The sequence below is a fragment of the Populus nigra genome, chromosome 18 (genome assembly GCF_951802175.1).
Source record: "Populus nigra chromosome 18, ddPopNigr1.1, whole genome shotgun sequence".
NCBI lineage: Eukaryota > Viridiplantae > Streptophyta > Magnoliopsida > Malpighiales > Salicaceae > Populus > Populus nigra.
Window position 1 is genome coordinate 10,879,980 of NC_084869.1, and position 109,417 is coordinate 10,989,396.

Sequence of the window (109,417 nt, forward strand, 5' to 3'; positions counted from 1 at the left end):
ACCCTCCTACGGGTCATAAAATGAATTAATCACTTGCTGATATTTTTTTAATATGCCTCAACCTTCGAAAGACGAATGCTGCAGGAATGGAAATAGTTGAAAAGGATGCCACGGCATTATACCGCGGGCTTTTCAATCGCCGGCCACAAAACACCAAGAAAATGTTGTTGGGATGAATTCAAACAAGAATTTATCAACCCTGTTTTGACTTTGAAGGCCTGGAAGAAGAACTGGTCTCTCTTCAAGCAATTAAATAATTTCCATCCTTTTTTATTTTATTTCTTAAAATAATGAGTCTGCTTTTGCAATTATCTAGTTGATTTTTCTACTTAGAAAGAACGGCCATCAACGTTTTAGAGTGATTATCAATTAACCACCCTAATTAAATCCCATTGTTGTCTCTTGTGCCTCTGAAAACAGCCGCCGGTTGTATGATAAATGTTGTTTTTTTTTTTTAGAAATATATTAAAATAATATTTTTATTTTTTAAAATTTATTTATTTTACTTAAAAATATAAAAAAATATTTTAATTTAAAACTAAGAAAAATTAAACAAAAAACGCGGTTGGACTTCCTGGAGTACTTTTGCTGGTGGCTGTCAAACAACTTTGGGCCCTCTCTTTGTCACGTCTCATTTCAATTTAATCCTATCCTTGGGAAGTTAGATGGCAAAAGTAATTCCAAATCAATTCAGACGACATGATGGATGGTTCCACTTCGTTTAATTGATTTGAAGTTTATATCATGCATCACCTTAAAAATATCCCAGCAATAATTCAACATTAATTTTGATTATTTAAAAAAAAAATTATTTGAACTATATGAAAATGTCCTCGTTCGGGGAAATCGATTGGGATGTCGGCAAGCTGTTTTTGTGGTGTCTTAGAATTAATTGAAATGATTATATTATTCATTGTTTTCTATAGAAAAATTTGTTTACTTTTTTTTAATGTGGGTGTCCGGATCAGTTTGTACGCATATCGACTAATCCCACGGGCTCTGAAGTTAATAACCATATAAGTCTCTAGTAGCTTTAATGTTTGTAATACTCAAATTGGTGATCTCTACCAAATAAATCTATAACTTAACATGTAATATAATTAGAGTTTAAAATTTGTTTTTCTTTTGCTTGGTGGCTTGGTTTTTATAAAATATATATATTGCCAGTATACATGCTTTTTAACAACATAATGAAATGGGACCTGTTCTTCCAAAGGTCCTATTCCTTGTATTTAATTTGTTAAGTCACAGGAAATAAACTCCAAAACCCTTCACATATGTACATAAATAAAATACAAAAAGAAGGGAAAAGGTGAAAGAGTTACTATCAAGAATTCCCAGTTTCAAAAGGCAAGATTTCTTTATCCTGATTTGCATCAAATCTCTATCATTCAACAATATCCACATACTCATCACCTTCCTCCATTTCCACCATATCTCCACCATCTTCTAATACTCCATGCCATTGATCCATCGGCACACATTCCACTTTATGCCTCGCTTTCCAATCAAGTGCTTGGCATCCTCTCGAACAATAATTTACCGTACCACAAACCGAACACCTGCGAAACTCATGTGTCCTTGTCTCGGGCCTCCCACATCCACTATGCGAGCATAGTCTCAAGCCATCATCCAACGCCCCACTCCTCGACTCGAACCACTCCCTTAAGAACTTGCTCGCTGGGTGCACCTCTCGAGCCAGCAAGTTACATCCAAAATCACTCAGTAATGGACATCCCGTGATAGCGGTACCCATCACCGTACAAGCATAATGAAGATTTTGTTGCTGCTCTATCTGCTGCTGTTGCTGCTGCTGCTGGGGTTTCCATGTCATCATGGAACGTAAGGATAATGCGAGCTCCTTTGCATTAGCCTGGACTAATAAACGGCGTCCCTCGACGATATTTTGAGGGACTCCGTAACCATCTTGAAGGCAATGGCCGAGCTCACGAAGCGCATCGACATGACCCAAAACGGAAGCTCGAGCACATAAAGCCACCCCCGCTCGGAGATTTTTATCAGTTTTGGAGCCTCCACTGCCGTTGAATTGTATGACAGCAAGAGAATACATGGCCAGGGCATGCGACTTGATAGCGGCTTTTGCCATCAAGGACGCTCCACTTCCTCGGTTTTGTAAGCAATAGAATCGGATCTAGATTAAAACACCAAAAACTCGAAACTTTCAATCTTTATCGACAAATAATATTGGCTTCTTTAAAGTAGAGAAAATAGATATACACTGACCATTCCTAGCGTGTACGAGGCTTCACTGTTGCCTGCTTTAACACACTGTTTTAAAAACTGGTGAGCCGAATCCGACCAACGTTCTGCTTTCATGGCAAACATTTTAGCTCCAGCTTTCGACAAAACCAAAGGATTGGTGGCCAACCGCTTTAATGTTTTACATCTGTTGTTTCCATATTCGAAACAGCCAATACATCAACAATCATGCAAACAAAATTAAACCCTCGTACCAACCATAACAAGAAGAAATCTTCAAAGACTAGACTTACGTGATGAGAACGTTAATAAAATCGGAGGGGCAAGAGGCAGAAGAACTAAGCTTGCAAAGAATATTTAGAACAAGATCGTCTGGTAACTGATCAAAGTAATCAGGTTTCCCAGTGATTGTACGTAATCTTTTCCTTTGAGCCATGCCCGCAGAGGTGTGAAACTTGAGATTTTGGAAGCTGGGTACGGAACTGTCTCCTGATTATGGTATTCACGAGCCGTTTCATTTGTCGGGTCTTATATAAGGCCTCGTCATGCTAGAGATAGAGGCACTGCCAAACAAAGCTGTTTTCGAAGTGGGCTCTACTTGCCGTAAAATAAATCAATGTCCCTGTTGTAGACAATTTCTCAGTTTCTTACCTGCTCTCCTTAATTATGTGCGGTACGCTAGAACAACATACTGTTTGACTAGTAGCAACGGACATATCTTGAAGAATGATTTAGTTATTTTTATATACTATTTTTATGATAATTTGCACATTTACTGTTTGAGATTAAGTATTTTTTAAAAAATAAATCTTTTTCTATCAATCTAATATATTTTAAAAGTAAAAAAAACATATATCTTTTAATCACTAGGGTACCAAAGCTAATTATGTCGATAAAGAATACAAATAAAGTTGTAATAAAGAGTATTATTAACTCCATTTACGAAGATGTATTTCGTATGCAATCATGAATACATTTCCAAGTATATTTTTTCTGCTACAGGACAGGCTATTTTCTATTTTTCTTCTTAAAAAAGAAGAAAAGGTGAGAATGGACGATGGGCGTGTCAGGTAGTGGTCAAAGTGGCCCCATGGATGGCCAAAGCCAGGGCAGGTAGAGAGCTTGGGGGAAAAGACAAGCTATTAGTAAAAGATTGGGTGCTTGGGGGTGTTGGGATGCAGATGCCGCAGTGACTCTAAACGAGTGCAAAGGCACTGGTGCGTTGCAGCGTGAAATTCGGGAAAAAAGATAGAGCTGGAGGAATGAATTCGAAATGTGATCCCATGAGGTGGCTGGTTCATTGATCGAGAATGAGCCGAATCAAATTCCATTAACATTTAAAACTTTTTTTTCGAAAAAAATTATTATTTTTTATTTTTTTATTTTTATATCATTTTGATATGTTGATATCAAAAATAATTTTTAAAAATTAAAAAAAATTATTTTAATATATTTTTTTTAAAAAAAAACTTTTAAAAAATAACTATTATCATATTCCTAAACAAACAACAAGGAAGTGAGTATTTTAAGATCTTGTATAATCAAATTATAATAATAAGAATATTTGTTTTTAAAATTACTGTTTAATAAATTATTCATTAATTATTTCTGTTTTTATACCTTTTGAAATTCTAATCTTATAATGATGAGTATATTTATGTAAAATCTTACAAAAAAATATGTTAACAGCGTAATTTTATTAAAAGAATATATAAAAATAGTAAGATTACTGGCTGTTTGACTAGTGCTTCACCGGGTTGAATATTTTTTAAAAAAAAAAGATATATATTTAGATTTTTACAATGTGCTTTTGTCCATGGAAAATTTCAAACACAATTCAAAAGGTTTCTAATTAAATAAATTAAAATTATTTATACAACAAAAAAATTATCAAGTCTCATCTTATCTAGATAAAGTTAATTAGCTAGACCTATGACCTGGGTCATGAACTCATTTGGATTCGAGAATTTTTTTTAAATCTAAAATAGATACTTATAAAATCAAGAATCAATAAAATATCAAAGTGATTGGAAAAAATATCAAACCGAAACAAATTACATTACTGAATTAATAATTAACTAAATATTAAGTGCTGAAATTGAAAAAAAAATACAATTGTAATGGGTAGGAAAAAAAAGCAAAAAAAGCAAAAATACCTCAATTTCTTGAGCTAAGAAGACTTATAGTTCATGGGCCTCTGGTAAAAGGCTAAGGCGAGCGAGCTTGAAGTAACCCACGTGACTAGACTTTATTTTTTTAAAAAAAATTCCCTTAATGCTTTGAAAAAAAATAATATCAAGCAACATGTCATCTCCTTTGCCCAAATTCCAGTGGCCTTCATTCACCGAAAAATCAGGCCGGTTTGATTTCAGACTAAAAGAAAACAATTTTTAATTATATTTTGATCCAAAAAATATATATCCTAAACATCTTCCAAAACATATCTATAACCTCTAACAATCTAGAAAATAGCTCAAAAATCCACAATTAACTCGAAACAAAATATCTTTTTGGGTTCAAGTATATCATTTCATGCAAGTTTAAAGAAAAAAAACACATTGTATAAACATTTCCTATCAAAATAAATCCTTTTACACCAAAATCGCTTGTTTCCAAACTCTATCTCTCTAATATCATAATCCGGCCACTTTTCTTTTTTTTTTCAAACCATGTACCAAAAAATAAAGAAAAATAAAGTTTGTAATCAAAATTAGATCTTACAATTTAAAAAGTTAGAGGACAAGGTGCATGTTTAGCCCCAAGTAAAAACTTTTTTTTCGTTATTTTTTCAATCTTAATCCCTATATTTGAATCTTTTTATTTTCTTAATAAATATGCTTTAATTGGCTATTAATTTGTGCATGTAAAGGTGCAATAAAAAAAGAATAAGAGGAGGGGCTAAGAAAAAAGATAAATATTTTTTTTTATTCTGACCATGTTAATGAAAGCTAATTGAAAATAAAAAAATATTCGATGTTTGGTGTAAAAAAGAGATTTAATTGGTGACGGGGCTATAATTTAGTAATTTAGATGGTTTTATAAAATATTTTCGCCATTTGAGAACAGTACATTATTGTTTTTTCTAATTTTGATCTTTTTTTTCTTTGATTATAAAATATTTCTATTTGATTATTTTTTTTAGACAACCCAAATACGAGAGAAGGAAAATAATACTCGATGGAGCCGTATTTTATGGAAACAAACGTAGCCTTAAATTGTGAAGGAAAACGCAAATAAAAGAAATAAATTAACAGGCCAATATATTTTGCAATTCCTTGGGCTGTGATTTATTTAATTTTCTGATTTGGTGCATGATCTAGCTACCTCGTGGTCCGTTGCTGATAAAAAAATATAGCAAATGGCACTGTGGCATTGGCGCTTCACTACCCATGCCGCAAAAACAAAACAGCTCTTCTTCGCCAAATTAGCTTTCCTCTCGTGAAATCCCACCCAACTCTGCCTTCTATTTTTTAAAAACACGCACCCGCTCTCACATTCGTCAAAGGCTATATAGCCTTTGATGCATGTGAAAGTCGGTCTGTGTTTATATATATATATATATATATATATATATAAAAACACACACACACACACACTTAACATATAATATCAGGCCCTGAAATCTAAGTCTGCCGATGAGCACTGAAATGTTTTTGGTTTTTTACCATTTGTTTTTTAAATTCATTTTTTTTTTAAATCATACTTTAATGTTGGTTTAAAAGGGTGTTGGACTTTGTTGTTTATTTTGATTTATTTTATACGGAGTTATTCACGTCTGATAATACAAGTTAAATTTTTGTATTAATTTTATTAATTTTATTATTTAATATTAGTTGATTGAGAATTAAAATTTATTTATTTTATTTAAATTATAAGTTTTACTGGTATATTATAAAAAGTATGGAGAGGTATGAATTCTAGCAAAATTGAAAAATAATTGCGTACTGAGCTTTACCAGGGTCGGGCAGATGTGATATAAAATGGGCTAAGGTAGCTGTAACTTAAAGAGCAAATAACTCGAGTAAATTAATAAGTTTGGTTGGTTACTTAGAATAATAAAATAGTAAGAAAGTCAAATTTTCTATTCATCGACATGATAAACATGCAGCTGTTCAACAAAGCCGCCTGTTCCATTCCCATGAGTGACGGAAAAGCCTGACTAACCTTGTAAGAATCATTCTATCTCCACCCTTCAAATATGGCCCCACCGATACATCAATTCCACGTATTAATATAATGCAATTACCTTCAACGTATTTGTATACACAAGTTTTTTTTTTTAAATCAAAATACATACCGATACAGCTTTTGAAAATCAGTATACTAATAATTCCAAGGAGCGTACGTGTCTAGTAGTCGAGCAGGTTTTCTTTTTTCCGAATTCAAATTTTAAAAGTTAATATGCAAAATAATTTATTAATAAAATATTTATTAAATGATATATCTATTAAAGAACCAATTCAACCTAATAGTTTAAGCTATTAGGTAAGGTTTTAATATATAATTTGTATTATTTTCCAATACACCCCCTCAAGTGAAAGCTCTTTAGACTTGAAACTTGTCCATATTATTTTATACTTGATTTTTATCAAATAAACGAGGACGGTGAGATTCGAACTCGTGATTGCTTGATCATCAAGACTCTGATACCATATCAAAAAACCAATTCGACATAATAGTTTAAGTTGTTAAGTAATGTCTCAATATATAATTTATATTATTCTCTAACATATCCTAATAAATAATGTTTTTTGTAAAAATAAGTTTTAAAAAATAAAAATTATATTATTTTAATATATTTCGAAGTAAAAAATATTTTAAAAAACAATTACGCCACATAATTAGTGATGTTTCTTCATTTCTTAAATCTCTTTAATTTCTTATATTAGATTCGATCTCAGATACCACAACTTTACGATGCTGGATAATCTTATCACCTTAGCTAGGCAGCAGCCACAGTATTTTGAAGTATCCTTGTATATTAATTCACAGCAGCATCATCACAAAATCCCTACTTGCACTTGTGTGTTGATGAATGACAAGCAAAACTATTTGCTTATCTGGACAAACTACTTGTTAATCGGTTCGAGGCCGTAACAAGGCAGGTAACAATGATGGGTTTTGGCAGGAAATTTACATCTTTTAAATCTGTACACACCTTTACATCTCTACGTATAGCGAGCAAGTTGGCAAGTTTTTTGCAAATCAAGCTAGCCCTAGATATTTATGCGTAGAGAAATAATTTCCCCACTTCTCGAATCGGAGCATGGAGGTTTTGGATAAGGTCTAGAGAATGTGGAGTTGGTAGAACACAAATCCCTTTCGTTGCCACCAAATAGATATGGATGCCGTGGTTTGGTACAAAAGAGATGCATTGCTGCTAGCGTTCCACATATCCATAGCTAGCCAGCCCGCCAGCCAGCTTTTAGAGTACCTTTTACTTGTCACTCGTTTCCTTTTATAATATTGTAGGGTTCTTATAGTTCCATGTTTCTGAAGAAATCGACGGACTTTTAAAAAAACAAAGCTTCGATGATGATGTGACTGTGAGGAGTAAAAGACACACTTCCTCAATAGAATACGAGAAAGTTGGCAGGGATGTTTTCAGCTTCTTATGCTGCGCACACATATTGGTTCCCGTTTACATTGACGTTATTCTTTCATCATGCATCAAGACCACCTGTTAAGCATTTGTTTATTGTTTATTCTTGCAAAGAAGATCAGATGTTAACTCCAGATTTCTTGAAATACCACCAGAAAATCCATTGTTTTTTAAAATGGTATTGGGAATTCCATTAGAAAATTCATTTTCGATGGAATACTTAATGAAGAAAACCCATAAAAAAATCCTTGTTGAAAAGCAAGATTATTTCAATAATTATGTTTTACAAAATTATAGATGTAATTGTTGACTTTTTTTTTAAAAAAAAATATTTTTTAATATTTTTTTAAATCATTTATAGGTAAAAAAAATAAATTTTAATATATTTTTTTAAAATCAAGTGATAATTCTATCCGTAATTAAAATAATAATAAAGAAATATATTTTGAATTAAATTTTTAAAAAAATAAAAATTCAAATATTATTTTTAGTATCAAATTAAATATTTTTCTTCATTTAATTTCAATGTAAGATTTAAAAATAAAAACTAACAGATACATCACTGATACATCTAAATAAAATGAACTAAAAAATTCCTTCCAAAATAGGTCAAAAAACACCAGTTATGCTCGGGATTGGTAGCCTGATGTATAATTGAGGGCCTAATAAGAATGGGCTTGGGCGTGGTAACCCGAGCTTAACTCCTTATATGGCATGAGCTCGGATAAGAAATCCAAGCTCATATAGAGTATACATCCAATTAGGTGCACACTCAACATCGACGTGTCGTGTCCAACAAGTTGGACGTGCTATAGTAGGATGAGCCTCAGTTACCGATTCTGTTGTTTCACGCCAAATATTCTATTAATAATTAAAAAGTTTTTTGTTAGAATATTTTTGTAGGGAAATCAAATTTTTTTAAAAAAAATTGGGGGGATTTAAAATATTTTTGACGGAATTATCAAAATGTTTTTTATGATGAAGTTATTTATGAATATTTTTTTGAAATATTTTTTTTTATTTCTTAAAGATATTTATGACGAAGTTACCTCGGAAATCTTTTTTATATATATTTTTGTTACTAATTAGCAACAGAATTACCAACAAAAATTGTTTACAGTAAACAATTTAGTGGCAGAATTAATTTCGTTGCTAATTCGCTGTGTATTTAGCGATGTGATATAATTAATTTCGTCAGTAATTCAACCTTTTCAAATGCTGGAACAGGAGAGATGCAGATATTATTATTAGTTAACATACAACTCGTTGATTATTGAAAACACTTATATCAATATATCCAACCTAATAACTCTAAAAGCAGTAGAAATCCCGTGGGAATCCCAAATTAATTTAGGTGTTTGTTTTTATTTTTAAAAAATATTTTTTTAAAATTAATTTTTATTTTTGTATTCAATATTATTTTAATATATTCTAAAACAGGAAACACTTCAAAAAACAACAATTTCCATTATCTCAAGCACTACCCATCCATATAAATCAATTTTTTTTTATTAATATGGATATTTGGACCAGCTTGCGTGTATCTCGACTAATTTCATGACCTTAAAATTAACGACCATGTAAGTTTTCAGTGACTATTATATTAGCAACCATGAGACTCAAATTTAAAATCATAAAAATAATAAATTTTTTTTTATTCCAAACCCTTACCAACTCACGTAAATCGTTATAAATCAACTCTTTCGATAGAAGAATGATGGTCTGAGGACTTGATTCTGCTCCATGGACTTTCACAAGTTAGATATTCCGTAAAATCCCCGTAAGTACTTTGGAAATTAACTGATAGCCCTGCATTAATTAATTAATTGATTGATTGATGCTTCAATAAACAGTAAGGAAAATATATGGAGGTCAAATTCTTTATCTTCAACTTGCTCGAAGAGACAACGATACAGAGATGTGGCCATTCGAGTTGATTTTCTCGGTAATCGTAAGCCAAAGACAATATTTTATTTGGGTCTTCAGTGTCATGTATGCCTCTCGTTTGACAAAAGGGATCGGGAGATATTGTCTATTAATTATTAATTATTAAATATATATATTTTTGAGAAATTATTGCAACTCATCATGCTCAGTCATTTCTATGTTTACATATATTGCGTGCTTCCTTGAGCCTTGTAATTTTCATCTTTAAAAAAAATAATAAAAGAAGACAAAGGCAGCTTTCATCTTACGCTGTAATTTCTCTAAAAAAAGAAATCATAAATTATATTAAATATTAAATATATAGTTAACCTCGATCATGATATTATTGCTTGCGTAAAAGATTAATATATTTAAAATGCATGAACGCAACATTTTGTAATTTATTATTAGAATTTAACGCAGATATTTACCCTGACATGAAGACTATTGATGCTGTGCAAGAGACAAGCTGGGAATTCTTGCTTTGTCAAAGATAAAGCAGCCGTAGAATAAAAAGCCATGATCACAAGCAAAGTACTTGCGTCATCGAATGAATTTTTTCCCCAGGATTACGTATGTTTCATTTTTTTCTTTAAAATTTTTTTAAGATTTTTTTTAATATTAAATTTAATAAATATTAAACTTCATAATTTATTTTAATTTAATTTTTATAGAGTTTTCTAATCTAATAAGTCGGCTGCAAGTTTTACAGATTAGTTATATTGACTCAAGTTATATTTTTATTCTTTTTAACTAATTTCTTCTCATTCAATATTGAGTTGGTTGGAAATTGTGATTCATAATTAATTTTTTATTTGCTTTCTATGAGATTATTGTTGTCTCATGATCTAAGTCGCAAGTTTTGCGGGTTAGCCATATTGACTTGTATTTTTTTGTCATTTTTTTAAATTGAATTTTTTTCAATTTCCATCATTCGACATTGAGTTGACTAAAAATTAGAATTTCTAATTTTTTATTTGCTTTCTATAGACTTATCTCGGTCTCCTAACCCAGATTATTTTTTATCATTTTTTTTCAATTTAATCCTTTAATATTAGGTTAATTTAGAATTAGATTTCATAATTTTTTTTATTAGCTTTCAATAAGGTTATCGCGGTCTTATAACTTAGATCGCAGGTTAGGCTAATTGAGCCAAGTTATTTTTTTTTATCATTTTTTAGTTGAATTCTTTTTAATTTTATCTTTCAATATTAGGTTGATTGAGAATAAAACTTCATAATTTGCCTTGGTTTGCGTTTTATAAGGTTATTTTGATCTCATGACTCGAGTCACGAGTTTGGAAGGTTGACTGTTGTGGTTTTTGTGTGTTTTTTTAATTGATTTTTTTAATTTCATCCATAATACTAGGTTGATTAAGAATTGATATTCATAATTTATTTTGATTTATTTTTTATAAGGTTATTTTAATTTCATGATCTAAGTTTGATATGTTAATTCAAATTGATTTTTTTTTTAATTTTTAGCTCCGGTGGAATGAATAAACACGTAGCTTTTCTTGATTTTGATTTGTCTCAATGAGCCGGTCAATAATGCAAAAAAGGGGTCAGAAAACCTTGGCTTGTTGACCTCGCAACTCAAGCAAATGTCCACAATATTGTGGAGCTCTTCTACGGTAGTGATTGATGATGACCCCACGCCCTAAATCTCTCGAGACATGCTAGCTTACGCCGCATGCTATCTGAACTACTGTACGTGTGTGGACATGTTTGTGATCACAATTGAGTGGGCATGATTATATCACTTACAGGCTTCGCATGCCTTTCAACAAGAGAAAAAGAAGGCGTGAGAGCCTCTCCCATGAAATTGACAAATAGAAATATTTTATCGGCATTTTTTAATAGAAATTTCAACGGAAATGAGAAAATAATAAAATAATAAATTTTTTATCAAAAATATAACACATTACTATTTGTCAACAGAATTGTCAATGGACATTAATGAAATAAAACCTAACGGTTCTCCCTCTTCTTTCTTCTTTTTTTTATGCCTAAAAAACAACAGCCCTCGTTTTCATCAAGGAAATTGATTTCATTGAATTTTTAATTGGTAGTTATATTATTAATAAATATTACCATTAATATTCTATATAGATCTGGTAAGTAATGAATAATTATTTTTGAATGTATCAAAATATTTTTAAAGAGTTGTATAGACAAGATTATCTTAGAAAGGTTGAAGTGTTGAAAGTTTTATTAATTTCATACTTTATAAACAGAATATCCATATGTGAAGTATAACAATAAAAAGTTTCACAATAAAAATGTTATGATGATACTTCTACTTAAAAAAAAGCTTTTCGATAAAGATTTATGTTGATTTGCACACAGAAGAACCTTATGTTCTTTATTAAACCATGTTAGAAATGATGGTTAACTCAAATTCTAGTTCTAGTAACATACATGAGTTTGTGGACAATAATAGTAATCTTTATAGGAATATGGTGATGGATGCAATGAGAATGAATCAGGATTATTCAGGTGAAGGTTCACTTAATACCCTTTTATATAAAGAACCAAGTCTAGATACAACTGAGTTTTTTAAACTTTCAAAAGATTATGGTAAACTATTGTAGGATGAATATACAATTCATAGTAAATTATCGATCATTTTATAAGTGCTTACTATTAAGTTAGATTACGGGTTAAGTAAGGTCGGTTATGATAAGATTCTAGAATGGGCAAAAAACATATTATTTGAAAGGAATTGGCTGAAAGATAACTTTTATACTAAAAAATTCATGATGAAACCTTTTGGCTTAAGATACTAAAAAATTGATATGTGTTTAAACTTTTGCATGTTGTACTATAATGAATATGCAAATTTTACCGAGTACAAAACTTATCAGCATGCTCGATATAAACCCAATAGTGGTAGATGAAGGATATTTATAGCATATAAAAATTTAAGGTACTTCTCAATCACTCTTAGGCTACAAATGTTATTTATGCCTTTAAATTTAGGCATCATTCACATGATGAGGTGAATGGAATCATGGTGTATCCTTTCGATGGTAAAATATTTAAGTAGTTTAATAGGGTGCATCTTTAATTTTTAATGGAACCGTAGAATATATATCTTGACTTGTGTACAAATAGATTTGTCTAGTTAAATCCTTTGTTAAAACCTATTCTTGTTGGTTAGTCATACTAACAGTTCATAACTTGTTCACAAGACGTGTATGAAGTCAAAATTCATGTTTTTATCTATAGTCATACCTAATCTTTACAATCTAGTTAGAAATATAGATATTTATCTTCAATCATTGATTGATAAGTTGAATTAGGTATGGTTAGTTAGGGCTCTGATATATTATATCTCAAGGAAAACGAAGACAATTTTAATATGAACTATAAATGATTTTCTTGTGTATAAGATGGTATCGGTTTGGAGCACCCATGAAAAATTAGTTTGTTCATATTGAACGAATAATAACGCATTTATCTTAATCAATGATGGTAAAACTATTTTTTCTTTATTGTTACCGGAGGTTCTTGCCAAGTTGTCATCACATAAAAATTAACATAAATGACTTCTTAAAAGGTAAAGATAAAAGGGATGTTGCATCGGCAATACTATCAAGTAAAGAAGTGTACGATGAAGTTTCGCAATACAGGAGCGTTATATTTGGTTTTCATTTTGGTAAGTAAAATTTTTTTAGTATTGTTGTGACCTATAATTAGGTAAAATAAAGTATTTTTTTGGAAGCAATGAAGCTTCCTTATAGGAAGTCTAATGTTATTCACCATAATTTGGATGCATACATACATACATATATATATATATATATATATATATATATATATATATATGTTTAATAATATTTTTAACACGGTCATTGATATGAAAATGAAAGAAAAACAACATAAAAGCTAGAAAGAAATAACTTTGTATTTATGACCATGAGAATATGAAATTGGTTAATGATGGATTCCATGTTGTAAAACCAAAAACCACTTTTACATTACACAAGGATACATAACTTTTTATCTATGAATGGCTTAAGAGTATGTGATTTTCTTATGGATATACTTCAAACATAGTTAGGTTGGTGAATTTAAAAGAATGAAAATTATATGGATAAAGAGTTATTATTGCCATGAATTTGTGTAAATACTCATTTCAATTGCATATAAAAATTTTATTGTAAAAAAAAAAATATAAGATGTACTCACAAAGATTAATTATTTTTTTGAAGATATTTATTGGAATAAGTTATATATCCAACACATGAAATAGTTTAAAAAGAACATCATTAAGACAATTGAAAGTTTATATTTAATCCAACTCTCACATATTTATATTTAAGCAATTACATATAGGTTGTGAGAAAAGTCTATGGTAATATAGTAATAATCCAACTCTCACATATTTATATTTAAGCAAGCACTCCATATCCAAGTAATTTCACAATAAGTAGAGGATTATTTTAATTTATACTAACTCATTTTTTTAATAAAAAATGAATAAATTATTATCGATAATTGGTGTTAATAGTTATCGGTAAATTTCATTCATCTTTTAACTTACGAGTTTTTTACCATCCACTCGTACGTCCCATATGTATTGTCTTTCATAAGTTTCGAAAGTTCAACAAGATTTTAATTTAACCAACGTTTTCCATTATTTTTTATTAATTTAAAATATTATTTTTTTTAAAAAAATTGAATTTCACATTTTTTTAGTTTTATTTTTATTTTTATTATAAATAAAAATAAATTAAAAAGATTAGCAAGAAATTCAACATTTAAAAAGTACAAAAAAAAACCTTGAAAAAAAGAGAGTGTTTTATTCTAGTGTTCTAAACTCCGATAGGTTGGATGAGTCAACTCACATGTTATTAGAATGACGCACATGAATCATTTTTTTTAAATAATAAAACAACACTATTTAAAAAATAATTGGGTTTCACCCAAGTCACATGATGACCTTTCAAGTCGATCAAGTTTCTCCAATTAACTCCATGATCTATTAAAAAAACCAAACCTGATCTAGGATTTGGGTTGGCAATGCCTGTGCCAGCCCGTTGAGGCAAGGCGGTGCTTTAATGTGCGTTTGAGAATGTAGTAGCAATTGCTTTTAAAAATATTTTTTGTTTAAAATATATTAAAATAATATATATTTTTTATTTTTTAAAAATATTTTTTTATATCAACGTATCAAAACTATCTAAAAATATAAAAAATATTAAATTTAAATCATTTTTTTAAAATTTAATAAAAAATAATTTACACCGTATTTCCAAACAAGATAATCCCGTCCCATTATTCTCCATCTATCAAGAAACAACTTGGTGTCCCAAAGCTTACCTCGCTAAGAACAAGGTCCATAACCCATTATCTCTAAGTTTGGGGCCACAATCTAAAGCCCATAGGAATAGAAAACACACAGACAGAGGCGCTCACACACAGCATCCAATCCATCCTGTTTTGATGCAAAAAGAAAAGGAAAGGAAAAAAAACAAGAAGAAGAAGAAGAAGAAGAATTTATAAAGAGCGAAAAGACAGAGAGGGAGAATTGAAGTTAATATAGCAATAACGTTGTCAGATTAATATTAGATTACTAAGTAAAATAACAGACTCGCTCACATTTATCTCTAAAGAGAGAGCGATCAGCAGCAGCAAAGCCATGGAGGCGGAATTGAAAGAGATACTTAATGATCTTGATTCTCTCAGACAATCCTTGCCTAATCATTCTTCTATTCATATGGTAAAATGCAATTGCATCTGCCTTTTCTCTCCACTCTTCGGATCAATTACGAATAATCATTTATTTACTAATCCAGATTTATTATTTTTTCTTTTTAAAAAAAAAAAGAAAACCTACTCTGTTTTTAATTTCTTTTTATTTTTGATGATGTAGCTGCAGTCGCGTGTTGAGCATCTCACGAAGCTGGCCAAGTCTGCACCTGTTGGGCGTACGAAAGTCAAAGTTTCGTCCATGGGTATGGTGGCGTATAGGGTTGTGGGTTTCTGATGGTGAATTTTTTTGTTGCTGTTGTGGTGGTGGTGGTGACAGGATATTGCGGAGGTGGTGGATAGTAATCCGTATAGTAGGCAAATGGCACTTCAGAGGATGGGTATAGTGGACAATTATGAGAGAATTCGGTACTTCTCGGTTGCCGTCATTGTCTGTATTTGCTATTAATCTCCTCTTACTCTTCCTTTTGCTGTTTGTAGTATTGAAAACTTGATGAAGAAATGTTATGCATATATATATTTTTCAAGTTAAATTGAATACTATCCACGATTCCTTCACTATTCTAAATCTGGAAATGTTGTTTTGATTGGTTTTTTTCCATGTGACGGCAGGGAATTGGCGGCGTAGGTTGTGTTGTAGCTGAGATGTTAACAAGGTGCGGCATAGGTCGTCTTTTATTGTATGATTATGACAAAGTGGAGTTAGCTAACATAAATAGTCTTCTCATATATGATTTTCACTTTTTTTATCAACTTTTATATAGGCATATGGTTATTGAAACCCCAACCCCCCCCCCCCCCCCCCCCCCAACAGAATCATAGTGCAGTATATTACTTCTGATTTTATTTTGCTGCATTGGATGTTAATATCCATTGATATGAATTGCATTTCAGGGAGTTGTTGCAGGGCTCTTAGTGCAAAATACGCTGAAGTTCCTGCTACAGCTTGGACATGTCTCTCCTTACCTGGTAAATTTCATGTTAATCACCTTTTTCTCTTACTGTTCAATGTGGTAGCTGAATTTAACTAGTATATAGAACTTTATGTTTCTCTCTTGTCACCTAGTTTTGTTGTCAAATTAGCTGAATGAATGTTGATTCCCTGACTGGTTTTGACAGATTCTGACTTTATTGCATGGTTGCAGGGTTACAATTCTCTTAAAGATTATTTCCCAACCATGGAAATGAGGCCAAATCCTCAATGTTCAAATGCAGCTTGTCTAGAGCGTCAGGTATAAAAGCCAGATCTACCTTGATTTTCTACCAGATATCTTTCTTGGGAAATCTATCCATTTAGCATTTTTCAGCTTTCTTGCGGACTGTAATAATTATATGTACCATGCAGAAAGAATACCTCCTTGAAAAGCCTGCTGGGGATGCTGCAATCAGAGCCAAGATGGAGGCCGAAGCATTATTAGTTCCAGAAGGCCCATTCTATGCGGATAATGAATGGGACATCAGGTGGTTCTTAGGATGATAGATTGGTGTATACCATATCATTATCTTGCACATAGGTCTATAGCTTGTAAACATATTAAATACATTTTTTTTCTTTTCAAAATTGAAAACCAGGGCCCTTTTTGGCATAAATTGAAAATATTAAAAGGAATGACCATAAAATAATAGGTGAATCAATCAAAGCCCTTATTTGTAGTGAAGAATTTCAAAAACAACCATTTTGATGTTTTCTAATTTTCTGGAAAGATAGAGAAATAGAAAACACGCTTTTCCAATAAATCAATTTTTATTTTCAGTTAGGAAATGCGTTTCCTTTAGTTTTCTGTTTATTTTTTTTAAAAAAAAATTCTAGAAAACTGGAAGATTTCCACAATTAAATGCAACCTAAAATATGATTGTATACAAGTGCTTTGGCTGGTCAATTGCTTTGGGAGAGATGTTTGGTATGTTTTAATAAGATTTCCCTGCCATAATTTACTAGTTATCATCTGATTTTTCTTTTCTGGAAAGTTTAGGCACCATGTTCACTGTTTTATTTCCTGGTGTTTCTTCGGTGTTGTCGATGACAGTGAGCCAGAAAGGACAGATGCCACAAGTTGAGGTGATCTCTAGTTCTTATGCTCTGAGTTTTATGACATTTTGGATGCCTCAGTAATCAACTTTTGGACTTAATTGCCAAGTTTTCAATAAACTACAGTTGGTTGATGTAGCCTAGAGGGCCAAGGACACGAACCCTGCAGGGCAGCCATCCCCGTTCTCCTGCCAATGGCACCCCGTGTACAAATATAGAATAAAATGACTAATTAAATATACACACCTCCCCACATATAAAAGGACAAAAAGTTCTTATCATATTGCTAAGCATTTGATTGCTGTAGAGGCCTTAAATTCCAGGGTTGGTCTAACAGTGCTTCAATGTTCACAATGTATCTGAATCTCAAATTTCCTGCTCCAAATTGTTTGCTCCTAATTAAAATGTTGATTCTTTTTCCCTTTTTGCCCTCTTTAGATGCTCTTCCTGAAGGTCTTACTCGTGAGCTCCCAACTGCAGATGAGTTTAAAAAACCTCCCAGCTGCTGAACCAGCTACAACTTCGTTTGATGACATTGAAGAACTTCAGAAGCAACTTGATGCCCTTAATGCTGATTAAGGTCCAATATTAGCATTTAGTGCAGATACAGGTAAACTGTCTGGTGAAGTAAGAAATTCTACATTTTTTGACCATGTCCTTTCTTGGGTAAATATTTAGCCTTTGAGAAGGGAGAATCCAACTGTGCATTGTTGTTCCCTTTAAAATTTTAAGGATCTAACCCGCCTCCCACCATGCCCTTGTTTTCAACGTTGTTGTATACCACAGAACTAATTTACTAGGTTTAAATAAAACACAAATGTAGCATTTGGCAGAGACCAGTTCCATGAAACGAGCATTTATTGGTTGGATTTGGTTGAAACTTTGTACATTTATGTTGAATCAACCAGAGCAGAGCAGTGCCACAACAAAAAGCACCAACGATTTCTGGCTCCATATTTCCTTTTGATGAATACCACTTACGGGCAGTAGAACTCCAACTGAATTGTCGGGTCAGTGTTACATGGCACGAGTCACCCAATCTGGTTTCTCTAGTTTTTAGGGTTTTCCTTTCTCATGAGCAAATAGTTTGCTTAACTCCATGCAAAGAACATCGATAGATGATAATGTCATACGATACAAAGGAATTCTGTGCAGAGTAGAAAGAGGGATCCACTATAAACAGCGCGGGATAACTGCCCAACTGAGTTTGCAGTCGAAGCTGTTACCTTGTCATCACTCCGACCTAGTTAAAGCTGTTGGCTGAGATGATACAACACAGCCATACTTGTTTCTCCTGACAGAGATGGTAAAATACACAACCATACTTGTATCTCCTGGGTAATTGTAGCTAGCATCCAAGAATTCTTCATGATAGATAGTTTTTCTTGGTGAGAGGTTCCAATCGTCAGTTAATGAAAGATGCAACATACAGGTTATAACAAGGCTTGATCTTATAACTGCAGGTGATGCTCAGGCTTGACAAATGAACAGCAATAAAGTCATTATCTAGGGCTCTTGGAACTTGATCGAAATTTGGTCCGTCTGGGGTTGGTGTTTTCTGAACTGCCATTGGAAGAACAAGTACGATTAAAAATAGATCATGAAAAGTCAAATGCATTGAAATCCCAAAGCTGCTGCAAATTATCCTTGTTGGGTTGGAGTATTTGTTAATGTGCACCATAAACAGTTTGGGGCATGTATTGCCATGGCACGTTAAGCTTGGTGTCATTGACTGGTTATCAGTACCAAGTGATACACAATTTGATGCATCAAACAAAGGAAGTGCTTTGGCCAAAGTAAACCTCAGTGGGAGCTTCAAGTAGATTAACTGAGAAAAATCAGTGCAGTGTTTAGCACTACCTCCACGAAACAGCAAGCAAAACTTACTTTAATACCAGCCATGGACAGTAACTTGTGTGAAGCAATGTACGCCGTATCTGAATTGTTCTTCTCTATAAAATATATAACTTCAGACACGCCCGACTGCAAGAAAGAAGGGAAGCTAAATCCATTTAGAAATCAATTGTGAAAGGCAAGAAAATAGGAAAAATGAAAGGAGAGCACTGAGAATGGGGCACATTTCTAGAGCTTGTAAACAAATACCAGCACGGTGGCAAAGAGTTAGATTCCACTGAGAGCCAGTTTTTCTAGGCAATAAAGAAAAATTATTTAGATCATATCATGTAGCCGCCTTGTCAGCCTATCACTGGATGGTTACTTGGGATTTTCAGCACTATATCTCATAAAGTTTGTGTACATTTATGCAGTCGGCTGCTATAGTTGAACACTGCAGGTTGCCACCTAAAGTCTTATTCAGCCTTGTTAGAAAGACATCAACTGAAAACATAAACTATAATGTTCCTATCCGTCTTCATTTCAGGTTTCATGCGAGGATTGCGGTATATGTTGCTATCGAAAGCAAAGTATACATCAATCTGTAAAAAGGAAATGTTTCAAAATTGTTAAGGGCAGGTTAAACAATGGAGATGACCCTCGGGTTTCCAGATTAACCAAACTCCAATGGCCCCTCATCTACTTCTTGAAAAACTGAGGAATGGAAGCAGCACGTTCTCTCTATTTGCCTGCTCATAATTTATACCACAAACACACAAATAAAGAAGGAAATCCCACTGAGACACTCATGTAGCATATAGCGCAGGGGAGCTTGGTTAACAAACCTGAATGATTATCTTGGCACATTCATTGCAAGGGAACATAGTCACATAAAGCCTCTGCGATAATTATAGAGGGGGAGACATTTCTTAGTTCTATTGGTGACAAACAGCCTTTATTTTAAGGATCGCTAGAAAACTTGGCAAACAATATCAACAATTATGCATGATATTGATAATCACCTCTACTCGCTTCACAATGAATTTATCTTTAATTCTAGTCAAATCCCATAACGGAAGAAGAGTTTGTCTGTGTATGTGTTTGGGGTGGGGAATATAAAATGGATATAGTAGGAAATGAGACAATTGCTTACCTGCCCAACAGCAGAAGCATGATTTGTGTTCAGAATAGCATTGACTTCAGCGTGACAAACATAACTACAACAGACAATTACAGGTATCAGCAGAAGCACGAGTATTGGAAGGTATGATTTTATTGTGGTGGTGAAGCACAATTTCTATCTCTTGTGCTAAAAATCTCCTTTGCACAGTGCATCAACTAATTAACATGAAAATGTGTATATTTATATACAGCAATTACGTGTCTCTGTGTAACAGAGCATGCATCACATGAAGCAGCAAAATGAAAGGACATGTTTGTTTTTTCATTTCAAAAATATTTTTGAAAAAAATTAGTTATTTATTTATTTTTTTCTTTACTTGAAATTAATATATTTTGGTGTTTTCAGATCATTTTAATACTTACGGTACTTTGTCTCGAGAGAGTCCCCAGATTTGGATTTCTGTAACATAACAGGAGAGGTTTATGACATGTAATTCCCGAATGATATGATGAACTTACACATCATATACCAACCTTTGCCCACGGAAGGTCGTCATCTGAACAACCTCTTGGAAATCCATTGTAGCCAATGCCTGACCAAAGAAATTAGCATGAGAATCAAATACATCACAATGCGCATGAGCATCACTACCATCAAACTCAAAACGACAGAACCTGCGCGATTGCTGTTCCAGCATGATCAGAAATATACCAAAATCAGTGTAATAACTACGTTTACCATTTATTCATCTTCTTAAAGAGAAGAACAGAACCTCTGATGTAAAAGAACGAAATCGTTCTACTTTAAATCTCAATTGCACCATCTATTCTTCTCTCTCTGTGTTTTTTTTGTTCTTCTTCTTATTATAAGAATCTAACTTTTCACTTCTGCAAATGCCATCAATCCTTACGATTTTCGTATTCTTATTTTCAATTCAATTCAAAAAGAAATTAAGAAGCAGATGGAGTTCAAGATTCATGTATAAAAAGCAAGGAAAAATACATACAAGATCAACTTACCAAGAATTATGCCATTTTGACTAACCAAACATGCCCCCACCTACAACACCAAATACGTATTATCAAACACCTACAGTAGAAACCCAACAAAGCATTTCAACCCCCCAAGAAAAAAAAATATCTTAATCAAATTCTCTTGAGTGATTAACAAGTAAGAGAAAAAAATATTATGACCTGCCTGTTTGGATCTTTGGACCTTTCAGCTGATAAAAGTGCAATTGCCATAAAATAATCATCCCATGATAAATACCTGAAACCAAAAACTATAATTAAAACAAAGCACTTAAAACTGTAAAAATTAGACAGTGAAGGCTTCAAACTTTAATAGATGAAGGCGGAAAAAAAACAAAGTTGAAATGTCAATAACTCTTTGCGTTTGGAAGGATCAAAGGGGCTCTGAGAAGAGCATTTCTTCGAAACGTCACAGTTTGGAGCCGAATTGATTTTGGGAAACTGCTTTCTGGAATTGCTGTTGCTGGAGTAGAAGCGAACAGCAAAAGCAGAAGCTAAAGCTCCGAAGACTGTGGCTGTGGAGACAAGAGCGAGCTCTCGTGAATTCATTGGAGTTTGATTTAGCTAAGAAAGTACAAGAAAATGAGAATGAAGATTTCTATTTCTTTTCTTGTGTTTGTTTCGCGAGAAAATTTGATTTGAAATCCGATTGGCTGCAGAAAAGAAAAGAAAAAAAGGGCAATTAGCGGGAAGAAGTAGCGAGGGAAAGTGGGAGAGAGAGTCCATTTCCCGAGTGCGTGGGGACACGGACGAGAAAGGGGGAGTGGGGGTGTAAAGTGAAATTTGGGGACGGGTCCGATAGTACTAGTCGGGCTCCATTTAGCCCATGTTAAAAAAGATGGCTCAAGAGTGCGTGTTTGGCAAGAAAAGAGTATTCTACTTCAAGGTCCTGTTGAACAAAATGATAAAGGAATATCTCAGAACACATGCACAGGAGTTTTGTATTGGAATCTATAAAGAAAAGACACAATTGATCAAGATGCATATCGTATCTATATGATTTTACACTTCTCGACAACTATAGTATGTTTTGTTATTCTAAATAGTTATTCCTGTTCATAGTATGATTATATTGGACTTGTTTTCACCTTTCCAATTATTTTTTATATAATTTTTAAACATTGATCAAAATAATATTTTTTTATTTTTAACATCAGCACATCAAAATTATTAAAAAACACTAAAAAAACAATATTTTGATGTCTTTTCAAAACAAACACATTTATAAAACACACCTGATTGTAGTTTGAAATGCAATACCAAACAATTACCTCCTCGTTGCCCAGGCTTGTGCCCCTTCTTCGCAATCTTGTGTTGGATGTTGACGTTCGAATGAGAGGAGGGGTTCTTGAATGAATTCAAATTAAGCATTCTTTAGTGTCCAATCACTTACAAAGTTATTGTCTTCTTTATTTATGAAATATTTATAACTCCTTAATCGACTAAGGTTGCAAAGTATTATGGTGGGGATACCATCTTTAACCTTTCCTGGTTTAACACATTTGTAATTTGAGATCCAATATCTTTACACTTCTATGAATTCCCTCTAGTGTTTTAAATATTTGAGGGTCATATTATCTAAAACGTTGAATAAAACATCGCCATCATGATTGCAAAGATCAATGTGTCCCGCCTAGTAATTGTGTCGATCTAGATTCTTTACCCAATAAGTTTTACCTGTTCTTCACAGGCTTTCTAGAATTAAAGACATTGATTTATGAGGTTGATGAGCTTCCTCTCTAACATTGTCTGTGGCCTATTCTTTTAAGTCCATTGGTACATTTACAATTAGTGGAAATGAGACTTCATATGCAGGCCTAGGGATAAAAAAATCCTATCTATATAACTATTAATTTTATCATGATTTAAAAAAAATGTCTTAGTGTTAGCGCAACAACTACTTCCCTTGATTCACCCAATTCTTTATAATCACCGTATTTAGAGATGTACTCATTGATGACAGTGGAGTCAAAAGCTCATTGAATGTTTGGATGAAAATGTGCTAGCCTGTTTAGGGATACTATGTCAAAGAATCATTGACTTTGTGTTTCAAACTTGTGAGGGAATTGAAACAAAGCATGAAGATGAGGTTACTTATCTACGTGTAGCTCTTTAGCTACACGTATGTAAGAAGGAGGTCTATTTATGAATAAAGACTTTAATTTCTCTAGACAATGCCATTTGGTTATTGAACACTTGAGGTATGCAAGGAAAGTGTTTTTAGATTTAAGATGAAATGTTCTTGGAGGCATTAGTTTCACTCTATAACGTCACTCCCACCAGGTTGCTCTCAAAATTCTCTAGATATTATGGTGGGAGTGGTTTGGAGCTTTATAAGGGTCATGGGAGTGCCTATTAGAATGTGTTTAGTATTATGGTAGATTATATGGTTGTGGTTTAAAAAAATATAGATTTTAAAAAATCAAGTCTACTTATGGTTGGTTTGTTTTCAATATGTTATATATATATATATATATATATATATATATATAAACTGTGGTTAAGATTATTGTTGAATAAAAAGTATATCAAAGGTGTTTAGTTGAAACTATAATTAAAAATGATGTAATTAATAAATGACAAAAAAGAACATGTATTGATTTCTTAGTTTGCAATTACATTAATGTGTTTTAGATTATTAACACATCATAAATATAGTAATGTGAATTATAATCTTATTTTTATTATCTCATTAAACTTGTTGCAATCCTATCATAAACATAATCCATACAAGAAGACTTTTGGTTTCCATGTGTCTGTGAAAGTGAAACCACATCAATTAAAAAATCATTAAGAATAAAATTAGAATGACGATCAAATTCTATAAATACCACATCTTCTTGTGAATTATTTCTAATATAGTTATATTTTTTTATTGATACCACTACAATCTAAACTCTTATTTTGTAAAGAAACGCAAGTATATTTTGTAAAATTCTCCACCTTTTTTTTTTCCAAATTCTAAAAGTATGTTCTATCACATAACGTCTTGAAGAGTGAGCACAATTAAATACTTCTTCTTGACTTTATAGTTGTTCTACTTGGTGAATTGCTGGCAGGTGATATCTCTCATTTTTATATAGACCTAAAAATCCATATTTATTTGGATATCCAGAATTGACTAAGTAGTACTTCCCTACATTAACAAATAATGACTTTATAATTTATTCCTCAATAGTTACAATAACATTAACTTTTTTTTAATTTAATAACATTATTTTTTTGTTATTTATTACCTCTTGGTGGCTTTGAAAATTTGATATTTGAATTGTCAATTGTCTCAAGAAAAAATTATGTATCATGCGTACTACTTTCTCATCCAACCTAAAAAAACATGAATTGCGCATCAAAGCTACTTATAACCATTATGTTTTGAGCTGATACACTTTTTTTTGTTGATAAAAGATATTTGATTTTCTATATATACACAAGCGTGCACATATGTGTCATCGATAACTCTTATGCAATTTTATATTAAAAACAATAAGCATCAAGCATTAGTTTCTACCATATTTGAGAAAAAAACTACCTACAAAAAAATCATTAATGATGATGAAATATATTATTGATCCAAACATGAAAATAATTATGCTCCTATTTTAGATTCTTTTTTTTTTCACCTTGAGCTATAGAATGTTGTCTCACTTTTCCCTTGCCACTACTATGGTTGTTACTGTTGTTTGCAACATTAAATCCAACTAGCAAATTACTCACATCATCAATAAAATTAAATTAGGAATTCCATCCTCCTTTAAATCACCCTATCATAATTAGCAATTCTCACTCTATCATCTCCACCATCTTCATAATTAGCAATTCTCACTTTATCATCTCTACCATTTTCTTCATACAATATTCTTGAAGAGAGAGCCCAAGCATATTATCTAGTAATCACACTATATTACTGAACATTGTATCATATTTTCCATGTAATGAAGGCTCAATACCAGCATGTCTAAACTTTTTTGCTCCTATGACTTTCTACATAAGAGAAATTTAATATAATTAATAAAACTTAATGAAGTAATCTAGTACTTCAAGAATATAAATGAAAATGAAAACATTAAGTTCCTAACAACTGACTTGAATTTTTGTTTTCCATCACTCATTATGTGCAGAAATAGTCCTTGCTTCACTACTCCAACCATCTTTAGTTTCAAAAATTAACTTTTTCCACGTCCTCTAATCTTTTTTTATACCATCCATTTGTTCTTAAGTTGTGCTTTGGTAAAAGCATGATCAATTTGTTTTTTTAAGGAAAATATCATAAATGTTCGACCAGCTTTGTCAAAATGAATATTTGGCCTCATACCCATCTCGATAATTTTGGTGTAAATGTCATAAAAAAATGTGCAACATTTCTTTAGTTTAACAACCATTATCTTGATTGTTAGTGTCTTCCATTGCAAAACTAACTTGCATGAAGAATAATATTAGATGGATATAAAAAAATATAAGACTAGAAAAAAACAATGATAGGTTATGTAAGAGTTACTTCACGAACTTGGAGGATTTAAAAAGCATATCAATTACAAAGGTAGTGCACAGATTATATATAAGAAGACAATTGAATAAAATATTTGAAATATGACAAACAATTCTATAAATGTACATCCTAAAGATTAAGAATGCATTAAAAGAAGTATAGTATAAAACCACATTCACTGCACTTGCGAAAACAATTACTCCTAAAAATTTAATTTCTAGGATACAATTAAACTATATTGTAAAAAACATAAGTGAATAATCAATGAATCATTACAAAAGTACAACATCCCATGACAAAAAAAAAGTCTACCAAAATACAATTTCAAAACCACTATTATAAAAGTGTTACACTGCAAACCATGAAATTATTTGCTATAAGAGATTCATTAACTAAAATCCAGTGTTATTACACACTAAAGGCATTGATATATCGTATTACTCCAAAATAATAATTGTTAAACATATATTCAAGCAACTTACAAACAAAACCAAATGACATGAATGAATATGGTTGAATCAATATACAAAATTGAAACAATATGGTAACATTTATTAGTCTAAGCTCATGCATTAAAGCTTTACTAAATGAGAATTGTCATAACTCATTTCTAGGTTATTCCTCAAAATTACATATTTTTCTTTCCAAAATAAATACAAATAAATAAATAAAGGACCAAGGAGAAAGTATGTTGGGGAGGATTTCAAAAATACATAAAAATCAAACTGTAATTTTGGAGGAAATCCAAGACCTAATTGTACCAAGGATAAAAAATGCTAAAATTAGGGGATGATTTTGAAATTAGGCAAGGGCCAAATTGAATTAAATTAGAAGTTTGGAGTCAATTAGGGGTGAAATTAAAGGAAATCAAAAGTAGAATGGTCAAATTAAATTTTGGCTGAAATCCCTAATTCAAGGCAAAACAATGATCTTCAATTTTACCCGTAAAAGCTGCCCGAATGACTACTTTTCAAGTGCATTTAATGCTTCATATATCCACCAAATTTGACAACACCAGAACCAAAATGATTATCTGAAATTTCTCTACAACCAAGTATGGTTTGTTGAGACTGATTGACACCACAACGACCGCGACCGCGATGCCGGCCTAAAGTGAGAAACTCAAGCAGTCTTTAACTGACAAACTTGACAGTTCATGGTGCTTACTTTGAACTAACGGTTGGGATACTTCCTAGCTGAACCAAGGGCTAAGATTTTCACCATTAAAGACAACACTTCCCTCTTCCACCCTCTATAAATAGGGATGGATTCCATGGCCCGAGTATGAAGAAATTTGGGTGCAAAAAGTGAAAAAAAAAGCCTCCTTCGTTGCAACCGCCAAGCTCACTTCGTCCTCTCATACCAGTCAGCCATCACCGCCACACTAAGTAGCCCGCTCCCTTTCCCCTTCCCCTTCTTCTTTTTCTTCTTATTCTTTTCTTCTTCTTCTCCCCACCAGTTCCACTGTTCATGTAGTGAACTTTAGGTTGGACCAGTTATGGCCCAGCTCAAATGGTTAGGTCGGGTATGACCCAGACTAAAAAAAAAATTTTGTTGGGCTGAGATCGGCCCCACCCTTTTTTGGGATGAGTCTGACCCGGTTAGCTGGGCCAGCCTAGCCCATGTATTTTATAATATATTTAATTATAATAATATATATTATAATATTATTTAAAAAATGAAAAAAATCCAAAAAAATTGAGAGGCATTTCAAAATAATTCTAATTTTCTCATGTGTTTTTCTATCAATTTTGCATAATATCGAGTTGTATATTTACACTGTAAGATATAAATACAAATCCAATATTAAATACCTGGTTTCTCCAAAATATTTCCAAAAACAAAATTAAATTAAATAAATAAAAATCTTAAAACTTTTAAATTAATTTCCCTTTTCAAAAAAAGAAACAAAACAAATGTTTTGCTTTCATGCATACGACCAAATCCTAAAGATTTCTCTAACCATATTTTCATTAAAAAATTGCATCTTTCTTATATTTAAAAAAACAAATGGATATTATAACCAGTTTATAAGTATTCATTAGGATCTGACCAAAATGTCAAAAACCCTTTACTAATTATTTTTTTTATTTCATAGGGTTTAGGTGTATACTTTAATATTTGTGGGGTGTAAAACTACATAATAGAGTACACCCTCAGGTGTTAGAAATACAAGGTGAAAATAAATGTGATGCTAAATTTAGAATTTATAGTGGTTAGGATTAAACCCAATGAGGTAAATACTCTCTCATGAGTGGAGATTTATCTTAGACCTTAGAAAAAGACCAACAGATAGAAACTCGATCTAGAAAAATAATCAAACAACAATGCAGCTTACCTTAGGTAGGGTGTACTAGGGGTGATGCGTCTTTTCCTTACACAACCAATCTCTTACCCAAACTTTCGTAGACCATAGGTTTCTAGCAACCATAATCATAATTTTATGATTAAACCCAAAACCTTTTCATTCCCAACAACAACACCTCCTCAGGAGGCATAATAACTAGTCAGCGCCCCAACATCGCCCCCGCAACAAGAATAGCCAAATCTGATGAGAAGATAGGGACTATTTTAATCAGATTAGTTTCAACGGTTCTCTTTCTCTTCTTTTTTTTTTGTCGATGAGGCTTTAAACAAGCATGCAAAATGAGGTGTGGATTTAGTAAAAGCATCTCCAACTTGCTTCACATCAAACTAAGGTTACAACTCAGTTTGGGGGGGGGGACCAAACTTTCAAACTATAATCTTAAAATGTAACCAAACAGTACAATTCATGGTTGGGAGTAAAAACAATTGTTACAACACTCTTAAACAACTTTTAATATTATAGAGGTGATCCCCTAGCCATGTGGCAATCATAGATTAGTTGTTTTTTTAATTTAAGTAAAGTTATATACTATAAGATATAATTTACTTATTAGTCGATCCCACACATAATAATTAAAGAGTCTAAATGTTAATGGATTAACATTTAACCCCTGAGGGGTGTAGCTCAATTGTTCAGGCAAGGAGTTTGCTCCCCAGAGGTCATCACCAGTTCGAGTGTCACAAACCTCAAAGTCACTGGAGGCTTATATAGTCGTTAACTTCAGGGTTTCGAGAGATTAATCAAGGCAGACGTAAGCTAACTCAAACACCTACAACTAAAAAAAACATTGAACCCTTTTGTTCTTGGAAGGGTTTTTTTTTTTCAAGGTGTGGAAAAGGTTTAAAGGATCAACACTTAGGTTGCATTTAGTTTGGATATAAAAATTAAAGGTTGAAAGATTTTAGACGTTACAGATACTAGCTAGCGACAACTATATATCAAATTAACCGGCCTTGCAAGAATCATGAGCGAGCATGCATCGCCCTTTCCCATGAATTGCTTCTAGTGGTCAAATCCATCATAATCAATCCAGGTGAGACATCCATGCATGATTGGCGAGGAAAAGAATTCAGCAGTACTGCTGGTGAGGTCCGATAATATGAACCAGGCAAGACCTGCACGTAGACTTATCGATGCCTGCCAAAAAGAAAAAAACTGGTTAGGCTACTTTAGAGCAACCTTTATTGATTCTAGCTCATGCATGGGGACCTCTGGCTAGGACAATGGTGCTTAGTTGGGGCCCATGAAATATAATTCATTGCCCTCTGTGACCTCGTAGGCTCATATCATCAACTGACCACGGCAAACTACTGGTCGTGTTGGTTTTTACAGGCTGCTGGTATTAAAAGAAACCAAGAGTACTCCTGGTTTTACTGTGCATCTATTACTGTGATTATAGATTAGAATAGTTAAATTACAATTGAACCCTCGACAACAAAACACAAGTGACCTTTGAAGCGGGGTGTAATAGTATATTTGTTGTTTAGTGAAGAGTAAAATGGCTAATATACATTTCGAGCAAAAGATTATGCACCAGTAAGCCGGGTTAGTTTTGACCTTTTCGTTTTATTTGCTCAGTAAAATTAACACAAAGCCATTGAATGAGAATGTTCTGCTTGGTGAAGGGGTATTTTTATCTTTTTTATTTTATTTTGGTTTTTCGTACTTATTAAGTATGACTAGTGATAATTTAGTATTTTTATATAATTAAAATATTATTTAATTTAAAAAAGGTTGTTGCTTATGGGATGACGAGGGCACGTGTGTGTTCTCCGGTGGTTTTTGGATGACACGTATAGTGTCGTCTGAAAATAAAACTCTAGCTTTTATTATGGAGTTTTAATTTTCAGAGTGTTGTCTCCATTCCCAGTGGTGCATTTTACAAAAATATGTTAGGTTTTGCATCTGTAGTTTTTTTTTTCATTTATCTATTTTTCTTTTTTTTCTCATTTTTAGAGCTAATCAGTACACATTTTCAAAGTAGCTTTTTGATTTTATTTTTTTTATGATTTCATCCCTGAATTTTTTTATTGTTATTTGTTTTATTTTAAATTATCCATATAATTAGGATTTTCTTTCAATTTAATCCTCTTTTGGTTTTTTTAGCTTTCAAATTTGATCCTCATTTTTTTTATTATAATTTTTTAAAATTATTCTCTTAATTGAATTATCTTTTTAATTGCATCCCTCAATATTTTATATCATTCTTTTAATTGGAATTTTTTTTTCAATTGCTTCTTTTAATATTTTATACCATTTTCTTAATTGAATTATTTTATCATTTACATCCCTCAATATTTTCGTTCATTTTATTTTATGTCACATTTGATCTTTATTTTTTTTATTACTATTTATTTTGTTTTTAATTCTTTTTTATTTGAATTTTTTTTTTTAATTTCATCCCTTGATATTTTATTGATAAGAATTTTTCTCACCTTTCAAGTCATGAGTTTGAAAGACTGGATTAGGTTAGCTTATATATTTTTTAGGTTATTTTTTACAATTGATTTTTACTGGTATCGTCATTATCTATGATTATCCTAATCTCACGTGCTTGGTCACAAGTTTCGTGTGTTAACCCAACTTTGCTCGGAGCAATATTTTTTTAAAAAAATTATTTATTATTGTTATTGCCTCGTTTTTTTATATATATTATATTATCAAATTAATCAAGGTTTAACCTTTTGTAAAAATTCACTTTATTGTTGTTATTTCTATTTCAGTACTTTTTATTTTTATTTTTATTTTTGTTCTTTTTGTAAAAAATTTATTTGCTTTTAATTTTATCCTTCAATCCTAATTTGTTATTTTATTTTTTAATTTGGTCCTTATTATTTTTATTTCTTTTTTTTTTGCTGCGGCATTTTTGAAAAATGTTTTGTTTGTTTTCAATTTCATCATTCAATCTAATTTCATGGTATATTATTTTTACAAATTTGATCATTATTATTTTTTTTCCTTTTGTTAAAGTTATTTTTCTTTTCAATTTCACAATTCAATAATTTTTTATATTTTTTATGTCAATTTTGATACTCATTATTTTCACTGTTTTTAGGTCATTTTGCTAAATTAATTCTTCTTTTTAATTTTACCTTTCAATCATAAATAAAATTTATCTTGTACAATTTTGATCCTCGTTCTTTTAATTTGTGATTTTTTTTGTTTTAAATCCTTTCGTATATTGAATTTTTTTCTTAATTTCATCATTCAAAATTTGATTGATAGAAAATTGGGTTTCATAATTTTTTCAAATAGGATGCTTTAATTCTCGTGACCCGGGTCACGAGTTTGAGAGGTTAACGCAGGTTGGCATTTTATTTTAAGAAAATGAACTTTGTGGTTTTTTTCTTGTTTTTTTCTATCGAGTTATTTTAATCTCATGATCTGGAACGAAGGTTTGATGGGATAATCTGGTTGGCTCAGCCTTGATTATGGGAGTTATATGTTTGTTATATTAACTCGAGTTGACTATGACCAATTGTTTTAGATCATTTTTTATCCTGTCTTGATATTTTATATTTAATAGGTTGATAATCAAACTATATAGTTTGTCTTATTTTGAAAAAAAAATATTTTTTTAGGTTATCATGATTATGTTTTTAAGAAATCAATTTAATCTAATGTTGTTGCTTTTTTTATCAGCTAATTAAAAAAATCCTACTTATTTAATCAAGTTAAATCTACTATTCTGAGTTGTGATTTTTTCTTCTTTTTCGAAATGAGTTTATAGCTGCTGATGACAAACTTTTTTACAAAAAAGAAAAAGAAAATGAAAAAAAATAGTCTAGTAACCCTAATATAACTGTGGCAAAATCCCAAAACAATTTATTAGGATATAGTTGTGAATTATAACAAATATATAGCCCTTTTCTTAATTCTAGTAATTAATATACAAACTTTAAATTAGTGTTATGTTATTTTCTCGAGATAAAAACAATAAAAATAAATAAAATGTTTTTTTTTAATTTTATAATTTAAAAATTCAAAAATTCACCATTATACCTATTTTTATTTCTTTAACTGATAGATTAATGTATTTTATATATAACCTGTTTGTTTAAAAAGCTCATGATTGAAATGGCCTAAAACTAGGTACTAATCCAACAAACTTGGGCTTAGTGAAATATTCATTCTAAAATAATATGAGTTTGGTTTGCTACTAAATTCAACACCTTTAAGTTTAATTACATACTAAATTCAATAATAGTTAGATCTGACAAAATACTAGACCCAACATTCTTGATTTAGCTACGTGTTAAGTTTAAGTAGATATAAATTTGATATAATATTAGATTTTATATTTTTAAATTCAGGAACATCATTATTAGCCATCTCTCTCTCGTATGAAACACTAATCAATCAATCACACCCAAATTATTCATTATAAAGGTTATACACATCTATTACACCATAACTTGTTCTTGATAACGGGTAAATGCAGCATCGAATTCAGAACAACCAGTTGTTCTCCAGTCTCCACACAAGCGCATAGGCCGAGGCAACATGGCGACATGGGCGAATTGATCTCGTTAAACGATATCCTTTTTTGTAAACTCCTACCGACGAAGCGGCTAGTGGAGATGGCCGAGTTGGTCTAAGGCGCCAGATTAAGGTTCTGGTCCGAAAGGGCGTGGGTTCAAATCCCACTCTCCACATTATATTTTTATTTATTTTAAGTCTTGTTTACTTAATTTTTTTTTTTAAGAAAACAATACAGACTTTAAACCAGATCAAATTAAATAATATAGAGTGCTAACACCAAGAAGAATAAATTATCACTTGTACTTTTAGATAAAAAGGAAACTTAAAATAAAAAAAAAGGTCTGGGAATTTAGAGGAAAAATAAATGAATTCAAACATCTTTAATTTTCATGGCTGGAAAGGTTACGGTCTAAGATAAAATATACAGTGACTTTTACCAATGCATGCAACCTTTTCATGATAGCATATGTAGTCAAGATAATCAACCTCTCACATGCATCCTGTTTTAAAAGTCCTCCTTCCCTGCTAGAGTTATTCCCTGCCTGTTTTGTTTTATCCGGGAAAAATCAACTGAATTATTGTTGAAATAAATATTAAAAAATAATATATATATATATATATATATATATATATATGGATTAAACTTTTAATGTCATTTCTTGCAACATAATGTTTGATGGAAAAAAATATCAAATCAATTACGAGAGGTGTAATTTAATTGATTAATTTTTAAATTTATTTTTTAAAAGTTATCAGTTTAAGTTTTATAAATTTCAAGGTCATTAAAGATTTATATCGTTATTAATTTTAAAACTGATTTAATCATTAATATTAATAAAATAAAATATCAAATCAATCGATGTAATGTCTGACCACGTGAATCCCTTTACAAATGCTGGCACAATAACATAAAGAAGGATATGCAAAACCATTAAAGAATTGCATATTCCGGAAATCCAGGTTTTATGTTTGAAAACAACATAATAAATCACTTTTACTGAGCTTCAGCATTGAAGTCAATCACATCTTACTTTCTTCTTTTATTTTTCTTGATGGGAAGTCGTTTGCATCTTTGATTTTATCTCTTGATAGATTTTCATATTTAATAATGGAGTTAGGTATCATATCTTTGATTTCACATGAATCTTATATTCTTATATGGGGCTAACTTTATTGGATTTTATTTATTTATTTATTTTAATTAATATGGATGTCTGAGCCAGCTGGCATGTATTTCAACTAATCCAACGAGTTCTGAAGTTAACAACCATATAAGCCTCCAGTGACCCTAAATTTTATTTTTTAATATAATGGTTAATGAATATATATTTAAGGTCAAATTAAAAATAAGATTCATTTATTTTTTAAGTTAAAACTTTATTAAAATTTAATTTTCAACATAAGCTCTTTAAAATAAAACATTAACATGATTTAAATAAATTATAAGTAAATAATAAATTTATCTAATTTGATGAAACCCAAAACTTTATAAAAGCTCTTATCCCACACAAATAAGAAACAACACTTTCTTGGTGTTTTATAAAATATGAAGTTAAAAAGTTAAAATTGAGCTAAAAAAACACACAAGCTTTTAGAGGTGAAAAGTCATAAGCAGAGTAGACTTTGAGTTTAAACTCACACGCATGTGCAAGCTTGGGCCTCGAGTCTAAGTTTCGATTTGAGTTCATTGTAAAATAATTTTTTAGGTCGAATATATTGTTTTTTGCCAACTAAAATTTGAATTTAGGCTTGGTCCATGAATAATAATTTCTTCTAGCCCAATCTATAATTTTTTCCAATCCATGAAATGAAGAATTTGATTTGTTTTTTTCATAACTCTTTCAAGGTTATATGAACAAATTTTTTAGTTCAAAAGTCTCGTGATTTAAATAAAAACAACATTTATGTTTAATTCTAGTTTATTGTGGGTGATCAAAGTTGTTAGTGGGGGAAGCCCATCAATATTTGATTCTTGAAATTCTTTATAAAAGGGTTTGAAGTAGTGTGTTTGGGGTTGATGAATTCTGAATTGTTTTGATAGAATTTTACACTTCTTTTCACTTTCTTTTTCAACATTGTGTTTTAGTTTAAACCTTTATTTTTCCTCTCAAAATTTCTTCTAATCTAAAGCTTAAGTCCAGTCCTTGTAGATGGAAAATTAAGCAATATTTTATTGGTTTGTTGGACCTTGTTTGAAAGTGTACCTAAATAAGGTGTTGTTGTTGGAATCTTTGGTGACTTATTGAAGAAATTCATATTGCTCCAAGTTAAAAACAAGAAAGCCTTAAGGAAAAAGGATTGATTATTGACAACAACAAAGCTGGATCAATTTTAAAGTGTTTCAACAAGTAAATATATTTTTTGTTTTTATTTAGTTTTATATATTAGTATGCATGTTAGGATTATGATTCTATTATCTATGTGAGATTTTATGTGTGTGTGTGTGTGTGAGAGAGAGAGAGAGAGAGAGAGAGAGGAAGGTGATTTTACAAAATTAGTTTAAAGGTATCATAGATTACATTTCAAAATTCATAGCAAGTGATGTTTATTTTTGTTCAAGAATTAAGGCAACTTAACACTTAAGAAGGAGGTGAATTAGGTATATCACTAAATTCAATAATTAATGTAAATTACTTTAAGTAAACACAATAGTCAATAATATAATTACAACACTTAAAGTAAAGAGATAAGAGAAGATAATTTCCAAACTCGTTTTTAATGTTATTCGAAAAGTCTACATCCACATCTCAAGTATCAAACCATAATTGAATATTTTATTCCTTAGTTTGTCCAAACTTTAGAGTACAATTTCACTTGATGAATTTATACCAAGTTTTTTTTATACTATTTGAAGAAATTCCTTCTTTAAGATTTTTTCCGCTTGAAGACATGTCATCTTCAAGATTTTTTTATTTGGTGAAGTTACTTCACCAATATTAATAGTTTTTACCTAACTCTCAAAGGTTTATAAAAGTGATTTTGTTTTCATAAAAAACTCTATCATTAGAGGGGATAACATAACTAAAGTTCTAATATCTTTATATCTCATAAGATAACACTTATAGGATTTAGAAGTGTTTAGGTGTAGTGAGAATCAGATTGATTATTTTTTGTACTAAAAAATAAAAGTTTAATAGTATAAATTAGAGTATGATAAATAATTGATGATTTCATAGTAGTTTTACTATTAAAATAGCTTGTATATCATATATGTTTGGATTTTGTTGCTAATTTTATAATTAGACGAACGATATATATTTGTATGTTTTCATGGAAATAATTCATCTACTTTCTTAAAAAACTATTTAATTTCATAGAGAATCTCTTAGCTTAAATTACTTTCCTAAACACATTATAATTTACTAATAAAACAATTCAACATTTTATCATAAAATTCTGAAAAAATATCCCAATAAAACATGTTTTCGGAAGCGGAAAAGATGGAATTAATGTTGATAGTTACAAGGCATTTGGAAATATCAGACCAAAGAAAAAAAAAAGAAGAACAGGAACCACCAGCTTGGAATCATGTGTCTAATGCAGAGGAATGAGGCATGAGAATTAGGGTATCTTCATACCCACTGCCAAAAGATATTGTAGGATGACGAAGAAAGGGCTCTCACAATATGCCCACAGATAACATGGTTCAAGTGGAAGGGACGGTCGGTACCCACAATCATGGCCAGTCTCATCTTGTGTGCCCATCCCACGTGCCAATCCCAGCGTGGAGCGTGCGTTGCTGAGTTACAAAGTGGAGGAGAGCTTTTTGTACCGAGGCCCGACAGCTTTAGGCCTACCATAAAGCTAGCTCCGTATCAGAGATCCATGCCTTCCCAAACTTGTATATAACTATTTTAACTGCATATGGGAGCTTTCTGTACTCGCTCTTTTTCTTGCAAATTAGCACGAAATAGAAACTTTTTCATCAATCCAGTTCTCTGGAATCAAGAAATTTCAGTCACTTAATTAGGATAACAAATCTTTTTTTTTTTTACAATTTATTGATATATTAAATAAATCTTAATGAGATAACTTGTGTGGTTTTATTTACCATGATTTCATAACTATATCATTCTTCAATTATATATTAATAAATATTCGATTGATTGGTCTGAAACACATACTCGCAGTCGAGAATATTCAAGAAAAATAATTTTAATAATTAATATTCTTGTATTTGATGTAAGAAGTTTTTTTTTGATATTTAATTAAATTAAAAGGAGGTTTTATTCTTGTAGGTGTGTGATAAAAAATATTAACTATTTATACATGAGATTGATTGATTAAACATATTTAGAGGGTGTTTGGCAGTGTGGTAGCGGTTGCTTTTCAAATAATTTTTTGTGCCGAAATGCATGCCAATGATTTTTTTTATTTTTAAAAAATTATTTTTAACATTAGCATATTAAAACGATCCAAAACATATAAATCATATTAAATTTTAATTAAAAAAAATAATTTTTTGAGAAAGCGGTTTGCACCGTGTTTCCAAACATGTTCTTAATATTAGTATTTTATGATTATATTCTTAATTTTTATTTATTTTCACGTGTTTTCAAGGCAGGCGCACAAAATTACTAATGAGAATTTACAGGTTGATCTATGTTATTTTTTTTTTAATAAAACATCTTTTGCACTAAAATTGAAACCATGTTAATTGTTCTAATTTCGACAAGATTTGAAATTATTTTGAACAAGTGCTATATATTACCCCCCTTGGGGGAAAACAACCGAAGAATACACTAATTGCACGTGTGTGTCTAATTATTACACCCCCACCCTCCATATCCTCATATCCCAAAAAGATAACGAAAAATAAATAAAATATTACAAAGTCAATAAAACAATTCACTTAATAATGATAGTTCAAGTAAAAAAGATGAAAAAAAGAGAGACAAACACTTCACTACAACAACAAAAAGCTACTCATACCTCAATAACGTGATCCGTTATTTCTTTCCCATACTTTTGGCTCTTTCTATAACGGAATTTTCAATCTTCACTCGTCTTACCAAAATACCCTTCAATGTCACCTAAATTCACCGAGTAGCTAGCGGTAAAAGGTTGCCTCGAATGAGCACTGGAGAGGGTGGTCTAGTCATTACAGTGGGTTGAAGGTAGATGTGTGTCTATATATGGGCAGCAGTCTCTGCCACCCCACAAATCTCCCTCATTGCCATCACCTTGTGGCTTAAACCTTCTTGTTATTTTTTTTTTCAACATGGAAGAGGGCTATCAAAAGGAGCTTCAGCTTCTCCCCTCACAGCTTTCCATAGCCGCTTCCTCCTCCTCATCTTCTCTAATGTCATCGCGGCCGATGGATTCTTCATTGAGGTACAGACCAGCGGCGTCCGATCATCATCAACATCATCAGTTTGGAGGGCCATCGCTAGACTTGCAATTATCGATAAGTGTTGGGCCAATCCAGGGACCATCTAACTGTGTTTTAACAGGTCCCATTTGTGATTTCAGCGATGCGAAAACGGATACGAGCTGCGTTGAAACCTTGAAATGGCAGGCTGCTGAGCAGATTAAATTGGCAGCTATTGAAAAGGCTTATGCAGAGCGAGTAAGGGAGCTTACAAGGAGGGAGATGGAGTTGGCGCAGTCTGAGTTTGCAAAGGCAAGGCATATGTGGCAGAGGGCTAGAGAGGAAGTGGAAAAGGCAGAGAGTATGAAAGAGAAAGCTACAAGGAAGATAGATTCTACGTGCATGGAGATCACCTGCCAGTCTTGCAGGCAAAGGCTCAAACCCTGATTGATATCATAAAATCACGCTTTTATGAGATTGAGATGAACTCTTAAACCCTTCATGATGAAGAAAAGGTTAAGTTATTCTAGAGCCAAGTTATTGAGTTTGAATATCTGGGTATTAGATTCCTTCTATTTCTTCATTCAACAGTAGAAGGGATAAGATTGAATCTTCGGTAAAGGGACATCATAAGTGGCAAGATTGAAAAGTTTGCAATAATAATGCCCATTCTGTGTTTTTTTATCATTTGTGATGTGCATGTTGATGGATTATTAACTAGAAAATTCAGTTCAATGATGACATTTGCGTTTCTCTTGGAAAATCAAAATGGAAACCAAATTAATCTGAAAAAACAATCATGTACATTCTTAAAGCATTCATAAGAATTGATTCTCAAGACAGCAGACAGCGATTGCCGTACTTCAAAAGTTGCATTTTCAGCAAGCTACATAGGAATTAGACATTGTGGAATAGCTGTGTTAATTGAGATAAAACTCCATCAATCAGAAAATTGATCATGCGTACGAAACTATTCCTGGGGCTTCACTGTCTGCTCAAATCGAATCGATGGTTTTTTAATATTATATCATAGCTTTAATAACCAAATATTATTTCAATGGAAGCTCAAGTGCATGAAAAATGTGCAAATGGATGCCTATAGGCTTCCATGTTCATCGACAATCAAGAAGCAGACTGCTAAACTGACAAACCATAGATATTATGTATTCTCCTGGTAATCAATCAAATGCTAGAAGCAGTCCTAACCAAAGGATTAAGATTAACGAGCAGATAAACGTCATTTAATTATTTTAAAACAAAAATAAATAAATGAGCTCATGCTAATGCTTTTACCGTACATGTTTTATGGTTTATCCTCGCATATTTTAACCATGGAATGGAGTGGTGACTTCTTTTATTCTATCATTTTGATACCTAACCCCCTCCCCCTAATTACTTCTATTTTATTAGAAAATAAAGAAATTAAAAGCCAAAACCAAACTGAAAAACATAGAGAAACTTGTTTGCTGTCTCAAAATTGGCTCAAAACATTAACTTTGATCCTTTTACTTTTCAACTAACCTATTTCTAGTCCTTTCGGTTTTACAAAATTTTCTTTTGTTCCAAAACCTTATTGATCTTATTCTCTAGTAGTTAGTTGAGGTGGGAAAGAGAAAGTCATTGGATTTTAATGATGGAGAGAGAAAACATTGGTTGATATCAATTCCAACCATCAAAATAATTGATCTTGATGTCAATGGATTTTATTTAATGAGGGTGGTTCCACTAAAGTGTTGTTTCACCTTGAAATTGCTTGTGATAGTAGATCAAATATCATGAAATTTTAGATTTTGAGGTTTTTTTTGACCTTTTTTGTGTTTTTTGAAGGAAAAAAACAAGTTTATTTAGATCTTTAGAGTGTATTTTTGTTGTGTTTTTGGGTCAAAAAATATTTAAAAATGAATATTTTTTTTTGCAACACTCCTAGCATGATTTTCTAATAACCTTGTTGCCAAAATCTAGGCTGAGATTGTGACTTCATATTTTTTAATAAAAAAAAAGGCAAACAACATTTCTTCCACCTAAAGAAAAAAAAACGATTATCAAAGGCCCGATGCGTGAACTTGGGCTTTTCTTATTAAGGCTCATGTGTGACAGGCCTCCCATGCCTGAGTATCTAGGTTTTTTTTGGGTGCTTCGGTTTTTTTTTTTAATTTTATCATTCAATATTTGATTTATTTTAAATTAGTCTTTGTGATTTGTTTTGTTTTTTTATGGAGTTATCATGTTTTTAGTATGTGTTTGATATTGTGGTGCAATGTATTTTTCAAAAATACTTTCCACTTGAAAATGAATCAAACTAATTTTTATTTTCAGATTTTATTTTTTATTTTTAATATCATCACCTCAAAGCCATTGAAAAAAGCTAAAAAAAACAAAGAAGCATCAATTTGATTCTTTTTAGCACATTCTTGAAATGCACCCAAATATAGTTTGAAAAACAAAAACTAACAGCTTCTAGATAAATGTTTTACTATTTTGCTGGTATTTAATTTTACGAGTATTTATTTTTTTTTATTCATTTATATTGCCTTTAAACTTAACAAATGTGTCATATTATGCTAACTTTTATATGATTTTTTTTCAAAAAATACATTAATAGTGCCTAATTTTTTTTTTCATACTAAAAAATTAATATAAATCGCATCGTCGCGGTGGATAATGATAAAACCTAAGCTCTTATTCAGTTTTGAGTGGGTAAAAATGAGTTGGCATCCGCAGCCAAAATATCACACCTATCAAGAATAACATGAATTCAATATCTCTAAGAATGGAGGGCGGGCATGAGTACGCGGAAAGAAAACAACAGTATTTATAACTTCCAAGTCACAAACTCTGATCGGCAGCCACCAGACACCATTGTTATGCTTGCAAGTTGAAGTAGATGTGTAGTGGAGGCTACAGAAGCTCTAACACCTAATATGGCTAAATGAGTCAAACCTGATGGAACCAGAGTGAAGGTAAGAACCTTGATTTTGATAGAAAGGCAAATGAATCAGAACAAAAAGGCAAGTAATATCATCAGTATCAAGACAGAATGTGTATAGCTGCATCCTATTGTATTCAATTTCTTAACTTTAGCTCTGATCAGAAACCAAACACCCACTATCTATGTCTGGGATCCAACACAAAAGAAACATTTTTTTTTGGACAGGACGACCCATTTCACTTGAATGCATCACTCAGAGCAATGAACAGTGCTTTCGAGATGTCGCAAGAACGAAATCTACCTTAATTTGTCAGCAACCTCCAAACATATTGCTCATATACAGTTAACCTTCATGGGTGGCTTCAATAATACACTGAATTGATTCCTTGCTAAGGTCAAAACATGATCTGGTGGGGGCAGAGGATCTTGAAGTTTCAAATATTTGGTCCTCTTGAAAAGAACAACTGCTAACACTGCCAGGAAAGCACGGGGAGAAAAATAAAGGTAAACACCATCAATTAATTAATTGGCATTAGGGCTGTGCAGGATCTTGTGAAGGGTTCTTCAACCTAATTAAAGATCAAAAGCAAACTTCCCCTTTTCACTTTCTAAACATTCGCTGTCTTGCTTTAATGCTTTTAGGACTAACCACTTCTAACTAATATAACCTCAAAAAGACAATTGGTCCACCCTCAAGCTTTTCTATGCTTTGAAGTTTCAACAAGATATATAGCCCACTCTCTTCTCTAATGCACTTCTTAATTTACTTACCAGAATTGATAATTTGCAGCCTCTTCCTTCTGACAGGGGTGTGATTAAGAATCTGTAATGTTCATCACAACAAAGTATCCCAACTGAGCTCCGTAATTACTCGATTATGATCATGCTAATCAAGGAACCATACTCCTCCGACATCTGACCACTTGCATCATGGGTTCCTTGTCTTTTATCTTTTATTTGGATACGATCAGAGAAATGCAAGAGCTATTGATTCCATGATGAAGTAGATGAGCAGGATAAAAGTTGTAGGACATACTTGGGATGATCTATCAAACTGTCATTATGACAAAACCTTAACATTTGTCTTTTCAGATTGTCCATATATTATGGTGAAATGATACCGCACCTCTGCTTCCAACTGATGTAGATCTTACGTCCAGCACTTCAATGAATTCTTCAGAAAACTGACCCTAAATTATCCTATTACCAAACAGCAAACATTAATGTCCTCAAGTATCTCCAGTACCAGGTCCTCTGTAATTACGTCTTCTTGAAACTGACAAATAAGTCTTCATCGGTTCCATTAATGCTAAGTAGCCCGTTACATCAATATATATGACTTGTCGTAATTTTGCACCAAGCAATCCACAGCTCGAACAGCACATTACTGCAATTAGCAGTAAATAACCTACTAGTCTAGATCATCTAAAGGTCAGTACCAATCATTAACATATAAAATTTGGCAGGGGTGAGGAAGAACTATTAGAATCAAGAGGAAACAAAAACTGGTGGAGTTCGTTCCTGTCGTGTGAGAATTCATCAAGTGAAAAGTTTTTGCTAGTACTGTATGGCACTGGTGATGGTAAATTTTCCACAGACAACCAGACTGGTAACAATCTTTTTCAAGGCAGCAATTAGAGCAGAATATGAAATGTTTCGTTATATTCGTTATACCCGAACCAATCAAGAAAGAAAAAGGCACGTAGCTTTAGAAGTTAGGAAAGCTTAGATCATGGTGGGACTCAAATCTCTTGAGAGCCACACCATGTGGGACTGCGAACAATCACACCATTGCATTACTATACTAGGCTAAAAGCAGGGATGGTGAAACTTCTTCTTCTTCTTTTTTCCCTTTTTCAATAATGAAAAGCTGAAAGGAAAGATATGGACAAGTGCGGACATTGTACAAAGTTTCCATTTGCAGTTCACATCAGAAAAAAAAAAAGAAATGGTGAGTCTACACTATGTTCAATCCATATCACATGAACATAGCCAGTAAATAGATATTCTTCAATTACAAGGTCAAGTTCATGGTGTGGAAATTACAAGAATTTGATTTTTTTTTTCAAAAAAAAATGATACATTGAGTAAGTCGAGTCTTTAAGATTCTGCGCTTGCTTGCTGGCTGAGGCCAATTGCTGTGATAGCTTAGTATTTGAATGGACTGGTATAGCCTGAAATAATTGCGATGACTTTTCATTTAATTACCAGCTCCTTCTTGACCCGCGCTACGAGTCAAGTTTTTACTTTTTTCAACTGTGAAAAAATTAAATAAATATATGCTGGAAAATATATTTTTAAAATATTAAGATGGTATATATTTGATGAAATATTTTTTAAAAAAATATAGAGATAATAATATATCAAATTAATTAGAGTTAATTTTATTAACTTGTAAAACTTGTAATCTAATTTAATAAATTATAATAATTTCATAAAACATAAATTAAAACAAATTAGAAAAATTAATTTCAATAACAAATATGAATGATAAAAAAAAATTCAAATTAAAAAAAACAAAAAAAAAAGGTAACTTGATTAAATGATGTAGAAGCAAGGTTAGGCTTATGGGCCTATTTATTTTATTATTTTTTTTATTCGTCTAACCAAATTTTTTTTATTAAACAATATAGTATAGTTTTCTATGATTCAAGGGTCACAAAATAAAATAAAATAGAGAAGGGGTTTTTCAACTCTAATAATATATTTTCAATTATTTTTTACCCAAAAACACATATAAAACAACCTAAAGCCATACATAAATTTTTATGTATCTTCAAATAACCAAAAAATCAGTTCAAAAACAAAGAATCAACCAAAGATTCAAAAACTTATCAAGGCTATATCTACCTTCTCGTGCAATTATAAGGTGAAATAACATCAAAATTAAACTATTTTTATCGAATAAAACCTATAAACACCAAATCAATATTTTTTTTGGATTCGAGAAAACTTCACCTTCCAGAAAATACACTTTGTGGGCCCGAATAAGCAAGTAAAACCCCGACTGTTTTAGACTCTTACAAGAGATGCACACTCTAACTCGAACTCAAGATTTACTATGCATATTTCAAACCTTTTGCCATGACACCAAATTAATATTGTTAATGGCTAAAATTGTTTTCAACCAATACTTTTTTCAATAACCACTAAGATAACTATTTTCTTCTTGAATTCTGAAGAAAGGGACTTAACATGTCCATTCCCCACTGCAAGAAAGGCCACGAAGAAAGGATGATGGTTGCCTCCACGGATGGATGACGAGGCTCCCCAGCGCTAGGTTTTTCAGCCAAAGCCTTTTTTATATATATAGAAGAAGAAAGTCCATTTTGGAGGCTAAAGTTGATGTCTACGTAAGATTACAAACTTTTCTCAAACTTTCATTTCCTACTTTGATAGGTTGATTGATGCCTTACAGAAAGAAAGAGGGTCAAATACGAGGGACCTAAATGCTGTCATTTGAAAAGTAAGAGGGTGAAAGCGAACTTCTCACCTAATTTTTTAAAACTACCACCCTTTTTCTCAGCTTTTATCACTCTAGTCCTTCAACTTAGAAAAAAAAATCAATAATCAATTAAGCTTACAAGCTTTCCATTAAATACAAACTAGTTTGAAAAATAAATAATTTAAAAGAAAACTATACGATTTTGATTTGTTTTGATTTGATTTAATAAGTTATGTATTAAGTATAATCAATTAAGCTTACAAGCTTTCAATTATATTTCCTGATTAGTATCATGAAGTTTTCTTTTTTGCATATACAAGTAAGAGTGTTTTGTTTTTCTTTATTTTAAATTATTATTTTTTGATATTTTCTGATCAATCAAGATTTTAAAAAGTATTAAATATAAACTAGTTTGAAAAATAAATAATTATTTCAATGTGTTTTTAAATAAAAATACTTTTAAAAACAACCATTATCATAATATCAAATATATTTTAATTAAAAATTAATTTGACAAACTAAGTAACTATGGATTATGGTTATCACACTTAGATTTGATCCAAAAATCATAAAATTAATCTGGGGGAGTTGTTAAAAAAATAAGATGGAAATACACATATTTATGCATGATTATAATTTCAGAATGCCGCTCAAAAATTAATATGTATAGAAATCAATTATATTTATGCTTTTCCCCACCTCCTTTTGTAACCTTACTGTTGTTAACTTGTTATTATTATTATTATTATTATTATTATTTACTTTCTCAGAATTAGATATTGGCGGGAACCAATTTAGAATAGAAACGCTGCGTTTCACAGACATATATAATGAGAAGAACGACGCGTCATCTAGTGTGATCGGCATCCCCTGTCCGGAAAAATAAAATTCCAAACTTGAGTTACAGGAGCTAATTCAAAACCCTAGCTAGCCCAAAAGTCACCACCATGAACCAGAAGATGAAGACTAACAATGAGAAGAAGAAAAACATGGAGTTCGAATTCTGCAAAGCATGTAATTTGAATCACGATCAAGGCCAAAACCACAAGTACTTTCCAAACCACAAAAAATCACTCTCTAATTTCCTCTCTCGTTTCCAAACCAAACTCGCCGACATTCGCTTCTTTCTCAAAAACCCTACCATTCTCCGCCCTGAACTCGCCTCTCGCAATCGCATCTGGTGCGTCTTCTGCGATTTCGATATCCACGAAACTGGCAGCTCCTTCGCATGGTAAAGTATAAAAAATAAAAAAATAATATTCAATTAGTCAAATATTTTTTTATTTCATTATCTTCAGTATTTATTTTAATTTTCTGGTGTTTGTTATTTAATTTCTAGTGCAATTAACGTGTTTCTTCTTCTTCTTCCTTTTCCTTTATTCTGTAAAAAATATTAGTGCTAAGGCGATTAGTCACTTGGCGAGTGAGGAACATTTGAAGAAATTGAAGCACTTTATGTGGAAATACGGTGGTGGAATGGATCGTGTCGATACTTTTCGGATTTCGGAAGCTGATGCAGCTAAGGTATCAGCCAAATTCGTTGTTCTATTCTAGATTAAGGTTGTGTCATTGGGTTTTTTTTAGTATGAATATGATAGCATTGGTTTAAAAGTTTTGTATTACTTTACTAATTTATGTTATGTTTCTTAAATGTTAGTGGGAGAAGAAGTGTGAAGCTTTGAGGAATGATGCGTCATCATATAGTGATGGATCACGAGGGATGCAAGTCAGACCTTCAAATGATATCCGCGATGAACTCAGCCATGAAAATATAAATAGCTTTGAGAATAATAGTTTGGATAATGTTAATTTGAATATTTCAAATGGTGTTATGCCTTTACAGTATTATACGAATGAGTATCAGATATCCAATTCAGGATTCTCTGCAGCTAGGAATGCTGGACCATCCATGTATGGTGCTGTATCCACTTTGCCTGTGGGCGCACGTTCTGCTACAAGTTTATGCAATTCAAACGATACAACGGGTAAGAATAAGCTGTTTATTTGATATCTCTTCCTTCAATGAGGTAGCTCTGAATGGAGGTATATTGATACTAGTTCTGTTGCATGTCCCTTACGCTTGAAATATGCAGGTAATTGGAGTAGCCAACATTCTGTCCCTTATAACAGTATAAACTGTGCATCTAATCCTGTAAATGGAGAGGTGAGTTTGGTCCTTTACACTCTTTCTCAATGAAGCTCATTCATTTTCTCCAAAATTTGTAGATTATTTTCTTCTTCTGGAACTTTTACTTGTGGCTGAAATTTTGTGGTGAGATTTATCTTGTACCACATATGAAATTCAGTAGTTAATTAACTGTTGGGTTTCTCTGGATTAGTTTTTGGGGAGATATGGTACATGGCTGGTGGTGCATTTGAATTTATTTTGATACCTATCTTTAAGTGTTGCATTTATTAGTTTTACTAGATAGGCTGAATATCTGTCAAGGTTGTATGAGGGTGTGCAGCATTTTGGTTTACATCTTTTCATCAAGTGATTGTTCTAGTAGTCATATGAATGGTGACTGGATATGAAACTACTTGCACTTATCCATCTTTTCTGTTGTTTATTGGGTGGCTTTGATAATCACAAAGCTGTATTAAGAGGATTCTTTTTTTCCCCTCTACTTGTGAATACTATTTTTTGATCATTTAAATGAGGGTAAGGTGGAAATGTCAGGTGCATAAATCTGTCGAGATGTCATGTCCTACATGTATATTGACACTCTTAACCAGGATGATGATTTGTAAAAGATTTTGCAGTCGTTATCCATTTAGTGTTATGATGTGCAAATTTCCATATTGTTTTATGTATCATCTCCTACTTCCTCATTTAATTGCATGCCTGTTTTACCATCCAACTTCTAAATGCTGTCAAGGTTTTGTTTTTGCTTGATGCTCAGTGATGTCAAGGGCTCTCGGGAGGACTTTCATTTCTGCATGTACTTGTTTTGTTGTTAAAATGTGTAAAGTTGTATTTGTTTGCTATAGCTGTGCCAGGTTTATCAGGATGAGAGAATTGGACATGGAGTGAGCAGTTTACAGGGTAATGATTTTTACATCTCATTTCCATTATTATTCTACTGTTATCATGGGTCGTACATGTATAATTTGAATAGCATGGTGAATGGGGTACTGTTATCATGGTGTTTTATTAGATATCAAATCCTCATCTTGTAATTGTTCTGTTAGATTTGCAGAATATCCCTCAAGTTCCTGCTATTGCTCCACAATTGGCTGGAGGCACTCAAGTGCCTGCCTTGACCCCACAAATGGCTGGAGGAAATGTGCATACTGGAGCTCCTCCACCGTGGTTTGAAGGAACTGATACAAATCAACTAAATTTTCAACTAACACTTTCTAATAAATCTATGTCGATTTCAAATAAATCTGGGAAATCACATAAATTGAACCCAAAAAGGGTAGGAGCTGCTTGGGCAGAAAGGAGAAAGATTGAGATGGAGATGGAGAAGAGAGGAGAGGCTGTCAAGAGTGATTACAATGCTAACTGGCTTCCCAATTTTGGTAGAGTTTGGCAGTCTGGGAGCCGAAAGGAGTCTAGAAAAGAATTTGAGAAGGAGAAACAAAAATTATCCAGTGTTGAGATTGATACTGAGATGCCAATTATGATACAGCCATATATCAGCAAACGGATGGTAATCACTAAGCTCCAAGTTCTTGTGTGTATTATGCAGTTCATAATATGTCCCATCTTTTCAATTTTCAGGCTCGACTCCTTTTGTGGTGGCAATTGAATTATACATTTCATGTTTTGAACATCATTGCAATACATTGTTTTCTTGTTACATGAGTGTCCATGTTAATAGATAGTGACATCTCTTCACATTTAAACTCGACTCAAGTTATTATGAGTTCTGTAATAGGACACCAGTCTACTTCAGCATAATTTGATAAAAGAAAAATTGTAACTAGGCATTTGCAGGTGGTCAAGTTATCATAACTATTGGTCATTCCTCAAGAAGTACCAGCAGTTCAGCTTTGTAGGTAGCAGTCTAGGCTAGTTTGAGGTGACATGCCTTGTTAAAACCTCTTTGCGTATTGGGTTGACGGCATTGTATTCAAGTCTAGCATAAATTTCATTGATTTGTGCATGTTATGATGGGCTTGTGGAAAATTAGTTTATTTTCTAAGACGTTCATATTTTTTTCTGCTACACAGAGGAAGGATGCAGGTAAATGATGTCTGCTGTAGGATCATCACAAGCTAAAAATGCTTCTGGTGACTATCATGATGGGAGGGTACTACTGTTCCCGCCTCAACTTTAGATTTTGGACCTGAATGTATATATTTTTGCCAAAACAAGGAATCATTACAAACTTGAGCCCAGAAATGGTAAATCACTTGTTGGGTCCGTCTTGTAATCATGGTAATGTTAGATGTTGGGGTTGTTGATGCCCTTTTAGTATACCTTAAATTACATTTCACAGATCTCTCATATCAGACATCAGATTCTTTTTTGTTCATGTCAACTTTTACTGTTCACCCATACCTTAAATTACATTTTGCAGATCTCTCATGTTAGACATCAGATTCTTTTTTGTTCATGTCATTTTTTACTGTTCACCCTTAGAGGTAGTTTAGTTGGTGTTCAATCTACTGCTTTTGACCTTGCCACTACTTCCCTGTGTTCAAATATCAGAAAAGCAAACTATGGAACCCAAAACATCGAAGTATTGTTTTTTAAAATATAGCTATTAGGTCACTTAACTTCTAATAAGAGAGCCCTTTTCTTTAATTATGTAGAAACAGCTGTGGACAATGAGTTACGCAGCAAAACATAGTTCTTTTCCAACGGTGGTTTCATTGGGCAAAATCCATGGACAGTATTCAATTCTTGGTAATCCTACCTTAAACATGAATCAACTTTAAAACAATGAAGTTTGTTTATGACTGGCTGAAAATATTTTCCGTGTAGATGGAAAAGTGCTTGTATTTACTCTCTTTGTACTTTGAATTTGCTTCTCTACAAGAAGGTAGTGACCTGATGCCTGATGGTGTTTAGATGTTAGGCCTTTGATTGGCATGGTCTTGGCTTTTATATGGATAAAAGATGTCATGCCATCTGAAACAAACTTCACTATATGCATGGAAAGAATGATCATGAACTGTACAGACTAGACTTTTTCACTGTGCGAATCAAAACCATCACTCTATAGCAACTGTTTGGTCTGAGCAGAATCCTGAAGAATTTGATTTACCTGGGATCCTAAAACTCCAGATTTTCCTCTTTGAAGCAATCAAGTTCACATCATACAGAAATTCCCAGGAAAACCACTTCTCAATTATCCTATCAACATCACGTACCATTACATCTGTTGCGTTCCCAGCTCTTGCTATCATACTAGCTGTGTAGATTGCCCCCATTCTGCCCGGTGCCTCTGGTGAGTGGCCACATGAGCAGTTGAGCCATCCACCGCCACCACATTCCATTTAAGTTCATAAACTTCCTGGGGCAAGTTTTTCAATGCAAGTTTGCATGATGAATTCTGGAGCATTTCTGTGTGTGGTGCACAAGCTAGGTTTTTCCTTGCACATTCAAGCAGCTTGTAGGCCTTCTTTGCAGGTGTCTGGTAGTCAACCTTGTAGATTTGAGCGGTGTTCCATTTTGCTCTGGCTGCATTTATTTTGTCAGGATCATCCTCTAGAAAGATTGTGATGCCACCTGATTTGAGATGATGGACAGTTTCATGTACTGGGGCTGTGCTCCAAAATTAAGGTGGTTGCAGGGGGCTTTACATTTAATGAGATCAGATAAAAGTTTATGTTCCTTATTTCTGTGAGAGTAGGTGCATTGGCAGAGATTTTCTGTTCTACTGTTTGACTGCTAGGTGTGTGAGATGCAACCTTGTCGCAGGCCATAGGAGTAGAACACATGAGTTGTAGAGTAGGAGGCAATGGAGGGGCAGAAGATGAGTAGTGATTGCAATTCTAATAAGTCAGAGGATGGAGATGCTTGATAAAATGAAGACAACAGCAGGTATAAGTTTTTTTTCCAGGAACTGCCATACTCTTATTTCCTTTGAAATATTTGCGGTCAACGGGTAGATTGAATTGTGATTGTGAGCTCGGAGGCGAAGACTTCACAAGAGTAGTAGCAAGAGAACAGTAATTCGGTACTTATCTGGGGGCATTTTTTTCCCTCTCCTAATCCTTTCCTCAAAACTCCTGCTACAATCACATCTCCTAGCAAGGTATCGAACTGCTGGTGGGTTCATTTTTTATTTTTATCAAGTTTGCTATCGTATTACTCTTCTTTAATATTATTTGAGTGAGGCAGGAGAAAAGGGTCTTCTGCTTCTGTTTCAAGTGTTACATTTTCTCTAATCGAGCTGTCAGCTTGTCACCTAATTGCTATGGTTAAGCGATGGAATTTACAAATCAAAGCTGCCCATATGTATAACTTGTGAAAAGAATAATGAGGGGTTGGTTTTCAAATCATTTTTTGGGGGATGTTGAGTTGGGTCTTTAAAGTTGTATGATGCTGGTTCAAAGACTCATCTTTGTCACTTTTCTCTATTTGGGCTCGTTTGGTGCTTGATATGAGTGAGATTGAAGGAGGCAAAGGTGTAGTTACTAATTTGTTGGAGGGTTTTTTTAAATCAATTTTTTTTTTTAGTTTAACATGGGTGTTCGGGTTAGCTTGCGTGTACCTCGACTAATTTCACGGGCCTTGAAGTTAACGATTATGTAAGCCTTCAGTGTCCATCATATGAGCAATTATAAGGTTCGAACTTGAAACTACAGAAGAAGCAAACCTTTTGATCCTAAATTTTTACCATTGAACTACTATTTAGATGGTTTTTTTTTCTAATCAATTTTGACTTTGTGGGACGCACCAATGATTTTGTATATATTAGGTTGTTCGTTCATGTGAAGGCCGGTGAAAATAGGATGTGTGCTTTTTGTATGCCAAATTCTAACTTGTCAATTCGATGCCAACATATCACAACCTAGTCATTATTTATTAACAAATCTTTAAACGCTGCCAGGAAATCACTGTGCAAAAAAAAAAAAGTATTTTATACTTGCATTTCATTTTCTTTTTGTTGAAAAACAAATATAAGTCAAATAGCTAGTAATATGTACTAAAAATGCCTAGGATAATCACCTTAGCAATTGTTTTATGTTTTTATTTTTTCTTTCAATTACATTCTTTTATAAATTAATTAATAGCTAGTAAACTATTTTGTCAAAATTTGTTGAGGATTAAAAAAATTCTATGATGGGATCGAAGTGAAAAATATGGAGAAATATAATATCTAATTTGAATTTCAGAAGCAAACTTTATTATGCTCTTAAAGTTTATTTATTTTTTATTTTTTATTTTTTCACTATCTGATAGGAAAGATGAGAGAGAAAATTACTGTATTTCGGTTGAAGAGACTGAAAGACGTTGATTGGAACTGATGCCCACTATAATCATTGTTAGTATTTATCAATTTTAACACATCTCACTGCATGGTATAAAAAAAAATTGTCGCCTTCAAGCTCAAGGTGGAAAAGCAAACAACAATGGTTAGAAAATTCGAAGGGAAAGAGAGTGGGGAGGGGGAATTTGTTTAAGTCTTGCAGTCCTTTTCAAGCTAAACTTCGAGAAAAGTCATATTCTAAATAACTCAATATCTGGGAAGATGAACTGCTTAAGGATTCATTAAATATGCATGGAGTCAAATGGAATGAAGAGAGTATTGTAATATTTAATTTTTCTTCAGTGGTATTCTTCAACAGAAACGGGGGACTGCGCATATGGCAGCAAATCTCGGCTAGCCTGGAAGCACAACATTTTCCACTGATTTCAAGTATAATCATGCAATTCGAGGAGATGCATCTATATATTATCTTAAGCTCAATTTGCAAATTATAATAAGCTTTTCTTAGTACTTTGTCTCTATGGAAGTATTCCTTTCAGGCATCTAAGGGCGGCATGTTCTACTTCTATACCGGATTGGAATAAACCTTGTTCTTGGTTTCTCCAGCACCATGTCTAGAAGGGCCTCCAAGATCCTGCAATTTTCTAGAACAGTTATTCATTTAATCCATATACGAGCACAGGATGTGGCTTAGCTGACTGGCACCTGGAGCAGTAGCAGAAGACTACTGCCGACAGTAACTTGGCTGATATCAATATGCTCACATTGCTGCTTAATGTTAACATACCGATTTCTAATCATATTATCGCCCTCAGGAATTAGGATAGCTACCTGCCATTAAAAAACGTTGTTGTTAAACAATGCCAAGTTCTGAAGAGGTTCATCAGAAACTTTTATAGAACTCAGCTACAATCCCTCTGCTGATTTACAAATTACAACAAGCTTGGCTTCGAAACAAGTTCTTAGGTTTAGGGCCTGCCTTCACACCAAAGAACTCGTGTAGTTCAACACAACCAAGTCCTTCCTTGTTAACTAATGGTTCTTAAATGGTCGCTTTCCATTGAATATTTAAAAATTTAGAGGCTGATGTTTCATCCCAATTGAATATATTTTTGCCGTTTGTTGCCACTCTAATATCATTTGAGAATTAAGTTTTTTTTTCTCCCTTCTGACTATTTATCCTCGAGTCGGATTGATAGAGGCGTGGAAGTCGAGCTAAATTAAAGGTATAATCAAGGTTTACTATATGCTAAATACTCATATTAACTAATGATCATATGGCATATACTAATCTTTTATAAGATTAAAAAACCATGGTTAGAATACAAACTAGAAACCATCAACTGTTGATGGTTACCAGTTTTGAGAACATTGCTCTTGTCATTGTCAGCATGCCTTTCGTTATCGTGACTTATTTTTATTTTCTTTAATAGCTGACATTCATATCCAAGCTTGCAACAAGAAATGTTTTAGTCAGTTTGGCTTGGTCTTCTCTTCAGAGCTGCCTCTAATTTCTTCTCCACCAAATCCCCTACTAGCTCCTTTTCCCACTGTGGTCACTTTCGGTTTCTTTTATGCTCCTACTCACTTCCTTTTTTGTTCTCAGAGGGTTTGACTTCTTTGGTTTCTCATTCTTAGGCTCCCTTGGTCCTTTCTTCCCATGAATCTCTTTCTTTCATAATTTTTTCTTACTGATACGTACAGCAGTAATTAAATTCCCTGTGGTGTTTTTGTCTCCCAACCCCCCCAATCCCATGGGTAGGAACAATGAAGGAGAGGTTCTTTACAGTGCAGGATCTAAGGTAAGTAACTTGTACTCTGTAACAAGTTGTCTAACCACAAAAAATGTTCAGGAATTCTAATTAAGGTTGACAAAAAACTAGGCCAGGATGGAAGGTCAAAAGAAAAAATCTCTTCTTGCATCTATAACCAAACCTGGAGTCGAAAATAGCAGACCAAGCAGTATGGTTGTGAAGGTATATTTCAATCTCTAAACAATCTAGATTATGTTTTTGTAGGGTTGTAATGCATAACTATCTAACTAGTTTTGGTTTTATGATTAAATTTGGGATGAAAACAGAAAGCACATACCGTAGTTCCTGCACATATCTTGGCAGAAGCCATATCAACAATTCGTGGTCTTGACCTCAGATGGTCAGGTCCGATAACAACAACAGAAATGCAATATGTTGAGCAGTATGTCTTGGCGAAATACCCCCAATACGCTGGCTTTATCGGAGAGAAGGTTGATCTATCTACTCTTTGTATCAACGAGGAGATTTCAGAGCCTTCACCTGACGACAAGAATAAGTCACCAAGGGCTAGTCCGAGAGAGGTCTCCATACCATCCATGGGAAGCAATCACCCTGACTTGGATAGAACCCAGTTAGAGCCATCAAGACTGCTTGATATTCTCACAGAGAAATCCTCATTTCCAGGGAGTTTCGTATCAATACCTGAAATTCAAGCTCAGCACAAAGTTCTGAGGCACTGTGGATTACTCGATAATGAGTATCTTGTCCTGTTCACTCAAAACTACAAAGATGCAATGATGTTAGTAGGGGAGAGCTACCCTTTCTTCAGAGGGAAATTCTACATGACTGCTATCGGGGAAGAAATGGATTATGTAAAGGAATTCGCCAGTTACAAGGAATCAAAAGTGATCCCGACACCAGAGAGTTGGTTGGATTTGAGAATCAAGGGATCACAGCTCAGCCAGTATTTTAGAAGGAAGTGTAAGCACAGCCCTAAGGGGCTATTCTCATACCCAGCTGATGTGCATGGAACTCGTTATTCGATGCATTGGGTATCAGAAGCCCATCGGAACTCATGGCATGTTCTGCTGGACGCAACTGCACTTGTTGTGGGAAAGGATAGGTTGAATCTTGCACTTCACAGACCTGACTTTGTGCTGTGCAGCCCTGACAATACCCCTACTAATCCTTCAACAATCACATGCCTTCTTGTTAGGAAGAGATCTTTTGATACAACAACAGCTTCTTCTTAGCTCAAAGATTAAGAAGAGGTTTTTGTTTGTGATTTTTGAGCATGCTTGGACTGGTTAATTAAGCAAAGTCAATACATGTTTTCACCTTGGTGTCTGAAATCGGTAATCTGATTTCGTTAATTATAACCTGTCATTGAATTATCCTTATCCTTCACTCGACGAATAATCCTAGATATCATTGAATAACCTTCACTCTTCGGAGGCGGAAGCATCTAAAAAAAGTCCACAACACCAAAACTAAAATTTCTATAATGGAAAAAAAATACTTGAGCTTTTTTTTCAGGAAGGTCCAAAGAAAAAATGCAGGCACAAATGCCCATCCTGTGTCAAAACTCTCTACAATCCCCATGCTTCTTTCTTTGTGCTGCCACTTGATTTCTTTGGATTTCTCTAAGTTTTGTTCACAAATGCGTACTGCTTTGTATTCAACTACGCATGGCCTTTCTTCTTCAAGTCCCCCTTTCACTACCACAACTCCCAGTCCTTTATTGTCTTCTTCATCTTTTAATTATGCCCATGCATAAACTAGCCGACTGTCATGCTTGCCATTTATTGTTCCAGGATTGTTATGCTATGGTTTTACTGAAATTCCATTTCCCATTGAAGCTTGCTTGTATTTACTTGACACTTCTTACCACCATTTCATTGAATGTGTTCCAAAAATGCTTTTTTCCCCCCTCAAAATTCCCAGCACTAATGCAAACTGTTGTGCTGGTGTCAAATCACATTCACTCTATGGTTATGAATCTGACAAAGCCAACCTAGAGAGTACTTGATTCTTACAATCCCTATATCAAAAGATCAGAAAGCATCAAGATTATGTGCCTGGTCTGTAGCGATCGAAGATTTCGATGACGATCGTTTCTTCTCGCAATCCTCGCTTGAAAAATATGACCAATCAAAGAATTTCTCTGAAAAATATGACTATCCTCTGTATCTGTCTGATCTCTTTGAAACCACGAAAGATGTGGAATCATCAAAACTAGAGCCCAGATCAACACCATCTTGAGAATCAAACTGGCCTGTCATGCCAATAACATCATCAAACTGCTGAAGAACCAACCCCACTCCCAAGCTCAGAACTCAGTGCAGACATGCCTAGACTGCTGCGCACAGCTGGACAGTCAAAAACTATACTTGTACCATCACGGCAATTCATGCCTTTCCAGAAACAAAATGTCCTGTAAATCAGCCAGTGCAGATACGGTACCAGCACCCCACCCCTGAGACATTTTCCTCTTTCAAACATAGCTGGAGGCAGGTTATCTACACACTGAAGTTCAAATATTTGGACCTTTTCAAAGAAACTAAACCCACGTTAAATTTTATTGACCTACAAGAACACACATGAAACATACAGGTCCCATTGTACAAACAGAACGTGAAACATACACGTACCAATGTATAAACAGGACATAGTAGGTGGTCAAAACAAGCACACCCCTACCTCGGAAAACCAGTCCTGCTTCTGTCAGCTGGCTCTTTCCGTTTTTACTACAGAGAGTTAGACCAGCAACACGTTTGAAGCTTCCTTAGCCATTTCCTATAAAGGACAATCACACCGCCTCTTTGACCTAATATTAGCTTAACAGATCTTTTAGTCCCAAAATTTCCACAAAAAAAACAAAAGAAAGAAAGAAAGGACAAGGAACAGAATGTTAGGAATATAAAAATTATCAAGACTCGATATTTATTACACTATTGCCATGATTTTCATTAATTCAGGGATCTCGACCTCTCCTGTCTTAATGTCAACCAAAAGGTGCTGATATCTTGTGTTGTGTGTGTGTGTACAAGATATTATGATCTCTGAACAACAACTCAAATCACAACCCAAATCTACTGTAATTTCAGAGCTTTGCATCATGTATATACACAATTCATAATATAGAAAACCAAAAGAAAGTTTCCAAGAAAGACAGAAGAAAATCACCGCCATCAAAACTTGGAGGATCTAGCTTGAGAAAACTGATCAGGTCAGTACCTTGAACTTGCGGGGGGTTCAAATGAGCAGCTTGATCCCCTTATTTCTTTTGTTTAGCCACAATATGAGCTAATTTCTGCACAACTTGAGTTACTCCATAAAATCCTTCAGCCAAAACATCCAATGATATACCTCCACTAGAGTTTTCTTCTTGTTCCTCATCCTTTGTTTGTTCTTTTCAAGATCTTTCCACTTCCACTTCCTGTACAGATTTTTCTGTGGACTTTTGACCTGGGTTCCTTCTTGAAAATGATCAATAGACTTGTCCTTTTTAACTTCTTTGGCACGTAAGGCAACTAATGACATGGTTTTTTTTTTTTTTAAATTTTAAACCTGTATGAAATACATAATTACAAAGAAAATGATTCTAAAGACATCATTTCACATAATACTCATGTAGAATATGTACGAATCAACAAGAACATTTCAAAATTTGGCAAACTCAATGCTCTCATAATTACTAGACAAAACCATGGCTCAAACTATAACATTTCTCAAACAAGAAATTCATATAACTCATATATACATATACAAAATATCATGATCTCTAAACAACAACTCAAATCACAATCCAAATCTATTGTAATTACAGAGCCTTACATCATGTTTATACACAATTCCCAATATGAAAAACCAAAAGAAAGTTTCCAAGAGAGACAAACGGCAAACGAGAACAAATTAATATATAACTCCTAGCCGCCAAGTGATTTTTCCCAGCTTTTAAATCTATAAGCCTCAAAGAAAATAATTGCGGAAAATGATGAGTGTCAACAACTTAGTGATTAACCAATATAATATATCCAACAGTGATAAAATCAAACATATTCACACACACACATAATGATTTAATTAGTAACTTTCATACCATTTCATGACCCATTACACCATATACATAATCCACCATCACACACCATGTACGAACTCATCACACAGTGTATAACCCAACATCACACCTTCCACAGTGTATCATCTTCCTTGAAAAATAGCGTGTATACATAGAGGATGTCAAGTTCGGCTTGTACGGCCCCATTTCCTTTCTTTCTTCTTCTCTCTCTTTTCTTTTTTATTCTCTTGATTTTCGCACATAACTCTCTCTAAAATTACGAAGTTGTCTTCATTTGTTTTTGGATGTCAACATTGGCTGGATTTAGTTTTAATTTATTTTAATCTTTTTATATTAAGTTGAATATGAATTATATTTCTAAATTATTTTTGGTTTGTTTACTATTATTTTATCTTGATATTATAACTCGGGTTATAAATTTGGTAGATTAATTTGAGTTGACTCAGTTTTTTATTTTTTTTAATTAATTTTATTTTTTAATTTTAGTATTCAGCATTATATTGTTTGAGAATTCATCTACTAATTTTTTTTTGTTTTTTATGAGGTTATCTTAATAACATAGTCTGGATCACAGGTTTTTCATTTTAACTCGAGTTTTTTTTGTTATTTTTTTTAATTTATTATTTTTTTTAAAATTAATTTTTTTTATTTTATCATTCAATATTTTATTAATTGAAGATTTAGCATCATAATTTATTTCAACTTGTTTTTTATAAGATTATCATCGTCTGACTTTGATCGTAAATTTAATAAGTTATTTTAAAATAATACAGATCTATTTAAGTAATTTTTAAAAAAATTATTATTCAAAATATTACGTTCTCATTATTCGGAGAAAAAGAGTTTCCCAATGTACATTGAATTTTGAATTCATAATTGCTAGAAAACAAACACTTTAGGAGTATATATATAATTTTTTAGCTAAAAAAAATGATTTGATCAGTGTAATAGTAATCTAGTTTTGTAATAAGAATCTATGTATTGATTCTTGTACCAAAATGCCAGGCCCCACACTGAAATATGTAATCAAATAAATATATTTAGTTGATCTTAGAGAGACCCATTTGCAGCATCTAAGAAGACAAACGTTGTGGACCGTTCTGCAGAAGCAACTCCTAAACGACTTTCATAAACTTGAACTGTCACAATATCATGGAGTAAAAAGTCACAGCCCAAAACCATGAATGAATCAAAACACGACTAAATTTGCACTAACAAGCAATTCAGGAGAATCAAGAGAAATCCTATCATCCTCCGAAGCCCTTCTTGTTTTTCCAAGACGGCAAGCTAACACCTTTGCACGAATTATTGGCGAATCGGATACACAACTAGCACCCTGATATCTTCAAATTTTCCTTTTTTTCTCCTGCAAGACAACTCATTTTATGCAACCTAGCCATTCTAGCCCTGCAATACATCATATGACTAGCCTACATATGCACAAGCTCATTGAAAAGTGCCCCTTTATTTAATATATAAAATCTCAACACAAGATTCAAATATAGGTCCACATAACAGACACAGCGTGGAATAACACAGAACATTCATATAATTTTTTGAAAACATATCTGTTGCAGAGGAAGATCAGTACTTCGTTCTTCCATCACCCTCAGTTATCACATCTTTAAAAGCCCCTCCACTTGGGATCATAGGCAAGACATGTTCTTGGTGGGGCACAATCACATCCAATAAGTATGGCCCGGGAGTGTTCAACATTTTTTGAATTGCTGCTCTAAGATCATCCTTTCTCGTGATGCGGGCAGCAGGTATTCCACAAGCTTCTGCAAACTTCAACATATTGGGGAAAATCTCAGACTCGTTCGATGGATTCCCCAAATATGTGTGAGCCCGGTTAGCTTTGTAGAATCGATCCTCCCACTGGACCACCATGCCCAAATGCTGATTGTTCAGAAGCATTATCTTGACAGGGAGATTCTCCACACGAATAGTGGCTAACTCTTGGATATTCATAATGAAGCTTCCATCACCATCAATGTCCACAACAATGGAATCAGGATTCGCAACAGCAGCTCCAATAGCAGCAGGCAATCCAAAACCCATCGCCCCCAACCCCCCTGATGTCAACCACTGCCTTGGTCTCTTATACTTGTAAAACTGAGCAGCCCACATTTGATGCTGCCCAACCCCAGTACTTATAATCGCATTCCCATCAGTCAACTCATCAAGAACCTGAATCGCATACTGAGGAGGAATTGCTTCTCCAAAAGTCTTAAAGCTCAATGGATACTTCACTTTCTGCTCATTCAACTCCTCTCTCCATACTGAGGAGGAATTGCTTCTCCAAAAGTCCATTTTCGCTCTAGCACCTCTGCTCTCCAAAATCTTGTTAATCCTTTGTAAAGCCACCTTGACATCCCCACAAACCGACACATGAGGCTGCTTGTTCTTCCCAATCTCAGCCGAATCAATATCAATATGCACAATTTTTGCCCTACTTGCAAAAGCCTCAAGCTTTCCTGTCACACGATCATCAAACCTCACACCAAAAGCAAGCAGCAAATCACTCTTATCCACAGCATAATTCGCATACACTGTTCCATGCATACCAAGCATTTGCAAAGACAGCTCATCCCCTACAGGGAATGCACCTAGACCCATCAAAGTACTCGCGACAGGAATCCCCGTCAACTCAACAAACCTCCTCAACTCCTCACTCGAATTCAAACACCCTCCACCCACATACAAAACTGGCTTCTTACTCTCCGAAATCAATCTCACGATCTGCTGTAAATGCAACTCATTCGGATTCCTTGGCAACCTCGACAGGTAACCAGGCAACTTCATAGGCACATCCCAATTAGGAACAGCCAATTGCTGCTGTATATCCTTTGGAACATCAATCAAAACAGGGCCAGGCCTGCCCGAGGAAGCCAAAAAGAAAGCTTCCTTAATAATCCTAGGAATATCATCAACATCAAGAACCAAATAATTATGTTTGGTAATGGACCTTGTTACCTCAACAATTGGTGTTTCTTGAAACGCATCAGTGCCTATCATTCGCCGCGGAACCTGGCCAGTAATGGCCACTATTGGGACGCTATCAAGCAGCGCGTCAGCCAATCCACTCACAAGATTCGTGGCGCCAGGACCTGACGTTGCAATACAAACGCCAGGCAAGCCTGAAGCACGAGCGTAGCCTTCAGCAGCGAAGACACCTCCTTGCTCGTGGCGCGGTAAGACATTTCGGATTTTATTAGATCTTGTGAGAGCTTGGTGAATCTCCAAGGAGGCCCCCCCAGGGTAAGCGAAGACATCAGTTACACCTTCGCGTTCGAGAGCTTCTACGAGGATGTCAGCGCCTTTTCGGGGTTCATCAGGGGCAAATCTGGGAAATGAGAATTTCTCGGTTGTCGGGGAGGAAGTTGTTGCGGTGGAAGAAATGGGTTTGGAGAGGGAGTTGGAGATGTGGAGAGAGCGGGTTTTTGTGTGGTTAAAGGTTGAAGGGAGGGTGAGTGTGAGTGTGGAAATGGGTAATGGGGCTTTGGAAGGGGAGGGGGGTCTGTAGATTGGTGCAGTGGAGGTAGAGGGGGCTGCTGCTACCGCCGCCATATTGGACATGGCAGAAGATAGAGAGAGACAGAGGACGTCGAGAGAGTTTCTGGCAGAGCGAGAGGAATACTATCGTGTGACTTGCGAGTGATTTAAAGAGGTCGGAAGTTTGAAAGGGTTGTGGACGGTGGAGAGTAGAGAGTGGAATTTGCTTTCCTGTCCAATTTAAATGAAATATTAATTTATGTATTAATAGAGGTTAAATTCATTTTTATATTAATTTTATTTGAAATTTTTAAATTTGGCCCGGTGATTAACTCGGACTAAAATTTTAGTCACGAGATTTAGATTGGATTACCAAGTCAACATCAAATTGTTTTTTTATATAAATCCAAACGATATTGTTTTGTTAAAAATAAATAAATAATCAACGAGTCGTAATTAAGTTTTTGACAAGCTCTTATCGGGTCAACCCAGGATTTTAGCCTGGTCAACCTAGATTTATTTTTATCTTTTTTTAACTCGGTTTGATTTTAGCCTCAAATTAGCCGAGTCACTAATCGATCCACTAGGCCGAGCCCATTCTTAAAACTATAATTTTAATAGAGCAATTTATATTAACATTAAATATTAGAAAGAATTTAATGAATTTTACTCGATATTAAATTTTATTAAAAATCTAAATTTATTTTACCATTATACTAATATCTTATACGATTAAATAATTTCTTTTATTGATATATAATATTCAATGTACTAAGGTTTATGTCTATGGAGTTATATAAAAATGTAGAAACCCATTAAAAAATATATTAAGAGAATTCGGCTTTTTTCATGTTAATATTTACAATAAAATAAATTTTTTTTTTTTTAAATTTCAATCTCATTTTGTTATTTAACTCTTTTGTGCTCTTAGTTCATGGGATAAAATTTTAAACTATAGTAGAAATAAAAAAAATAAAAAATGGGAGGACCATAATATAAAACATGGAAAAAATATGTAGTCAATCTTAAAATCCTCTAGAATTTTTATTTGGCACCAAAAATTCCTTTTATTTTATTTTATTTTCAGATCAATTTAAAAAAAAAATAGTAAGTAAAAAAAAAACAATGGAGAAAAGATAAAATTGTGGGTCGGCTAAGAAGTCCAAGAAAAAAGGGGGGGGGGGGGGGTTCTTTCCTTACCCGGGATTCATTCATGAGTCATGACTCGCCCTTGTTTTTTAGGAGACCCCACCAATCATGGTGACAAGAAGGGCCCACCTAGTCTGACCAAATTGACCTTTGTAACCTGGAGACAAAAATCCAACGCCGGGTTATATATATATATATCATTTATTTTTTTTTACCTTGGATGCATGCATTAAATATTTCTCTTCATTTTGTAATATGACTTGTCTTCCCATAGTTTTTCTTAATTATTTATGTACTGTGTTTTTTTGTTTAACAGTAAATAATATTTTCGAGCCAGCTTTCTTCTGGCTAGCTTGCACATCATTTAAGACTAAGTTCTATCGTTTGATGATCCTAAGGGTGTATCTCGACATTCAAACAAATGTAATAAAACCCTTCAATTGTTGTCAATAAGATTTCAAACCATAGTTATTAAACCTGTTATGAAAATTGACGTGGTAAAAAAAACAGTTTCAAGTTTTATGAGTTAATATGGATCAACTCGGGTTAATCTAAAAAAATTAAAAAATATATATTTTAAAATTTGTTTTCTTATATTAAAAAATATTATATTATTTAAAAAAAACAAAAAAAACACACATAAATCCCTAAAAATTTCCCTATCTCTACCAAAAGTGAAAACAAGCTGCCACCCTTTCTTCTTGCTCTTTCCCCTCCTTCAAGAGCACACCCCACCTAATTGATTGGAAGACGAGGAATTGGTCCTTATGAAAAGCATTGATTGTTCTAGAAGCGGCATAGCACCCATACAATTACCTTGTCATTACTAGATTTGGTCTAAAAACCAGAAGTTTGCTACCATGTCTCTTCAATGTATTCCAGAATGACTAGTGATTCATAGATAGCCTTACCCAGCTATCTCTCTTTCGACCAACTATTAGCAGCTACTAAAGATAGCAGCGTTCCTGACTCTCTCTCTTCGTCTTCATTGCTAACAGCAGCTCATTGTAGAGAACATGAAGAAATAAGAAGGGAAGCCGAAAGACATAAATCACATTTGAAGAAAAAAATCGGGTTTCGTCCCGGTCATGGGTTTGGCGGGTTTTGTCAGGTTGTTGCATCGGCCAGTTACTTATGAAACCCGGACCGGTCTAGCCACCGGGTCAGCTGGGTCCCGGGTCAACCTGCCGAGCTGGTCTGGGTTTAATAACTATGTTTCAAACTGTTCGGAGTGTAGTTGTTGTTGTTTTTTAAAGTGTTTTTCATTTGAAAATGCATCAAAATAATATTTTTTTTATTTTTTAAAAATTATTTTTGATATTAGTATATCAAAATGATCTGAAAACACTAAAAAAATATTAATTTAATGCAAAAAAATTTTAAAAATTTAAATTTTTTTAAAAATACTTTTTAAACGCTAAAATAAGTAGTGCCATCAAGAAATACAGCATGCCTTCTTAACCATCAAACCATTCCCTCGAAGTTTTTTTATAACTAGTTTTCATAGTTTTAAGAAACTAAATGAATTGCTTGAGAAATGATCAGTTTTTTCTCTCTTTTTTTTTTATATAGAAAACATACAAATATCATAAACAAAACATATAAGTAAGAAAAATAATACAAAGAAAATTGATATATTTAAAATAAAATTACTGAGGTTAGTTAATTTTTAAATATTTAAGGTTGTTAACTATTTAATAAAATATAAATTAATTATTATATATAAAACAAAAACAATTTAGATAGTTAAGTTTACTATAGAAGCTGAGAGCTGATATTTATTACTGCATGCTTTTCACCATAAGATTTATGAGTTGAAATGCTGTAATTCTGGATAATAAAATTGAATTTAATTTGCATAGGTTGGGCCTGTATTAATTTCTATTTTCTAGATAAAGAAAGCGTACCCATGCGTTCTTGGGAGCTGGGAGGCTCCGGGATCTCGCTAATGGTTCTTCACTTCATGAAAAAATTTCTTTAAGGTTACTGCCCTTTTGGACTCTACTAGTAGCATCAGGAACTGATTTTCTTTTTTCCTTTCCTTTCTTTCTATTGCCGAAATCCAAACTGATAAACTACACCTGAAGCAGGCTCCTGCCAGGAAAATCCCAGATGATCTTCGATATGTTTTGGTGACGAGTGTAAGAATTCCTTTTGTTTTATATATATATATATAAAATAAAACAAACTTTCGATATCTTTCCAATAAAATCCTAGATGATCTTGGATATGTTTCGGTGATGAGTACAAGCATTCCTTTGTTTTCTATCACTAAACAATACAACCTTATTTTCATATAAAAAAAAGTTATATTTTCATCTTCATCAACCAAATATATTTATATCCTGTTTTGAAACACTAACAAATCATAAACTAGCATTTATCGAATTTCTTGATGTTCATATTCTATGTTAAGAATGGGTATTCATTATCTAATATCTAATATTGTCCCCATATATTTTTAAAAACTTTTTTGGCTGAGCATTGCAAGTACCACGCTGTAAATTTAACGTTACAGAAGTCCAGATCATGACAACAAACAAGCGAACCAAAAAGAGACCATGATTGTAGTGTAGTTCTTTCCCGACTACTTAAACATGAGCTTGAATCTCTCCACATATTAGAAGAGAAGAGGTGAGACAACTAACTCTCATCCACTACAACATCGATAAGGAAAGGCATAAGAGCATAAGATCACACAAAGGGTCAAACAGACGCAGAGCTTAAAAGAATCATAAAGAGTTTTGATATCGATAATTTCCTCGTTTGTGGAATATCACAAACAAACAGATGCAGAGCCTAAAAGAATCATAAAAAGTTTTGATATTGGTAATTTCCTTGTTTGTGGAGTATTGCAAACAAATCAAAAAGAAAATTAAGCAAGCTAAAAGCTAAGCTTCCTCGTTAAAGATAAGTTTTTGATCAGATTGCCTCTTGATGATCCATACCACCTGCAATTTTAGAGGAAAGTAAAATCAGCTTTTGTTCAAAAACAATTCCAAAACAATTTAAATAAAGCCTAATAGAACCACATGACCATTCTCTAAAAACCAGAAGGCAAAATAAACATGGAAAATCAAGAAAATATTAAGTTTATAGAGATGGAGGCATGACCGCATTTCTATACATACTGCATAACAAAAAGACCAAAACAACTTGCATCATAGCAAAGAAAATAATCAAAGCCATTATCAAATCAAGAGCAAGAACAATTAAACAAACCATTATCAATAATGATACATGCATAAGCTATAGTAATTTTCAATAGTGACCCCAAAAGTATCAATGTACAATGACACAGCCACGAGTACATTGCAAACGAAAATAATCAAAACCATTATCAAAATCAAGAGTAGGAACAATTAAACAAACCACACCATTACTTGCAAATCATAGCAAACTCAATCTAATTGTGCAAACCATACAGACATAAACCATAATAATTTTCAATTTGTTAATTATGTATAAAACACAAACAGGTCTTAAATCTTCATCGACAATAGAACTAAATTCGATTATAAGATATCCCAATTGCTACAACTTCTCGATTCAATCATTATTTTCTAAAAATAACACCATTTAACCAAGTATAAACCTCATAATAATTATCCCAATTGCATTACATGATTAAAAAATCAAAACAATCAATCCGCCATGCATCATCATCAACAAATCTCTCAAAAAAATAAACAGTAAAAAAAATTAAAAATTCTATCAATAAAAACAAAAAATTGATACTGAAATCGAAACATTACCTAAGAAGCACCAACGATGATGTTATTAATTGGGATAAAAATCAACTTCACGAAGAACCCAACAAATCCCATAACCACGAATCCGATTGCAGTACGAGTCGCCACCTTCGTGAATTCTACAAAATATAAAACCAGAATTTTCAAAATCCCTAATTTTTTTTACTGCGACAATCCAATAATTAAAAAAAAAGTTATTACCTTTTTGATCGGGTTTGTGGCAGCGTTTGACGAGTCGGACGCTATCTTTAGCGAATTCTCTGAGAGGATCGACGACGGAATCTATGGCGTCCATTGTTGTTGAAGAGAAATAGGAGATCGAGGAACCCTCTATATATTTATTTGGGATTTTTTCTTCTTCCTTTTTGAAAGAGCAAAAAATATGAGAGAGAGAGAGAGCGAGAGTCTCTTATGACAATCGCTTTGCAGAAGGTACAGACACCGTTTTATTTCTACAAGTGTAACGCGGAAGAGGAGACTTTTCCTGGTCAAAGCTGGAAGGCAGATTTGATTTGATTTAATTTATTTATTTATTTATTTTATTAGATTGAAAAGTCTTTCATAAATAGAGTAAAATTAGATTTGTGTCCCACACTTTGCTTGGGCCGGGTAATTTTTTTTAATATAAAAAACTAAAAAAATAAAATAAAATTCTACTTATTGGTTTAATTAGTAATTTAATAAAAAAATACAATAATACTAAATAAATAAATAACAATGAAAAACATAAAATAAACAATCTGACTCTACCCAAATTATAAAACAACTTAATATTTAAAAGAAAAATTGAAAAAAATTAAAACAAAAAACAATAAAAAAAACTCAGTCAAACCAAGTTAATTCATAAATTTTATGACTATCAGCATAGAATTAAGATAATCTCATAAAAAAACACAAGAAAAAAAAAACTTGAGGGTCAAATCTTAATAAATTAAATGAGAACACGATAACTTAAAAAAAAATTGAAACTCAATTTCTAACAAATAAAATGTTGAATGACAAAAATTCAAAAAAAAAATTATAATTCAAAATAATATAAAAAAAAAACTCAATTCAAGCCCACCCAGATTAAGATGAAAAATCTTTGACCTGATTGTTATACCAAGGTGATTGCATTTGAAAGTAAATTGAATAAATCATGAAGTTTAATTATCAAATAATTTAATGTTGAAGGATGCAAATTAAAAAAATAATAAAAAAATATGAGTCAACTCAGATTACCCTACAAACTGCGACTATGAATATAAGATCAGGATAACCCCTTAGAAAAAAAAGAAAAAAAGTATGAATATCAATTTCTAATAAATCAAATGTTAAATGATGAAATTGAAATAAATGGTTTTTTAGGATAAAAAAAGCCAATTTGCCTTTGAAACTAGTGACTCTAATTATGAACTTGAAACTAACCCTATTGTAGCAAAAAAACATCTAAGTCAACTTGGGTTAATCAACAAACCCTGTGACCATGACCACACTATTATGATAACTCAATAGAAAAAAAAAATGAGAAAACAAAAATGTAGGAAGACCAATTTCAAATAAATTAAATGTTGAATGATTAAATTGAAATAAACCAATCTAAAAAAATAACAAAAAAAACCAAAAGTCAACTCACGTTAATCTTTAAAACTCTTAAAAGAAGGTAAATAATAATAAAATAAAACATTAGCTCAACAAGGGACTAACCAGAAAAAACATCTTAAACCTAGTCTAATCTCAAAACTCGCAACCCGTGAAATCCTTTATCTTGGTTCAATCAAGAAGTTTAATTCCTAACCAATTTAACTTCGAAGGACAAAATCATGAAAAAAATATCAATTTAAAAAACTTGTAAAAAAAAAAGATACTAATGAAAAGAATGACGATCAAAATTTTAGAAAAAAAACATTATGGATGATAAAATTATATATAAAAAACAATCTAAAAAACGATCCCAAAAAAATAAATAGCAATTAAAAGAATGAAGACCAAATCTAAAACATTAAAAAATGATAGGGGTTGAATTTAAAAAAAAAACAATTGAGATTTTATAGCTTATTCAAAATTTTAAAAAATAATAATCAAAAGAATAAAAACTAAATTTGAAAGATTAAAAAATAAAAGGGAGACATTAAAAAACATTTGTAATCTTATAACTTATTCAAAATAAAAAATAGTAATCAAAAGAACAAAAAACTAAATATAAAGAAAAAAAAATAATAAGGCTGGTTTTGAATCTTAAAAGGGCTAACACTGAACCTAAGAATGAGAAAGAAAAGAAAAATAAAAAAAAATGATAGTTGACACCATACCAAAGACCTACCTGGTCCACACGTAACAGCATTACATAGAGGATACAAAAACCTTTCAAACACTACCCTGAAAAGCATTATTTAATGACCGGAAAAGCATGAGGATTGTCCATGCACTGTACTTGCTAGTAGGTGTTTTTTAAAATAATATTTAATATACATCAATTACAAGAATACCCTTGAGTAACCTTTAATCTACAATGAATAAAAAAGCTATTGTAAGAGAGTTGTATTGATTTTATCTTTACGAGCATCAAAGAAAATATACTATTTTGTAAAAAATAAAAAGACCACAATACCCCTTAATAATAGACATTATATCTTTTTATTCTATGGTTAAATTAGTAAAATAAAAATAAAATGACTAATCTAATCTCATATAATTTATAAAAAATAATTTTGTCATTGTAAAAAAATCATCTTGCCGCCACCAATACCTAGTTCAAAGGTGTAATGGCTAAATTTTTTTTTTATCATTATCTTATTATAACCAATAATATTTTGTTCCCGGGATATTAGAATCTTCCCTTCCCTCCTTAGTTTTCTCTTAATGGTCGAGTTAGACTATAGTATTTTGAATAGCTAAATTATATTCCCTCACGAATTTTGTAGAGAAGAAAAGTTGTCAAATATATAATTCCGGAAGTAATGTATGGAGATTTATGGTTTATATAAAAGCGAAATCAAATTAAAGGTGAAAATCCCAGCAAAGATCTTCCTGGAGTGACATTCAAATGGTAGCATATGATGACATAGAACCATTCAAATCAGTAACAAATAGATAATAAATTAAGAAACTGAACATCAGATATAATCAGGCAAGTCAGCAGCAAATGTAGAGCTGCCATACAATGAAGTTAATAAGTTTTAAGAAGTCTCTAACAGCTAAGGAGAGCGTTCTTGAACAATAGCCAACAAGTAGACTCAGAGATCATATGCACTCAAATTCCAAGTAATATTAGTCAAGGTACATATTTGCCTTCTGTCATGCCACTAATCACTGCATCTGAGAAGCTTAACTGCAGGAAAAGAGCAAGGAAAAACAATTGGACGACATACAGAAAGCAATGGTAAGACATCATATGACATTGAAGGGGAAGAGGCCATTTCTCTTTCTTTCATTCATTGACTTGGTCACAAGTCACAACAATAGCCAGAAGAAGCTCCACAGATTGACTTGGTCACAAGTCACAACAATGGCCATTTCTCTTTCTTTCATGGTTAGTACTGTTAACTGAAACCTTAAGAAGTAAGAGTTTAACATAGAAGTCCCAAGGATCTTTGAGGATAAATAGAAGCATCCTGATATTCACATTGAAGAGTAATTTGGAGCCCTTTCATCCCATTAATTAACTAAAAATACTCTGCGCCTGTTGCTTTTATGAGGAGGGAGGATGATGAGGAACCAAGGAAATACAAGTTTATTTTGAGAGGAGAGAGAAATCACCCTAGCTTCAACACACATCACACATAAGGCATCTTCTTTGACAGTATACTTAGTTACTGCTAGCCATAAAAAAGGGTTGGTGTAGTGCACAGAAATGCACAAACAAGTGTTAAAGGGAAATAAATACAAATTTAGAAACATAATATATTCATTGGGTGCTAGCATGGAGAAAATGAAACAACAGCTCAGAGATATAGGACAAAATAGAAGAGTTTTTTTTTATGAAATACAGTTTTATGACAAACACCAACAGCAAGAAAGGAAACTAACCTGAAAATTCGTTATTAAGTTCTTCGAACATTATAGATCTTATGTGGTAAAACGAAAATGGAACTATTTATTCAAAGAAATCATAGTCAGCAAGATCAAAGAACTCAATAAATTAAAGAGACAACAGAGATTTTCTCAGGAAATTAAAACCTCTACAGAACAACCACCACACAAAAAGAAAGAGAACTAGAAAAAAAATCAGGCACTTCCACAGCAGGTAACAAAAGACAACCTAATGTTTATTCCAACTTGAGCAGAATCTAATTACAACAAACCTGGAAGTGAGATAGCATAGTCCCACACAGCACACCTCACATATAGAAAAGAGAACAAAAATAATCCTCGCTATAATTAACCATGTAAATCACTCACGAAATTCAGAATACAAACAAAAATCAATAGCTGGTAAAGTCACTCCACAAGTGTTGTACATGGACTTTACACCATCCTTTAAAGAATAACTCTCTTAATAGAAACCCCATCATGTACCGTTGATCAAAATCAATGACTATCAGGAGAGAGAAAAAACTGTCTCTAAGCCTAAACAGAGCCTTTGTTTGACAAGGGACAATCCTCATTCTTTGATCCTTTCTCTAAGACAGACATTCTAATCAAAATGATTTACATTGCACTCATATTAATAATAATAATAATAAAAAAACAACTTGAGCTTTTATAAATGATCATTTGACGGCTACATGGCATGTCTCCATTTGTCTCAAACCCGAACACTTCCCATGGAAACCATCAATGTCTACAGGCTTCTTAAGTTGCAGGTAGTATCCATTTGCTGTAGCCTAGAAGAGATTTAGGCAACTATAACACAACTATGACAGACTATTGTAAACTTTCTAGGCCCAGTCCTAGAGGCTAATCTCTAAATTTATTTGAAAGTATCCACCAAAGCTGTCCATTATCATAGACTGCAACCAACATAAATGAACAAAAGCAGCCAACAAGAAGCAACACCCTTATGTCCATGAGAAACAAATTATTGAAACAATGTCGATGAAAATCAAATATCATTTGGACAAAAATCAACTGCATTACACTCGGATAGGATAAAAAAATTGCTTCTTTACCATAGCCAATAAAAGATCAAAGAGCCATTACACCACTGTTCTCCTGCATGTACGAGGGTTTTATCCATTATGAATCACCAACCCTCTACAGATCACTTTTTTTCTGAGTTCATCTACAATATATTGATGATAACTGAAAACAGCTTAACAAGACACAAAATTCAAACTGCATAAGATGAAACCCAATAAAACATTGCCCTCAAATGACCCCAAAACATGACACAAAAGATTTTCTCTAAAAGAAACAGCCACAAAGACAGGTTTTTCTAGTTCATTAGAATGCACAAGCGTTTGTCAAAAGAAAAGAAATATACATGCCAGGAAATTTAAGCGCAAGCATGCGAAAGGTAAAAAGAAGTTCATAAACCGACCACATTTATTAATACTATGGTTTGGTTGGGTGATCTACGATGGGAATAAAATGGAACAACTGTTCAAAGATAGGACAAAATTGAGGACTGTCAACAAAATACAATTTTCAAGCAAACACCAATGGCAAGAAAGGCATCAATTTAAGACAAATTTGAGAAATTTTCTCATCTAATTCTTCGTACATGAATAACATGATCTATGGTAAGAAGTAAATGTAACCGATTATCCAGAAAAATCATAGTAGGACAACATTGTAGATTTTATGATGGCTATAGGGGTGCATTCAATTGTCAAAAAAGAGGATTTAGTTGAGTACCGAGGAGTCAAAGAATTTCAGCCAAAATACCAAATGAAAGTAGATCGCTTTTTTTTAATTCCCGAGGAAGTGTATATTTTACCCGAATCTTCTTCCCTGATGGTACGGAACAATAGTATCATTGGAGTCGATACACAAATCACTTTAAATACAAAAAGTCGAGTAGGGGGGTTGATCCGAATAGAGAGGAAAAAAAAATGGAACTTAAAATCTTTTCTGGAGATATCCATTTTCCGAGGGCGACAGATAAGATATCCCAATACAGTGGTATCTTGATACCACCAGGACCAGTAAAAACAAATTCTAAGGAGTCGAAAAAGGTGAAAAATTGGATCTATGTCCAACGGATCACACCTACCAAGAAAAAGTCTTTTGTTTTGGTTCGACCAGTACAAAAAAGACAAGAAAAATTCTTTGAAGATTTTCTAAGGAAAATAAAATTTTCATGCAACCAAAGAAGATAGACAAAAAACAGGCATTTTTGTCTTACGTAACTTGAGCAAGCTCCTGCTCGGACTCGGTGTGCCAAATAGCAAAAGACAGCCTAAAGTTTATTCCTTTTATAGAAATCCAAATAAAAAATTTACACGTGAAATGACATGGTCCCACAACAAGCACCACACATATAGCATCAAAGATAAGGATTAACCTCACTGATTTTAGAACAAGTATATACACTCGTCAAATTTTAGAGTACAAATGAAAAACTAATTGCTGGTATAGTTATTCCCACGTGTTAGCATACACCATACACCACCTGTATTTAAGAAAAACTCTTTCGATGGAAAATGTCCTTAAGCAGTGTGATCAAAATTAATGACAATCTGAACAAGCTTGTCTCTTTTTAATGTGTCAGCTCAGAGCTACATTAGATCAGGTAGGTTTTTTCATCCTTATAAAACATATAGAGTTTTTTCCTTTTTGACAAGGGGCACAATCCTCATTCTTCGACACTCTTCTAAGACACCCATTGCAATCAAAATGATTGACAGCGTGCCTGCATTGAGAATCAAACAACTCAAGCTCTCATCCCCATCAGTCCTATGACACGTTCTCCATTGTTACCTTGACCTCATACAATTCCTCATGGAGACCATTAATATGAATGGGATACTTAATAAATTGCAAACAAAGTCCATCTGTTGTGCCTATAGTGTATTTAGGAGATAACAACACAACTGTGATTGCTACTATATGCCTTTTCGGGCTCTAAAGGTTAACCTCTATTTATTAGAAACGATCCATCAAAAGTTTTCCATTGTCGTATGCTTGAACCAGCATAAACGAACAAAATCGCCTAGGTGCCCTCAAGAAGCAAACTTTGTAAGCACGAGCATGCAAAAGAAATCCTCAAAACAGCCAATGAAACTCAATAAACCCGGACTGCTTGAGCAAAAATCAACAGCATTCAACTCACATAGGCTAAAAGATTGCTTCTTTACGATAAAAGCGGAGATCAAACAGCCATTGAACCACTGCTTACACAAATCTACTATATTCTAAACCACTAATGTTGCTTGTTTTCTAGGTTTCACTATCTCATTTTCAAAAATAACTTAAAACAACAACCAGAGACATAACATTTAAACAACGGAATTTAACACCCCATAAAAGATTTGCCCAAATGACCCAGAAGCATCCCCTTCGCACAAAACCAGAAATCATCTCACACAACAACCTCGCTACAACAAAACTCACGCTCCAAATCGACAAAATAAGTACATAAAAAAATGAGAAACCTGTCACCAAAACAAGAAAAATAAGAAAACAAGACATTAAAAAGAAGAAGAAAGAGACATACCCTTGTCCATCAAGGTTCCCTTGTCCACCACTGGCACCACCACTCCCATAAGAACCATCCTCGGCGGCAGCTGTCTGCCAAACAGATTGCCATGCCTGAGAAGGTGGCTGAACATAAACCCCAGTGGCAGGATCCACAGCTGGCCTTCCAATCATCATCCCTCCAGCTGCAGCGGCAGGCTGTCCCATCGGAGGGTAATAATAAGGTACCCCACTAGCCGTAGCGCCGACAATTCCACCAAGACCAGCAGCTTCCTCTTTGATCTCATCTCTAGGTACAATATCAACCAAGAAATCAAAAATGTCAGTTCTGGTAATAGCAGCAGCAATGTCATTCTTCTGTAAAGTCCTTCTCTTGTTTTCCTCAGCATGAAGCCAAGAACGAATTGTCAGTTCTAAAATGAAAAGCTCACATGCTTTAGCAAACAAAATAGGTGCTTCAGCAGAGATCATGCGCACATCTTCATCAGCTTTCATGATTTTCTTGATTCTTGCTAGAGGGAGTTGATGGTTCTTGAAATCATTAACTTGTTCAATTTCTTGACGCTGGTAAGACCAAAACATTTGAAGTTGCTGCTGTTGTTGTTGAAGGAGGTGGTGGAATGGGGCTGAGGATGGTGCCCCTTGTGGTGGTGGCGGTGGAGTGGTGGTGGTGGAGTGTGGCGGGTATGCGGTGGATTGAGGCTGGTGATTGGTGTTGGTGTTGTCCATTGTTTTGTTGATCGGAGACAAAAGTAGTTTTGTTTTGTTTTGTTTTCGAGGGTTGGAGATGAAATGAATGGGGGAGATGATGAGATAAGGTGAAAGGGTTCAGTGTTTTGGGGCCGTGTGATTTGCTGATTTTTAGTGACTTTTTCTCGTGTTCTTGCTTGGATTCCCTTCTTTTTATTTATCACATAGATTATACCAATCAAATCCGGCCTAGTACAGCCGGTCGATTAATAATTTTTCCACGTGATTCATTCATTATTTTTATTTTAAATTAAATATAAAAGTTTTTTTGTTTTATTAAATAGTTAAATACCTTTAATCAAAATCTTAAATTTGTTAATTTTTTAAAATTTATCCTCATTATTTCTTCTTAAATTCTTTTGTGAAACTGATTTATCTTTTTAATTTAACTTTTTAATCCAAAATTATCTTTTTTTTATTTTTTTTAAATTTAATCTCTATTCTTTTTTTATTTTTATTATTACTATTCCAAAATTAATTACTTTTTTTTTAAAGTTTATCATTTTATTTGATCCTTACTAATTTGTTTTATTAATCAGATTTGATTAGATTAATTCTACTATATATTTAAAGAGCGTTTGGAAACGCGGATTAACCTGTGTTTTTAAAAAAATTAAATTTTTTTTATTAGAAATTAATTTTTTTATGTTTTTGATCGTTTTAATATGCTGATTTTAAAAATAATTTAAAAAAAAATAAAAAATATTATTTCAATGTATTTCAACATAAAAAATATTTTGAAAATAAACCATAACTACATTCTCAAACATGTTTTAATACGAACCCAACCTAAATCAAAAATGAAATAATCAAATCACAAAAACAACGTAACATGTGAAATTATACTGAATTTAATAGAAACAATGGCCAACGGGATTTATGGATGAAACCACCATTGACTATAGCTATATTTCATTTTATTTTATTTTATCATAAAGTATGAGGATCGCTTATGTGATCATTCTCACAATAACAAAGTCAAACTAAGCAAGTGAAGTGACGATGCAATCAAGTCAGGTCAATTTTCAGTTTACGTGTTGGCATGACCAATCACATTGCTCTGACACAACGCAGGCAGCAGAACTACTTAGCTATCAGGTAGGTTTAATTTTTATGTTTTTTTCACGTGTACAGAGGGAATGACCATTCTAGCCTTGCCCAAAAGAACCATAATTAAATGTCCGTAGCTGTCATCTTCATCTTATAATAGTAAGTTTTGTTATATAGTTATGACATGAAAAAATATAGAATTATTTCCGGCAGTCCAACTCCAATCTTTGAAGGAAGAATAAAATAAAAGGTGATGTGTACGTGCCTTCATCTTATCAGCCAATGAGACAACATCGTGCCATCACATGATGCTTTGCATCTTTGAAGAGACCTTCCTGCTGTTCCTCTAATGGCTCCACAGTTTGACTGCTTTTAACCTAACTCTTCTTGAGATTCCTCCATTAACACCAAGATTCTATCTTCTTGAGATCATCTGCAAGAGAAAAACACTTCCATGTTATGGATTTGTATTAGGGTTTGACGGGTTTTTTTTCATTGACTTTCACTCTTCTCCTTTAATATTAAGGAACGTCGTGATAAAAATAAAGTTTTAATAAAAATTTTAAACAATAAGGACTAAATAAATGTATAATTTAAAATTTAAGGAATAAAATTGAAGTTTTTCATGCTTTTTGAACAAACAACTTTGTTTTCTTTTAAACTTTGGTTCTTAATTTTAAACAAATTGTAAAATTCCAAGATGCAGTACCGTGATAATATAACTTACAATGATAAAATTGAAAAAAAATAAAGTTTAATGACTAAAATGCAAAAAAACATTTATAGGAACCCAGGAGGGAAAAAAGTGGGAACAGTGAAATTTGGAAGAGCAACTCTGTTTACTTATTTATCATCCTTGTTTTTTCAATTCTTTGTTTAAAAATAATCTAAAATTCCATTTCATAAAGTCTAAATATTCTATGATATATCAAACATGTAAGAACATGCAATGTGAGAAGGTTAACAGTGTACAAATCTATCCACGGTAAAATGCCAATCTCTTTTAACTACAATATTGTGTATAATGGGTGCTCGAACTATTCGCCGCGGGGGAAGTGAGAAGGGGAAGATATTACAAACCTAACCATGGCGTCTCCGAGTAGATTTGGAGGGTTTTTTCAGGGCTATCAACACTAGTTTAGCTTCTGCAACCATTCTAGTAATGACTGAAGAAACAAAATGGCATCCTGCCAACCTTTCCATGAGAAAGGTAAATGATTAAAAGCAAACACCTGGTTTGCGGATGGTTAAAATGCAAGATATTGGAGTCATAAGCTAAATGAGAATAAATTCTTCAGACACACCGAACACAGGAGAAGGAAGATGTTGAAATTCTTTGTATTTTTGTGTATCATAATAACAGATTCTGAAGCCTTTCTCAGGTATACAAGAATTATGGGGTGCAGTTCCTGTAACACAAAATTGACCAGCTGCAGAACACCAGTCCTTTGGAGAGTAACCAAATACATTATTAAAATTATCAGTGGGCAGCAAAAAAAAAAAAAAAAGAGCTTAGCCTATTGGGTGGTAAGCTATAAATTCTACTACCCTGTGTGTAAATTCAGCCTTCCAAACTGTCTTCAAGTTGCAAACACAGCTAAGATAAAGTCTCAAAGGCATCCTGTAACTTCAAACAAAACTGTAATCCCACCAATGTATAGAAAAGGAAAGAATTGCTGAACCAGTTTCTGTAAAACCACGCCCCAGTAGTCTTTGAAGAAATGCTAAAAATAAAGTTTTCTGAGACTTTGGCCTGCAATGATCTCTAACTTCAATTTTCTAACACTTCAACTACTTGGCAAAAACTGTTAAGTGAGCCCTTCAGTTTAAGTCAAGCCTAACAGAGAAACTTCTAGCTTTTTTTCCCTAGTTCTTTCGGCGCATCCGTTTATACACAATTACCATGTCTTCATTTGTTTCCTTACCCTTATTCTTCCTACCATCAGTCACATCTTCTCTAGCAGCCTCTCCCACCATCCCTTTTTCCTTGACTGTGTTGACATTTTCAACAAACTCATCTTCGCTGGATTTTTTCATATCCCCAGATGAATATTTTTCCTTATCTTTTTCAGCAGTCTCCATCATTGCATCCAGCTGAACTTCTGTTAATACCTGAAGTAGCTCCAAAGGAGTTGATGCAGGATCAAGCTCCCAGCAACCTTTAGGAGCATATTGACCTTCTTGACCTGTGAGCAGAACTGAAGGCACCTGGTGAGAAAACCTAAACATCTCTTCCCTTGGAATTGTCTTGGTTTTGCTTGGATCAGGATGCTTGCGAAACACTGTCTTGAAACCAGCAACTTTAACAAGAGGGGCGACAGCAACTCCTCTCTCCTCTTTGTAGTCCTCAAGCACTTCAACCATGTCGTATTTGTGTATGACTTCATCTGGGGTATGCTCATTCCAATTAGGGGACCAGTTTTCATAAACGGCCCAAACATCTCCCTTTCCAGGATATACTTGAATGGCTCCTCTTGCGCCCTTCACCCACTTCACCTTGTGAGAGAAAGAATTAAGAGACCTATTGATTTCATGCTTACCTATCCAGAATTCTCCACTGGTCTTGTAAAAGCCAGAACCAATCCAGTTTAATGGGCCCAATTCACGGTTGCTTTTGGTGTTAAGCCAACTAATCCGCATTTTGAAAGGTTTCCGTGATATCACACTGTGAATCATCGCATAATACCGAGGCATCCCATCATCATTATCATAAGCAGCCCAAACCTGGTTATCACCAAATGATTTCTCGGTGCGATCCTTGTCAAAATCATGAAAATCTGGATCCAGAACACTTAGTGCTAGCTGATCACTGATGTTTGTATCTGGATCATCATTAGCATTAATTGGTGAAGGGTCAGTGGAGTGAGCTCTGCTCTTGGAAACTAGATACTCTGGACATTCCCTCACATCAGCTTTTGTGCCATTCATAGTAGCCTTCTGCTTTCCTCTCTCCTTGTTTATATACTTTCCTGATGTCTTTAGAACATTAGCCACACTGCTCCATTCCTTCACCTTCTTGGAAATGTCCCTCTTAGCCTTCTCCATCATCATCTTTCGAGTTTCTGCTTGTGTCAACTCCTTTGTGCTATTAACTTTATGGTTGCCAGAAATGTTCCTCCTCCTTGCTTCAAAACTACTCTTTCGAGAACCAGATTCAACAACTCTATTTCTGTTAGCCACCTCCTTTGCTTTCTCTTTTCCATTACTGTTTGCCCTTTGCTCATCAGAGCACCTTCTCTTCTTCAGCCTATCTCCTTTCAGTACAGAACTGGAACCAGACTTGCTGAATCCAGAAGCTCCTCCAGCAACTGCTTTTGTTTGCTGGTGAAGGAATTCTTCTTCATGCTTTTTTTTCAATTTCTCAGATTGAGCAGCTGACAATGCTGATGCTGCACTTTCAACACTGCCATCTTTACAAAATGCCCCCGACTGAAACGTAGATGATGCTGATGATTTTTCAGCCCTTGTATGCCAAGTAGAATTCTCTTCTTTGCTGTAAGAAGTCCACATACGGGATGGGCCATTTTCATCCATGGATGGGGGTGGCGTCTCGAAAGCCAAGAAGGACTGACAACAGTTCTGACAAAGAAGGTTGTGGTTGAGATAACTTCTAAGGTACTCAAATTGTGTTTTGCATGCATTACAGATTGTCCAAAAGGTACTGGGTTTGGAAAACAGGTGAGGAGGAGCAGGCTTCGGGTGCATAGCACTCTTCTGGCTCCATGCATTAGAATTTTTATTGTTGGAGAGATCACGGGAACCATTCTGACCAGCTGGCACTGATGATTTCCAATTTGGAACTTTTTGCTCCATACCTTTTACATTCCGCTTCTGGTCAAAGGAAATTCTCTTCGCTTTATCAGACAACAGATTCCAGGCTTCAGATATAATCTTAAAAGCCCCATCAGCGCCTGTTGCTTTATTTTTATCAGGATGCAGAATGAGTGCCAGTTTCCTGTAATGTCTCCGGATTGTGTCATCATCTGCTGACGGTTCAACATCAAGGACTCTGTACCAGTCTACATCTCCATTTGTTCTGTTATCAGCAGCCATGTACACATCAAGAGCTGCTAAAAGTCTAGGAAGACCATCAAGTGCAGGATACAAGTTTTGAGCCTTCACTGCAAATCTTCTTGCTCCAGCAATGTCCCTCTCTGCAAACTTCTTCTCTGCAATCTCTTTGACTCTAGATGCCTCCTCTTTATTAAATTCCATTTCAAGAGGTCTCACTATTGGCTGTTCTTCTTTGGAAGTATAAGCCAAAGCAATGTTGTTGAGATCTTAATCACAAATATCTAAATCCAAAACCTGAATTTCCCATATGCATCATCAAGAAACCATCTTCAAAAAAAAAAAAATCAACAATAAGGAAACTATGTCTGCAAAGGAGAAAAAAATAAAGTCCGAATTCCCAACATGCACCATCAAGTTACTGCCTTCAAATGGCAAGTCCTGACACGCCAAAAATGAAATCCAAAACAAGGAATCTATCTGGAAGGAAAATAAAGACCTTAATTTGCGCCGAACAACACGGCCATGATTAATCAGAATAACAAATGATTGTTTATTGTGATCCATCAATTACATTAATATAACACTTGTTGATCTTACTTCCTATAAATGATCCAACGGAATTACCGGAAAAAATCCATGAAGTTCCAACGAATTTCCAAGACGAGCATAACGGATTTGAAAATACAGCATTCCAAATAAGTCTAATCACAATGCCATGCACAATTCTCACTTATGCTGATTCAAAACTAAAGAACCATGATATAATCAACAGTAGGTGATCTAACAACAAGACCAACAATCTACTTGATCACTAAGAAACAACAAGAAATGAAAGAGAAAAACTCAATGTCTCAACAAGTATCCCATTCAAATAACTCTCTCAAAAACTCCAAGTTTTCTTTACCTCCCTAGCATAATGTCAGTCACCATCCATTTCAAATTGAAAAAAAAACACATCAATCCATAACTGAACACAAACACAAGTACCTAACAAAAAATAAGACAAGCAAGAACTATCCACTTCTCAGACTGACATGAATATATGAAAAACAAAACATCCCCAATACTTAACACACAATGAGGTATGTAAATCCCAACAACAACAAGTAACTCATGTTCAAAGTTAAATTCTTTACTAGAAACCCACATGGTATTTATCATAAAGACACGATATAAAATACAAGAGAAATTATTAAAATTCCAAATGAAACATATTGTAAGAGTAAATAAGCAAAAATATTGAAAACAGAGAGAAATAAAAATTACCCATTTGCATAAACTTGAATCAAAGAGCCCCCATTGATGAATTAGCTTCTCAATTATTGAATTTTGGCCCCCGGATCAAATAGAACCAAGAGGAGGGTTTTGTTTTATGTTTTTTTTTATTTCCGAGAGGCTATGAGAATTAGGATTCTCAAAGAAAATAAAACACTACCTGTTTTATATTATATATTTTTTTAATGAAAAAGTAGCATGGGTTTTCTGTTTATTTATATAGAAAAATGGCAAATTTTGTGCATGGTAAACCCTAACTATGGTTTGTTTTTTACTCTGGTTAACAGGATTGGCAGCCAGCTAAATATGGGAAAAAATTATTCCAGTGTCCAAGACAGAAAAATAAAAATTAATAGTCGAAATGTTCGGTCCAATATTTATTTATTTTTATATATTTCATATCTATTTTCATAATTTACTTATATTTCTGAATTTTATTTTTTATATATATTACATATCTATTTTCATAATTTACTTATATTTCCGAATTTTATTTTTTAAATGGTTTTTAATTTTGTCTAACATGTCTGATGCCTAGTTGGGAAATTAGTAAAGGCATTGTATACATGCAGATTTATTTAATTTCTAAAGAAATATTCTAGATTCTTTAATTAAATTTGATATAATGATGTCTTTTTTTTCATCCTCAATTTTTATAATTCACTGTACCAATTCCTTTAGAAATTTAATAAATCTGGATTAAAATAAGACAGAAAGAAATTTAAGCCTAGATTAAAATATTTTTATCGTGAGTCTGGATGTAATTTTTTTTCATTATTTATATCTCTATTTATAAAATAGGTACGTGAAGGAAATATTAGCAATAATTCTCGTAGCATTAATCTAAAATTTTATGATGGGTAAGTAATATCTCAAGTAATAAAATACAGGATGGCATGCATGCATGAATTTGCTTAACCAAATTAGCATTTTCAATTCTTGAGTTGGAAATGCACTAATTAGTCATAGAAATATGGTAGCTGTGCTTGACTTTACTGGCACGTTCCAAGGATCTCAGTCTCCCTTTTTTTTTTTTTTTTAATGTTTGCAAGGTAAATTGGCAATTTCCTTTTGGAAATTTCACGTTTAAGCATAATGTGATAAGGTAGATGCATTGGATTTTGAAGGATTATCATGTTTTATTTTTGACAAAATTTTCATTTAAAAAAACTATAGAAAGTATGATAATTTAATATCTTTAAACTCAGTCAAATGCTTAAATTAAATATATATGAATTATGTGAATTGTCAAACCCAACATCCTCGGGTTTAATCAAGTGTTAAGCCTAAGCATATACGGGTATGATAACTTATCAGATCCAGCATCCTCAGGTTCAATCAAACATTAAACCCACACATATACGGGTCTAACGAATTGTTAAGTTCATTACTTCTAAATTCAGCCAAACACTGAGCTCAAGTACAAGTGACACTAACAATCTTATCAACCTCTACATTAGATCATGAGATTTTAACGAGTCAGTTTTTTCTGATAAATTAGATATATTTTCTTTCTAATAAGATATCATTTTTTTTTCTCTTTGCCACATAAGAGATGTTTAAATGCTATTAGAAAAAAGATGACTTTTTAGTTATCTGCTACACCAAAGAATAAGGATGATAGGCTGTAAAAACTCATTCAATCCTTTAAAAAAATAATCTCAATTTTCATTCTCAATTGTATGATTATTTTAAGAGTTTCTTTTTAAATTATTATTATATTTTTTTATAAAAAAAATATTTATTTAAACATTGAAGAATTTTTAAACTCACTAAATAGATCTTTTATAAAAATCAAACACCAACCATCTTGGCTAAAATAACTGAATTAGATTATCAAAATTAAGATATTAACCGATTATCCAACACATCATCGGATTGGATTGATAATTTTGCGGATATAGCTTGTATTTATCAATTATTGCGTTGCCAACACAGATAAGATTTTGCTCAACAATGAGAATCCAATTCTAGATATCATTGTGATTGCCTGAAGGATAATGCAAGGTTAACGCTTGGTCGGACTTACCATGTAGGGTCGGGAAGATTCATGAGGTTCAATCTGTATATCATCATAGGTGCATTGCATTTTTCTTCTATCCATTTTAGGAAAATGCAATCCAGCAATTACTGGCACCGCTACGCTGGTAATAAAGCGATCGAGCTTATTAAGAAAATAGTGGTTATTTGCTGCTGAAATCAGACATGTTGGTTCTTGAGGCAAGTCCATGAAAATCTCACAGCCTCTGACACTAATCTTCATCAACCGATGGGTTTCTTCTCATCAAAGCAATCTGCAGAGGCTGAGGGGCAACTAGAAAGAGATACTAGAGAGTGCAGAATTCACATAATGTTTATGGAAACATACAATTAGCTAGGAACATGAAGCTAAACTTAATGGATTTTAATGCAAAACCTTTATGCATAGATTGCAGTAGATCAATGTCCTGTAACCTGCAGGTTCAGTATTCAGAACTTGGAATGGCGAACGAACTGTAAGGACAGCAAAAGGTGAATTTGGAATGGCTAACGAACTGTAAGGACAACAAAAGGTGACAAGAGTTTGTCATATTTTGTGCGCATCCTGATTCAGTGTTTATGGTTATAGTGGGTTGAGTTTTAATTCATAATTATATCTAACTTAACCTTTGATATTTAAAAAAAATATAAATTCGATACATTTTAAACCTGGGCGGGTTGGATATATTGATTATATCCAATTCCATAATTGTATGTATCCTTAATTATATGACTTTAAAGTTTTGATATACAATTCTAATTTTTTGTTTTCTTATGGTCTTTTGGTAACCAAATAGAAAAAATTTAAATTGTATATCAAACTTCAAGTTCAGTACTTGCCAAGACATTATAAGAGACAAAAAAAAAAGAGTAATTTAAATATATAAAGTTTAAAGGAGATGATGGAAAGGAAATAGATTAAGAGAATGAGAGGTGGTTGTGGGTGTGAAGATGAGAAATAAAAAAAATAAAAAGATAAAAAAAATATTATTTATACCAAGAACTAAGTTATTTATATTGGATTATACGGGCTGGGTTGAGTTAAGCGAGTTTCAAAAATTTCAACCCACATCTGACTCGTGATATCTATTTATTAAGTTTTTTTACCTGCTATTATTAGTAATATTCATATTATCTTACTTGATGGGTTGAGTCAAGTTAAATAATACAAATATTATAAATGAGTTGGTTTTTTTTAACACCCCAAGTTTTTAAAAAATAAAAAACATTAATAAGTAGGGGTGTTAAAAACAATCGATAAAACAAAAAAAAACACTTAACCGAGAGGAAAGATCAAAGAAATTAATTTAAAAACAAGAAAATTCACTTGATTTGGTCGAGTTTCGATGTTAAAAAGTTAAAATTATTAAAATCAAATCAAATTAGACTCATCTGAACCAGCTAAAAAAAAAAAAAAGTGTAATTATATATTGAGAGTCTCCCCCTCCTATCTATGTCTCTCTCTCTCTCTCGTTCCCTCTCCTAAAACTTGAAAGATAACCGTTGTAACTCTGTTTATTTTTTTATATTTAGCTTGTAAGGTCTGAAATTTGGGGTCTAGATTGAGCTTGTAAGGTATAAAATTCTATTACAAGACCGAGCTTGTTTCTTCCTTCTTGTTGTTGTTATAACTTATACGGCTTATTTTCTTGTGAAATGATTTGTTGTCGTTGTTGGGTCTAGTTTATGGGCTTGTAAGGTCTAATTTACTTAAAGGAAATAATTCTATGAATTTTAGTAACATAATTAATAATGGGCTTATAGAGCATAGTAGTGTGAATGAAATCGAAACACAAAACATGCCTTCTTTTTTCTCTCTTGTTTGATAAAATATAGATTAATTTAGCCCACTTTTTATGTAGAAGTACATTTGATTTACGTAGTTATGGTGACAAAGAAGAGAAAAATGAAACATTTGTATGTTTTGAAGGGACAAAATTAGTTTACTAATCAAACTCTAATCTGTTATTAATTTACTAATGTTTCTTTGTAGCATTAACTTTGTAGGATCTTTCAGATTTTGTTGTTGCTTGATTTTCTGGATGTTGCTTTTATTGAATTTTTTTTCTTCAAACTATGCTAAATATTTTTGTTTAATTTTCTCTAATCTGGATTTGTTTGTATTAAATTTGATAATATGTTGTTTGTTTCTAATATATCTGTCCATTTATTTTAACTTTTATAATGCGAACACCTTTTTTAATTTAAAACGCCTAAATTTCATCATGCATGTCATATATTGCATTGATTTAGCTGGGGGGAGAAAATCAGGTTCTTGTTAAACCGAGTTAATGCAAATATTAAAACCCCGACTTTCACAATTATTAAACCTGTTTTCTCGAGGTAAAACTTCAGAGAGAAAATGTTCTCCTTCATTCACCGAATCATCCTTTGAATTTTTGGACCTAAACTGACCAATTCAGATCGTGAACGCCCCCTACTAATAAGCCAACAAGTTCAAAGTCAAGCAAACTTGGAGAAAGTTTTTGTTTTACTGGATGCCATCTTACCAAATCTCAGATTGAAATCCTCCTCTTTTCCTACGGTTTCTCAGAATTACCAGTAAAATTTCTATGCTATTATAATTGCATGCAATTTTCGGCCTTGGTGTTTGTACAGTTGCTCGATATACAAAAAGGGTTGGTTCTATCATTCGGGTGTTTCAGACAATTGAAGCTTTGCAATAAACTTGTTGTCAGGAGTGTTAGTTTTAAGGTTCGAATTTGATGCTATTGTGAATCGGCATTGATTTATCTGACAGGTTATTGTTGCAGGATTTGTATGTTTGGCTTGCTCTTGGACCCTTGCTGCAGTATGGAGGCTGCGATAATTCTACTGTATGCATGGTTGTTTAGCAGCTAGATGTTACGCTTTGAGATGCTGGAAGAGCAAAGGGACTGATGGTTATCTAGTGGAGGATGGCTCACTGAAAGGCATGGGAGCTATCTGGCAGAAACAATCTTGGGAAGGGAACAAATGAATGACTAGTTTTCTGAAGGGAGAGGAATTTGCTTGAACGACTCGGCAGGGGGGATTTCAAATGAATGACTATGGAGAAGTTCCATTAGTGCTATGAATTTTCTTTATGAAGGATTACAAGACGATGATAGATCAAGGCAACACGAGTCATTAACAGAATAGTGGGCTTAAATAAATAAATAAAAAAATAACCCCGAATGTTCACCTGGACTGCAGCCTGCAGCCTGCAGGACGAAAGCAAAAGGCATCTTTCTAGTTTCAGAAGACAAAAAACCAGACGATCTGTATATTTCATCAGAATCACCTGTATAGTTCCACAGCTACATGCCATTGAAAATTAATACCAGAAAGAAACTCGAACATAAAAGAAGGAATAGATGGAATAATTTATCAAGTACGAATTCTGTTTTGATTTCAACAAGCATATAATTAATCACCTAACTTACAAAATGAATACAAAGCATGATGCTGCCTGCAGATTAATGAAATATCCTGCAGATCCTGGAAGAAACTGGTTGGACGAATCAACCACGCATAAAATAGGTCCAAAAAAAGCAAGGAATTTAATCATGTTCAGAATAATTCAACGAAGACATGTATTTGGGATAATTCAAACAAAGACTTTACTGTGTGCGGCTCCACGCTTTCTGGTGTAACAATGGTGATAGATTCATGTTCTGCCTTTCTTTGCTCAGCAGGTTCCTTGGCATACAAGTAGTGGTGAAAACCATATGCTAATGAAAAGAGCTTTATAGTTGTTTCTCTTGCAACTCAAACAAGAGTATTTCCATAGAGCTGAGCATACACACTCTTAGTCCGACGAACCACAATCAAGCTCAGGATCACTGCAATAATGCAAAGACCTGACATGATCCCACATGTGAGAGAATAACATTCGAGGCCGACACAAGTAAGTGATTTCTCCTCCTCAAGATGTGTAGCAGGCAACGATCCAGAATTTAGCTGTTGGAGGCCAGCTTGTTTCCTTGCAAAGTGGTCATATATACCACTGGCAATGACACCAGAGAATATAAGAGAACCAGCAGGGCTTGAAAGTGTAAGAAAATTATACAGTGCACCAAAACTCTTTAAGCCAAAAAGCTCAGAGGCAGAGGCAGGAACAATTGCCCAATGGGCACCATAACCAAGCCCTATAAAAATGCTTAAAACATAAATTTCTCCAGGCCAGCCCATAGCATAGTAGAATAGTGCAATTGCCATGACAACCTGAACCACAGCCATGGCCACTGGCCTTGGGTAGGCATATTTTCTGAAAAAACAGCAAGGACGGAAAAATAGGATTAGGAATATGAGAGGAATTAGTTTAAAGAAAATTACTGAATTTGTGATTTTGAATAGGCATATCAGGTGAAACTATTTTTCACCTAATGATAGCTTCCGAGAAGTAACCACCACCAACACGGCCAAGAAAGTTCCAAATGCTAATCATAGAAACAAAGATACTTGTATCATTATACCCCAGAGATTGACAAATCTGTCCCAGATTATCAATAACCGTCAAACCCGAACCAGAAGCCAGTACAAGGGAGAAAAACATGAGCAAAAAATCTGCCTTTATTAATGCCTGCATTAATGTGAAATCCTCTCCTCGGCGTGGACCTTTTCTTCTCTTGATCCTCACTGCTCCTTCCGCAGCTGCTTGAAAAAGTTTAGCTTGCAAATGAGCAATTCGTCTATGTCTTTCTGTTGGTTGAAGTAAGTCCATTTCTGAAGGCTTCTCATCTTCAATCTCACTTAGAATGAAACTTCCACCTATTTGCAGCTCAGATTTACTGGACTCTTGTTTATCTGTCTCAGGAAGAAGGTTCTCCTCCACTGGATGTCTTGGTTCCGAGTAGAAAGCCAATAGAACAGGAATTGTGATAGGAAGCAATACAAGAATGATCAGAACAGCAACAAGTACTGTGAGCAAAGTTTGATTCAGATTAACTAGATCCTCGACTATCAAGACTCCCAATAAATAAGCTGCTAGAATGAGGCAAACACTGTAGGTAAATAAGAAGCCTGAATTATCAGATGACCTAGCTTGTCTGTGACCTCTTACAGGTCTCACAATGAACATTATAGCAATTACAACCATGGATGGCCCAACTGCAATCATGAAAATCAGCGATGCTTCATTAGGGGAATTGATCATAGCATAAATCTGAGTCAGAATTGCACCACTCAACCCGGCAAATCCCTTCAGTATCCCAACAACAGGTCCCCGGTTTTTGGGGAAGTTCTGCACACATGATACTAGAGCTACTGTATTGAAGTAAGTCTCACCATTTGTCCCCACAAATATAGCAACACAGAGCTGCAGAGAAGAGTTTTGTTAATATTTATGAGCATGTGATAATTAACAAAATTGCAAATCTATTCTCAAATAAAATTAAATGAAAAAAAACACCACATTAACTCAACATTTCAGATTTATGATGTCCGTATGTGATTCATAATCAAAGGGTACTTCCTAGCTGCGAAAAAGACATAATGCTATGTCCTGACTATCTTCAGCATACATCTAACTTCTCCTCAGGGAGGTAAAAACAGAAGAATTCAGAGAAGAATTCACACCAGCAGATCTGTTCATCAAGTGCTTCCTTTCTTTTCTCAATGAAAAATGAGGAACCTCTCTTGGTCATTGTAGGGAAAAACATTGAAAGAGAAAATAACGGGCGTATTCTGTCAATTTAATTGCAAACTAAAATCACTTTGAAACTTCAAGAATAATCAGGCGTAGAGTAAAATCACTAAAATCCCTCTACTCTGGTGTTTTCCACTACTTTTTAGAGTGCAGCTTGTCAGGGCAAAACCAAGCTTGGAGTATAAGTTGCACAGTAAAATACACAATCAGATCACCATACATAACCTCCAAGTTTAAAGCACAAACAATTTGATTCTTACTTGAGTTTATATCACGAAAAATGACAAGAAGTCAAAAGGTAGATATGAAATTTGAAGGGGAGGCAAAACTGAGTCGTGAAAGTGTAACAAACAAATAATACTAGAAAAATCCCAACCTTGTTATGGTTCTGATAGGAGATGATAGAATTTAGATCAACTGGGTTCTGATAGGAAATGATAGAATTTAGATCAACTGGCAAAACTATGACCTAAATCTGAATTCGGGCGAGACAACTTTTTTGGATTGGAATGGGACCCAGTTGAGAAAGAGGGATATGTATCTCTTGAAATCCCATCTGAGTAAGATCTCGATTTCATGTCTTTTTAACCTTTTACCCATAAACCAAATTGACAATCAAACGGACTCGAAGCTTTGAACTGTGAGACGTGGTTGACATTTCTATAATGCTATAGAATCGATCCAATAAACCAGCAGTTCTGCAGATTTTCTGACTAATTCATGGAGATATATCATATATCTCTATTGAAGGCACAAGCAGTAAGCTTAATATTGTAGGCTTGTAGCTAGATCATCAACATCACCATCACCATCACCATCACCATCATCACTGTGAACCTAACAAAAATCAAGATCGTCCAAATCCCAAGAGAGAGAGAGCACACTTTTCTCAAAAGCCAAAAGGGATCAACACTGCACAATCAAAATCTAACCACAGGCAGCCAATTCAGACATCCAATAATCAGATTTTTAAGAAACTCTAGACTCAAAATACAGACAATCGTATGAAAAATTCAAATGATAGAAAGATTTTCTTTTTATATATGAAGTACATATTCAGAACACAAATTAAGTGATAGAAACAAATGATTGAACTCACCACCCAGAGAGGCAAAGCAGGCACTTTCTGCGCAACAATAAGCCAAACCAAGCCATACCCGACAAAGTTTTGCACAACTCCAATAAGACTAATAGCCCAAATAGGAAAAATCTCACATAAACTGCCAGGCACAAATCCAATACTATCACCCAGGTCCTTAGCCACACCAAGTATAGCCACCTGCCTCTGGTTGTACCCCATGGTGCTCTTGATCACTGGTGATATACTCCCAAACAAGTATCCAATCCCAGCACATGACTGAATCCACATTGCACACACAAAAACCAGCCATCTGTCATTAAAAAAGGCCTTGAATCCGTCATGCAAACGTTGCTTCGTCATCCACTAAGATTAAGACCCCAAAAGAGGAGGATTAACAAGGTTTGTCAATGGAAAAAGGAATGATCTTGAAGGTATTGGTTATGAGATAAGTGGTGGTTGATTTTTAATCTTGAAAAGACACTAACTTTGTGTGTATAAGATCAGTAGTGGCTGTATAACTTGGACAATTACTTCCCTATTTTTTTTGTTTGCTTGGACATGGAAGCAAGTGGAAAAGGATGCTCTCAACTTGAAGACATAAATCCAGAGGCGTGTGGGAATGACTTCCTGGTCATAAAAATATCACCATTTTTTTAAAAAACAAAAAATCATTAAAATATATGTGAACACTTTGATGTAAACATTCACCAGCTATTTTAACAGTGTTACGCCGCGCAAGTTAGATATTTTTTTATATAAAAACATTATATATATATTGATTTTTTCAAAATATTTTTATATATAAAAAATTATATAAATTAAAATCTTATGTATATGTATAATGAAATAAATTAAAAATTATATATATTAATAAATAGAGAAAAAATCATTAATGATAACTAAAATTAAAATTAAAAAAATCAAGAAACATATATAAATTAAGATATATAACCTTGCAAAACAGGATATTTATCTAGTTATACTTGCTGATTTTGTTTATTAAAATTATTTTTTTATTCAATCAAGCGAAAATAAAAATAGACTTATGTATTAAATTGAATGAATAAAAAAATATAAGGGTGCACATATTAGAATTTATAAATATTATATAAAAATAAATATTTTAATATTCAAAAATAAAATTCATCTATATAAAATATTGAAAAAAATTATAGATAAATCAAAATATTTTTTTCAAAAACTGAATACACACAACACTATTAAAACCAAATCTCTATCCAAAAAAGATTAAATAAAAAGAAAACAAATCATAGAAGAGAGATATTAATTGAAATATAAATTTAAATTTTTTTAAAAAAATATTAATTAAAGAAATCAATATTAAAAAAAAGGGCTCAAATGTTGTGGCTTAACTCGTCCCTGGGCTATAGAGTCAACCAAATTCAATAATTTTTCTTTTAAGTTTATATTTAACCTTAAAAAAAATCTATGATAGGAAATGACTTGAATGACAACCTTTTCTTTTATTGTTAGAATTCGGCAACCCTTTTTTCTCTCTCCTCTTTCTAATCGAGGAATAAAAAATACTATTAAAATTTTTATACCAAAACTGATTTTTGTGAAATCTAAAGGGATCTAAATGTATACTTTGTGTTATTTTTAAATTTTAAAGACCTAAGTGGATTTAAAAAAAACTTTATGGCACATCACCCATGTTTAATGTTTTGTTTTCATTTCAATCTCTCTTCTTTCAATTCCATCCTATCTTAAAAAATCAAAAGCAATTGGTTTTTAATTAGAATTAAATCGTTCAAAATAAATCTTTAAGTATCAAAATAAATTATTTAAGACCATAGTGTTTTGTGAGTACGGGAACAATATCGAATCAACATATTTAGCCCACGCAATTTTTTTTTAGTCAATGAGTAAGGAGGTTTCTATGTTTTTTAACTAAATACGTTTTTTTTTCCATTTTATTTTGGATATTGACCAAAGGAAACCTATAATGCAAGTTCACTGCTACATCAATTTTTTAGAAACATTTTCATTACAGTTGTACAGATTTTATTTTATTTTCATTTTTTTGGAAAGAGAATCACATGAATGCTTAAATTAATTCACAATATTGTATTTATGATAAATAAATTCACTTTACCATGCACAAGGCATAGCACTGAGAAGTTAACTCATTATGAATTGTTAATGGCGTGGATTCATCTTTATGATCTCTTTGGATTATTAGAAAATTAAATAAAATAGGAAAGTTTTTGGCAATTGAATTTTCAATGGAATTTATATTCCTATCATAATTTCAGGGGACCATTTCCCTCGTATTTGCATTAAGTGCCAAAACAAGGACTGACTAGGAAATAAACGTGACAATGGCTATAAGTAGGGCAACAGATCTATGCCTGCTTCGTGGATTTTTTTAATCCATTTCATAAGAAATAAATCTATGCCTGCTTCGTATTTGCATTGACCATTTCTCTGGTATTTTGTTTGTTTGTTTGTTTATTTGTTGTGTTTTAGTGTGTTCCAATTACACCTTGAGAACACAGACATATAGATAGGCGAACGAATATAGTTCGATAGGGCATAGGTTTTTTACTATGGCTTTTTCACTGTTATAATTTAAGCTGAGGAGTAATGTGGTATTTGATTAAATATAAAAAATAATACATAAATAAAATACATAATAATATTAAAAATAAAATAAAAAATTAAACCTAAAGTTTAAAAGCTTCTTCGTCTTTTCACAATGATTTTTTTTATTATTATAAAATTAACTAAGAGGCACTTTGGTATTTGACTAAGTAAAACAAAAAAGAACTTATACATGTGGCGCACTTGGAGGCGTGTGGGGGTGCCTATGCTCTTTGAGTGGATCGTGTGACTCTTCTTGGCTTCTAAAAATGCTCTTTCACCATGTTATTTGAAGCTTTGTTGCGTCCTCTTCCTGTTGGTGTGGCGCGTGTATTCAGTGGTAGTTTGATTTGTCACTGGCGGATTTTTCTTTTTCCCCCTTTTTTTCTCTTTCTTTCTCTGAAAATTACAACTTAGCCCACTTGGTTGTTGATATTTCAATTTCAGTACTTGTTCTTTTGATTTTTAATTTTTGGTATTGGCTTTTTTGTAGAAATTTTATTTATTTTTAATTTCATCATTCTTAATATTATATTCTTCAATTTTATCCTTATTAGTTGGATTTCTAATTTTTCTTGCCTTGACCCTTTTGTAAATATTATATTGGTTTTAATTTCATTCTTCAATTAAATATTTCATTGTTTTGATTTCTATTTTTTTTCTTGGATTTTTTGTAAAATTTATTATTCTTTTCAATTTTACCCTTCAACCAAAACATTGTTTTTATGTCAATTTTAACCCTCATTCCTTTTATTTATTTTTTTGTCCTTTTACTAAGTTGGTTTTTCTTTTTAATTTCACAATTCAATCAAATATAAAATTTCTTTTGTATTTTAATTTTAATTCTCATTATTTTAATTTATGTTTTTTAAATTATTTTGTAAAATTAAAAAAAAAATTTCAATTTTATCTTTCAATTTTTTAATTGATTAGGAATTGGACTTCATAATTTATTCAAATTGGGTATTTCACATCTAATGATTTACGTCACAGGTTTAAAAGGTTAACAAGGATTTTATAAAATGATTTATAATTCTCTTTATTTTTTATCGGGTTATTCTAATTTCACGATCTAGATCGCGAGTTTGACAAAATATATCTGGCTGACTCAACCATAATTACCTTGATTATAGATTTGTCATGATTGGTTTTTTATGTCTTTTTTTTATATCTATGGCTTTTTTATAAATATAAAATATTTTTTAAATGAAAAATTATATGGCACGTGTAAGGCATATGCGGGTGATGTCCACACTATTGGTCGGCATGTGACGCATCCTATGATGGTCTAATAGTGGCTTTATAGTGTCGATCAATTTCTCTTGTTGACCCCTCCATTCAAGATAAGGTGTATAGCTAAAAAACCTCTAGTTTGACATTGACAGACTTTTTTCTTTTTTTGTCTTCTTTTATTTATACCCCTCGATTTTTATGTTAGGCCCTGTAGTTTTTCAAAGCATGCATTTAATTTATTTTTCATTCAAATTTATTTTTTATTCTTTTCATTACTGTTTGTTTTATTTGAAATACTTCATGGAATTGTAATATTTGTTTTTCAATTTCACCCCCTTCAAAATTTTTTTCTATCATATTTAGTTTGCATTCTTTTTATTATAACTTTTTGGTTTTTTTATCCTTTCCTTGGTGTATTATATTTTTCAATTTCTTTTCTCATTATTTTACTTCATTTAATTTTGATATCGAATTCAATCCTCTTTATTGCTATTTTTTTATCACTTTTTTTTTATTTTGTTTTTCAATTTTATCCTACATTATTTTATTTCATTTATTTTTTGTACTAAATTTGATCATCACTCTTTTAATTGCTATTTATTTTATTTTTAATTTAGAATGATTGAGATTTTTTCTTTGTGATTGCTTTCTACAAGGTAACCTGGTCTTATGATCAGGTCACAGATTTCAAAGATTAGCTTGTTTTGATTTTAGTTTTTTTAAAATTAATGTTTTTTTTTAATTTTATTATTCCGATAGAGTTATCATATTCTCATATCCCGGGTCTCGGGTTAGTTAAGTTAACCTAGGTTAACTTGGATTTTGTTTTCAATTTTTTTCATCTTTTATTATTTAATTTGCTTAAGCGTTGACCTCCATTTTTTTATTTAATTTTTTTATGTCATTGAGCGTTTGATTTGCTGGTAATTGAGCTTATGATTTTTCTTATCTCTTTATAAGGTTATCATGTTCTCATTTAATTTTTTCTTTGTTAATAAATAAAATATTTGTGACATTTTAAGAATATTTTAAAGAGTGTATTTTTATTACATTGACAAGCATTTATTTTTTCTAAATAGTCATTGTCGCTATTTTTTAGGTTTATTTTAATTGTTGTTAGTATTTTTATAATCATATTATTAGATTAACTTTGCTTGTTGAATTCATTCAAATCAATGACATAGTTTCCAAGTTTTTCTTACTCCCTTAAAAATATTTTTAATTTTTTAATATCATTTTTATGATAGAAAAAACTTGTTATGAACGTCCTTTTGGCTCTTTTTTAGTTTTTTTTTTATTATTATTATTATAGTTGTTATTTTTGTTTCCTTTCAAATATGGGAAAAGAGAAATCAAATTCAAAGTCTTAAAGGTTTGTCATAGTCATCAGCCACCCACCAGTATTAAATTTGGATGTTTTGAAATTGTATTTCAAAAGTCAAAATAATTATATTGCTGCTAGTTATACACTACAACTACACAACAGGAAATTATACGGACGACAAGAATATTATAATAAGCGGTACTCCGTCTCAAAACACCTCCTTTCATGATTGGAGGGCGGCGAGCGGTGACGTCATGAGTGGACCAAATGGAGGAGGACGGGTGTTTATAAATAAAGTGTGATCCAAATACTTAGGAAACCTTTTTTATTGTCGTAGGAAATTGAGCCAATCACTTTTTTTTCTGGCTGCTACCGACAGGAAACATCATCTTAGATAAATTAATTTGGATTGTTTTATCAAGGAAAAGAATCATGCTGGGATTAGGACTCGGACATAATATTCCTTATAATAGGTGTATATACTTATATATATAATGATACTGTATTTTCTTTTGTTTTGAAAAAAGAGCTAGCAAGATAAAATATGGGTTATTATTTTTTATTTGGTTCAGTTTTTATCTAAAAAAATAACCAAACTGATTTTTATTCGATTTAGTTTTTTAAAATAAAAACTGGTTCAAATCAGTTCGGTTCAGTTTTTTTGGTTTGACTTTGTTTTTTCAGCTTGACTCAGTTTTTTCTCCGGTTTTTTCGATTTGGGTTCTGTTTAATTTTTTCTGTTTCAGGCTTATAAAACCGAAACTGAACCAAACCGATCAATTTTTTTAAAATTCTAATCGGTTTAATCAGTTTTTTTTCATGGTTTGGTTTTTTCGGTTTAATTGGTTTTTTAATTTTTTTTACTCATCTCTATAAAAAACTGTATTAATGTTGTGAGAATTTAGTGTATTTAAGATTTGAATTTGAGAGTTCTCCAAAACTTATATTAGTTATGACATAAAATTGACTTTTTTTATTCTTGGAGCAGCAAATATTTTTTTCCCATGTCTTTTTATGAGCTCGTCGGTTTGTTTATTAGCTCTTTTTATGGTGTACAATTTCATTGAATATAAATAGAGGTTATGATCGATTCAAATATTATGTATTTTTTGTTGGGTATTTTCATAAAACAAAATCATCACACGTTACTTTGATTCCTTATGAAAGATATTCAATCCATCAAAATAAAAGTTAAAGCCTTGATGGGTGAAAGATGGGAGGAGACAGATGACAAAGCCTTGATGATGATCCGAATCTGTTTATCAAATGTAGTATTGAAATTGATGGTAAGGATTGAGCATTTCTATATTCTTTTATCTCTTATGCACTATAACTATAGACAGACTTTTTTATTTAATTCTTTATTATTTAACTAAATTATTATTTGATACAATATTGTTGATTTATTCTGTGCTAAATGACTAGTTTCTTGATTTAAAGACTAATGTCATGTTTTGGGTTGGATGGCAAGTCCCCTAGTTTAGAGACTAGTGCCTTATTCTGAGTTGTGAAATTGGATATTCTGAATAAGATTAATGCTTTTTTTTATGAGCGGTGAGGACATTACTCTAAATAAGGGTCAATTACCGAATCTAGGTTAAGGGACAAATTTCTTGGATGTTTAACAGACTATTGTAAAAGATGTGAAAGAAAAGATGAAGAGGGGTTATGTTAACTGATTAAATTCCTAATAGATGAATACACCTTAGTTTACTCAATAAATTCATTAAGTTGTGCAACATGATTTAGTTTTAAATCCAAGTTAGGAAAAAGTTTGGCTTGGAAGGTTGTTTTGTCAATTTTTTTCTAATTTTATCTTTCAATGATTTATTTTTATTTGATTTTTTGGTTATTTTATTTTTTTCTTATAATTTCATCATTTAATGTTGGATTTTTATTGAATTTATTTTTCAAGTTTTGCATATTTTCATGATATTTTTAATGTAATATGGTTTAATTTTTACTTAATTTATGATGAAGATTTCAATATTTTTTTTCCTGATATTATGAGATATTCTTCCTATGTAGCCTTACTTAAATTTTCTTTTCTTTAATCGCTTTCCTATGCATTCTTATTTGATCATACAAAATATTAGTTTCAAAAAACAAAGTTAAATTGAGTATGATTAAATAAAAAATTGATTCTTATAAACAAAGTTACTATACACAACTAGATACATGGTTTGTAGTGTAAGATTGAATATTTTTTTTTTTACTTTTTCTTAATTTTTTCAATTTAATCTTTAGTTATTGTTAGGAATTTTATTTTTTTTACTAGTATAAATAATTATTTATTTATTTAATGAAATGCATGCATTAGTTTTTTGGTTTAGCATTAAAATTTTTTATATTAAAAAACATGTTAAAAAAACATGTATATTTATTCTTTTTGTAAAAACATTATCTGGTTTGTATAGCTAGTTATTTCACTAAAAATAATAGATCAAATAATAATTACTAGAAAAAAATAACGTAAGAGGATAACTAGATCCACGTATACCTTTCCAATGTCTGTGAGAACTCAGGTGTAGGTCCCGCACCTCACGTCAATTCTGTGTGAAAATAACAGCACAGCAGAATTAATTATCCGCGTTAAGTTGTGTGGAAGTGGAACCAATCAGTTCAATACAGATATTTAGTTCTCATTCTAAAACAGAATAGATAAAAAAGAAATGGCTTGAGTTTGAGTCCGTCCTGTTCATTATTTCCAAGTGTATGGCACGTCGGATAAAGATGGACGAAACAAGATAATATTTTTATTAAGTTGTTTAGTGTATCTTTCGATAATAAAAAAATTAACTTTTATCATGTATAAAGCTTTTCTAGTAGGAAATTTTTATCTTACAAGGATAAATTTATTCAATTCTCTGTACAAGAGTTAACTCGAGTTGATCTGATTCAACATAAAAATAAAATTATTATTATTATAGTTTTAAAACTTAATTCGATAATCAACTTAAGATAAAAATAAAGTTATGTGTCAGGTTAACTATTAACCTAAGTTAACATAAAAATAAAAATAATAATTATTATTATAGTTTAACAACCTGATTCGGAGGTCAATCTGGGGTAAGGTCCGAGTCATAGGCTGAGTTTACCATTAACCTAGGATAACGTAAGAATAAAAGTGATTATTATCATAGTTTTAAAACCTGATTAGAAAGACAACCCAAGACAAGGCCTAAGTTATGAGTCGGGTTAACCATTGACTAGGATCAATGTGGGGATAAAAGTGATTATTATCATAATTTTAAAACTTAACTTGGGAGTTGACAAGGGGTAAGACCCAGGTCACGAGCCAAGTTGACCATTGACTTGGTCAGCTTAAGGATTATTAATATAATTTTAAAACCTAACTTAGGGATCAAACCAGAGCAAGGTTTGAGTCACAGTTTGTGTTGATCATTGACCTAGATTAACATAAGGATAAAAATAGTTATTATCATAGTTTTAAAATTCAACTCGGGGGTTGAATTAGGGTTAGACTCGGGTCATGGGTTGAAAATGACTATTGACTAGGTTCAACATAAGGATAAAAATAGTTATTATCATAGTTTTTTAATCCAACTTGGAGTTAAACCCTAGGCAAGATCACCCGAGTTATGGTTTGAGAGGGTCAACTTGTTTTGATCCAAGTCAACATATAGATAAAAGTTATTATTATAATAGTTTTAAAATTTTATTCAGGAGTTGACCCGGGACAAGGTTCAAGTTACAGGTTAGGAGGTTCAACATAAGTTGACTCAAATTTAAAAAGTCAAAGTAACCTCGTTTCGCTAAAAAAAAAAATAGTGAATGGATTTTTACCCGTGTTTTATTTTGAGGTTTTTTTGATAGGATTAGGTCAGATCAATTTTTTTTTTAATTTTATTAAGCCTGGACTAGTTCTAGTCCCAGGTTAGTCATGTCTTTTCTAGTATCTACTAAACACAAAATAAAAATAAATTATCTAGTTCAACTCAATGCACACTAAATATAAAAAAAGATAATTATTTAACATGTCTAGTTCAGTTCAGTTAATATTGTTCAGCATGCTAGACATCAAAGAATAAGACGGCATAAAAAATTCAATGCCTCAATTACAATGACATGGTTGCCTTTTGCTAGTAGCAGGATAAATTATGAGAGGAACTACCTTGGAGGGTTCAAGGTTCTTAGTGAAGATAATTGTTCTTCTTGTCATAATAAACTTTAGAAAACAGCTACATAAATGATACACCCTACATTGCGGGCTAGGTTAATATTTTGCCAATATAAAAATAAATATTCATGTGATATCAACATTTTAAAAGGAATAAAAAAATATATAAGAATTTGATAACTAAAAAAGATTGTACATGTTGTTAAAGCAATGATCTGTAAAGCAAAGAAAAATAAAACATCATAAATCGAGCATCTCATGCTTATTTTCAAGCAATTAATTTAATTTAATTTAAAATAAAACTTATTTTAAAAAATTTAGATTCAACAAAGATCAAAAAATAAATTCCGAGTTAACTCTTGTTAATTTCAAAACCACAAAGAAATCTATAGAAGATGAAAAAAAAAAAAAACAAAATGTTGGTGGATGAAACCCAAAACAATTGAACTTAAAAAATAATAATAAAATACTAAGCAAGCCTGGGTGAACCTTGTAAACTCGTGTTAATCTCTCAAACCTGTAACCTGTTAAACTATAAACCTAGGCTAAACTAAGAAGCTCAACATCCGTAAAATTAAATATTGGAGGATGAAATAAATAAATTTGATTTAATTAAAAAAATTCCTTTTAAAGAAACTAAATTTAACAAAGATAAAAAACAAAATTCGAGGCAACCCTTGTTATTAAAAAAAAAAAAGATAAATCCCATAGAAAATGAATAAAAAAAATGTTAGGTTGAAGTGGCAAAAGACAGCTTAAAAAAATGAGGAAAAAAACCCAAGCAAGTCCGAGAGAATTTTGTAAAACCAGGTTAAATTCTCAAACTCACAATTCATTAAATTCTCAACCTCAGCTCAACACCTAAAAAATTAAATATTGAAGGAAGAAATAAATTAATCCAATTTAATTTTAAAACAAAATTCCTTTAGAAAAACTAAATTTAACAAAGATAAAAAAAAATAGAGGCAACCTATGTTATTTTCAATATGACTAAAAAATCCTATAGAAGTGAATAAAAAATAGCAAAATGCTGGAGGATGGAAAAAAATTTTAAAAAGGAAATAAATCAAGGAAATCCATGTCAATGTCATAAACCAGAGTTTATCTCCTAAACCTATAAACCATTAAATTCTAGACCCGAATTCAACTAAGAAGATGAACACCCAACTAATTAATTGTTGGAGGATAAAATAATAATAAAAAAAACCATTCTAAAAGAATATTACAAGGTAGAAAAAATACAATAATAAAAAAGATGAAATTTGATAGGAAAAAAACTGTAGAATGATAAAATTACAAAAACAAATTGCAAAAACTATCTAAAATAAAACAAATAGTAATAAAAAAAAAGAGAGCCATATCTGACTAATAAAAATATCTATTGGGGATGAAATTAAAAAAATCCTTCAATTAATAAATTATTCTAAATACAAAAAATTATACTAAATAGAACAATAATGAAATTGAAAGAAATTCTTAATTTCATAAATTATTCTAAATAAAAATTTGCAATAAAAAGAATAGGGATGAAATCTTAAAGACAACAAATCTCAGGGGTTTATTTTAATTTTTTAAAGACCAACATGAAAATCAAGTAGAAGAAAGGGAAAAGAAAAAGGAAGTCAAATTAGCCATCATTATGTTATACACTGGGCTTATTCATGGTGAGATGCTAAGACACTTTAGGCGCTGCCCTGTAAGCAAGGTTTTGACCACCCAACGGAGACGCACATGTCATCTGAAACTTGTGGACATTGTTCGCGCATCTCCAACTTTAATTTTTTTTAATTTACAAAATTATTTTATTACCCTTAATGGCATTCAATAATTACTAAATAACCAAAGATAAAAAAAACCTTAAAGCAAAGGTAAAGCTTTTTAAATTTCAAGGTTAATGACATAATTTAACTGCTGCAAGATTGAAGTCAAAGATAAAAAAAAGCTCATTGATCAACGTTTAATGTTTTTTTTATAAAGTGCAATAAAATAATTATACTGTATAATAAAAATAAAAAAACATTTAATCTCGTTTTTTTTCTGGTAATGATTAATGAATCCTATAAAAATAACATTCCTCCTCCTAAAACAAAGCCTACTAATTCTAGTTTCACGCACAGTGAAACAATCTCTTTTAAATTTTGTTATAATAATTGTTAAAGGAAAAGGATAGGGTTGGTGTGGTTGAGAATTGAGATCGATTAAAACGTGGACAGCTCAGATCAATTTGGAGCCTTGGCTTTCACATGCCGGCCGATGGAGGGCGTCCTCTTAGACAACAACTTTATCTCAAGGACGAACAAGAAGCCGTCCACTTTAGTTTGTAATGCACTATATTATCCTCCTCATTTCTGCTGATTTGTTTTTTTGAATGATAATGCACTAGAAATTTATGAGATTTTAGGTCAAGACTTAAGATATGGTGACAGCATTTTACGTATATAGCTTGTTCATTCAAGCCTCACTGTCATTTTAAACGAGAAAAATCAAACTAAAGGTGACACTGTGACAGTGACAATCGACCCACCTTGCAGATAGGAAGAAACGTCTATCTTCCGAATCAAAGAAGATACATCAAGTGACAGTGAAGCTTTTGCTTCTGATGGTGACCCAGTTGAGCTACAGTTCCACCTTGATCGTATTCAAACATATTAATTAAACCAATTTAGTAATTAATCATGTCTAGCCATTCATTTCCTCCCTGATTGAACTTTGAAGTGATGCATCAAAATAAAATATGGAACCAAACCTACAGGGAAGTCAGAAATTATGAAGCAAGTTAATACTCCAATGTAACACAAGCAGCAGCAAACTCTTCGTTGAGCCAACCCATTACTAGAAACACAAACTTTAGCCACCATTCGGTATTGCAGTAACTTCGGTTTTTTGTTCAATCACAAAGAAAAAACTAAAATTTATTTAATTAATCAAATAATTTCTGTTTTTTGCATTGTTTCCACGCTTAATTGTGTTTCAAGCTTTAATTTTATAAAAATTAAAATAACTTGTTTTTGATTCATAAATACTTGCTTCTCATTAATTTTAGATATCAAATTCCATCTTGAATGTTTTTTTAAACCGTGACTGTTACCGCAACATAAAACACTCATGTTATGCAATACAAGGCTGTCATGAAAACCCACTCATGGGTCAAACACAATATCTGTGTAATTCGCACATGAAAATGGACATGCTTTACGAGAATTCAAGCAAGAAATGAACTTCTCCAAGTTTGGAGTTAAATCCCATCCATTGTGACTGAACTTTAGTTGTCATGTGTTCTTTCTAGCAAGAAATGACCTCACCATTTACATATCCATTCTACACAAGTTATCTTACCTCCATTCTGCGTAATGGCTTGTAATTGCAAGTGTATTCCAAATGATTTTTCAGCTTTTGCTTCACATCATCCACTTTTTTATTTCACCTGGGAAGTGCAAGTCTAATTTCCAATCAATGCTAAACAGAGGTTCTTTTGATTTAACACTCGACAGCGGCGGCAGGGCTGTTTTCTCTTCTTCTTTCCCCCCTTTCAGCTAGAAACGTGCAGGCAAGATGTGTGCATGTTCTGAACCTCTGATATGTCATCTTAGATATCTTTCCTATTCACCTGGTCATCTTATCTAACATCTAATTTAAATTGTCAACTTCAGAAGGCATTTTTTATCGGGACCATCAAAAATCAACGCGATTCAGCATTTACATTTGTAAATGTTGGTCCGAAATGTTATCCATCATGATGGCTTCAAGATGATTTAAGATAGTCTATATGATCATAACACAGAATCCCCATAAAAAATCTTAAAATCAAGTGCTTAAACAAGTCTAAACAATAGTTGATGAATTCGAATTCTTCTGCTGTTCTATTAAAGAACAATCAGTCAGGACCAGTGAATACCAGATAAGATTTGCCACTGATATCCTTGAGAACATCCACTCACTGATGAAGCTAACTCAAAACAAGGACTAAATTTAATCATCTTGTTGGTCAGGCAATATAACATAAATCTAATCCATGGAATAAAAACTTGGAACATACCAGCCTAATTCGTCCAAGATTTTCTTCACTCTTTCTTCCTGTCCTTCTGAATCCCCCAAGGCTGTTGTGAAAGGGTATACATAGGTTACTTTTGTAGCCATAGATCTATTAGCAACTACATCTCCTTCTACCAAAAACTAAAGCAAATCGCGGTCAAACCCTCCATTAACCTCAGCTTGTAATTATTGGCTTGAAAGACCAAAGAAATTACTTGTAAAAATTAAAATGAGCATCAATCAATGTACCTATTCTCACATTCACATTCACATCTAAAATTCATAATGAAGTATATTAAAGGCCTAAACTTGTTTTTGTATGTCTCGTATCCTCTTCTTTCTCCTAGTGTAAAGCAATCGTTCATGGTGTTCAAAGTCTTTCAAATTTTGTTACATAATTACTATGGTTGCATATATATGGTGTTGATTGCCATTTGGGGTATCTTCAATGACTTGAATCTTGGCATTTTTCTACATTTTCAGGATTGCTTCCTGCAACTTCTGCACAAAATTAACAACCAAAGCAAGTATAAATTACACTGAAGCGGTACATTTAGCCACAATGCAGAGAATTCTTTAAAACCTGGATTACATTCTCTGGAATCCTCCATGGGAATGCAAATGATGAAGATTGCGGATTTGTTGAAACACAACCTGGGTTTGTAGATGGGCAAGGCCTGATTTTCCTGCAAGAACAGAACATTGCACGAAGTCAAAACAACGAAGACATATAAACCATACACATTTAGCCCCATAAAGTAGGGGAGATAAAGAAAGAAAAAAAATGAAGTTTCATTAAAATACCCATTTTATAGTCCAATCTGCAGGTTCTTGGATTGAGAAAATGGGTTGTGGGAAAGAGAAGGGGAGGCTGAGAGTTAAGAGAAGCGATAGCCAAGGAGGAAAATGGAGAGTTTAAGGTTGCAGTGAGGGCTAAGGAGAGGAGATTGGTGAAGAGAATGGGTTTTGGAGTAAGATTTTGAGAAGTCTGTGATTTTGGAGGTTGAGGGATGCGGAGGGAGGACATGGTCATGTTAAGTACCATTATTTAATTTAGTAAACGAAGAAATAACCAACAAGCGTCGATATGTCCGAGTGGTTAAGGAGACAGACTTGAAATCTGTTGGGCTTCGCCCGCGCAGGTTCGAACCCTGCTGTCGACGTTTTTCCGATTTTCTTTCGTCATTGTTCATTCCCTTTTTTATTTTTTTATTTTTTTAGTAAATTTTATTTTGACACCCACACAATCTCTTCAGTATTTCACATCGATCCCTATTTCTTTTATTTTCTCAATATCAGATCAGGAGTACAAAATATTTTCATATGACTCCAAATTCATTAAATGATACAATTGTATATTTTTCCTTTTTATTCTTAAGAATGTTTGTGGAATATTATGTTTATCATCCAATTTGATATTTGGATAATAAAGATATTTCATAATTACTAAAAAAAGTAAAAATAAAAACCAAAGGAGAGAAGAAAGAATAAATAATAATAATAATATCTTAAGTGTGCATGCATATAAAAGGATAATTAATAATTTTGTATTCGAAAATGATATGTAAGATGCAATATAACAACGAAATAATTTATTAATTATATTAATCTACTGATTGTGACTTTAAAATACTATAGCCACAAGTGATGTTGAAGCAAAAACATGCAATTAATATGTTAGTTTTTGCGATTTAACCAGTATTTTATATTATTTTTGTGTGAAAAAATATTAAAATGATATTTTTTAATAATTTTAATATATTAATATTAAAAATTATTTTAATATATTTTTAATAAAAACACCGCAATGCAAAACATACCTAAATTGCATCAATTGAAAACTTCTAGCATATTTGAGACTCAAGTAAAATCTATAAAATAGTTTGATGGCTCAGATGTAGTTTACCCTCTTACTCTTATAAACTAATATTTATATAGTGTTTCTGTTCCGAAGCACAAAATTTCCTAATCCCATGTTTGGTTTCTAAGAAAATCCAGATACAAAAAGGGAAAAGGAAAGAAAAAAAAATCCCACTTGACAAATTTTTACTCAAACAAGCAGAGATAAAAACAATCCAAAGAAAGAGAGAAAATGGAAGGCAATTCAAATCCCATATCACCAGTAACACCACAACACTCAAAAACAACACAAGAACTAGCCATAGAAGGCCAAAAACACTTGGAAGAAACAATCCAAGCTGCTTACCAGATCCTCTCTTCTATGAATGATGAGCTTTGCAACCCCACTTTATGGTCCACCACCTCCACCTCTACAAGTACTGTCACTTCCCCTATCACTTCTAGCAATGCCCAAAACGGTGATGCTAATGCTGCTGTCTCTGATTCCACTCTTGAATTGAATGGCGGTGGCTCTGGTGGTGGCGGGGTGGGTAATGGGGCTCTTGATGAAGCTCGGTTCCGGTACAAGAACTCGGTTGCTGCTCTTCGTGATGTTCTTGCGGCAATTCCTAATTCTCACAAGGTTTTTTTTTTTTGAAAAACCCTAACCCTAGTTTTTTTCTTTATATTGTGAATTTTCTTGTTTGGGTATAAATTGTGCTTGATTAAAAGGGGCAATTTTTATGCTAAATGTATGAGGCTTTCTGAGATTAGATAGTAGCTGATTTATAACGGAAGATTTTTATGGAGTGTTGAATTTCGAGGCATTTTGTGTCTGTGATTGGAATATTGCTTAATTAGTTGAATGATCAGGAGCAAGTTTTTCACAAATTTTTAGAATTATTCTTCTTTCTGCAGTTGGAATGTTGCTTTAATCTGAGGTATATAATAATATGGGAGTCAAGAAGATATTGCTGTTAGTAATGTTTAAGTTTCAATACTTGATAAGTTAGTATTCTAGCCAATTGAATGTTTTGGGCTAACTGGAAATGTCTAGGGCTTCCAATTGGGGTAAAATTTTGTCTTTGGAAATTGGTGACGAAGCTAATTGTGTGTTTTTTTTTTCATTTTCCAAAATAGGCAAAACCTTTTGAAACCAGTTCTCCGGCAGATCAAGCTGAGATTGAGAAGTTGGAAGAGCGAGCCTCCAACCTAAGAAAGGTAATTTGCTATGAATTTTGAATTCGTGTTGGTTAATCAATTTGTATATGTTATATAGTTTATTGTTTCAGAGTTATTTGCAACTGTATCTGCTCTTTGGATTGCTAAAAAAGAGCAATTTTATGCGACATAGTTAAAATGTCTTCTAAGTTTCATCAAAGTTTGTGTGGCTGTTCTTTTTCCTTATATTTGCAAAAATTAGCTCTAATCTTGATTTTTTTTTTTATTATAGGAACTTGCAAAGAAGAACACATATGTCAAGCTTCTCATAGATCAGTTACGAGAGCTTATTGCAGACATATCTACATGGCAGGGTCCTTATTCTGTCTGAAGTTCATTCAGAACTCATTATCATGAAAAGTGATGCCTGGGAATTAAGAACTCAGTGGAGATGCGTTTGTGAGATGATGTCTGTCTTGACATTTTCTTTCTTTGTGACACTCGGATATACATTAACTGTAGATTTCTAGAGCTAAGTAGCAAGAAAGTTTTTGGTTTAGCATAAATTAGTAAATCTATAGAGATATTGTACAAGAGAGCATGTCTTGCATATCTTGATATGTTTAGCATTATGGATATTGTCTCTATTGAAGGAAATTTTGGGTACAAGCAAGTTTGATTGTTTTTTCATATTCACAATGGCATTCCCTGTTTGATCACAACATCAAGTGATTTCAAACAATTTGTAACATGCGATTTGATGTCTGATTGTCCTGGCTTTGAGGAAGTTGTAGCTGCATCTCATGAATGAAACAATTCCTCCGCATAGTAGCCTTCCAAGATAAATTTAATACCACCCCAACTTGTTTTTACCCAAATTACCAAGTTAGTAATTTGAAGTTGCTTCATTAGGAAGCTCACTGTAGATCTAGGCTTTGGAAGCACCTTTGGAGGTCATGTATGTTGGGTTTCTCACATAACTGAAAAGGAGTTGCAATATGTATCTTGATCAACAAGATGACTTCCTGGAAGCTGGAAGGATTTATACAGGTTCACTTTAACTTCTGCATAAAAACTAGTTTATTGCGTAGTTGTTTGAACGAACGACTTAAGTGAAATGCAAAGTTCCTTGTCGGTGTCATTGATGGTTATTTGAAGAGAAACCATTGATGGACTTTTTAGCCGAAAATGTTGATTCTATTATAAGCTCCTGATGTTAAAGAACATCATCATATGCTCTGCATGTAGGACAGGAAGGCCGTAAATTGATGGCTACAATCCCTTTCCTCGCAGATAATTGGACTTATTATTTTTTTCCCTATCCTTGTTTGCTACCAGCCGTACCGCACTAATGGTGGACCAAGCAGAATAAGGTCCTGTCTACATTTAAACGTGGGACTGATCTATGCATCTGTATTAATCACCAACCAATTTTGGGCCAAAACAGTCTCAAGTATGTTAAAAAATTGTGCTCGGGCGCCAAGCTGAGTTTCTGTTCAATAGGCGTATTGTCATCTCCATCTCCTACTGTACTCAATCCCATGGTAATGTTACATCATTTACGGAGGCAAAAAACGTGTTTTCACATCTTTTACCCTGTGAAATCTGTTCAATAGGTTCTCGAGCACATGTGATTATTGGAATAAATTTTGATCGCAACGACATCGTTTCGGAAAACTGTGTGCAGTATCTCCCTGTTGGTACTAGGTAAAAGAATGGAAGAATGGCAATTTTGAGGGTTTAATGAACACCAGAAGTTGCGTACTTCTGTAGCTAAAAGTGCTTTTCCTGTTTGGCCATTTGCTACAAATGACTCGAGACTTGTGCTTCACTAGACTGTTTTCTTCAAACGATTCAAAATCATTATGCAGGAGAGCTTTCTTTTTGCTTTTGTTGCACTCTACTACCACCAATCTAATGACATGGAGCTACACACGATTTTGAACAGAAAAATGAAGGAAAACCCCAAATGATTAATAACTAATTGTGAACCGAAGATCTAGTAGTAAGTGATGATCTCATATCTACAATGGCAGATTCATCTGCTCCTAAATTGATAGCCTCTTTGCTAGCTCTGATGAACCTTGTAACAGAACCTTCCACGTATTCATGCGCTTCTTTGACATTCATTTTCTTGCTCATCTCATCTGGGAAGCTGCTCAAGAAGTGGTCACCGTTAAGAACAGCTGCTAGTTGAACTACCTCACTCTGGAATTCGGATAGTGAACCATCTTCTTTTGCTTCTGTTCTTCTCAAAGGTGCTACATCTGGCAAGGTCACTGCAATGGTTTGCAAAGGTGCACTTAAAAAACAATCCAACTCCTCCATGTGATTTATCAGTACACAAGACTAAGAAATGATCAATCTATCACTACTTAAATTTAAGTTATTTATGCCTAATTGTGCATTGATAAGACTAAGAATACCTGGGCAGTCAGTTCTGGGAGAGGTCAACCCCCCAACAACTCCTTCAAATGTGCCAGCCCATGCATCTCTGTGGGTCAAGAAGTTAGAGGACAGGTTGAACATCTTCTTTATAGTTGCAGGAATTGAGGAGTGCTCAAACTCTGAGTTTGGAGCAGGTCCCTTTGGGCCACTTATCACTGAAAAGAAACAAATAATTATATCAATACAATAGAAAATGAAAGTGGGAGAATGAAACAACAGAACACGACTTTAATTCTTCAGAAGTCAAAGTGATCAATAACGAAGTATCTACTGACATTAGGTACCACCCAAACTTCACTTGTAAGAGAAAATTAAACTTACCAGTGCCTTTCTTGATCCAAGGAGAGACCATAATTGTCGGCACACGAACTCCAAGCCTATCAAACTTGAAGAAAGACGGGGCAGGGCCAGTGTTCCCATCTGGGCTAGGAATATTAACATAAGGAGTCTTAACATGGTCATAAAATCCACCATGTTCATCATAAGTAATGACCAAAAGGGTCTCATTCCATTGAGGACTAGCTCTCAATGCCTCATAAACCTCCTTGACAAACTTTTGACCATTAGCAACATCATGAGATGGGTGATCGTCATTTGCAGGCATTCTTTTAAGATCAAAATAGCTCGGTTCAATCACAGTTAAGCTTGGCAACTTCCCATTTCTAGCATCTTTCTTGAACTTCAAATTAAACTGATGAAACTTGAAAATATACTTCAGTTTCCTCATGTTCCTATAGAACAAAGTTGTTGGAATGTTTTGAAAGTAAATCCCAAAGCTCTTGCCATTCTCATGAAGTGAATCAAAAATTGTCTTTTGAGGGTACCCTGTAGCCAATTGCTTCTTAACATGGCTTGTTGAGCCGTGAGAAGTGGCAGAATACACAAACAGCCTATTGGGTTGTGTTGGGCCAGGGATTGAAGAAAACCACCTATCAAAGACTGCAAATTCTTTTACAAGTGTGGCATAAACGGGCACAGCTTCAGGCCTAAAGCCTTCCATGACAGTTTCAGAGAGGTTTTGTGATATAGTCAGAGCTTGCTCAACAAAACCAGTCATTGAAGGAATAGAGCTATTGCCAAATACCTGTTGTTCCACAGCTTCAAAAGAGTGTCCAGGATCTGGATCCACAAAC

At 32.8% G+C, this 109,417-nt stretch overlaps 13 protein-coding genes, 1 long non-coding RNA gene and 2 other non-coding genes across 22 annotated transcripts in view; 7 read left to right on the plus strand and 9 right to left on the minus strand.

Annotated features, from left to right (window-relative positions):
• Positions 1-1,176: 1,176 nt before the first annotated feature.
• LOC133678502 (F-box protein At5g50450-like) lies at positions 1,177-2,731 on the minus strand. Its single transcript, XM_062100807.1, has 3 exons — positions 2,514-2,731; positions 2,245-2,407; positions 1,177-2,152 (listed from the first exon to the last, which is right to left on the minus strand). Exons 1-3 carry the CDS (start codon positions 2,654-2,656, stop codon positions 1,388-1,390), a joined length of 1,071 nt encoding a protein of 356 aa, XP_061956791.1. The 5' UTR covers positions 2,657-2,731; the 3' UTR covers positions 1,177-1,387.
• Positions 2,732-15,152: 12,421 nt separating this feature from the next.
• LOC133678761 (uncharacterized) lies at positions 15,153-19,860 on the plus strand. Of its 6 annotated transcripts, none has more exons than XR_009836036.1 (9): positions 15,153-15,475; positions 15,629-15,873; positions 16,078-16,121; positions 16,360-16,434; positions 16,611-16,697; positions 16,811-17,524; positions 17,933-18,104; positions 18,650-18,800; positions 18,958-19,860. It is a non-coding gene; the product is annotated as an uncharacterized LOC133678761 (long non-coding RNA). The 6 variants fall into 6 exon arrangements; XR_009836035.1 differs by having other exon boundaries at positions 15,156-15,475; positions 16,811-16,926; positions 17,439-17,524; positions 17,933-18,800; XR_009836034.1 differs by having other exon boundaries at positions 15,629-15,895; positions 17,933-18,800.
• On the minus strand, positions 18,335-22,254 carry LOC133678760 (uncharacterized). The gene is made up of 9 exons (XM_062101251.1): positions 21,837-22,254; positions 21,644-21,719; positions 21,470-21,509; positions 20,984-21,042; positions 20,869-20,909; positions 20,481-20,544; positions 20,173-20,226; positions 19,382-19,477; positions 18,335-19,057 (listed from the first exon to the last, which is right to left on the minus strand). The coding sequence occupies exons 1-9, from the start codon at positions 22,028-22,030 to the stop codon at positions 19,001-19,003; spliced, it is 681 nt and encodes a 226-aa protein (XP_061957235.1). The 5' UTR covers positions 22,031-22,254; the 3' UTR covers positions 18,335-19,000.
• Positions 22,255-32,909: 10,655 nt separating this feature from the next.
• On the plus strand, positions 32,910-32,990 carry TRNAL-AAG (transfer RNA leucine (anticodon AAG)). Its single transcript has one exon. It is a non-coding gene; the product is annotated as a tRNA-Leu (tRNA).
• Positions 32,991-37,969: 4,979 nt separating this feature from the next.
• LOC133678454 (protein indeterminate-domain 14-like) lies at positions 37,970-38,815 on the plus strand. The gene has a single exon (XM_062100750.1). The coding sequence runs from the start codon at positions 38,039-38,041 to the stop codon at positions 38,573-38,575; it is 537 nt and encodes a 178-aa protein (XP_061956734.1). The 5' UTR covers positions 37,970-38,038; the 3' UTR covers positions 38,576-38,815.
• Positions 38,816-45,367: 6,552 nt separating this feature from the next.
• Positions 45,368-48,986, plus strand: LOC133677999 (TITAN-like protein). The gene is made up of 7 exons (XM_062100144.1): positions 45,368-45,733; positions 45,900-46,026; positions 46,160-46,487; positions 46,596-46,666; positions 47,494-47,548; positions 47,695-48,158; positions 48,682-48,986. Exons 1-7 carry the CDS (start codon positions 45,450-45,452, stop codon positions 48,700-48,702), a joined length of 1,350 nt encoding a protein of 449 aa, XP_061956128.1. The 5' UTR covers positions 45,368-45,449; the 3' UTR covers positions 48,703-48,986.
• Positions 48,987-53,423: 4,437 nt separating this feature from the next.
• Positions 53,424-54,984, plus strand: LOC133678508 (uncharacterized). Its single transcript, XM_062100822.1, has 3 exons — positions 53,424-53,713; positions 53,777-53,869; positions 53,974-54,984. The coding sequence occupies exons 1-3, from the start codon at positions 53,648-53,650 to the stop codon at positions 54,898-54,900; spliced, it is 1,086 nt and encodes a 361-aa protein (XP_061956806.1). The 5' UTR covers positions 53,424-53,647; the 3' UTR covers positions 54,901-54,984.
• A 4,193-nt stretch (positions 54,985-59,177) lies between these two features.
• On the minus strand, positions 59,178-61,429 carry LOC133678613 (acetolactate synthase 2, chloroplastic-like). Its single transcript, XM_062100990.1, has one exon. The coding sequence runs from the start codon at positions 61,305-61,307 to the stop codon at positions 59,313-59,315; it is 1,995 nt and encodes a 664-aa protein (XP_061956974.1). The 5' UTR covers positions 61,308-61,429; the 3' UTR covers positions 59,178-59,312.
• Positions 61,430-65,095: 3,666 nt separating this feature from the next.
• LOC133678268 (protein transport protein Sec61 subunit gamma-1) lies at positions 65,096-66,565 on the minus strand. Its single transcript, XM_062100540.1, has 3 exons — positions 66,326-66,565; positions 66,128-66,243; positions 65,096-65,323 (listed from the first exon to the last, which is right to left on the minus strand). Exons 1-2 carry the CDS (start codon positions 66,417-66,419, stop codon positions 66,128-66,130), a joined length of 210 nt encoding a protein of 69 aa, XP_061956524.1. The 5' UTR covers positions 66,420-66,565; the 3' UTR covers positions 65,096-65,323.
• A 2,639-nt stretch (positions 66,566-69,204) lies between these two features.
• On the minus strand, positions 69,205-74,566 carry LOC133678897 (nuclear transcription factor Y subunit C-1-like). The gene is made up of 2 exons (XM_062101407.1): positions 73,704-74,566; positions 69,205-69,434 (listed from the first exon to the last, which is right to left on the minus strand). Exons 1-2 carry the CDS (start codon positions 74,411-74,413, stop codon positions 69,431-69,433), a joined length of 714 nt encoding a protein of 237 aa, XP_061957391.1. The 5' UTR covers positions 74,414-74,566; the 3' UTR covers positions 69,205-69,430.
• A 2,242-nt stretch (positions 74,567-76,808) lies between these two features.
• LOC133678170 (uncharacterized) lies at positions 76,809-80,964 on the minus strand. 2 transcript variants are annotated; one of them, XM_062100401.1, is made up of 2 exons: positions 80,765-80,964; positions 76,809-79,792 (listed from the first exon to the last, which is right to left on the minus strand). In XM_062100401.1, the coding sequence occupies exon 2, from the start codon at positions 79,697-79,699 to the stop codon at positions 77,351-77,353; it is 2,349 nt and encodes a 782-aa protein (XP_061956385.1). In that variant the 5' UTR covers positions 79,700-79,792; positions 80,765-80,964; the 3' UTR covers positions 76,809-77,350. The 2 variants fall into 2 exon arrangements, with proteins under 2 accessions (XP_061956385.1, XP_061956384.1); XM_062100400.1 differs by having other exon boundaries at positions 76,809-79,825.
• A 5,169-nt stretch (positions 80,965-86,133) lies between these two features.
• LOC133678565 (protein NUCLEAR FUSION DEFECTIVE 4-like) lies at positions 86,134-90,131 on the minus strand. Its single transcript, XM_062100916.1, has 3 exons — positions 89,521-90,131; positions 87,157-88,091; positions 86,134-87,041 (listed from the first exon to the last, which is right to left on the minus strand). Exons 1-3 carry the CDS (start codon positions 89,860-89,862, stop codon positions 86,543-86,545), a joined length of 1,776 nt encoding a protein of 591 aa, XP_061956900.1. The 5' UTR covers positions 89,863-90,131; the 3' UTR covers positions 86,134-86,542.
• A 12,492-nt stretch (positions 90,132-102,623) lies between these two features.
• Positions 102,624-103,880, minus strand: LOC133677816 (uncharacterized). The gene is made up of 3 exons (XM_062099942.1): positions 103,641-103,880; positions 103,429-103,522; positions 102,624-103,337 (listed from the first exon to the last, which is right to left on the minus strand). Exons 1-3 carry the CDS (start codon positions 103,867-103,869, stop codon positions 103,316-103,318), a joined length of 345 nt encoding a protein of 114 aa, XP_061955926.1. The 5' UTR covers positions 103,870-103,880; the 3' UTR covers positions 102,624-103,315.
• A 37-nt stretch (positions 103,881-103,917) lies between these two features.
• TRNAS-UGA (transfer RNA serine (anticodon UGA)) lies at positions 103,918-103,999 on the plus strand. The gene has a single exon. It is a non-coding gene; the product is annotated as a tRNA-Ser (tRNA).
• A 773-nt stretch (positions 104,000-104,772) lies between these two features.
• On the plus strand, positions 104,773-106,509 carry LOC133678541 (mediator of RNA polymerase II transcription subunit 30-like). Its single transcript, XM_062100883.1, has 3 exons — positions 104,773-105,318; positions 105,816-105,896; positions 106,129-106,509. Exons 1-3 carry the CDS (start codon positions 104,929-104,931, stop codon positions 106,225-106,227), a joined length of 570 nt encoding a protein of 189 aa, XP_061956867.1. The 5' UTR covers positions 104,773-104,928; the 3' UTR covers positions 106,228-106,509.
• Positions 106,510-107,575: 1,066 nt separating this feature from the next.
• Positions 107,576-109,417, minus strand: part of LOC133678540 (non-specific phospholipase C6-like) — a 2,506-nt gene continuing 664 nt past the window's right edge. Inside the window, exons 1-3 of the mRNA XM_062100882.1 lie at positions 108,606-109,417; positions 108,263-108,439; positions 107,576-108,115 (exon numbers count right to left, since the gene is read on the minus strand). The exon at positions 108,606-109,417 is cut by the window's right edge and continues 664 nt beyond it. Of these exons, the coding sequence (XP_061956866.1) occupies positions 107,817-108,115; positions 108,263-108,439; positions 108,606-109,417 (1,288 nt within the window). The 3' untranslated portion in view covers positions 107,576-107,816. The remainder of the gene's footprint in view (positions 108,116-108,262; positions 108,440-108,605) is intronic.

Bases quoted from the DNA above. Each gene is read 5' to 3' on its own strand.
- LOC133678170 (XM_062100401.1), bottom strand. From the start codon at position 79,699: ATGGAATTTAATAAAGAGGAGGCATCTAGAGTCAAAGAGATTGCAGAG.
- LOC133678454 (XM_062100750.1), top strand. From the start codon at position 38,039: ATGGAAGAGGGCTATCAAAAGGAGCTTCAGCTTCTCCCCTCACAGCTT.
- LOC133677999 (XM_062100144.1), top strand. From the start codon at position 45,450: ATGAACCAGAAGATGAAGACTAACAATGAGAAGAAGAAAAACATGGAG. The intron at 45,734-45,899 runs GTAAAGTATAAA...AAAAAATATTAG, and splicing joins ACTGGCAGCTCCTTCGCATG to TGCTAAGGCGATTAGTCACT. The intron at 46,488-46,595 runs GTAAGAATAAGC...TGAAATATGCAG, and splicing joins CAATTCAAACGATACAACGG to GTAATTGGAGTAGCCAACAT.
- LOC133678541 (XM_062100883.1), top strand. From the start codon at position 104,929: ATGGAAGGCAATTCAAATCCCATATCACCAGTAACACCACAACACTCA. The intron at 105,319-105,815 runs GTTTTTTTTTTT...TTTCCAAAATAG, and splicing joins CAATTCCTAATTCTCACAAG to GCAAAACCTTTTGAAACCAG. The intron at 105,897-106,128 runs GTAATTTGCTAT...TTTTTATTATAG, and splicing joins GAGCCTCCAACCTAAGAAAG to GAACTTGCAAAGAAGAACAC.
- LOC133678268 (XM_062100540.1), bottom strand. From the start codon at position 66,419: ATGGACGCCATAGATTCCGTCGTCGATCCTCTCAGAGAATTCGCTAAA. The intron at 66,244-66,325 runs GTAATAACTTTT...TATATTTTGTAG, and splicing joins CCACAAACCCGATCAAAAAG to AATTCACGAAGGTGGCGACT.
- LOC133678508 (XM_062100822.1), top strand. From the start codon at position 53,648: ATGGGTAGGAACAATGAAGGAGAGGTTCTTTACAGTGCAGGATCTAAG. The intron at 53,714-53,776 runs GTAACAAGTTGT...ACAAAAAACTAG, and splicing joins AGGTAAGTAACTTGTACTCT to GCCAGGATGGAAGGTCAAAA. The intron at 53,870-53,973 runs GTATATTTCAAT...GGATGAAAACAG, and splicing joins CAAGCAGTATGGTTGTGAAG to AAAGCACATACCGTAGTTCC.
- LOC133678897 (XM_062101407.1), bottom strand. From the start codon at position 74,413: ATGGACAACACCAACACCAATCACCAGCCTCAATCCACCGCATACCCG.
- LOC133678613 (XM_062100990.1), bottom strand. From the start codon at position 61,307: ATGTCCAATATGGCGGCGGTAGCAGCAGCCCCCTCTACCTCCACTGCA.
- LOC133678565 (XM_062100916.1), bottom strand. From the start codon at position 89,862: ATGACGAAGCAACGTTTGCATGACGGATTCAAGGCCTTTTTTAATGAC. The intron at 88,092-89,520 runs GTGAGTTCAATC...TCTTCTCTGCAG, and splicing joins CTGCTTTGCCTCTCTGGGTG to CTCTGTGTTGCTATATTTGT. The intron at 87,042-87,156 runs GTGAAAAATAGT...CTGTTTTTTCAG, and splicing joins TTCTCGGAAGCTATCATTAG to AAAATATGCCTACCCAAGGC.
- LOC133678502 (XM_062100807.1), bottom strand. From the start codon at position 2,656: ATGGCTCAAAGGAAAAGATTACGTACAATCACTGGGAAACCTGATTAC. The intron at 2,408-2,513 runs GTAAGTCTAGTC...TGGAAACAACAG, and splicing joins TTTATTAACGTTCTCATCAC to ATGTAAAACATTAAAGCGGT. The intron at 2,153-2,244 runs GTCAGTGTATAT...GTTTTAATCTAG, and splicing joins CCTCGTACACGCTAGGAATG to ATCCGATTCTATTGCTTACA.
- LOC133678760 (XM_062101251.1), bottom strand. From the start codon at position 22,030: ATGAATTCACGAGAGCTCGCTCTTGTCTCCACAGCCACAGTCTTCGGA. The intron at 21,510-21,643 runs GTCATAATATTT...TTGGTGTTGTAG, and splicing joins CCAAAGATCCAAACAGGCAG to GTGGGGGCATGTTTGGTTAG. The intron at 19,058-19,381 runs GTAAGTTTTGCT...TTCCAATGGCAG, and splicing joins TGTCCATGGCTGGTATTAAA to TTCAGAAAACACCAACCCCA.
- LOC133677816 (XM_062099942.1), bottom strand. From the start codon at position 103,869: ATGACCATGTCCTCCCTCCGCATCCCTCAACCTCCAAAATCACAGACT. The intron at 103,523-103,640 runs GTATTTTAATGA...CTGTTCTTGCAG, and splicing joins CAGATTGGACTATAAAATGG to GAAAATCAGGCCTTGCCCAT. The intron at 103,338-103,428 runs GTAATCCAGGTT...AATTTTGTGCAG, and splicing joins CATGGAGGATTCCAGAGAAT to AAGTTGCAGGAAGCAATCCT.